The sequence below is a fragment of the Botryllus schlosseri genome, chromosome 2, assembly GCF_051294905.1.
Source record: "Botryllus schlosseri isolate E-star chromosome 2, Bs_hap1, whole genome shotgun sequence".
NCBI lineage: Eukaryota > Metazoa > Chordata > Ascidiacea > Stolidobranchia > Styelidae > Botryllus > Botryllus schlosseri.
The window spans coordinates 32,245,854-32,390,032 of NC_137237.1; the positions used below are offsets into that span (position 1 = coordinate 32,245,854).

General features: G+C 40.8%; 3 protein-coding genes and 3 long non-coding RNA genes across 9 annotated transcripts in view; 3 read left to right on the plus strand and 3 right to left on the minus strand.

The window, feature by feature from the left end:
- Nucleotides 1–2,674, minus strand: part of LOC145458361 (uncharacterized) — a 5,153-nt gene extending 2,479 nt beyond the window's left edge. Inside the window, exons 1-3 of one of the 2 annotated variants that reach the window (XR_013921118.1) lie at nucleotides 2,039–2,674; nucleotides 653–1,982; nucleotides 49–209 (exon numbers count right to left, since the gene is read on the minus strand). This is a non-coding gene — a long non-coding RNA (uncharacterized LOC145458361). Of the gene's footprint in view, nucleotides 1–48; nucleotides 210–652 lie in introns of both variants that reach the window. The other variant, XR_013921117.1, reaches the window with a different exon arrangement.
- A 13,665-nt stretch (nucleotides 2,675–16,339) lies between these two features.
- LOC145458335 (uncharacterized) lies at nucleotides 16,340–33,512 on the plus strand. Of its 2 annotated transcripts, none has more exons than XM_080336674.1 (3): nucleotides 16,340–16,621; nucleotides 27,207–27,316; nucleotides 33,121–33,512. In XM_080336674.1, exons 1-3 carry the CDS (start codon nucleotides 16,494–16,496, stop codon nucleotides 33,246–33,248), a joined length of 366 nt encoding a protein of 121 aa, XP_080192800.1. In that variant the 5' UTR covers nucleotides 16,340–16,493; the 3' UTR covers nucleotides 33,249–33,512. The 2 variants fall into 2 exon arrangements, with proteins under 2 accessions (XP_080192800.1, XP_080192808.1); XM_080336682.1 differs by lacking the exon at nucleotides 16,340–16,621 and adding an exon at nucleotides 25,608–26,449.
- A 1,105-nt stretch (nucleotides 33,513–34,617) lies between these two features.
- LOC145458083 (solute carrier organic anion transporter family member 4C1-like) lies at nucleotides 34,618–71,660 on the minus strand. Its single transcript, XM_080336401.1, has 13 exons — nucleotides 71,641–71,660; nucleotides 55,074–55,414; nucleotides 54,173–54,329; nucleotides 53,323–53,429; nucleotides 51,738–51,923; nucleotides 50,642–50,747; nucleotides 50,459–50,583; nucleotides 49,216–49,476; nucleotides 48,422–48,611; nucleotides 42,844–43,003; nucleotides 36,629–36,789; nucleotides 35,446–35,651; nucleotides 34,618–34,887 (listed from the first exon to the last, which is right to left on the minus strand). Exons 2-13 carry the CDS (start codon nucleotides 55,327–55,329, stop codon nucleotides 34,685–34,687), a joined length of 2,118 nt encoding a protein of 705 aa, XP_080192527.1. The 5' UTR covers nucleotides 55,330–55,414; nucleotides 71,641–71,660; the 3' UTR covers nucleotides 34,618–34,684.
- A 1,249-nt stretch (nucleotides 71,661–72,909) lies between these two features.
- LOC145434671 (E3 ubiquitin-protein ligase XIAP-like) lies at nucleotides 72,910–81,786 on the minus strand. The gene is made up of 3 exons (XM_080312015.1): nucleotides 80,174–81,786; nucleotides 79,487–79,865; nucleotides 72,910–73,053 (listed from the first exon to the last, which is right to left on the minus strand). Exons 1-3 carry the CDS (start codon nucleotides 81,784–81,786, stop codon nucleotides 72,910–72,912), a joined length of 2,136 nt encoding a protein of 711 aa, XP_080168141.1.
- Nucleotides 81,787–96,956: 15,170 nt separating this feature from the next.
- LOC145434438 (uncharacterized) lies at nucleotides 96,957–98,631 on the plus strand. Its single transcript, XR_013913389.1, has 3 exons — nucleotides 96,957–97,362; nucleotides 97,940–98,083; nucleotides 98,304–98,631. It is a non-coding gene; the product is annotated as an uncharacterized LOC145434438 (long non-coding RNA).
- Nucleotides 98,632–106,122: 7,491 nt separating this feature from the next.
- Nucleotides 106,123–113,942, plus strand: LOC145434439 (uncharacterized). Of its 2 annotated transcripts, XR_013913390.1 has the most exons (3): nucleotides 106,127–106,992; nucleotides 109,345–113,456; nucleotides 113,686–113,942. It is a non-coding gene; the product is annotated as an uncharacterized LOC145434439 (long non-coding RNA). The 2 variants fall into 2 exon arrangements; XR_013913391.1 differs by lacking the exon at nucleotides 113,686–113,942 and having other exon boundaries at nucleotides 106,123–106,992; nucleotides 109,345–113,289.
- Nucleotides 113,943–144,179: the final 30,237 nt, after the last annotated feature.

Consider the following 144,179-nt stretch of genomic DNA (forward strand, 5'->3'; position numbering starts at 1 on the left):
TACTTTCACAGCCTCTGGTTTCCATGAAGTGTATTCAATGTTTTATACCTTTTGACTTTTTCCTGAGGATGACGCAGCACCGATTTTACAGCAACGCTTGTTCCATGTGGCAGTAGTTCTTCCGAACGTTTTTGGTTCCAGTCATCAAGACATACTTTGTACAGTGTTCTTGACGTTGTTGAACACTATCAATTGAAGACATTGCCGATCTAAATAATCAAAGATATTATAATGTTTGTAGTGAAGCCATTTGTCAAGAAGCCAAGCCAGGAATCTAGAATATCCTGTAAAAAAAAAGACAATGAAGTTCAAGCTGGACCATTCGCACATTCTACTCACTACAATGACTAATCAGTAGGGCTGAGCACATTGGTATGGTTACTCAAATCTCGAACGAGTATCAATTCTTATGATTCGAGCCAAGTATGTGACTATTTTCAAGACAGCCTACTGAAATTACACGCTCTGTGCCACTATAACAATGCAGTTTATAATAAAATTATAGTTCCACCCAGCACGTTTTAGCAGCCCGATTGCGAACCACCGTCAATTGTATATTTCCGCATCATCGATGGCACTTTTTTCAGGGTAATAAATTGCTAATTAATGAAATATCATAAATCATCATATATAGTTCGTAACTTCAACTTACATAATTTAACATCTTGATCCATGAACAATGCACCACTGCGGCGCCTTCCTCTGAAGTTTAGAACTACATAACATTGCCTGTTCAATATCTAGTCTCCTGGTAGAAATGAAGTAACTTTGTATACACAAACACAGATATGTCCCATCCATATATAGTAAGAATCCATTGATAATAAGGTTGTGTTTTCTTATCGACGGCAAGATGACCAATGTGAGCAATCAGCCTTCCTTAGGGCCCATCCATAGCCTACTTTTTTGATACTGCTGCAATGTAGGCAATGTTTCCGTGTATATATACTAATATCGAAAGTTATAATCAAGCAATAAAAGTATGCACGGAGGTCGTGCCAACATTGCGGTAACATTGCCAACAACCCGTCTGCACCAGGCCATGAACATGTTAAGTTTATAGAGTTTATAATTGGTTTAGTGTTTGAGTATCCTTTGATTAGAGCGAGGTTAAAGATGGGCTAACAAACTATTATAATGTTGTTCCTAAAATACCCTAAATATAAACCAATATTGCCAAAAATTCTTACATGTTCACTGAAAGCCTCAATTATTTTATTAACGCTATTATAGATGGTTATGGTTATATACTGTTGTGGAAACAAAAATACGAAAATGGATGTTAATGTGATGCTACAATCTTCATGCATCCACAAATTCAGCAATCTCACATTCCATAAAGGAACATTCCACATTTCTGTAAGCCTATACATAACATTTCAAAATTCAGTATATACCGATATGTTATAAAATACCGGTACATTACTTATGCGGCATCTGGTTTGCTGATTGGGTCCTGCAGTCCTAGGAAATCCTTGTAAAACTTTTCACAGGATGCACATGAAATGGCAAGTTATTGCTTGTGAGACATGGAACAGAGCACAATAAATCAGACTTCTATGATCAATACATTATCATATAGTATCAAATGTAGCCTACTACAAGAATTATCGGCTTGCATGAGTTACCAATTAGCAGCGGGTCGATCAATTCCGTCAGTATAGGTGATATTACAGCCGTGTCACTATAATCATATAATCGAATTCATTATATCGCATCAGCAGTTCATGATGATCGAGACTATTGCTGTTTATTAAATATAGCACTCAAATACCAAGCTCCCTGCCCTTCCGGTACTCGTGATAGAGACATCTCACAGTCCACGCTGTTAACGTTTCCAATTATGAACTAAACCATTACTGTGATAATTCGTCCCTCCGCCATTGCTACATACGGTGATCAAATTGAATTACACGCGCGGCGCATGCGCGATGCTCGCCAAATAGAAGAAGGCAGGCTTCTGGTTTTATGGTTGGATGAATCTGAAGCAACAGGCGTGTTCGACTCCATTATCGAAATAGCCGAGAGGATTGCTTACTGCGTTGTTCCGTGATTGGAATAGTCATCACAATCCCATCATGACGATTATCAAGTTCTGATATCGGAATATTTCACATGCATTACGAGTATTTGCCCCTGATGTGGGCATTTTCGACCCAGTAATGTCACAATAAAATAAGCCACTGTGTCTCTGTATCGCACATTATATCGAGCCTCTTTAGCACTGTGCGACCGCAATGATCGACAGCCGGGCTTGTGAAGTTCCACGCGATGAGAAAGTCACACCATATCAACATCCACGGCATCACTCCACTAGATTTCACTTGTATCATGACTGTATTCAACACAACTTATTCAGCATTGACTGCAGAATAATGCACATTTGAGTTCATAGAAACGATTTCCCAGTAATGACATCCAAATCAACTCCTGTGTTGGTGGCATCCAGGCATCACACTATTTTGACATCCACTGGAATGGTCATTGGTGACTGGCATGGGAGCACTCTTAAAGTTACTTCCTCTGGGGGTCTCTTGGAGTTACATAATTGGACGTCAATTTGTGACCTACTGAGCAAGTCCTCAGTCACTAAAAGTGGGACGTGGGACGACTGGGCACAATTGTGGACGTACCCGTAAGTCCGTGGGAGATCGGGTGTTTGCTGGGATAGATCAAATTTACGGAACATGACTCTTCCGTGCTTGCTAATATTCTGGCACCAGACATATCAAAGCTATATCCTTATTATCGGCTTCGAATGCTGAGACAAAGCAGAATAGAGAATGTTTCACAAATTTCAGTCTCTTATGGTAATGCCAATCGCGTCGTCGCATACTGACCTCAGCATGATCTGTGTTGATATATCCTGGCTTCAAGTCGGACAGCTCCGAAGCAACAGGAGTCGGAATTGCAACGCCCAAAAACTCCGACATCTCAAAATGCAATCGATTACGATTCATTAGTATCGTCCCATGATTGCCTATTGTAATAAAGCTAACTATGGCAATGATTTGTAAATGTCTCATCGAAGAGTGGTAGAGTAACACCAGTTCCGTACTATGTTAGTAGTACTAATACTATAGGCTAGCCTATTATTACTGTTTTCTACTCTATATTTTGAAGAATACAATGGCAGTATCGGGTCAACATACCAGAATTCAAATCAAATCCATTGTCAAATGTTGACGTTAAACCCAAGTTCGAATAAATTCATGAATTCACTCGATACCCTTAGTAAATCTTTCTTAATATCCACTAATGACACAAATCCCAGCAAAACTTGAACGTACATCGGACGTTGTTATTAATTTATTCTATGAGTGATATGAGCTAACTTCGTGAATCCAGTTCGGGCTCATTATTGAAATTAATATAGCTCATTTGATATATCCTTTTAACTAGGTAATGTATCATTTAAATTCATATCCAAATGTGCATAAAGATTGAAATAATTTGTTTCGCATATGTTAGATCAGGGGTGGGCAAACTTTTGAGCTCGCGGGCCGCATTCAACATCTGCATCCATTCGCGGGCCGCACTATATAAAATTGGGATTATAAACCAAAACGCAATATTGGTATTTGATTATATAGTGAGGACATGGATATAATATATGTGCTTATTTAAAACTAAGAAAACATTGCTTTGATGATCGTACACGCGTCAGAAACAGTGGCGAGATTTTATAGGCTGGTCGACCTCAATAACGAATTTGTCGAAACTATAGAAATGAAAGTCGGTCGTCCCAGTTCTTAAAAAGTCATTCAAATCTAAATCTGTGAGCAGTGATCCGTTTCCTAAATCCACTTTTGGTTCCATTCCACGACACACAATGTTGACAGCATCATAACAATGTTAGCTTCAAACACGCTTCTACTATATGTGTGGATAAAATATAAATACCCTAATTCTACGCATACAGACAACGAATCTACCTAAGACACGCGCGAATCGTTTTTTATAAGCACATCACTGAAATAATTAAAAGAGGAGTTGCCAATCTGAAATCACACTCGTGACCCGAATTGTGTCAATCTCATTTAGGATTTCTGTGATATTTAGCATTTGAAACCTTTCAAACTGCGTGGGCCTTGAGATCGGGCTGTCGCGCCAGAAATTAAACATAAAAAACCTTAAGACGTTAGAACAGTGGTTCTCAAACTTTTAAAGACACGCCACCCCCCCTTATGATGGTGAAAGATTTCGTGCCCCCTTATCGTCATATCAAAAAACGCAACCAGGATGCTGGCAAACCCAACGGACAGTTTGATGTCATGGAAGGCTACGACTGTTCAGACTAAATACAGAGCGAAAACTGTTATGTTCTTGATCTTGTTTGAACAATAACTCAATACGACGAGGTTGCAATACGGAATCAGTATATTGTACAGCAGAATAACTTTAGGCAGCGACACGATCCAGACTGCAGTTAAATGAAAGACCACGAGAGAACAGACAAATAAGAGACAAGCGATACCAACGTAAAATGCACGAACATAACAAAAACTATGAATAGGGTGTAAGTCGCGCGAAGCGCGAAAAAAATTCAGTTGCGCTCAGTTTCACACTCCCTTCAGATGCTTTCACGCCCCCCCCCCAGTTTTAGAACCACTTCCTTAGCATTATCATGGTGAAATATACTAAGAAATAGTTTAATCAAGTCCCTGCTGAAATTATTAGTAGGCTACGCATTTTGTCAATATTTTTAAAAGTTTCTTTAAACTCTCGCGGGTCGCACAGAACGGTGATGCGGGCCGCATGCGGCCCGCGGGCCGTAGTTTGCCCACCCCTGTGTTAGATTGTCTCCGATATCTTAAGCCCGGAAAAAGCTGACTGTTCAAGAAGCTCAAGCTGTTCCATTCGCATCTAAAGTAAAATAAGCTTGTTATACAAACAAAATGACTGAAGAATATGCCAAGCTTATTAAGTTAGTTAAGATACGAATGGAACGGCCACTTGAGCGTGTGATTTATTTTCGTAAGAGATTCTTGATCCGAAGACTAAGCTATTGTACTGTCTGAAAGACTTTTAAATCATCATCCCCTTATTTCAAACTAGTCCATCCATCGATCGTATCCGATGATCACATTTGTGCCCATAGGCATTGTGCTTACATCAATTCATTGCAATGCATATAAGGGATTAGAAGATGTTTTGAATTGGCCTAATCGCATTTATCGAAATGGAGAGTGAACACTGAACAGGATGCGACTTGAACATGTTGCATATCTAGTAAAAGGCATGTTCAAAATTGTGCAATTCTGCATACATGCTACCTCATGAGGTTGAATCAAGTCAAACTATTAAGGTGCCAACTAAGCCTAACCTACACATATTTTAGTATTTAAGCTTTCTGAACTATAGCTCAAACGTTTTGGATCAAGCTAGGATTACCTTTCGTCTTCTGAGGATTTGCCCTATTTTCACGAACGCCCAGACGAGACCGCTGAAAATTTCATTTTAACTTGGTCCCCTTCTTCAGGCTATTGATTTTGTTAAAGTCGCCAAGAGTGAGTTGTTCTGTAATGCCTTGGGTCACGTTTGTGGACCAAGTGGGTTTGGGGTGTGGTATTGTATTCTACTTGTTTTAGGGGGAGGGGTTATCGCTATGCTGTTGGAATTTTGGTGAAAAATTTTCCCGTATTGCGTAATTTTATTGCTGTGTGCCGGGAAAAAAATGAAATTTTGTTCGGTTTCGTCAGATCGTTAAATGGCGAAAAAACAAATTTGACAGCTCTGCAGGAACTAGGTTATACAACGAAGCCTTTCGAGTATCCCAAACCCTCAAGTATCCCATACCCGAATAATTCAACAAAAATTGTAAATGCAACTTTTTACTGCAACTTTTGTTAAAATTAAATGCAACTTTTTCGCGATTTTAGTGCAACAAAAATTTGCCTTAGTGATAACCTAATATGGTAACCCTAGTTAAGCAAAATTGCAAATTCATTCGAAGACTTTTCGAAACTAACGCTCCTTTGCGGGCTTCAAAATATTTTTCTTCAGGCTCCATATGACCCAAGAATAATTGGATTTGCCGTACGGAACCACTTGCACTGTAATCGTCAAACAAAAACAATCAACAAAAACTTATAGTCGGTTGTGATCACTTCGATGCTTCATCGACATCGATGATTGTGTACATAAGATTATTCCTGATATCTTGTGGCAAGTTCGTCCTCTCATTTAGCTTTTTCACGTCCTTTCGGCTATTGCTACCCATACTAGACAGAAGATGTTCCGCGACAGTCATCACGTGAAAAAATTCAGCCTTGGTCGTTTCAACTCTTACTTGAAGATCTCGCGAAGTTTGACATGATTGCGGAAACCAAAATAGTCACACCCGTCCCTCAGCTTGTGCCTGCGTGGTCTCTGCTCAATCCCGTACACATATACAACTACGTACGTGTTAATCAAGGCGATGAATATTTCCCAGTCTTCTTCAACTTTAGCTTTGTCGATAATCAATCGGGCATCACGAGACAGATTTAACCATTTCCATTTTCTTGCGTTGAGTATTTCAACCGTTAGCTCCGCACGCGTTTTTTGCTTCTTTAAAAACATCAATCAGATCCCGAGTACTCTGTAGCTGAAATCTGGTAATTGATGTCACTTCATTCTCATACGCTGGAAGATATGCGTTGATCAAAGGGACAATTATCTCCAAAATTGCTTTTGCTTCCTCGATTTCAAAAGGGACATCGCCCGGCGATTTATGATAGCTTGGATTTATTACGTATAGAGTCTTTTGTCGTTTCGATCGTTTCGTAGGCGCTTTAGCGCTTCTTTAAACATGGCGACGAGTTTTTGAGTTCCACATAAATTAAACCTATCTTGTCAGCCGATGTTATGAAGGAAATATGTCGTACACGCCAAGGTGGTTTAGATACCGCGTTTGACAGAAGATGTACAGTCATGAGATTTATGTCAAAATCGGGCCTAGTGTATTCTATTTCTGTCGTGTACGACATATTTCTTTCATAACATCGGCTGACATCTATATAAAGTTCAATCTCTGCGTGACTGCTCGAGCGTGAGGTTCTTGTGGAAATTCCAATAAATTGCAGCTCCGTTACGGTGGCGTTCTGAAGAAAACGGCTGCGGACAAAGTTCTTTTTCGTTTTGCCCTTCAATTTGAGACCACATCATTTATAGAGTGCAGTGCAGTCCTCGTATAGGCCTACACATGGGCTGGTAAGGATTTTGTATTCGTGAAACGTTGTTACGACATCTTGGAGGGACAAGTAACTCACAATACTGTTGTTGATGTACGGTTAATTTATCATGGAAATTATTCCTGTCACGGGTCGCCGCATGCCTTTACCGATTCTGTTTATCTATCATGATTACGTCTCATCGGAAAATTCTCTAGGTCTCTCACCGCATTTACCGATATTTGATCCTGATTGAAATAGTCAGATATCGAGTCGAATAAATTTGGATATATACAAATATACCCCACTGGAAGGAATTAATTATACTGAAAAATTGGATAACAAAATATAATCGTTTCACTAACTTCTGAAATTGGTAATGATTCTGTAACTTTCGGTTGGCCATTACGATCAAACTCAGTGTACACATCAGTTGAATTCACTCAAATCTGGTAGACGACACCCCTCTATTTCAACAATACATCAACAACATATTTTGCAACGTATTATCTCGAAGTTAGCAAGACTTTTACGATGGATATGCGACGGTTCTGCATTATTGAATAATAGCACCAGCATTTTCCACCAGGCAATTCCAGCGTGCTAGGCGCCTAACAGAGAGTCCTGCTGATACCAGTTTTAACGAGATCTTTGAATATTATCAGTTGAAATACCCTATTACAACTCACTTTATTATCACAGTCTACCACTACGCTATATCGTTGGTGTTGTCGATCATTCAGAATACTGTATTAGATCCCAGTATGTTATCAATTCGGTATAGCTATTGAGTTGCAGTCGACAACAATTGAATATACTGACAGCCTGAGGCCTCTTTTCGAACCAATCAACTTTGCTCTTCAGATGCTTAGCTATTTAACTAAATATTAATTATTGGCAATTTATGACGGGCGCTCGCTTCCAATTTGTAATTAACGTTAGTTGGATACAATAATCATCTACACGCCGTCATGTCTGTTTTGGGACAGATCAAATACTATTTTATTAGTCGTCTCCAAATGTACTGCAAACTGCTGTATATTCATTGCAACATAATCACACACATATTACGTTGTTCACTTACTTTCGATAGGCTATCTAGTTCGATATCCTCTCATATCGAGGGGGTATTCTGTTAACTCGAATTGTAGTCGTACATAACTGAAATATATCTCAAATCCACAATCCGCGGATTAGGAAATGAACCTAGCGCATTATCTAGCTGGAGCAAGTATATTGACAAGCAAGATTACTAGTTCAGGAACATCAAAGTTGTGATCCGCCGCAATATGTAGTCTTATGTAACAAAATTTATTAAAATCAACGCAAAATCTGATCCTATATCTGAAGATTTCTCTGTTTTATTGGCTATGAATTAATGGATATTTGTTATAACCCTATAAACCAAGAAACACACCCAGAAAGCTTCTATCGGAATGTTGTTACGAAATTATGATGGTTGTGAAACTCAAATTTACGTAATGATGACCACGCGTTTTTGGCTCAACTGTGCTGATTCAGTGTATGCCACTACATCCGCTTTCGAACCACACTTTTGATTACGTAAAAATGTTAGTGCGCAATAGTTATTCACTACGGCTGGTGCCAGACAAAGTTATTGTAAAAGCTGCGATTAGTGGTGCGTCGTCAGTCAAACAAAGATTAGGGAGGCACTGTACTTACATTTCCTAATAAATTTATTTTAATTATTCCACGCTGCAAAAAGTAACAAGTATGCATTATTTTCATCGGTACTCTTCCGCACCACGTTGGTCATCCGCACTGCAATGCTTCACTATCGTACAAGTGTGTACTATCCCACAAGTTGACGAACAGTGATCAAATACACGCAGTAGAAGGCTGGTCAGGTTCGTACCAAAGACCTGGGCATTGTATGGTATTGAAGTATGGAATGGAATGGCGGAACGAAATTTCGGTATTATATATGGGAATTTCCAAGTATGGTATGGAATTTGTTTTCCATACTTCCATACTTTGGCAGTTTTGCCATAACCATGACATTTGACAATGATTCTTCTTTCAATCTATCAAATCGATTTCATCGCTCAGATAATCGTTCACCTACAGGTCTATCTTAATATCTCAAATTGCGACTCAGACTATCAAAACTAATGATATTCGACCGCTGCCCCGTCACAGCTTACATTTCTCTTATCGTAAATTCCAATCCGTCAATTACGAAGAGCACTTTTGAAATCGTATACTATGATAATGTAGCAGTTACATGAACATTTGTATCACGCAATATATATTTGACATGCGTATCATTGCAATTGCCAAGATACGTAGCTTGTGTCGGAGCTAAGTTGCGTCATGCCGGCCTCCAACACGCTTTGTAACATCATGAAATCTGGTTATATCTCATAAAAGAATGGACTCGCTGGTATTAGTTTATGAGAATGAGTATGACCCAGACATTGGTGGGGTAATCGGACATTTGATCTGCTATTGCAAAATCCATAATGATTATGACGATGTAAAATTGTGTTCCGAGATATATTCTAATGTGACAATACCTTTGTTTTATTTAATTTTGTACATGATATTATTGCTAGCAGTGCGTTACCACACTAGATTTACATGTCATAACTAGGGCGATTTTTTTGACATGTCAAAATAAGTCAAAATTTTGTCGAAATTGTATCGTTAGGTAAAAAAATTTGTCAAAATTGTTTACAAAGTCAAACTTGTTTTGCAACCTGCATTTCGTTTGCATCGTAGATGTTTGCACAGTCGATGAAACATAGCTTATATAAAGGCTATGGATGAACTTATCATTTTACACTTCACAGCTTGTAGCCTACTTTATAGCAGTGTTGGGATCAAGTCACTACCTTCGAGTCACGAGTCATTTCGAGTCATTGCACATTTTGACTCGAGTCAAGTGAAGTCAATCGATTTTCGAAGGTGACCCGAGTCAAGTCAAGTCACTCGATTTTTAGAGGCGACTCGGGTCAAGTCGAGTCAATTCAAGTCAAGTCATGAGTCAAGTCACAATTCAAGTCAAGTTGCCTTTTCGAAGTATGAGGCATGATTACGTCATTGCAATTTGCTAGCTGTCTGAAATACAGATTGAGTGGTCATTGATTTTGAACCGATGAACGACTATAGAATTATCTACACACGCAAGAAGGCGCTGTATCGCTCAGATATACGTAAAATGCTAAACTGCGTAAGTACATAATTGCATAGCCTCAGTTTATAATTACGAGCCAAAATAGAGAGTAGAGAAACGAATTAAGAAGATGCAATAAGATGCAATCCATTTACAAATTGATATGATACAAATCGTTCCTGCGCCAATGGTTGAAGACTATATATATAAACTATATTCGAATTCAATTTCAACAAAACAAGAGATTTGGTTAAGGTAAGAACCAGGGCTGTGGAGCAGCCGTAAATTTTAACTGCTCCAGCTCCAGCTCCGGAGCTTTCTTTTATCATACATTAGCTCCGGCTCCAGACAGATTCTTTATTCGTACGATGATTGTTCACACAAATATGTAAAAAAGACAAACACAGCGATATGACCACATCAAGATGTGTAGTCTTCAATTCAGCTGTAGTCAAGGCGTAACGTTAGAACATTTATATCATGCAACTGTTGGTCAGTAACACTTCAACAAAAGATTAAACAACAAAACGCAAACGCAAAACAGTGGTAGTAGAAAAAATAAAAAACTGTAACACTAGTTCAAAATAAATACCAGATTATACTCTCAGGTATGAATATGTAGAAATGAGCTGAGACTTAAAATTCCGACAGATTGATGCAAATGACAAACCTCTGTGCTCTATTGATAAGGAGTTCCAAATCCTTGGACCAACAAAAGTTAGGGATCCTTGGCACACACTAGCGGCTAAATTTTTTATAAAGATATTTCCAGCGGTGGCAGAAATATTTCCAGCTGCGGCTCCGGCTCTGAAAACTATCGAACTGGTCTGTCTGTATCAAGGATGGCCAACCCGTGGCCCGCGAGAGGGTTTTGAGGGGGCCGCGAGGTAATTTCCTGTTATATTATCGTAATCCTGTTATATTATCGAAAATGAATTGCTCAGATTGCGAAATTGCGAGGTCGACCAAAAATTACAAATCTGGCTGCGACACTTGGGATGTTAATGACTAAAATATCAGTTTCGACGCATTGGCAAATCCAGGATCCAGTCACGTGTTTAGTAAATCGTCGTACATCACAATAAACCAAAATAGTAGTGAAATTTTTCTTCACGCTTCGCGTGTTTAATTGTCACACGATTTCTTGCCTGATAGCCTACCCCCTTCTGAAAATAAAAAAGTCGCATGATTTACCCGATTGAGTCTAGCTGCATTCGCAATTGCACGGGAGAAAGTCTTTTTGCGTTTGCGCTCGCAGAAAAATCGCCGACGATGAAATGTCGGCACAAAATGATTGTCGCATATTAGCGGAAACCTTCGATATCGATGTGTGCAGATGCCGAGTAGTCGTGTCCTTGCAAACTGAGCCCAGCGGGCGGTATACAGTAGACCCGCAATATACTCAAGTAAAAATATTATTGACCTAGTTCATTTATAAACTTTGAAAACTTTACGTGCATGGCACCGCTAGTGGACCGCGCACTCGTTGGTCAATTGCATGTGCCCCTTTAGCCGAAAAGGTTGGCCATCTCTGGTCTCTATAGATTACTAATCTATGTTAGTTATCAATAGTAATATAGAGTCTGTCAGCCGTCAGTAACATCGGATGCAGCAACGAGGACATATATGCCGCCGCGCCTGCTTGTGACGTCATAATGAATACTTGTCAATTGTCGATAACATCATGGTTGCACTAGAACGCACTCTACTCCATGCTATTGCTGTTTACAGCATTAAAATTCAGGCCTGCTGCTAAATTATGTAAAATCAGCAGATATGATTGTTGCAGATATAATAGCCTCTCATGAAATACGTCGGACCCGGAGCTACTCCTCAAATAACGGGCTCCAGCTCCGGCTCCGGCTGAAATTTATGTAGAGCTCCGGCTCCGGCTCCGGCTCTGGTGAAAATGCACGGGTCTGGGGATCCGGCTCCTTGCTCCGGCTCTGGCTCCAAAGCCCTGGTAAGAACAGAATTAGACAATTTGCTATTGGATTACTTTACTATACTAGTGTACGACAACGCAAGCTGTAAGCTTCGTTAACTTCGTTTACAGTCAATTTATTTGTGAGACAACAATGAAGGCTCTGTAAAACGCACGATCATTGAATGATTGGTCGATGTCACGGGTTACGCCAGCGTTTCGCGAACAATCCGAACATGAAAGATGCAGTGATTTTTATCGACACCGATTATTAGATGACTTGAAATTGACTCGTGAATTTTGCTCCGAGTCACGAGTCAATCCACATTTCTGATACGCCGAGTCAAGTCAAGTCAATTCATTTTAGCAAAGTGACTCGAGTCAAGTCAAGTCATACGAAAAAGGTGACTTGAGTCATCCCAACACTGCTTTATAGGCCTGCCGTTGTAGGCGGCCCATTGTCTGTTCATTGTGAATCATAAACGGTCAAATGAAACAAATAGGTTGACATGTTTTTATTCTCATTGCTTAACATACCGCAATATCCTAACTGAAGCAAGACTGCGTGAGCATTGGTTCTTATATCAAGAAGAGTACGATGAAAATTGTCATGTAGGTGGACAACATTGTCAGAATAGAGCAATACGGTGTGTCACCTGCAGCGTACGCACAACTTCAGAGTTGCCAGCCAACAACTGCTGCTGTTGAGCGATCTTTCTCCATTCTTGGCAAGCTATACTTAGTAAGGACAGACACATTCTACCTGAGAATGTAGAAAAGTAACTTTCTTTGTGCTACAACAAATTTTAATTTTTTCTTGACATATTGACATATTTGCTGCAATTCTTCATAGATCCGGATTTCGTTCAAATAAAAAATTTTCGTGTAAAAATCTATCAGTTTTTAAGTTAAAACAGTTTTTTTCAGGCCAAACTACTTCGTAAAGAGAGACAGTTTCAACCAGAAATGGAGATAAGTAGTACAATTATAACATTATGCGGGAAAACACTAGTTTGCACACATTAGGTCAAAATTAGGTTAAAATGAAGTCAAGGTTAAAAAATGTCCAGAATTTAGATTTTTCCGGTCAAAATCTTTCGTTTTTAGGTAAAAAAATCGTTCTAGTCATGACGTTTGTGTTGTGATTCCCAAATAATCCCGTATATATTTTACGTTACGTACTCGATGATTAGGCACGCTATGCATCACTGACATATGGCGCGAAGAAATTGGGAATAGAATCGGTTCATCTAAAAAAAACTAGAATATAAACGCCGGGAAATTTCCACACGTCAAAAATAGAATTTTATCTCGGAGATTGGGCAACTGCGAAAGTATGGTAAAAGTATCAAATATACTATGGAAGAATGGCGCTGTGGCGTGGAAAATTGCAAATATGGTATGGAACGACTGAGGCGGGTACGTAGTATGGAAATTTCCCATTCCATACCATACCATGCCTTGTCAAGGACACTTCTGGTCATCAGTGACCGAGCTGGAGTACATTCTCGAATCGAAATGATACATTGCTGTCAGCAATTTTTAAATAATAAGTGCAACTGATATTATTTTTGTGGTCACATACAAAGGATATATTTAGTCACTTAAAGTTCCTCTAACGGTTATGACGTCATATGAACGGGTACCCGTCTCGTCATGGAATCATTTTGTTCTATCTCTGTTTATTACCTCCGTAAACAATAACAAATTTTGGACAGCGAAGCCAGGACAAATTAATAAACTTTTGAAATAACATATTTCTTGTTATTTTTGTTTCCGTCGTATGCGGCTGAGGATCGAGGGTTAGATGTTACACCAGGGCGAACGGAGTGAAAAAGTTTGGGAATTACTGAACTAGCACATGTTCAGCGATATTGCGGTTGTTGTGATAGAAGTAAGCCTAACACAAACCATGTCACAGTATGCGATATAACAATCAGCCTAGTAATACTTAGTATATTCATGTTAGGACCAATAAGTGGAACTTACTTTCACGGAAATCAATCGTTGTGATTTGTGAGTATGACAATGCGAGTTTGGCAAAAATAATATGTCGATTCCACAAACTGACAAATCATATCTTTAAAAATTCAGCATCAATCTTTAGTTAATGACGCGTTATCGTCACCGTTTACGCACAAATCAGTCGCGATTACACGCAGGTTACCGACGCTGTCATTACCGCAAACTATATAGGAATACGTTGGTGTGATCATGAGAAATTAAAAAATAATTATGACACGTTTGGGGTGCCTTTGTCTTGCAGTGTACATTTATTTATGAGGTGTAGTGACGGAAGGGTTGACGATATAGTTGATTAAGTCATATCATAAACGTTATGGTCGTGTGGTATTTATAGGGTAGTGGCGTTGAAAGATAGGTTCATTGCTCGGAGTTTGCACCAGCAGTGAAATCAATGTTGTTTGATGCGGTATGATATATTTGCAGCGAAGTGAGAATAGTTCAAACGTTGTGTTCTATACTGAAACGGTTCCAAAACGATTTGTATATTTTTGTGTCATTTTTGTTTCACCCTAATTTTATATTCGCTGGGATTAGTCAGTTTGCGGTTCTTTGTATTTTGATGTCTGGAATCGTGATCATTATACAACAACATAAAATTAGTTTGAGATACAATATGTACTCGTTAACGTTTGTTTTGTATCGTTACTAACGTATCTTGCCTGTCTAGTAGTTGTTTGTTTTTGTTATTATTACTTCATATAGAGAGGAGCCTAGAAAAATTTCCGGCACTTAGGTAGGAATCCTGGAATCGACCTCGGTCGGACTCGACCCCGCAACCCATTGGTGTCGCAGCTGTGGAACGTACCACTACGCCATCTCGGCACAGCTGTATAGGTGTGTCGTTCATCTTGATAGAACTATATACGTATTCAAGTTTATATTACGTGTTCAATCGCCAGTTTCAAATCTTGTCAATCATTAATATGTTACCGCAATCTATGGAGGGATCGCAAATCCTTGACTGATGCACGTAGAGTGGCAAATGGACTCTCGAGAATTGTTAATATCTATCCAGCCTTGGGTGAAGACTGCCACAGTGCCGAAAATTCTGGTTTGGCCTCGGGATATTTATGTATCGTAAATAATTTAGTAAATCGGTCTTCATGGATTTTCAAAATCAACAAGGTTTCAAACACCTGGTTACGCGACAGGTTGTGCACTACACCCGAAACGTATTTATATCACGTTAGCGCTGAGTCAATGGGTCCGCGCCTATAACCATCGTTGTCTTGTGCATTGGATACATCTGGTAGGGGCAGAAAGTTGATTAAACGGAAAGAGAGCAATGCATACGTCAAAAGCTGGATATGGAACCCGACCTACGCGTCACATATTACGGTCGAATTCACGCTGAGAAATTTTGCGGTTTCGCTTGCGCGCCTCTCAATTATCTGACGAAAATCCGCATGGTAATACTTGGCCAATTATCGTGTTTCCGTATCATGGGTTTCAGTCAATATATAATGATTTATATAACGATTTCATACACCAAAAGAATATCAGTTGAAAGTTTACATTGTTCTCGTTTAGCATGATGGCTATGAACCCGAAATGAGAAGCTCTATATTATTATTGTATTGCCTCGTAAAGTCAAATTCCAATTTGCGATACTAGTAGCCATATACCATTGTCCGCAGTAGGAAAATTATTCGGAGTTGTCCGGCCGCCTTTAGATGGCTCTGCATTAGTCTTTTACTAGAAAGTGGCGGTAGTTTTTCTAGTATTCCGCTGGATAGCTTTTTTTATGTTTGTTTGGTACCTCACAGTAATTGAGGCCGTGGTATTTTATCATACTCGCGTTCCGGAGATAACCGGATTTATATTTTAAGATCCAAATCCAAGTCCAAATTTTTTGAAAAATTAAATGTCGTATGCAAATTGGAAATATTGAAGACTTCAAGTATAGCATATCAAATCCAAGTCGAGCTTATAAAATCGCAATTCCAATATCCGATCCGTATTCATCCAAAATCATCAAAGCCGTTTCTTTCAAATCTATATCCACATTCAAGTGTACCTCTGCGAGTTCCACTCTTAAAACCAGTCAGTTAGTTCTAGTAGCATACTTAAAGCCTATAGCTAGTCAGTAATCTGCAGTGTCGTGATTTTATAATTCCAGAAAGCATTCGATGAGAGATAGTAACCGACAAAATCGAGTTCATGTCTGTTGTCTACGCCTGCAATTCACAAATATTGTAAGAGCAAAGATTGTGTCGATTAACATCTCGCCTTACTCCGCAGATTCTACTGTATCATGCACCCGATGAGAGATACGATAATAGTAGCATTTATCATCATACTTCTTCTTAGTCTGGCTGCACCATCGAACGCTACAATCCAGCGGCAAAGAGCGCAAGTGGTGGCCTTGCCAAGAACAACCAGGTACAAAAACATATGAAGTCATGGACTTCAAGAGCTTCTTGGAGGTACAGAACTTCAATATACAATTAAATAGTATATTCATATTGAAATGAACCCGAATATTTTCGGCTGACACTCGTCAGGGGTAATCGTCAGCAACTAGTAGAGAATTGGAAAGAACATTGTATATCAACAATCGTATCACAAAATATGACGTCACCAGCATGAAATTTCGAATGAGAGAGCGTTCAATGTACTATTTTTAGGTGATACACGAACTCCTTTTGTTGACAGAGTTTTGGTTGGTGTATTTTGATAAAAGTTGATTCCAAGGCACACAAATGGAATTGTGAACGCAATAACTCATTATCATTTCTGGACGTATTAGTTGAAAAGCGCAATACCAACAAATTTGAAACGTCTGTTTTCAGAAAACCGACATTCACAGGCCAATACCTTCGCTGGAATTCATTTAGTCCTCGGCGCAGAAAAATTAACCTCATAGGCACACTCGTGCATAGAGCGTTGATGATATGTTCGGGTAACAAACTGAGTTTAGAACTTGACTACATCCGAAAAATCTTACTTGATAACGGTTACCCTGAACACGTCATCAGCCGCGGCATGGAGAGGAAATTAACGCAATTCAACGCAGAAAAACGAACAGAGCCCACCGCACGAACAATAAAAGATGTTTATATCCATCTACCTTGGATTGGCCCCATTTCCACCCGCTTTGAAAAACAATTGATTTCTGCTGTCGGTAAATGTTACGATACAGTCAAAACCAATGTGATTTTTACAACAACACAACTGCTCCCTTCAACACGCAAAGACGTGCTTCCTGCACTTCAACAAAGTAATGTAGTGTACGAATATAGGTGCCACTGTGATTGTGGCTACGTGGGAAGAACGTCAAGACGTCTGCAGGACCGCATAAACCAACATGTCCCCAGATTTATCAGAACACGTGCGTCACGCGATGTGAAAAGCTCACCCTTAACTCATCCACTTAAGATTGATGCTGATCGATCAAAGGCAATTGATTCTGCCATCGGCAAACATCTGTTGGATAATCCGATTTGTGCGAATAATTATCGAGACGACCGATTTCGAATCGTAGGTCGAGGCCGTTCACAATTCCATTTGTGTGCCTTGGAATCAACTTTTATCAAAATACACCAACCAAAACTCTGTCAACAAAAGGAGTTCGTGTATCACCTAAAAATAGTACATTGAACGCTCTCTCATTCGAAATTTCATGCTGGTGACGTCATATTTTGTGATACGATTGTTGATATACAATGTTCTTTCCAATTCTCTACTAGTTGCTGACGATTACCCCTGACGAGTGTCAGCCGAAAATATTCGGGTTCATTTCAATATGAATATACTATTTAATCATGGACTTCAACATACCGATATAAATGTGCAGTGATACTGTTCATGAGATTTCATGGATTACAATATATAGTCGTGCCGTAAAACACGCGTGTAGGATATGGCGTTTTAGAGTTCAAAATTGTGTCAAAATCATCAAAACTATCCTCATGCCTGTGCTAACAATTATGTACGGTTCACTAGCTTAGTGAAATTTGTTGTCTCAATTGGGTTAGATCAGGGGTGGGCAAACTTTTGAGCTCGCGGGCCGCATTCAACATCTGCATCCATTCGCGGGCCGCACTATATAAAATTGGGATTATAAACCAAAACGCAATATTGGTATTTGATTATATAGTGAGGACATGGATATAATATATGTGCTTATTTAAAACTAAGAAAACATTGCTTTGATGATCGTACACGCGTCAGAAACAGTGGCGAGATTTTATAGGCTGGTCGACCTCAATAACGAATTTGTCGAAACTATAGAAATGAAAGTCGGTCGTCCCAGTTCTTAAAAAGTCATTCAAATCTAAATCTGTGAGCAGTGATCCGTTTCCTAAATCCACTTTTGGTTCCATTCCACGACACACAATGTTGACAGCATCATAACAATGTTAGCTTCAAACACGCTTCTACTATATGTGCTTATAAAATATAAATACCCTAATTCTACGCATACAGACAACGAATCTACCTAAGACACGCGCGAATCGTTTTTTATAAGCACATCACTGAAATAATTAAAAGAGGAGTTGCCAATCTGAAATCACACTCGTGACCCGAATTGTGTCAATCTCATTTAGGATTTCTGTGATATTTAGCATTTGAAACCTTTCAAACTGCGTGGGCCTTGAGATCGGGCTGTCGCGCCAGAAATTAAACATAAAAAACCTTAAGACGTTAGAACAGTGGTTCTCAAACTTTTAAAGACACGCCACCCCCCCTTATGATGGTGAAAGATTTCGTGCCCCCTTATCGTCATATCAAAAAACGCAACCAGGATGCTGGCAAACCCAACGGACAGTTTGATGTCATGGAAGGCTACGACTGTTCAGACTAAATACAGAGCGAAAACTGTTATGTTCTTGATCTTGTTTGAACAATAACTCAATACGACGAGGTTGCAATACGGAATCAGTATATTGTACAGCAGAATAACTTTAGGCAGCGACACGATCCAGACTGCAGTTAAATGAAAGACCACGAGAGAACAGACAAATAAGAGACAAGCGATACCAACGTAAAATGCACGAACATAACAAAAACTATGAATAGGGTGTAAGTCGCGCGAAGCGCGAAAAAAATTCAGTTGCGCTCAGTTTCACACTCCCTTCAGATGCTTTCACGCCCCCCCCCCAGTTTGAGAACCACTTCCTTGGCATTATCATGGTGAAATATACTAAGAAATAGTTTAATCAAGTCCCTGCTGAAATTATTAGTAGGCTACGCATTTTGTCAATATTTTAAAAAGTTTCTTTAAACTCTCGCGGGCCGCACAGAACGGTGATGCGGGCCGCATGCGGCCCGCGGGCCGTAGTTTGCCCACCCCTGGGTTAGATAGACGTTCTGGTTTTAGATGTTGACGCAGTGGTTAACTGGCACACAGTGTATTTTGAACGAGGGCTGTGGATTCGGTCAATGTTACCACCGACTCGAACTCCAATTCCGACTCCACACATTTTCAATACACCGACTCCAACTCGGACTCCGACTCCAACAGTATTATATATGCCACAGTGACGGCTAAATGGCTATCATATAACCATTCAACATATGCAAACATATGATTAACGATCGCAAGCCAAATTGTCTCATTGTGGCGCAGCTCGAAATATTCCATTTGCAATTAACGTGGATGAATGCATTTTTAAATATCCTTCCTTATACATATTTTATAAGTTATTAAAACATGGAATCTATATTCTATAATACCCTAATATGTATGAATCATCCAAACATGACATATATCCAATCCGTTATAATCAAAATGTAGATGAAGCAACAAAGTATAGGTCGTGAGTAAGAGTCAGCAATAGGGTTGCATTTAAAACAAACGGTGTTTTAAAATACTTTCTTTGAAACATGTTGTATGAGCCTACTGGCAATTACTACCCGATATAGCCGATATGGGATGGTTGGAACCCACAAAATAGTCAATTCAACAGCAATAGTACATATATTTCGTCAAAGGAGCCATATTTACCCTATATTTTCAATTGTCAATGTCAATTCACCATGACGTCACAATTGAATATTCGTGACGTCATGACTTTAAAATAAATGTTTCAAACAAGGGCCTTGTTTTAATTAGATTTTTGTTTCAAATGCAACCCTGGTCAGCAACCAATACAGAGAAGTAACTTACTTCTCATTATACACGCTCATATACACGCACACACTCTCACTACTAATAAGCATTGGTTAGAAACGAAATTTAGGAAGTAGTCAGATAGCATATGTCTAGTCTACATGAAATTAGTCAAGGACTAGGACTTGCAGTCTTTCCTAATCATTTGTTCGACCCAAGCAGCTGAGCTACACTACAGATATTTTTAATTTTGTCAAGTGGAATGTAGCGTTAGGTTATATTTACATGAATTTTACAATTTTGCAAAACCAGACGATGTATTTAGTTACTCTGTCTCAGTTTTATGGTATAATTCAAAAATTGCATCAATTTATGACTGCATAGCGAAGATGCATATTGCGATTTTCTTCCTCTATGCAACTGATCTGCAATTCTCAAATAATGTCCGATTTTATAAATATCGTTACTAATAAGAGTGATTGATGGTACAAAATATTCTATTTTAGGTAATATTAGTAATATAAAGATACCTTTGAAAGCAAGTGTTTTCGTAATAAAGTAGTTGGAGTCGGAGTCAGAGTCAGGGTCATTTTCACAAACTCCGACCCCGACTCTAGTCAGTATTTTTTCCACGGCTCCGACCCCGACTCCAGCCACAATAATTTTCATGACGCCGACTCCGTATCCAAGGCATGGTAAAAAAATAGAGACTCTGACTCCGACTCCGACTTCGTTAAGCGAAAAATTGTCCAAACTTTGACTCCGATTCCACAGCCCTGTTTTGAACACACCTTTCCATATATCTGAAAGAAATTGACTAGATGGGCCATGTTGTTAGGCCTACCCGTGTGGGAAGCTATGTTGAAGTAGAATATAATTCGACCCTGAATTGCTCTTCAATCAACAGTATATCCGACACAGTTCTTCAAGTTTAATTTATTCTTGTTGCCACTGTCAGATTTTCAATCATTTCAATTGCATGATTTACGGTGCAGGTACCTTGAATCAGCAATGTTTTGTTTTCAAGGTGTTGCAGCATTGTTATAAATTATTTTGTTACATGTTGTTATATCATGACCTTCAGGATTGTCGCTATTGTGCCACTAGCGTGCCACAGTCATTTTCGGATAAGGTGTTTTGTGACCGCCGATGTTTTTCGCAGTATTTCGTGTAATCGCATGTTGACCTGAAATCCACATGTATTAGTGTGCAGTATAGTGCCGTCTTGGCCGGCACCGAAATGTCGCAGCCAAATATACATCTGGAGTATTGTCTGTAAATTATTATGTACTGGACGGGGTATACATATATTAATTAATTTAATTACCATAAATCGGACGAGCGCGAATAAAAATTTCAAGTCGATTAAATCTCTCAAAAATACCTTTCGACACCGAACCCCCAATTGAGGAATCTCGTGCATACTCCAACAATAGAGCTATCTATACTCACTATAGTCAACCCAGCATTATATACTTACGGCCAATGTTCCCTTTAAGCTGCGCGCGTGCGCGGCCGCGCACTGCTGACGAAGTCTCCGCGCACAGAAAAACGTATCCCGCGCACAAGAAAGCCGAAGTTGTTGTTGTTGTTTTTATTAACTCATATAATTGGCGCTTGCAACATCGTGGTTATTTGCGCCCACACAGTGAATTTCATACATTTCATAATGGCATGTCTTCTTGAACTTGAGTATTTTTTCGGCTCATTTGCTGCCTCCTTTCAAGAGTTCGGCTCTCTCATCGTCTGGGCTTTTCAATGCGCTGTGTTACAGCGGGATCGGCGATGAGGAGCCCAGATGAACCTCCGACACATAGAAACATGGCAGAGCCGTGACTCGAACCACCAATCATTGGTGTCGTGACTGCAGTGTTAACCAACTGCGCCACTCGCTTCCCCAGAAAGCCGAAGTGATGACCTTTTTTTCTGTCGTTACGCACTGTTTTCCGAGGGACCGCGCCAGTGAGTTGTTGAGTGTGCGCAGACTCGTGAAAAATTAGAGGGGATATCGAGGGGCAGTATTTGATATTGAAAGCGTATTGCCTTTGGGGATTATTTAACGCAATTTTTCAGGGAAATAGCCACAAAATGACGACTTTCAGGATTAAACGAACTTTTGCCTTGTCGGAGCACTACGATGCATATATGGTAGTAGTGGATGGGAGATGATGAACTAATCTAAAGTCTTATTCACCTCTCCAAACCCAAGATACCCTGTACCAGGCCTGAGCAAAGTGCGACCCGCGGGCCAAATTCGGCCAGCGGAGCTATTCTGTACGGCCCGCGAAAGGTTGCTTGAAATTGAAAATATATAACCTACTTTTTAATGTTGCTGTGTATGGACTAAAACCATAGGATGTATAAATTGAAGCTGAAATTCGTTTACTATCAAGCCCATTCGTTAACATGCCGCGATTACGCAGCCTATACGTACCTCACATGCCTAATCCAGATTCAAAGTAAAGTCAAAGTAGCAAATTATACCGTTACAATTAAAGTCACAAGAAGTAACCAAACCTTCTTTCAGGGATATCTAGACTGTGCGGCCCGCGAGAGTCTGAAGAAACTTACTAAAATATTGATAAAATGCGTACTAAAAATCGAATTAATGCGGGGACTTGATTAAACTTATTCTTAGTAGGCTATATTTCACCATGATAATTCTAAGGCAGTGGGTCTCAACCTGGGGGACCCGTGCCCCTTGAGGTCATGAAAGCATCTGAAGGGGATCGCGACGCTGAGCTCAACTGAAAAATTTTCTCGCACTCTGCGCGATTTACTTCCAATTCATAATTATAGCTCTGTATTTTAGTATGAATTTCATATTTAAAAATCTCTCATCAATAGTCGTAACCTCCCATGCCACCAAACTATCCGTTAGGTTGGCTATAGCATGCTGGTTGCGTTTTGTGATATGACGATAAGGGGGCGCGAAATCTACACATATATAGTAGAAGCGTGTTTAAAGCTAACATGGTTATTATCCCACCCCTAAAACCTCAGATAGTCGGGTTTCTAGGTCCAGAGGACTTCACCGTTACCAGGCAACAGCTTCAAAGTAAAAAATCTGATATGTGCGCTGATCATTGTATTTCATATTTAATTAAAAGATCTCAAGGTTTTTCAACTGAACAGTATCTAAATTATTTTGGTGATAAAAAATGTGAGAATGATAAAATTGTTCGTGTTTTTGTAAAGAGCTTGATTACAGGTGCCTAATAAACACATTAAATGTATGCATCTGTGATTCGTGATATACTTAACACAGTGAGTCAGTTTTGCGCTGAGCAGTTGTATTTGGTTCGTATTGTGTACGCTCACGGATTGCTTCTAGACCAACCTGTTCCACGGGAAACAATTCGCGATATAACCACTATAGTGATTCAGTGGACAGGATACCATAGTCATTTGTCCCGCGGAATATGTAGGTCACTACACATTAAAAACACCTGTTTTCAAAACCGATCGTGGAAAATCAACAATATGCACGATATGCAGTGTAATTAGTTCCACGAAATACACAATGCACGTCCATGAAGCACCACAATGACGCTTTTCCGAACCTCCATAGGCTGATTTTCGACTGCTAGCTAGCTCAAAATGCTGCGTTTCTGGCTTCGAAATGCAACATTCTTGACTTCCGGTGTTTTACGCTTCACGAGCGAGCAATTATACTACTAACACATCTCACTCGATCAGCTTTACCTGTAAATGTGATTACGTGAGCAGAGACAGGATTAAAATTGATAGCAATATATGCATTTCTCGATGATATTGACCGATTTGATCATGAATTATAGAAAATTTTAGCGCTTCGCGCGTTTAGTTGGAACGCCCACTAAACGAAGACCAGACACAGATGATTAGTAGCGGGGGAAAGCGTGCAGCCCGAAGGGGGTCTGGGGGGCGAAGCCCCCCAGAAGTTCGGTTTATCACCCTATGGGGGGCCTGGTTGCGCACTGTTGTCCAAGGGCCTGCGCAGTGAGTTGGCGTATTTGCGCAGACTCGTGAAAAATTAGAGGGAGCATTGCTTACGGCAGCAGTATTATTGGTCTGATCCTGGTTAATTCCCCTATCTTCTGCGCGAAGGGCAGGCTCTGTACCAGTACACAGTGGAAGTGTACTCTCGTATCCAGCATGATTTCTTGCTTGATATGTCCGATCCTATATTTCAAGCTTTAGATGCGAGGTTAACCCTACAAAATATTTGATAATCGGGCCAAACATAAAGCACGAAAACCAACGATCCAGACTCAGAGTTACTAGTAGTTACAATGCCCAACATCTCATTAGGAATCTGTGACGGTGATGGCGAGACTTAACAATAAAGTCCGATATCAGTCTGCATATGGAAATAGTGAATAGGGGCCTACTTGATGGAATATCACGTTAAGCACGACAATTTGTTTCGGCTTACACAATATATTTTCCCCAAAATATTGATATAGAAAGGCAACGCATGGTGCGTTTTGGGTAACATTTGAATTATTTTGGACCTTCTCGTAGTCTCATTCAGAATGACTCCAGCTGAAACTCGCCGGAGGCCCTTTACCTAAATTTCCTAATAAATTCATTTTGATTATTCCACGTTGCAAAAAGAACGTGTACTCTTTCGCACCACGTTGGTCATCCACACTGCAATTTTTTCCAACCGCACAAGTGCATACCATCCAACAAGCTGACAAACACCGAATAAATACCCGCAGTAGGAGGCTGGCCAGGTTCATACCGAGGACACTTCTTGTCATCGGTGACCGAAATGGAGTACATTCTCGAGTCGAAATGACATATTGATGTTAGCAAAATTGAAATATTTTTATAAGTGCCACTGGTATTATTTTTGTGGTCGCATCCAAAGAACATAGTTAGCCACTTCAAATCCATCTTACTGTTGTGACATCATAATAAGTGGTACCAGACTCGGAATCGAATCACTTTGTCTTGTTTCTGTTTATTACCTCCGTAAACAATAGCGAATTTCGAATGGAGGAGCTAGGGCGAATTAATAAACCTTTGAAATAACATGTTTCTTGTTATTTTTATTTCCTTCGCATGCGGCTGACGATCGAGTGTTGAAAGTTACGCTAAGGTGAACAGAATAAAAAAGTTTGGGAATTACTGAGCTAGCACATGTTCAGCGATGTTGCGATTGTGGTGATAGAGGTACGCCTAACACAAAATATTTCACACTATGCGAAACAACAATCAGCTTAGTAGTACTAGTTTATTCATATCAAGGACCAATAAGTTGAACTAACAGAAATCGATCGTTGTGAGTATGCCAGTCAGGGTTTGGCGAATATAATATGTCGATTCCACTAACTGACACAAACGATATCTTCGAAAATCAGCATCAATCATTAGTTAATTACGCGGTACCGCCACCGTTTACGCACCAATCAGTCGCGATTACACGCAAGACATCGACGCTGTCATTACCGCGTACCATAAATGAATACGATGAAGCGATCATGAGAAATTAAAAGATAATTACAACACGTTTAGGGGACCTTAGGGGTAACATTTATTGATGAGGTGTAGTGACGGAAGGATTAAGCGATCCCATTTATGTTATAATCGTGTCCTATTTATAGGGTAGTGGCATTGACAGATGGGTTCATTCCTCTGAGTATGCATAAGCGGATAAGCAGTGACATAATCAATGTTGTTAGACATGGTAAGATATATGTGCAGCGAAGTGAGAATAGTTGAAGCTTGATGTTCTATAGTGAAACGGCACCAAACCGATTTATAGAGTTTAACATCATTTTTGTTTTACATTAATTTTAGATACAACATTTCTTTTTACCGCTTTCAGTTTTTGCAGGACACTGCCTGGGAGCACTTAGGAAAATTTTGTTTCAACGTAGTTGTGTCGTTCACCTTGATAAAGCGATATCAATCTTCAAGATTATATTACGTGTTAAGTCGCCGTTTCCAATCTCATCAATCAATAATACTGTACCACAATTTACGTAAGAATCGCAAATTCCTATTTGATGCAGGTCAAATGGCAAATGGACTCTCTAGAAATTGTTATTATCAATCTAATCCTGGGCGAGGACTGCCAAAGTGCCGTATTTAAAATATTGCTTTGAACTCGGTTTAAATAAGAAACCATATTCTATGAAAATCCTGGTTTGGAATTCGGATAGGTATTGTCTCATACATAATTTAGTACATCGGATTTCAAAGTCGAAATTGTTTCATATACCAGATTTTGTATACATTGTATACTCATTTCGTTGGCACTGAATCAACGCGTTCACTGCAATAGATCAGTCCATGGTTTTCTTGTGACAAATCATGGATTGCACAACTGCATGGATAATTAGTTGATAAAAGCAGTGAATCTCAACCTTTTTGACAGCGCGGACCGGCCAAACTTTAAAAGAAACGTTGCGGAGCAGTCAATATTGAAAAACCCACATCCTCTCAAAATTTAATTGCGATAAATGGATGCAACTTAAATGTAATATTGGAAACTTCCCTTAATGGTGGCATAGGTGTCTTTTTGATACTAGATATTTATATGTAGTTCTATTGAAGTTTCTGAAAGGCGAAGCTCACGAAGTCCTGATAAAGACCACTAACTTGATTGTGGTATTTTGGCATCCTTCGAAAGAAATGCGACTTTGCGATTTACTATAGCCCACATGCTACATTTTTGCGTAATATTAGGGTTATGGTGGTCCTTTTCGTGTAGTCCCATTCAGAATGACTTCAGCTGAAACTCACCGGACGATGTTTTAAATTAGAATCCCATTCCCTGGCCAAACAGCATTCGAAGTATCTCTCTTCTCTGACCCGGCATACAAAGGTTGTACGAATACGAACCTGCTTTAGAGGACAGCATACAGTTTTACAGTCCTAAATATCTCGTTGATCCTTTAAAATGTAACCTGTCTACAGATTATGGAAAGTGACCTGGTGTTGCGTAAGACGCAGAAGAAACAGAAGAGGGCGATATCAGAGACGTCGTCGATTGTCAACATCATCATCATCATCTTCTTCTTCAGATGGTATTGTTACACGCCTTTACACGTTTTATTCATTTCCCTCACACTACCCATAGCGTAATGGTATGTCAATAGACCATTACCACCATCATCGTCACACAGAACACCAGTCTGGTAATTATGGTACTAAGGCTTTGCACCTCGGAAAAGATTCTGTAATTTAAGGTTGCTTTAAAACAAAAATTAATTTAAAACAAACACGTTCAAAACAAGGCCCGTTTAAAACATGTTTATTTTTAAGCCATGATGTCACGAAAATTCGATTGTGACGTCATGGGTTTGACGTGGACGATTGAAAATATAGGGTAAATATAGCTCTTTTGACGAAATATATGTGATATTTCTGTTGAATCGACTATTTTGAGAATTCCAACCATCCGATGTTGATATACGTTGGCTATAGCGGGTGGTAATTGTCTGTATGCTCATACAACATGTTTTTTGGAAAGTATTTACGCAATTATGACATAATTTCACAACTTATAAAAAACACAATGTTTCTAAAAAGGCCTTTGTTTAAAACACTGTTTAAAACTTGTTTCTGAACCACACAAGACAAATCCCATCCCGCAGGGAAAAATCATTTGTCAGTCAAGAAGAACAATTTGAAATCGTGTGCGTGTTTTAGTTTAGTACGTTTGGGCGATTTCCATATCTTTCGACATAGCAGGCAGGAGGTCACGAAATAACATCATGTAACGAAGTCATTATTCCAACGGGCACGCCCAAACATTTTCATTATTATTTACATGCCCTACATTTTCTAAGACAACACCTCACCTTACATTGGCAGAGAGAGTACAACAAGCCTCGCTCACAAGTAGCGTTGAAATCTTATATCCTGATGGAAGCTCTGGGAGCCCAAGACCCACGTTTTTTTAGGGAGGGGGCTGACGAAGTGCTGTTTCGGCCCTGTTTATACATATGAATAATCATAATCAGTAATCACCATACTGGTAGAGGTTCGGGTCAACGCTACAGGTACTGTGTGCTGTGCCTTCTGATCAGATGGGGAATTCATGTAGATGCTGCATATACGCATCATAGGTTTTCCACGTGCTATCTAAAGAAATGATGTGACGGGAATATGAAGTACGAGCCGAGAAACAGGGTCGAGAAAGTTCAAATAAAGATATAATGCTAGTAATTGCGTAACGGATTAAGCAGCGGAGACTCGCAACCGCGCCACAATAAAAATATATTTATTCAACTGGTGTGGAATGGGGAGTGTTGGAATTTTCGTTTAGTAGCAGTTCCATTACGGTGGATTTCTCAAAAAACTGGTTGTGGCTAAAAAATTTCACCCGATTTTATCTTTCATTTGAGACCACATCATATTTACTATTTAGAGCGCAGTGCCCATTTAATATCAGTTGGCGAGTCCAGCATGCTTTCTTGTTTGTTTCATCTCCTTCGTATACCCGTATATCATGTTACCACGGAACGGCCGAGAACGTAACGGATTGCCTCAGCTATTCAGAAAGTTGTTACTAATGTTGCTATCCGGTTTTGTAAATATCATGTTTCAAATTCCTAACCTGTTTAATCCACATTTGTTATTGCTGCCCCACAGGTAAACGTGTAAATCCTCACTATAAATAAGTGGAAACAATAATATTCGACACATGGCAAAGCTTCTGAAAATAGAGCGACAGAAATTCTGACTGCAACGCAGCGTTCTGTCGTAGGATACATATATAACACAATCCATTCGTAATTTCACTCGGAGGTAACATACAATGTATCCAAATCAACTTTCTTCTTCTCATACCGAATGTAGACGTGAGGGTACTCGGTGTAGTTTCCTGGTCTCACTGTATGAATATAGGCAGCACAAGTACAGGCAATATATATGCCAGCGGTTCTAATTCATTAGCAAGTTATATGCCATGGTTGTCTTATGAGTTTCCACGTAATTTACCACAGTTTACAACAGGCATGGGCAAAGTGCGGCCCGCGAAGCTATTCTGTGCGGCCCGCGAAAGGCTGCTTGAAATTCAAAATATAAAACTTACTTTTTAATGTTGCTGCGTGGATCAAAACCTTGGGATGTATATACTGAACCGCAAATCCGTTTACTAGCAAGCCTCTTCATTAACATGCCGTGCTTACGCAACCCATACGTACCTCACAAGCGTAATCCAGATTCGAAATAAAGTCATATAATGCAGCAAATTGTGCCGTTACAATTATAGTCACAAAAAGTCACCAAAACCCTCTCTATTGCCATTGCCACATTACGCATTACACGATATATGTTTCAAATTGTTGCGTGATGCGTTCCAAGTCCCTAATTCGTAAAACAATTCAATCAGTGCCCGTGATTTCTATGAGTCATCATCACCCATAAAGGATGTCAAAAAAAGCGGAAATTTTAAATTCAAAGAAAGTTTCGGAAGAATAAATATTTGTTTACTGGAGTCAGGGGTAAACCAGTCCTTTTAGTAGTTAGTGCCTAGAAGGTCGCCGTGTTTAAGGAGTATAATAAAAGTAGGTTCTATGATAAAAACACGAAGACATACACTCGACAAAGGGACGGCGAATTTCGGAAGAATTGCATACTTGGCTTAACAACAAGGCCAATTCACCCAGCTACACACTTCTCGGAATCCAGCGACTAAGACAATAAGCTTTATAGTATCTCAAGGACCGTAACTGCCGCACCACAAACCCCCAAATTGGGATCGGACGAGCTCGAATGGGGCTAAAAATTATTTCGTGATTGAATATAAATTATAGAGTATTTATTTGAAAATCTATTCAACTTTTTTCAGATTTTTCTCGCCATACGTGCGATTTAGCGATTAATGGATTATAGAATTGGGCATTTTGGCGTCAGCCATTACCGTGACGATGCACGACGCACCAAGACGTATGAAGTTTTGCAAGAAAAGGACTGCCCTTATGTTGACCGAAAACCACGATGTCCAATTGTCCATAAGCAATATTTGGCAGTAAAGAAATACCAATTTGGAATCGTGCGGGTCTTTAATTTAGTACGCTTTGGCGATACAAAAAAAATCGCTCAGAAGTAGTGTTAAAACATACATCCCGATGGAGGTTTGGTCTGGGGGCAACTTTGTTTTGGGGGCAGACGAAGTGCTGTTTCGACCATCCCAAATACATTTTAATGTATTGATATAAAATCGTGGATAAGGGTTAAAAGAAAGTTCAAAATGTATCATGATTAACATTGTTTCGAAATATGACGGCGAATAAATATTTTATTGGTAATTAACAGTCACTCCCTCATTCCCCAATATCAACACATCCACTGAGCACCATTTAGTGTAATTCACTGCTTTCAATTTGCAAATATAATCAATACCTTAGAGCAGGGGTTCTCAACCCGCGGCCCGCGGGCCGCATGCGGCCCGCAGACGATTCATTTGCGGCCCGCGACTCCTTTTGATATAATCACTACTGGCCCCGTATTGTTATGGAAGACCGATGTGTCACATTTGTCGAAGAATAGTTGTTGTAACAAAGCCTAGAAGCTTGAAATGACAGCATCTGGAGTTATACATATCAAACGTTGCTAGCTTGGTTTCAAGCCCAGCAATCCATACTTCGAATCATTTTTAAAATTGCTGACGACGTGACAGACGCATTGAACAAAATTGCTTGGAATATCGCTAAACCCAAGAATCTGCTAGAGAAGGTATGACTTCAATAAAACTTTAACGTACTGTGCGAATATTCGCTGTTTCTGGAACTTAGCAAAAAGTCCCACATCACCTGACAAATTTCGAAGCTACAGTTGTCTGATTCAGCAATCACCAGAAGAGTAATAGCGATCCCAGTCGATATTTTATCGCATGCTCTGTAACAGGTTGGCACGTAGACTACTTTAGCCTAACATTGGACCTATCCATCGATGCACACAGTGCACACACATTGCATAGCTAATTATCCTGGTGCTTTTTATAGGAATGGTCATGGGCATATTTTCAGAGGAAATGCTGACGGGGCAAACGTGGGAAGGGGACCATGACATCAATTTGACAAAGCTGACTTCCATAACTATTGGTGTAGGGCTCCAGCCATGGAAGGAAAGGCGAAGAGTTGATTGATTTGCTCAGAAATGACCACTAACGTCTCAATTCTTCTCATATCACTGAGAGCTCAAAGTGATAATGACCTCAGTAACGAAAAATTCACCGTAATTTTATACTTGCTCGCTCACGCATTGAAACAGAGAGTTCGGTTCTCTGGGGGTGGAAGGGTTTGAGGGTTTGCATATACTATAATACCGACATGGCAACGAATGGAATGTACGCTCCATGAAGGGATTTACTTAGGCCACTTGAAGATCGATATTCTCACAAAAAAACAGCACCTGCAAACCTACGAACGCTCTCCATTAATGCTTTAGAATGAATAAAAATGCACTAAATGCTAGGGATGGTGTGAACCTCTGAAAGGTTCGGGTTCGTGTGAACGCGAACCTTTTTGAAAGGTTCTGTGTGAACGCGAACGTGAACCTCGTGACGTCATATTGCTAATTCCAACCCTACATTTCAGTGAAGTGATAGCCTTGCAATACCTAGCGACGATTCGGGCCACATAATGCCACAATGCTGAAATACCTATTGATGTTTTAAACGTCTACAGATGTATCAACTGGGGCAATCAATTGATATAATCATCCCAGAAAATCAATATCTTGCGTCCCTTTGCCACAATTTCGATGAGAACTTGCATGGGAATATAAGCTTACGCCTTGACGGTCAAGGTCAGACCGGACAATGTATTCGGCGTCCCGAGTATAGCTAAGTTGATATTGAGCAGAGTGTAAAACGGGTTTCCCTACTTGCTACCGATATTACCCCTTTAACAAGTTATACAGCAGTAGCCAACACCCCAATCCATGGAGTTGGTTTTTATGATACAATAAACATATGAAATCGAGATTGACCCCGTACGCCTGCTAGATTTTTTTACATCAGACAACGATATCAATTTCATTGATTGGTTGGATAAGAGTCATTCGCTGACTACCTACATGTAGTATTTCGCTCTGTATGTTGTGTGATTGCGGGTCAAGCTCACAGCAGAGATGAGTCACTAAATATTCGCAAACGGAAAGCTCGATATTTCGAGCAAACAATTGTAACAAAGCAAGTAAAATGTTTGAGATTGTCAAGGTACATGCTCGTTTAGTGTTGATTTTTATGCTGCCAGCGCCATGCATATACCGGGCCCGCAGTTGAAATGCAATAAATTTCAATCAAAGATGCCATAATAAAATGAAAATTGTAATATATGAAAAAGGTTCACGGTGCAGAACCTACCAAGGTTCGTTTGTGAACGTGAACCTCTAAATATCTGAGGTTCACACACAGAACACGAACGTGAACCTCACGTTCACACCATCCCTACTAAATGCCCGAATAAGACTGATAAATAGACCTAAATTTAATAGTAGCTCACAAATACATGGTGATAATGTTCTGCGGCCCGCAGCGTGTCTTAGTGTGAAAATGCGGCCCGTTATACGAGGGAAGTTGAGAACCCCTGCCTTAGAGAGTACAGATAAAATTTCTGATTTGGCCCGCCAACATATTGTCGGCTTCTCATTTGGCCCTCGGAGAAAAAAAATTGCCCATCCCTGGTCTACAAGTATCTCGGCTATAGTCGCTACTGTAGTAACGACTCGTGAGACCTCCTCTATTCTGTCTGATCAGTCTCGATTCAGGATAGAATAACTAAGTGCATGACGACATAGGAACATGACGTCACACTTACAACCGCTCGTAACCGCCAATGTATTCGCGGGCTCCTAAAACTCCTGTCTCGTGTTTCAGTGGCTCGCTTTTCCTCCTCCGACGATGCGAAGCTGTTGGATAGCGGGGATAAATCCGACACGAGCGGAAGGGACTCAGATTCGAGCAGAAAAGATACACAATTCCCGACTTACAGATGGAGGAATTGATTATTGAATTAGAGAAAACAATTATGCTTATGGAAAAGAGTGATGAATGTGCAGTGGAACACTATGCTGACTATAGGCGTTGCTCCTAATTCATGGTATTTTGTCGCTAGAAATAATATATTTGTTCATTGATGCAAGCACAGTTCAAACCGCGACTCCTATTTCAGAGTATTACATTCAAATCGATCTTTTTTGACTTTTCTTTGTTCGGAGCAAGGCCGATACCTCCTTCAAGGGTAATCTTGAAAGATTACAGAGCCCGAACCATAATTTAATTGATATATTCGCGATCAGTGACAGAAGCTTCCGTTTAACACCGGTTTTGACAGGTTTTTCTCTCGTGTCCCCAGTTGTGAAACCACCATATCAGCACACGGAGAGACCAGAAATTATTCCAGTGACAGGCGATATTTTACAACACACAATTTTGTGAGCGATATAGAGCGAGTATATTACTTATCCTTACGGCTGCGCAAAATCGATCACCTGAGGTATTTGATTCCAAACGAGTACTATTTAGGCTTTAAGTTGAGTATTCGAGTATCACTCATTATGACGTCATATGAGTGTGGAATATGTGGAAATTTTAATGCGTATCTTTAATGCGATCACCAAAAAAATGAAACATGAATATTTCATTGCACTTTGTTACAATTACCTCTGTGGATTGATACTATTTAACAGAAATTTCGTTCTCAATATCATGCACAGCTTTTTATTTTTGGAGTAGCGAAATTATAATAACATGGACGGTGTAAGTCTTTGTGGAGAGGGTGTGTATTATCAGTGCTCGAAAAATACGTGTTCGCTACTGGACTCGGATCCATAAGACTCAGGGTGGTAATGACTCGACTCGCGTCGGACTCGAGTCGCGATTTTTTTTGCTGACTCGACTTGACTAGAGTCATTTTTTCAAATGCGTAAAATGTCTCGACTCGAGTCAATTTTTGCGTTGATTCGGCTTTTACTCGATTCATTGTGATTGACGCGAACCAAGTCATATGACTCGAGACTAGTGCGGTCAAGACAGACATTTCATTGTCACTTCGAAGAATAGTAAAGTGAACACATTTTTGGTATTTCGTCTGTCAGTCCCCATACCTTGAAAATAGGGTTAAACTGCTACAACTGAGGAAAATTACAATATTATGAATGCGAGCAGTTCTATATCACACGAGTAGAGTTGAGGAAGCAAGTGAAACTGGATTGAACTGAAAAATGAACAATGAACATAATGACTTGGCTCGGACTCGAGTCCCAACACTATGACTCGGACTCGACCATCTACGCCTCTACTAGCCGACTCGGACTTGCCTCGGTGTCATTCTGAAGCTCCATACCTGGTCCCAGATATTTCGAGTTGCACATGTGACGACAGTCTATAGTTTAATGATGGAATAAATAGATCGTTCTCGACATAACTTCAATGGAACACATTAGAGTTTAGTAACGGGCTCGTCCTGGTCATCATCATCTAGACCACGATTAACGTAAGCGGAAGTTACGTCGTCGGTTTTGTCGATTTTTTCCTCGTATGAGAGTGTGATGTCCACTTCATCATTATCGTGGCTTTTTATCGGAATATAGAAATAGTTGGCGGACGCGAAGAATACGATTGACAAGAATTTTCCTGCGATACCTGTAATGTAGATAAGGAGTATATTATGATTAGTTGAACCGCCATAGTTTATTGGTGAGACCAACGCGCAGGGTTTAATATCCGGCCGCTTTCTCTAAAGAATCCAACCAATCCAACCACTGACAAGAAGAAAAAAACAGTGCTGATCCGAAGCGCAGGGTAAATGGGTGGAGTTGCTTCATGATGGGCATACGATGTAACAATTCAGCCAGACTGCTTGCAATTACTTACTTGCGAATGAATTATTAAATAAATATCCATTTCAAACCCCTAACTTTCCTAGGTATGCCACTGCAAACGACGTGACACTACGACCGTCTTAATTCGACGATTGTTTGCGTTTAACTTCCTGCAACCAATGATGAGCAAGACGCTGGCTATTTTGATCACCTCTAAATAAAGGTTATTCAGTTATTAAAGTGAGACAATTTAACTTTTTAGTCGGGCTGTATGTTAGCAGATGATGTTCACGTGCTCAATAAAGACTCGAGGTCCATACCTAGTGAGCTATAAAGATGGAGATTGTTTAATATTCAAATTGCATCAGCGATTACGCACCAATCAAGAGCATCGATAGGCCCATTCTGGCGTTGTCGTATATCCAGCATGACCCCCTTCCTGCGCCGCACAAACGTTCCTGCCATAATATGCACGTCGTGTCGATTACCGCGCCGAACGCAATAGGACCTGGTATGCTTCCCAATGCTCTCATGAACATCCACTGTACACCAATGGCAAATGATCGTTGCGAATCCGGTACGCATCTTCAGACAAGTAAAAAAGTTATACTTTTTTGGCAGCCTCACGACAACCAATACCACACAAGATGAGATTTCATATTTTCCGATACATATCCTATTCCATATTTTATTTCTTAATCGTAGTTCCAATCCAAATGCCCATCCGTTGATACTTTTAATTTATTGAAACATCGTGACAAAAATTGAAAATTACTTGGGAATTCAAAATTACATTCGATCAAACAAAGCATAAAAATAGGATATTATTCGAAAGGCAAATCATAATCTAATTCCGTGAATATCGTTCCATATACAGTCAAACTGTATAATATAGACATCCGTTTTCGCAAATCAAAATGCTAATCATAATCACACGCAATGCAAATTTCGAAATCCTGTACACCAGTCTTGGTTACAAGTTGAAAATACTGATTTCTGTTGCAGATCCAAACTCTATGTGTATCATTTACAAGTGGAATTTCATATCCTAGTCAATTTTCTATGTCGTTACACTGAGGAGGTAATGAATCATAAATCTTGACTCTAATGTCTTACAGATATTGCCATGGATTTCAATTCGAAACAAAGCAGATATGAGTCGGATTTAGATTTACGGTATTAGTGAAGTCTGTTTCGGATTCGGACTTGTAATCTCGATTAATTGCAGATTTTGATACGTTTTAACCACGTACTAGATATAGATTGGGATATGAACAGTTGAACATAACATATAACATACTGTGCATTCGGATGGTAATTCGGATTGGCAACTTATATCGGGGATATACTGGATAATAGTTGTATAGAAATTACATGGAAATCGGACAAATTCTTCAATTCAAAAATCCATATGACGTAATGAAATGTGGATTGCACGCAGTGTTCAGGGTAGATGTTTGATATGACGCCGAGAAGTTCATTGACATTTCTCTGATTACTTGTCCGTCATTCATTTCAGCACCGCGTTGAAGTAATAAATAATTTTTATGACTATCTCTCACCTAAACGTTACAACCAATGCTGGTACCGTTGACATGAAGCAAACCATAACAACGACGAAGAACACGATCAGGAAAGGCGCTACCAGATTGCAGTTGTCTTCACACAGACCTTCCGTTGCTGTGGAATTACCGCTGGAGATGCACCCGCATTTGTTGTATTGCTATAACACAAATGCGACATCAAAATATATTTACAGTATCGCAGGCTATATATCAGGGGTGGGCAGACCTGCTTCATATGGGAGCCGCTTATCAAAAATCTTAGCCACAACACAAAAATTCGAAAATATAAATTTATGACTTTACAATGAAATGTAGGCTACCGAATGAAGTATATTATTGCGTGATGAGACGGTGTGTCTCCGCCTATGGGGTGCAAGGTCTTTGAAATCAGGCTGATATGCAGTGTTGGGATGACTCGAGTCACCTTTTTCGTGTGACTTGGCTCGACTCGGGTTAGTTTGCCAAAATGACTCGACTTGACTCGACTCGGCGTATCAGAAATGTGGATTGACTTGTGACTCGGAGCAAAATTCACTAGTCAATTTCAAGTCATCAAATAATCGTTGTCACTAAAAATCACTGTATCTTGCATATGTTCGGATTGCTCGCGAAACGCCGTTGTAACCCGTGAGAGCGACCAATCAGTCAATGATCGTGCGTTTTACTGAGCCTCCATTGTTCTCTCACAAATAAATTGACCGCAAACGAAGTGGTCGAAGCTTACAGCTTACGTGCTTCATTACTGCTAAAACTTGAGGACTCAGATAAACAGAATGGCCATCTGAGATGGAATATTCTGCTGTGTAAGCTCACTTTATTTGTCAAATTGCCAATAACCTACTGATACAAACACATTACTGTTTAGAGATGTTTTGTTGTTGAAGTTTTGGAAAAAATATTGTTTGCGGAAATCCATTTTCTTCTGTGATACACATAACCGGTATTCCAGAATAACTTCAAGATGAGCTGCTAGATATAAAAGACTAGGCCGGACGTTGTATGTTCATTAAATAAATGTTCTCAATTTTGGTGCCAATATGTTGCGATCATACCCAAAGGTGTCTTCGCGGAAGCGTTACGCATCATTATTACAACCGCCGCCACCTGCACCTATCTTTGCGGAAAGGGATTGTCGGCAGTCGTTCATATAAAACAGACTGCTGGATTTTCAAGACACGACCGCATATTTCAAGAAATGCAGCTACAGAACTCTCTTTGAAAAAAGTTTTTCCCAATTTCTATACAAATAGTACAGGAAGTTATTTTCCAGAAAAATCACTTTGTCGCTGTTTATCGAGCCTATTACAGATAACATTTGCACAAGGCAAACGGTGGTTGCACGATAATTGGGCTAAATTTGAACAGGAATCAGGGGGTCCGCGGGGGTCGGTGACGGTCCAAAGGGGGTCCGCGAAGACAAAAAGGTTGTGAACAACTGATTTAGTTGTTTAGAACAGTGTTTCTCAACCGCCGGTCCGCGACGATATTCCTGCCGGTCTGTCAGGTATATTACAATTTTGTACCTTAATTTCGAGATGCAATGTTGACGGCGACAAGTACAGAATAGATACGAGCTGACTCATCGCTAAACAGCGCAGTTTGCGCGATCATTCGTTTACTATTCATTCCTGTTGTGCAGGATCGTAACTAGGGAACCCCAAAGCGCCCAATTAGAGACGGGGCTTAGCTTGAAAAGGACCAAAAATTATTTTGCAAATGAACATAATTCATAGCGTATTTCTTTGAAACTTTTTCCAACAATTTTCAATTTCTTTTCGTGCCTTGCGCGATTTAGTGTCAATAAATGCTTTGCTTATAGGTGCCCTTTTCCGTGAAATACGCATGATTTATAAATATAGGCATTTCGGCGTCAGCCATTACCGGGCCACGACGCACCATCACATAATGAAGTTTAGGCTAACATGGGATTCCGAAAGTTGTGCAACGAGAAAACCACGTCACGAATGATCGAAAATGTTTGCTATTGGCGCGATTAGGCTAGATAAACTCTATGCTTACACTGAGTAGAATGAATGTGCTCACAAGTACAGGTGAAGAAATCCACCGAACTGTAGGGTCTGGGGGCGAAGCCCCTGGAAGTATGGCTTATCGCCCTGTAGGGGCTCAAATCCAACGTTTTTAGGGTGGGCTGACGAAGTGATTTTCCGGCACGGATTTGCGCATAGCCGGTATAGCTGCTGTAGGGTGTTTTCTTGCAGCACGCATTGTATTCGTTGTTTCCAGAGTGGCCTGCGTCTGGTGGCAGGGGGCAATGAGCAAGGTAGCACGACAAGGTGCTTGGTTCTACTCAGACACGCTTCTTCTATCGATATTGTCAATTACAAGAATATCACTCGGGTGGGCGTGATCGGTTAAACCCACGGCCTTTGGTGCGAAAGACTGTAAATGACTTTCGGCTGTAGCACGTTTATCTGGACAAGGCAATTTTACCTTGACTCAGCAGACTCACTACCATAAAATCACATTCATGCCGTCATGAATATTAGGGATGGTGTGAACGTGAGGTTCACGCTCGCGTTCTGTGTGTGAACCTCGGAAATTTAAAGGTTCACGTTCACAAACGAACCTTTGAAGGTTCTGCACTGTGAACCTTTTTCATATATTACAATTTTCACTTCATTATAACATCTTTGGTTGAAATTTATTGCATTTCCAATGCGGGCCACTCAATCAATGGCGCTGGCAGCATTAAAAGAAACACTAAACGAGCATGCACCTTGACAATCTCAAAATATTACTTGCTTTATGTTACAAAAGTTTGCTCGAAATATCCAGCTTTCGGTTTGTGAATATTTAGTGACTCTCGGCTGTGAGCTTGACCCGCGATCACACAACATCAAAAGCGAAAGTCACTACATGTAAATTAGCGAATGATGCATTTCAACCAATCAATGAAATTGATATCGTTGTCTGATGTAAAAAATCTAGCTGGCGTACGGGGTCAATCTTGATTTCATATGTTTATTGTATCATAAAAGTCAAATTCGTGCGATTGGGGTGTTGGCTACTACTGCATAACGTATTAATGAGGTAATATCAGTAGGAAGTATAGAAACCCGATTTACACGCTGCTCAATATCAACGTAGCAATACTCAGACGCCGAATACATTGTCAAGATAGGCCTAGACCAGGGGTGACCAACCTTTTTAGCCAAAGGGCCACATTCGATTGACGAACTATCCCGCGGGCCACTCTCCGCGCGAAGCGCGAACATTTTTCGAAGTTCATGGGTCAATAATATTGTCACTTGACTAAATTGCGGGCTTGCCGTATATCGCTGGGCTTAGTTTGCAAGGAGTGGATTATTCCGTGCCTAGACATATTGATATCGAAAGCTTCGACCAACATGCGTCAATCATTTTGTGCCTAGGTTTCATAGTCGACGGTCTTTCTACGAGCGCCAAAGCAAGGTCGCATATGTTGAACGACACTTTGTCTCGTAATCGCGAATATAGTTGGACTTAATCTGGTACATTAGGCGTTCTTTCATTTTCACAAAGGGGTAACAATATTAAAAGCAAGAAATCGAGTGACAGCATGTTGCGTGAAGCGTGTAGAAAATTATTACTTTTGATAAATCTATCGCAAATTATTCTGCTTTATTGTAGTGTACGAAGATCTACCAAAATGTGACTGGCTCATGGATCTGCCAATGCGTCGAAACTGATATTTAAGTCTGCACATCTCAAGTGTTGCAGTCAGACTAATCAAATTTTTGGTTGGCCTTGAAATTTCACAATCTGTGCAATCCATTGTTCATAATATTACTAATTTCGGAAAGTACCTTGCGGGCCACTCAAAACCTTCTCGCGGGCCACATGTGGCCCGCGGGCCACGGGTTGGCCGGCCCTGGCCTAGACAGTTAACGCATAAGCTTATATCCCCTTGCAAGCGACGGATAATATTGAATTTATGGGATTATTATATCATTTGATTGCCCCAGTTGATACATTTGGTGACATTTAAAACGTCAATAAGTACTTCAGCATTGTGTCGTTATGTGGCCCGAGTCGTCGCTACAGGTATCGTGTACATCGGTGGTTCTTAACCTTTTTCCTTCAACGCCCTTTTTCTAAAATTGCATGTGTATGACGCCTCTCTATTTTGAGGACTGTAGTAAAAAACAATGGGTAAGTGGTCGAAGCCTAAAAGGTCCTTACGAATTGGGACTTTACTATTGGAAATATTTCGCGCTTGAATCGCGCCCGAGGACCACTCGAATAATTAACAAGATAATAACTGTATGTGCTATATTCGGGATCAAATCAAGGTTATAGGTACGGGCTCATACCATCTTGTTCGAGCCCGATGTACATCACGTCAGGCATTCACCTCTGCGATTGGCATTACGGGAAAGTTAATTGTATTGGGTTATGTTTTATTGCTTTGTGTGACTAGTAAATCAACTGAGAGTGTGGTAGAGTTCTTTGCTCACATTGAATTTACTACTGCACCCATCTCTTAATTTTAACATAAATATATTCTACACAAAGCGACCCATATTATATAACGTTCATGTATATTGTGGGTCATAAAACTAAACAGTATCATCCTTTATGATACAATGAAGAAATACTCTGACGATTTAATTTTGTAGCTCTCAAATGCAAGTATAGTTAGTTAATCATTTTGGCCGGAAAGCTTCAAAGCATCTTTAATGTATAAAGGGGTGCAGCAGTGGTACAGCAGTGTCTCTTCGATTTCGACACGATGCGCGCTGCAGGATACAATGTACATGAATGTACCTATGTACCTATAGTTAGAAACATTTTGTGGAAAATAACCCGATCTAGCGTGACGGGAGTGTTTTAACGGGGAATTGACGACCTAAAAGTACGCGCACTTCATTTTACACGAATTATAATAAGCCACTGTATTGATGGCAACATCGCGCGACAAAAAATTTCTAGATTTGACAGATTTTGTCGAATTTGAATTTGCAATGAGAACTCAAGGATATATAGAACTATTATTCTATTATATAATCATATGCCCCTACTACACCATCTACTGCGACGCCATTTTTCTTCAGCGGCCTCTATACCACCCCCAGAGCCCAGCGCCCCCCATATCGCACCTGAGAGTTTACGCCACCTTTAAAATCCAAATCGCCCCCTGGGGGCGCTCGAGACAAGGTGAAGAACCACTGGTGTACATTAACATAGGATATCACTTCATCGAAATGTAGGTTTGGTAGTAGCAATATGACGTCACGTGACGTCATGAGGTTCACGTTCGCGTTCATACATAACCTTTCAAAAAAGTTCGCGTTCACTAGAACCTGAGCCTTTCGGAGGTTCACACCATCCCTAATGAATATACCTAATTACGATCAAGACTCTCTAACTGTCACTCTCTAGCATCATATATAGTTGCAAAAAACGGTTGCATCGCCATATACTTCACATTTTGGCTTCATTTCAATTTTGAAAGTTCACCGGTCCGCCAGAATTTTTTTGGAATTTTACCGGTCCGCCAGGTGAAAAAGGTTGAGAACCACTACTTCAGAACGTGTCGTAACATTTTGTACACGGGAAGTAGATTCAACTGGTCACTAATTTCCATCTATGAAGTGATGTGAAAAGTACACAAATATGACATATTGACTACTCATGACATCACAGTTGATGGGGCGATATCGTATTCTTCCACTTTTTGACTGTACCGGCAAACATACGTTATACCCATAGATAATGATACAAGTTCAAAGACGGATAGTCTGTGTGTGATCGCAGTTTCAGAGAGTCAATCAGTTTAAAATTAAAACTTGAATCAGTTTGAAATACTTTACAGCGATATATAAAACTATACATAGTTCTATATATCCCTGATATTTTAGAGCTACTTATGGGTAGAAAATGCAGATGAAAAATTATTTCCTGTGTTCGATAGTAATATTTTGGTCTCACGCATGACCACTGTAGTCGACAAACATGAATACCACAAACTACAACAGCCGTGTATTATTAAAATGTTACTACAGAACACACTCTCTCCCGAGAGAGAGAGAGCGAGAGAGAGAGAGAGAGAATATTTTTTTTCGACAACCGGGCAAATCAGTAACATACTTGGTCGGAATGCAAAGGGAGAGATATGATATACAGATTTGCAAGTTATTAAGTCGGGGCTGGATATAACTAGAAGAAGAAAATAACAAAATATTCCGTAATGCACAAAACCATGTACTTGCCGCGTCATCTTCCACGTAACCAGTGCATCCGGCTTGACACGGTGAAAAATATCCTATCTTGTCGTCACCGCACACTGGCTTGAAATACGCCTCCTGACAGTTGCAGTCGTAATTGCAAGTCGATGTCAAATTCGATGGCGGATGGACCATTTGAGAGTCCCTAAAATATATTTTGGAAGTTTAGAGGTTCACGCAGATCGCTCAATAAAGTCTGTGGGCTGTGAAAGGTTTACTTACGGAGACTGGTCAACATCCTGGGTTACCAAACCCAACATCTCATCTCTTAAAGCAGGGGTCGGCAACCTTTTGGTAGTCACGGGCCAAATTTCGAGTGTACAACTTTTTCGCGGGCCGGAATTTTTATAATACTATATTTTATGCTCACTTCGGTATATTATCCTACATTGCTGCAATCTCAATCCTACCATTAACAAAACACATTTATTTACACTTCAACAACGCAAAATAAATGTGACAATTGACGCAGCTTACTTTGTGATAGGTTTTCAACTTCTGGTAACAAGTCAGATGAAGCAAGAATCTGACCATATTTTAAATGGGCGTCCGAAATAGTGATCTTAGCTTGCTCTTCGTGAATTTCATTGTTGAAAACTATTGTTTACATGCGTACGTGCTACCAAATATCGATGCAATTTCTTTTGCATTGTTGGTCAAGTTGGGATAAAGACCAATTTCAAGAAGGTACTCTTTGTAAAGTCATGCAGCGATATGCTCTTTGTATGAAATTTGTCTTTCAATTCAACTGCATCGCATTTCGAAACGGCCCGTTTGAAATTTTCAGGAAATGGTATTGGCGTCCACATTAAACGGACTACTGAATAGTCGGAATTTATTTTATAGAGAAGCAATTTATGAAAAGCGGGTGAATATTCAGTAAATAAATTTCGTATCACAGTTACAAATGTAGTGTTGGTACTAGGTTTTCTCTCCTCCAGTATAGGAACGTGAGCATAATTTCTTTGTATTGTTGACATTCCCAGGGTCGCAGATTTGTTTCGAATGCGCCTCAACATCTCATGTATTCAGCTGTTTTCCCCCGAAGTTGCAAATTTGTTCAGATGTGACGTTAGATGTACAAAGAAAGCAAGATTAGATAACCATTTTCGATTACAAGATTATGAGTCGGCGATATTTATATTTTCGAGGAGAGTTGCTATTTCATTTCTCGGTTCGTACACTCGTGCAAGCATAGCTGCTCGACTTAATGCGCCAACATAGCAGATATACAGGTAATCGCCATATTAATTCTCTGCTGCTTGTAATTTATCTGGCGTAAATGTTGGTGATTCAGTTTGTGAGACCAAATCATATAAACAGTTCATCATTGTGGCCAAAACACTATTCAGGTTTGTTGCCTTGGCGCACAATGCCTTCTGGTGAATTTAACTATAAATAACTAACCTACGGAGGCTAGTTATTTATAATTAAACAGTGTACGTTTTGAGATTTTGTCATTGCGTCTGAGATGTTCCAAGCGTATTTGGCGGGGGGCATAGCGTATAGTGGTGACGATAAGTGCCTACCAATCTGGCGGCCCGACTCGATTCCCGTCGGAGGTTTATCTGGGCTCCTCTTCCCCCGCCGTCGTCGTTCTTACGACGACAAAAAATCCAAGAAAAAGACCCGAGAGAAGAAAGAAAGCACTCACTAGGTATGGAAAGAACTAGTAGAAAGGGCCGCGGCTTCAACAAGATCAACATCGAAAAGAACTGTGACATCAGGCACTCTAGGACGAGGTGGATGTTAGAATGACAGAATCGCAACTGCGTGTCGTTCGACCTCCTCCTATCTGTTCATGACATCGCATTGTGTCTTATCGCATGGCACATTGTGTATGACTTGTTCAGATGAAAAATATAACTCAACGATTGATTGATTGATTGATTCCAGCAAGCAGAGGAAGGACACCTTTATTGTCACACCCCATCAGAGTGGTAAACCCTTTAAAAAGTATGGTACACCTTCGGTTGCGAGATACACCCGATTGATAAGTTGCCTACTGATGTAGTCTACTCTACAGACAATCTCCATCTCCTATACTTCAACCACCTTCGTTGTATGGCGTAACAGTAGACTAATACCATGTAGGCTACTTATATCGTGGATATGCCGCATTCTTTCCAAGCAGTGCTGCACTGCAGATTGAAACTCATTATGAAACGGCGGGCCGTATTCTCGTGATAACTAATTATGATGTCGCGGGCCGGACGATTTCGCTTGGCGGGCCGGATCCGGCCCGCGGGCCGTAGGTTGCCGACCCTTGTCTTAAAGCATAGGGGTGACCATCCTTTACTGCCAAAAGGGCCACATGAGATTTACGTACCATTGCGCGGGCCGCGTGAATGTTGATGACCTTTTTAGTCTTCCGATAAGAGCGAATCAAATTAGGTAACGGTAAAAACAATACTCACAATAGTAGGCCTACGCATCAAAATCAAAAACAATTATAGCATGAAGACTCAGAGCCCAGCTATCACCTAGCCGCGCTCAGCGCCAAATTTTTTTAAAGTTAATGAATGAATTCGGTGAATTGGTACTTGCATATATTGCGGGTCGTCTCTGCACACCGCTGGGATTATTTGGCAAGGAAAAGATTACTCGGCGCCTGGACTTATAAATACCAAAGATATCGGCTAATATGCGACATATTGTACTTATGGTCAATGGTCATATAGGCCTACGACGACCTATGAAAAATGTGGCGGGCACCTGACTACGCCAATGCGTCGGAACTGATAATTTAGTCATCAAAACCCCAAATTTCGATGTCAGGATAATCAAATCTTGATTATTTGGTTTTGGTAATTTATTTTTGGATAATATAACTAATTTTGAGAATCACTCCGCGGGCCACTCAAAACCTTCTCGCGGGCCAAGTATGGCCCGCAGGCCACAGGTTGGCCACCCCTGTTCTATATGTTACACTTTCGTATTGAATTTTCCAAATATTCCAAACACTTAATATTCTGAAGATTAGAAGAGTAAATGCACATTATCCACCTCCATATTAAATTGTTTTGCGCCCACAAGCGCCACAAGCCACTCTGCTGTGCTCACAATAATTCGTGAGCCAGATTTTCGTCACAGTCATATTGGTTGGAGCGTAAAATCCGACAGTGCGTTATTGTGTATCTGAGATTGAAATTCATTTTTCCTCCAAAGTCTTTGCGAACGTTGATCGGGAAATGCAGCAATCCAGCCCGATTTGTCAGTATAATCAGCAAACAATTGCCGCAACGCAAGCTACTCATAAACCCTTTGTGTTTGACGTAATAGACGAATTGCTGATTGCATACACGCTTTCTCGCCTGTTGTTTGTTTGTGGTATTCATTCTTTATTACGAATCCGCGTCTGACGACTTCTTAGAGCACGGTCCACTTCTGGACTTTTTTAAAACACCGCTCAAGCACATCGGATGGCGGGGAGCCTAGATAGCCTTTGAAGTCTGTAATCATATGTTACATGCACGACCTTAACTACCGCACCCCAATCCCTCAATTGGTGCATTGAGCTCGAAGAGGGGCCAAAATTATCTCATGAATCAATATAAATGATAAAGTATTTGTTTGGAGAATTATTGAACTTCTGTCAAATTTTCTTCGCGATTTGACATCGTCAGATGTCTTCGTTTTAGGGGTACCCATCTCCCTAATAAAATAATACGCATAATTTACAGAAATAGACCTTTTTGTGTCGGCCATTACCGCGCCACGACATACCAAGACATATGAAGTTTAGGCCAACATGCGACTCCGCGAAATGTGCTGACAAAAAATCGACAGGGAGAAAACCTTTGTCGAATAAATCTAAACCTTCGGTATGAGCATGCCGAATTGTCCATTGACTAGGCACCTAACTGTCTGTCTCTAAATATTGTTGTCGGCAACAATTCATACTAGGCCTAGTATATGCAATTGCCAATATCATTGAACGAATACGCGAAAATATTCACGCGAGGCGCGACCAGATAACTGTTACGCACTGACAACATACTAAATTGGCGCCCACAAGCAGTGGTTTAAACGTTAGTCGCTAAAGGACGTCTGGTGGGTGGCGCAATGAAATTTGGATGAAAAGTGGGTCGCGAACTGAAAAAGATTGAGAAGCTCTGTTCTACGATATATTATAATAGGACAATACCTTTGTTATATGTAATTGTGTAAATTATGTTACTGGTAGCAGTGTTTACCACACTAGTTTTACATGGCATGAGATCTTTCAACGTTCGAAATTACAATCTTCTGCTCTCGTACATGGTATATAGATGACCCATTTCGCAAGGCAATTTCACCCGTGAAAATGCTGAAAATCTAATGTAACGATGACTTCTACTTTAAAAAATACGTTAAATTTAACGCGAGCTGCTCAGCTTCAGAACTGTTGAAGTAAAATTGGATTTAACCATTTCAGTAGACATAGCAAAAGTAACCAAAAACATATGAGCACTTTGAATAGTGAACGTACTGCGTTGCTGAGCTGATCACCTCTATTAATACAGATATCATATATATGTAGGAGAGATGTGGTACCAAGAATTGCACATTGATGTCTGGCCTCCAATTGTCGGCCGATAACAACAGATCTTTTTGCAGGCTGAACACTTTGATACAAGCTCTACCTATCAGACATATATACATGAATATCCGCCTTTTGAAAAAATATTTATGAACGTTCATAATTTGTTGCTCGAGCTTATCATCGGTCCCCAACCGGTGGGTGGGAAAGAATACGACCTGGGGACCCATGAGACATACACTCCATAACTCAAATGTTCCAATTTTTCTTGTATATTATAATCTAATCTATGAAAAGCCAAAGAAGAATGTTTGCTTGCAACTGTCGAGAAATCAGAATAAATATTACCTCAAATGTTGCCATGAAATCACGTTTCCATTTAAGCACAAACTTACAATTTCGAGGGTACATACGCATTGCCCGTAAATCGAGATTTTGATTTCCAAATAGCTCATTATAGCGATAAAACACCACATGTAATTCTTAAATACAGCGTCTATGTATGTAGATATGTTTCTGTTGTTGTATGACTAATGAGTCCAACTATTTTGCCTGATTTGGCTATGGTATCATTAGCATCAACTCTATAAGTTTTGTGATTAAATTGAGAAAAAATTCCATCAAAGGATGTTGTGGAATAAAAAATATGTGCCATTATATAGCGTGATACAAGCCCTACACTTCACATTAAAAATCATTACTAGTTTGCTCGTGTTGAAGGCTATAAAGTAAAATGAATGCGTCGATCGAATTTTTTTACACCCCCCACAACAGAAACATCTTTCAGACATTCCCTTACCCCTTACAGGTCAGGTTTTTTGCATGTGAGGAAAGATTCTGCCAGCATGCAATTGTAGACAAATTCACGGAGTGTAATCATGGGATTATCATAGAGGACATTATTTTCGGCCCCAGTGTCTCATCGGCACCACATCTCCCCTGGGCTGTATATCCATTTGGACGGGCATATCTGAATATCGATTAAAATCGACTGTGACAATTCGAAATCAAATATTTGAAATTCACTTGAAAGGTACATACTCATACGCTGTGTTAACGCCAGCAATCACCGATGCGTCGCAGTGTAATAGTAGTATCGGAGACAATACTATCACGATCAAACAGCACGAGAGGCAGTACTTCAGTATGCCCGGAACAGTCATTTTATACTTCTTCACTATGTATCCTGCCAGAAGATGCCCAATCACTCCACCCGGAACACTGATGCAACCTTTAAAAAAAATTCATCCGTTATGGTTTTGTAGTGGTGGGACCACGTGCAACTCATGATTAATTTAACCAGTTCGATAACATCAAAATACCCTCCTCCTATTTCGTGATGTCCAATTCACGACAGTAATACGAAATTACAGACTTACTGCGCTACAATGATATTGGGCGCATAAAATTGGCCGGACATCATTAACACTGGTACTATCATTAGTCCATGCTTTTCTGCATACAAATTATCTAGAAGTTGGCCCGGTCACTAAAGACTTTCCCTACATAAAATCGGCAGACGGAAAATCGTATTGCAAACCTCAGCAGTTGTCGCAATATGCCGGAAATATGCGCCGTTACGACGAAAAGATAATATGATATTCATGTGATTTAGCAGCGATATGGTCAACTGGTAACGTTCGAGATCTTGCTACTTCACAGAGCAACGAACGGGCAACAAATTTAGATATATATTCATTTTCTGCATGTGTTGAGACATATGCTAAATTTGAAACAAATGTCATCGGGTGATTGAAAAATTTACAAAGCGCTGTTTCTGAGTGTAGCTACATGACGTATTGCGATAAATTAAAAGTCATCTGCCTACTAAATACCTGCGAGAAAAGCGGCGGTACCGGCTGACAATCGGAATTCGGTCTGAATCAACTTCGGTAGAAAAGTGGCGAAACCGCTGATCACGAGTGTTTCTGAGCAGCCCGCTAGCGTGATAAACATCAGAGTCGGATTCTTCAACATATTTATCATTGCAATCGGGAAGTCCTTGAAAGTCTTTCCAAATCCCTCCTGTTCCGTTATCTCGGCTCCTGCTTTCGCGTGTACTTCCGACTCTCGCATGGCTCTGTTATAAGCGGTACCTACGACAACGTATACATTTGCGTTAGAGTAGACGTGTAAGAAAAAGTTGATAATAAAGGTAGTCGGAATTGCCAAGAAATTATAAACTTTAGCTCTTATGCACCTGGCTGAATATATTTACATATGGTTGTTAATTATAGGTATGATTTATTACCCTACTGCCATAAAGGCCAGTATGATAGTCGTTAAGGACACACCGAATCTATTTCGTCTGTGATGTCGGTGCTGATGGAGGTAACCATATCGGAATTTTTAACGGACAGGAATTGAGTACATCAACGATTAGTGTATTGATCACGTTGCTTTGGGAATCGAATATTTGATGACTAGACCACTGACTCCATAATTTGTCTCCAACGCATGAGTCATTCAGACAACGTGACTCACTCATCCCAATATTGTTTGGAATATTTACCTATTCCACAGGTTCCTGTTTGATTGTTTGTTTGAGGTGTTCATGGTGCGCGTAGACTACAATGATAATTTACACCACGCCGGTATTTCTTATTCTTTGATTCCGCAGCTGCCAACTTGTCGCGCGGTCCACTTCCAAGCTTTTGTCAGACACCGCGCTTGCACGGATGAGATGGTGAGGAGAAGTAAAGGATTTAGACTTTTGCTTTAGATTCAAATATAACACAGCAATTGGGTAGATCCGCAACTGTTAAATGATTTGAAATGTCACCTCAACAGAACGGTGCGGATTCTCTTATTGCTATAATAAGTAGCGCCTGTGAATCAATATATGTGGCGTCATCAGTTATTCTGAATTGATTATAAAAGAAAGGTTTACAACGCCTGTTGTCAATCGATTACTTCTTTGAAATACCTGCCTACATTTCAAACCTCGTTTTAGCATGTGTCGGTTATCCCTACCTCAGATTTGAATTGGTAAGTAATTTTGCAATACCTTCATTTCTACTTGAGTAGCCTCAGTGGACTACAATGATAGCCATGGACTGGTCATGTTACATCAAGTACCTGGTAATTGTTTCGGAAAACCTGACATGGGCCCAGTGACAAGCACAAATGCCATTGCGGCGGATAAGAGCATTCCGATCCACCAAGCTCCGACCCATCTGGGATCACTTGGTTCCAATGTTAACCTGAAGAATATTTCTTGGTAGTGAGCGGAGCACAGTTTCTTAGAAGTCGACAACTTACTGATCCATCGCTTCCGGGTCTTCGAAATCCACATATAGAAATAGAAAGCCGCCTCCGAACACATATCCCAATACCGGGCCAAAGATGGACAACGCATTTGCCAGGCCTAAATTATCAAGCGAGCTTTCAACTAATAAAGTATACATAATGTTATTTCAGCATATTATGACAATAATTACGATTAGATTGTTTTATGGACACACTTCACAACTATATGAAGCTTCGAATTCTGTTGAAGTTTGCAATTTGAACATTCTGTATTGCTTGACGTTAAGCATTCTATATCCTTGGCAAGGAGATTGGAATGGAAGAGCTGAAATATCAAATTCCAGTATCTATACAGATATATCTAATTATATAGTTTCCCTGTGAATAGTCGTTGTGTAGAAATAAGAGACAATGAGGAAAAGTCGCTGGGCTTATGCCATATGGGAAGCCGATCACCAAAGTAGAAACAATCCAACAGGAAATGAAACTGTGATTAGGGCTATAGAGACAAAACGATGATGACCTTTTATATTCAACAGTATGGATGGTGTGCACGTGACGTTCACGTTTGTGTTCGTGAGTTTGAACAACCACAGACATTTGGAGGTTCGCGTTCGCAAACGAACCTTGGCAGGTTCTATACTGTGAATCTTATATATATATTACATATTTGGCACGACATTATTGTATATTTGGCTGAAATGATATCCATTTAAACTCTCTGCAAGGCTCCAGCAAAATAAAAAGAAATTCAGCACTAAAGGAACATGCACCTAGCTCTTTTCGAAAATTTCATTTGCTCTGTTAAAATAGTTTCCACGAAATATTGAGCTTTCCGTTTGTGAATATTTAGTGAATCTCTGATGTGCTCTTGGCTGGCAATAAAAATTATCATCTATGATTGTCATCAACGAAATAGATATAAATAATGCATGATGTTGACGAATGTGAAAATATATCAGGCGCACAGGATCTATCTCGATTTAATATGTTTATTGTATCATTAAAACCATGTCGCACATTCGCTAGTTCTCGAGAACCCGAGTTGTGATACAAATAAAACTGATCCTACAATTGGTATTGCTATGACGAAGCGCTATAGGCATACCAAGGTACCACGAAGCCTGTTCTTTCCTCACACTATCTTCAATAAAAGAATATCCAAGAGTATAGAGAGGGGTTGCGCCGGCACCATGTAATAGCTGCCCGACTATAAATACATAGAGGTACGCGTGCAGATTTTCGGAGTCTTCGTTTGATGTGGAACAGTCGATTGGCTTATCGGAGCAAACGTCTGAAAATATGTATATGTTACAATGGAAACGTGTTGGGGAGATGTGGTACCGATGGATCACTGGGACCGAAAATACTTGAAAAATTCTCCATGATAATTCCATGATTACACTCCGTGAATTTGTCTACAATTACATGCTGACAGAATCTTTCTTGACATGCGAAAAAATTCGACCTGAGTGAGTTATGGGGTCTGTGACGAATGATTTGCGATTTAGGAGGTGTAAAGTAAATTTGGATCGACATTTTCATTTTTCTATATCACCTTCCAGACTAACAAAACCGGCTTAATTTTTGATGTGAAGTATAGGGCTTGTATCAGGGTATATAATGGCACATATTTTTTGAATCAATACCATCCACGAGTGGACTATTTTCAAGTCTATTACAATATTTATGGGGTGGGGGACCTATGGTACCATAGCCAAATCCAGCAAAATAGATAGACCAACTAATCACTTAACAACAGAAACTCGCCTACATATATATAGGTTGTAAATCATAGTTACCTGTGGTGTTTTATCGCTACTACGAGGTATTTGAAAGTCAAAATGTCGATTTGCGGGTAATATGTATGTGGCATTAATTTTGTAAGTTTAGGCGTAAATCAAAACATGATTTTATGCCAACATTTGAGTTGATATAATCTATTTTATTCTTGAAGGTCGCTACGAAACATTCTTCATTGGCTGCTGTAGCTTTGCTTATAGTACACAACAAAACAAGTTGACAAATTTGAGTTTTTGAGCGTATGTCTCATAGGTCCCATGATCGTGTGCCTTTGGACCCACCGGGTGGGGACCGATGACACGTTCGAGCATCAAACTTTAAACGTTTATAAATATTTTTTGAAAAAGCGGATATTCATGTAAATGTCCGCGATAGGTAGGGCTTGTATCGAAGTGTTGAGACAGCAAAAGATCTGCTATTCTCGGCTGAAGATTTGAGGGCCAGAATCATTTTGCAATTTTTGATCCATCGGTACCACATCTCCCCTATGTAAGTCTGTAACTATTTTGTGCAATTTGTGACTAGTAACTTGCGACTAATAAAGTAAATGTGACCAATCATACATTATTATGACAAATGAGCATAGTTTTAAAACATATGGATTACAAGTTTTCAGTTTAATTTTTATGTGACAGAATACATTCACATGATTCATCCACATTATTAAAACAATATTAAAAATAGGCTGGTGGCATCAAAAGAGTGTTGGAATTCCAGATGCTCATGATAAAATAGCCTCTTCTCTAATGCAGTAAATTAGATCATGTGGAATTGCGTCTTGTCTCTCATCTCCACTATAAGTTTGGTAGACTGCGGTACTGCACTATAGTAAGAGTTACTTTTGACATTGAAATTAAAATACTACTGCCTAAATTCCAAGTTGTTCCTACCTGAAAATCCAGTATCATACTGGTACAGACCAGTTATGAAGTGAGGCAGCGCGAAAATAATGGCGCCAAATCCTAGAATCACAGATCCAATGGCAAGTAAACGTGGCCTTGAATAGAAATTCATTTCTTAAATCTATAAAACGAAATATTATGAAACTGTCTCGACAAAATTCTATTGCGATAGACCAGAGGCGGGCAGCATACGGCCCACGACAGGATTATAAGCAGACAGTTTCCCCGGGCCTTACATGATGATGTGGCCCGGGTTCTACATACATTGGCGAGCATACATATTCGACCATGAACATCAACAATACAAAGCTACGTTCCAATCTAACTGACGTTCACGTGCAGTCTTTACTAAGGGTTTTTACGTCCGACATGCAGCCAGTGTTCAAAGAACTTTGACAACTTTGATTGACCACAAATATCTCATTGACTTCAACATCTATTGAAGTACATCACGTTGATAAATTCGTTGAATACTCTATTTGGTCATTATATTTTAAACTTGAAGTTTACATTAAATACGACTTATTTCTTCTATAGGGGGTTAAATACGCTATTAAAGTTCGAGTCATGAATCACGCCCGCTGATTGGAGAAATTGCCCGTCCCCGCGATGGACGAACTCAGTTCAGTGAAGTACGCTTTAAATATGCTATTAACGTTTGATCGATGCATGCCTAATTTATGAGACAAAATGTGTAAGAACTAGCAAAGTTTCTGATTCCTCGTGCTACGCAGTCGTGTGGAAGTCACCTCATATAACCACTTGGTGGACCAAAAATTAGGAGCTTTTTCGTATGTACCCTACACATAACACATTTGCATAAAATCTGAAGTGGTACCTGTGAGCATGATTTCCGTAGTAAGTAACAAAAAGGCACAACGCGAAAAATGCAATGTCGTAACTGCATCCTATGATTCCCAGTTCAAAGCTGGTTAATTCAAAACGACGCTCCAGCGTAGAAAGGCTGACGTTAATCAAGCCATTCACGAGCATTCCTAAAATAAATAAGAGTTTACGTTGGAGCTTCGCAACAAATCGATTAGCAAGGGATAATGATATTGTGGTTACTTAATATCAGAGATGAACTAGCGTCATTTAGATTCGGAATCGATAAAACCGAATTGAAGGTTCGGTTAGATTCAAATGGGATATATATCGTTGAACTATTTCTGCCTACTGGATTCGAATTTCGCCTACTGATAATTTCATATGTTCAACACGTAACTGACAAATAAATTGTAGTCGTTTGCAGACTTGGACTTGTATACATAATACAGAATGGATTCTGGATTCGGATTTGAACCCGGATTCGAAACTCATATTCGAGAAAGGGGTTTGGATTTGAAGGTTTCTAAGGCTGGACTGTAGCCTACCCTTGGGGTGTTTATCTATCTTCGTTTGAACGCAAAGCCTTTACATAGAGATTACCATTCCACATCGTCATAATCATGTGAACCAACATTATATCAAATATGATGAATATGCCTAATGAAGAGATAAAGATCGCAATGAACGCAAATCAAACTTACTTGTGTCGACGATAAGGCTTCAACGCAGTTAGCATATATTGACATTGTGTATACAAACATTACATCTTACCAGATGGGTACAGGAAATATGTCGTTCATTAACCACGAATCATGAGGTAAATAAATTGATTATTGTGACGCTAGATGAAAAGTGACAATTGACTTTTCAAAACCGATTGTCAGAGACACTATTACCGATAGTGATCTTACCCTGCGTGATAGAAAACAGTCCAAAGGACACGAGAAAACCTGTCGGGTTGTTAAATCTTTGTAACCAGTCAGGCGTGTAATTCAACCAGCCGTATCGTCCTTCATCTTCTGTTACGTAAGGTTTGATGTCCAACGATTTGACCTCCCTACCCGTCTTCTCGCATTTGATGGAGTCAGCATCTTCGCTGCTTTCGCGCAGGGTCACGCTCCGTTTAGTATCCGTCGTATCATTATCAGCAGTCACTTGATTATCCATTATTTCGATATGCACATCAACTTGGATTACCAACTCACAAAATGGTTTCACCCACTCGATTGCATTGAACTATAGGAATTGTGATCTGTAAGTAGCATGGAAATATTGAATATTTTTGGGAAATTGTAGCAATGAGGTGAGAGAAGAAGCAGTGGCGAACGCCAAACATGCAATAGCCTAATCTAAATACCCAAGTTTAACATCGGCAATAATTTGAAAGTAAAAAGCAATATATTTCGCTAACAGCGTTTGCGGAAAGAATATGCGCTAACAGTACATTTTAGTGGCAACGACTTTACTGGTGACCAGCGCATGATCATATTGGAAAAAGCCTATATGATTGGATCTTGTATGTTATTCACTCCAACGACGAGGAAAGCCCACATATATACTATATAAAACTTCGTAACATGGTAATTTCGAGATCAATAAATATCTTACTAGGGCAAGTTTATGTTGCAATAAAATCGCAAGAGAGTTGCATTTAATTTTACCAAAAGTTGCAGTAGAAGTTGCATTCACAATTTTGTTGAATTAATAGGCTATGAGATATTTGAAAGGCTTCGTTGTAGAACTTAGTTCCTGCAGAGCTGTCAAATTTGTTACTTCGCCATTTAACGGTCTGACGGAACCGCCAAAATTACATTTTACCCGGCACACAGCAAGAAAATTACGCAATGCGGTAATAAGTCCCCCCCTCCCAAAAAAAGCCAAACAGCATAGCGATAATCCCTTCTTCCCAAAACAAGTCGAATAACACACCCCGAATCCCCTAGATCTACGAATGTGACCAACGGTATTACATAAAAACTCACTCTTGGGGACTATAACAAAATAAATAGCCCAAAAGAGGTGACTCAGTGAAAATGTAATTTTCGGCGGTCTCGCCTGGGCGTTCGTGAAATGGGAAACTATTTCTAATTTAAACGACAGAATTAATAAAGCTGATTCATATATATATATTGTTCGGGCACAGTCGTGCTTGTGAGGGGTACTTGAACTTCTTGATTACAAGACATTGTGTCATAGATAGCAGTGAGATGTAGCTAACCCATCATATAGCTCATTGTTATACAAACCATACTGGAAATAGTTTATAGCATGTTTTTCAATCACTCCTTTACATGTTTATGCAATATTTGATAAAAGTTGCAGTAAAAATCGGCATGAAAAATAGAGAAAAGTTGCATAAAGTTGTACTATAAAATCGCTCCAAACAGCTTAAAACATCAGAATACATAGATTCTGAGTATCTAGGAAGCTGTCGGAAGCTGTAAAAAAAGGTTGCAAAAGTTGCCCTACATATTAAAATGCGCGCAGTATCCAAAGCTGTTGATGATTTGCATATATATGGACGCTCTACCCAGTTCACGATAGGTTTACACACCTTACAGCTGGGTTACCTTATGTCCTCCTTCAGGAGGATTTGTCCACCTTTTCCAGGAAGTCGAAAATGTCCTCTGAGGATGCCTAAATGTCCTACTTTTTGGATATTAATCCTACTTTATAACTTCGACAGCCAGGCTATTGGACGTTATAAACTAAAAAACGCTATAAATGACGCGAAATACGTAATGCGGACGTTCGAGCGGGTCATTCGGGATTGGCTTGAAAAAAATGACCTTTTTCTAGTCACAGCTGTATCGTTACAAAGTGGGTAATTCAGTAGTCGAGCCTAAAGAGGACCATTTTCAATCACAGGATTTCCAGTACAAATTACAAAATCATCAGTTTTTCAGTTCGTTAACCAAACTTTTATGATTTGTAATAAGTGTCCTCCCTTCCGGACCCAAAAATATGGTAACCCTACCCTAAAGTTTTCGTTCTGCAGCGGAAAATATTGGATGGATACAAGCTCATCATTCGACCAGAGAATTGGAAAAGCTGCGGTCAAAATATAGCCCAAAAGATACTTAAAGTGATACTGCAGTAAGCTGCAGTGTATATAGCAGTGGTCGGGAACCTTTTTTGTCCGAAGAGCCATATTTGCCATATTTTTTCCTTCTCAACTCCCAAAGAGCCATACATGTCAATCAACTGTTACGTCGCAATTGAAAATTCGTGACGTCATGGTAGCACCAATTCGAACTCACTACATGGGATTCCGCGTGTGAGCCATATTTTCTTTGTAAAAACTGTATTTATTGCTCGAAAATGAAGCTCGAAACGAGAGGTAAGGCACATAGGGCCATGCCTCACTATTGATAACGCAATTCATCGTAGGTTGCTTATAATTTATTATAGCTGATATTAATCGAATGTGACTGCCGCACTGATTCCGAAAACCTAAATACTTATCGACTATTCAGTTCTCAAAGTATTCGGCGGTAACATAACATTGCGCTACACGCATACATTTTATCGCCGGTACTACACAGAGCTATATACTTACCATCAAGAACGTGGATAGGCATGGCGTTACTTTTTTAATTCGAGTTAGTAATTGTGAATGTCACATCCACAACAGTTCATTTCGCGCCGTAGATCAGGAATACAATTTGTATTCGAAAACTGCGCTTTGAAATGGGCGTCGCCGTGTCTGCTATGCTCTTTGATTAATCAACGTGTCGCATAATGCAAGACTTCGAGTCGGGTACATAAAATTTGTGATTGGTATTGGCCGCCGGCGTGACAGTCACTTGAATTTGATGATTTTGAAAACAGGGGGTCCGAGCCCCTAAACCCGAAGAGGGCATTGTTCTTACCTCTCAAAAACTTGTTTATACTGCCACAAGAATAATTATTTTGTCCGTGATGAAAATTTACCAACAAGTCGCTGCAATGTTGATCAATTCAGTACAAAAATAAATATTTGGCAAAGAGCCATATCTTATACCCAAAAGAGCCATATATGCAGGCCGTGTTATTTTTGGCATTTCAGGAGCCAGATGCCAAAACTGCCAAAAATAAAAATTTGAAAATGCCAAAAATAAGCAATTTTTGGCATATGCCAAAAATAACACGGCCTGCCAAATATAGTGTATTTCGTTCATGGTTTTGTGTTAACAGGACCGCGTTACAAGCGAGAAGAGCGTTTGTGAAAGGCAGGTTTCTTAATCTGGGTCCAGCCCACCCATTAGGGGTGAAAGCATGGTGTCCTAAATGGTGTGGGCACAGCGAGATTGAACGGCTGACTGCATTTGGTTTACGTCATACTTTCCATTTGTCCAAAGGCAATTTTACGACCATTTTTGACAGGCTTGTCGAGCGCTAAATTTGATAAAACGGGTATCAATGAGAAGCTGCCGCAGTACTGATTATTAAAATATAAATTATATTCTGCTCATGGAACTGGAACCCCCAAAATCAACCACGATTTTTGCATTCTGATCGAGTTGAACATTGTGACGCAACAAACTGTATGGCCATTTCTGAGCTGCATAGTCTCGTTTTGCCAGACAGTCTTGTTGCGTCAATGTTTTTAAACAAGCTAACCTTCCCAGGACTCTTCCATGCGAGTTGGTAATATTGAAGCCACCTGAAGTGACAAAAGTCCTCCGAAAATATATCAGAAGACTGAAGGAGAAATGATAGTCGGGCTACTAAATAGAATGTGTTAAGAGACAACACAGGAAACTCCTGGAAAAGGATCGGGAAGAAAATTGTTTCCGCGATGAGATCGATGGCACTGGCGAAGTGATCTCTTTTCATGATGCATGGAAGCCGGTTCTGTCCTCCAAAGATTTTGATCCTCTGAAAACCTTTTGTGGATGACTGGCAACATTCTTTCCCTCAACGGCTACTGTTGAAGCCGATATTTCCCAGATACGCTGGGCGAGAAATGAATTTAGGAGAAACTTAGCGGACCTGAGTTTGCAAGCACTGTTACAGTGCAAACGATTTAAGTCTATCCAACAGCTGTAACAATCAGCTGTTGAGCGTGTTTGTTAGGCTTTTCTTTCTTTTTTTGCTTATTGGCACCGATTCCGATGGATACTGCACATTTTGTGGTCTCGTTTGATATTATTAACCTATGAAATCGTTAGGTTTTTTCTTCTTATTATTGTTTGTTGGCACTGATTATACGTGGATGCCGCACATTTTGTGGTGTCTTTTGACAAACTAGAGCAAATAACGCGTTTTTGTGACTAATTCGAGGCTGAAACTATCTATTTAGAGAACGATGCCAAAACTGCCAAAAATAAAAATCGAAAAATGCCAAAAATAAGTTATTTTTGGCAGTTTTGGCATATGCCAAAAATAACACGGCCTGCATATATGGCTCGCGAGCCATAGGATTCCGACCACTGGTATATCGGGTTCATTTAAAACAAAAATCAATTTAAAACAAACGTGTTCAAAACAAGGCCCCTATTTAATATCTGTTTGTTAGTGTTGTTGTTTTTTAAGCCATTACGTCACGAATATTAAATTGTGACGTCATAATGGATTGACATTTACCATTGAAAATATAGGGTAAATATAGCTTCTTTGACGAAATATCTGTACTATCAATGTTGAACCGACTATTTTGAGAGTTTTGCCCATCCCATATCGATATACGTCGGCGATATCGGGTGGAAATTGTCCGTAGGCTCATACAACATGTTTTTGGTAGAGTATTTACACAATTATGGCATAATTTTACAACTTGAAAAACACACAATTTTGCATTTTTTAAAATGCCGTCATTTAAAACACTGTTTAAAATATGTTTTAAGCATAGTGCTTTAAAACACCGTTTGTTTTAAATACATCCCTAAGTGCATGTAGATATTATTATCAATTGATTAGGCACCGCAGCCCGCAATGATTGTTCTCTTATAAATGTAGATTTGGCGTCCCTCTTCAGATTGTTTGCCGTTCGTAAGTTATTAATTCCGTTTTGTTATGTGTGGTTGCTAGGTGTTAACTTCTATGCATGCATAGGCCTTTCTCCGTAATCACAGGCGACCACTATATTTAAAAGCTAATTACACGACCCAGTTTCATTCGCTGTACTTGGATATTCCTTCGTCACGTCGTATATCTTAATACATGTAATATCTACCTTCAGCGGATCATCATTTTTCAAGATCGGTCGTGGGAGTTGAGTTCAATCGTAAAGGTAGTTCCAATAACTATCCGTAAGTTAGTAGCAGTTTCATAAAGTCAAAATCAATGCTATATCATATCGTAAACATAAATCGCCCGTATTTGTTATCTGCTGTGTCTTGTACATTCGGATACATATTTAATGATCCTACTATCCCCCATTACAATTCATATCTAGATTTGGTTAGCACTTACACCGCTACAAATTTTCATTAATTAGTGTCTCAACTTTTCACAATGCACACGCATAGCAGGCGTACCGTGTTAACCCAACCAGAACGGCCGGCCTCGAGTCCAAATTTCAATGCATTTCGAAAAATGTTCATAAAATCCGAACCACGAGACTTGAACCGACACCCAATATATCGCTGTAATCGTGAAACAGCCGCCTAACCAACTGAGCTACTCTCAAAGCGAGAGAGAAACAGGTGATGCCCCTATACCAAGAAGTGTTCTCAACTTTTTGAAAATAAGAGAGAATTTGCTTCTTGAATTTGCGACTACGTCATACATAGACGTGCTCGGGATAGAATCATCGCCTGACTGATTTCACAGCAATATCAGGATTCCAAAATGACCTGAGTGAGGTTCTTACGATAATACAATCGACTGTAACGACCGCTGATATACCGACGGCTACAGTTGGCCATAGCGCGATTGCTGCCAGGCGTCTCGCATTCAGCGCACATACACGCGCCGCGTGTTATTGTAGTATTGACGACGTTCATTCAATGATTCAATTCACAGTGCCGGACGCCGATGTATGTAATCGCTTCGTACGAGTTACTAAGTACTAGATAGTGCTTTATCGAAACACACCTTGCTCTTGTACAACAAGTAGAACTGAATATATATTGGTTGGATTGACAGGTAGTCATATCTGCAATATAAAATGCAGTGTTTCACTGCAATTTTACTGGGCATTTGAAGAAAGATTAGGTCATACGGGGCCTACGATAACTCATCGTAGGCCCCGGGTCATATTATGCAAGCCTTTCATCGACAATGGTGATGTAGACAATCGCTTTGAGACAAGGGCTGTCTATCGAACCAATAGGCATCCTGATAACCCAGCTATCACGACATGCGCATCGCAGCAATCAGTTTCGAAGTGCACAACTCGACCGCCGACTCTACATACCTATTTATTCGCTAATTTGACAATGGACATTGAACATTCAACCATATTTAGGTTTTGTTCTCTACCATGGGCCAGATCTGAAACATTTTCACCAGAAGTGAAGCCATTTACGGACATAAATTTTCAGTCATATCGATTGCGCTTTGGAGATCTTGTAGCTCGCTGAACTGAATACTATCATGTTGGTAATGCTGTATTAGTATGAAAAGGAGCAATCGATATGCGTAATCTGCAACAGCGAATCTTCGCTAATCACAACAGCAAATATATTACCGCGTGTTATTGTTTGGGTGATAACATAGTATCGCGGACGTTGAAATGATTCATTTCACAACGCCGGTATATGTAATCGCTTGTCCATCCTTTGTACGAGTTCGTGCCATGTGTTGAAACTAACATTGCTGTTGTACAACACGCGCATCGCAGCAATCAGTTTCGAAGTGCGTTCGTGACCGCAGACTCTACATACCTCGATCCGCTAAATTGAAAATCGACATTCAACCATATTTTTGTAAAGTAATTTATTGCGTGGCGCAATATATGCCATTGGCTTTGCTGGTCGTCAAATTTTCATGAATGACCTGCGCGTTGTGGACGGAAATCTCGAGCAGACACGAAAATACCTTTCAATACCAGAATCGCGACCGGAGCTTTGATGTGCCGGTGCATTTCGTTTTATTCGCTAGGCTACTACGGGAAAGACGTGAAATATTTTCACCAGAAGTGCAGCCATTTACGGACATAAATTTCCTGTCATATCAATAGCGGAGATCTTGTAGCTCGCTGAACAACATCATGGCAGTATTGGTGTATTAGTATGAAAAGCAAAAATATTCAATATGCGTAATCTTCAACAGCAACAGAAAATACATTGCTAAAACCCGCGCATGTTATTTCCTAAAATATTTTTACTTCCAGTTCAAAGAATCTTCTGTGCGACTAATTATTGATTATAAGTATTCCAATAGATGGGCAATGTGCATAACCAACACATGTTAGGAGAAAAGATCTGCAAATGAATTTGATGTCTCGGCGATGCGCTGATTTATGTCACGGGCGCTGGTTTATCTCACGCGCGCACATTCACGCGAACGCCGTGGCGAATTGTATTTTGCGCAAAACATTTTTATGTATTCAATCTGCATTTTGAACAGGTTATTCGATAGTATAATATGTTATTTATGGCTCGACGTATGCGTATTGATAATGGCTATCCATCTGGAATAGTTGTAATTGTCTACGACCAGAGCAACTCAGGAAATTTAGGATTAAGTAAAGCGTGTTCGTGAAAATACGCTCAGTTATCATTAATGAGTGTGCCGTTTCGATCGGGTTAACGCAAAGTACTACCTATGTGGCACTAAAGATACTGAACAGCAATTAAGAATGCACGGCACCGAAGTTTCTAAAATGGAACATCTGAAGCTAATAAAATTATTCCGAATCTAATAAAATTAATCACAGCACGAGTTCCATTGACCGACGATATATGTAAAATCGAAGCTCGTAATTTAACCCTCAGACGTAACTGAAATTGCTGATGCACTAAGATTTCAAACTACGAAGTAATTCACATTTCTATAACTCCAGTTGCGAATGAACCTATCTCACGCGCAGCAAACCTATCGCAGGGATATTTGTTTGCTCTCATGCTGCGTTATATCAGATCTATATTTCAGGACTCTGGCCCAGTCATATACGGCTTACTAATGTAATCAGCTGAAATTACAATTTACACATACAAAACAAAGGTCAGACAGGTAACCACGTCATCGTGTATCAACAAACATTACCTGTTGATCGGCGTACTTCGGAAATCGTGCTTGCTCTGAGGAAGAAAACCTCCGTAGCAAGCATGCCTCCGAGCCTCCGTAAAATTTTGGATCATGAAACGATTTCTGATTACGATGATACCTCCTGAAGAATGACATTTCTCACGCGTTCAATATACTGGTACAGCATCTGCCTGGCATGGGCTCAATGTTGGATATCAAACTGAATTTATCAAGGTTAGCAATTTGCAATCACAAACTCGGCTAAGAGTGGATTCGCGTCGCCGTTGATATTATTAATCGATCGATGCCGACCATCCAACAGAGATGAGCATGGATTAGGATTAGGTTTTGAAAAAACAGGATTTGTGAAATTTTGTCGGATTTGGATTGGATTTGGATTAGACATTTTTTTCAGAACGGATTAGGATTTGGATTGGATTTAACTATTCTCTGGGAGATTGAAATGTCGTGTGGCGAATGGCGACAAACTTTATTCAGATCAGTTATTAATGTACTTATGGTTACGAAGTTACCTTGAATCAAGTGAATCGTTGGCTGTGAAAGAAAATTTCATTGCATAAATTAGTATTTTTCCTGAATTTCCAGTTGGAATCGGATTAGAATTGGACATGGACTTGAATATGAAAAAGTTCTGGATTAGGATTAGGATTTGGATTTGAAGGTTCGGATTTGGATTGGATTAGGACATAGAAATTTCAAATCCGCTCATCTCTGCCATCCAACTCATGTCTACTGTCTAGATATAAATCACGTTGACACTTCGTTAGAAATACCTGTGTACGAGTGGGACGTACACTTAAAGGGGCACTGCGCTCTAAAAATGATGTGGTCTCAAATTGAAGGTAAAAATGAACAAAAATTTTTGGCCGCATCCATTTCCTTCAGAACGCCACCGTAATGGAGCTGCAATTTATTGAAATTTCTACAAGACCAGCTGCCGCGGCTGCTTAACCCGTTACTTGGCACGATCTCTTCACCGTCGCACTTGCTCGACGCGATTAGGCAGTCATGCAGAGAACGAATTTTAGATAGTTGTCAGCCGATGTTATGAAGGAAATGTGTCTAAGTTTCGTTCTCTGCGTGACTGCCTTATCGCGTCGAGCAAGTGCGACGAAGAAGACATCGTGCCATGTAACGGGTTAAGCAGCCGCGGCAGCTGGTCCTGTAGAAATTTCGGATCACATGCACTATACGCCGTCATTTCCCGTACACAGGGAACACGAGTAAAACAATGAATCCCCATGTGCATTAATGATTCCCCATGTACATCCTTTTCTCCAAATGCCTTTTTTCTTTTTCATTCTCTCGAATTTCCAATGAAAAAGTGCTGACTCAGCGTATTTCTAGTTACGAGGTTTGAGTTTTTTCCGTCTGCTCCCATTGTAGAGCATTTCGCACCTCTTCATAATGTACAATTTTCTTGCCTTATAATCTCGGCAGGAATGGGTCCTTTGCATAGTATCACCTCAGGGTTTTGTGATTGTAGCAGAATGAGCCCTCTGCTTCTGGCTTCTGCAGCATTCACGTGAAAAGCAACATTTTTCATTTTTGATTTCCGCGCCTTTGTCTTACTCAGATGAATAAATTTCCTATTAATTCGTTCAATGCCCAATAATACGATGTGTCTCGCATTTGATTTAGTCGTCATGTGGTACAATACGTCGTTACCTCTGTACTCCTTATACGGGGGAGGTGTTCCTCTGGTGTGTCCGTGTGCTGCGGCCAGTCCCGCGTCCGAAACTATAGCCCTGTCACACTTTCTCATGATGGTTTTAATTTCTTCGATATCCATCCGCATCCCTAGTTTTCTTTCGATTATTCGACATGTCTCTTCCCAAGGGTGGTATCCATCGATTGAGTCATTGCAGTGCTCGTGTCGACAGTGAAACATCAATGCTCGTTGTATTTTTCCTTCTCGGGGCATTGTCTGCGGATACAGAGGTTTCTCATGTTCCGGAATCATGGTCCAAACGTGTGGATCGTCTTCCCCCGCGGCCATCTCCATCCAGTAGGATCGAGATAATCCATCTGACGTGAACACCTGCAACGTACTTAGATGAATTACCTCCTTTATCTGAAATCCTGAGAGGTGATTTAGCCATCTCTGAATCAAAGGTTTCGGACTCGGATTTTTTGCCTTATCTGTCGTCCTTTTGAGAAGCCCAAATACTCCCGTGTTATCGGTGATTATCGTGAAGGGTAAAGCTCTCAACATTGACTGCCATTTTTCCACCGAATCCTTTAGGGCTTTCAATTCTTTTGTGCATTGATCATAGGCTTTTGCCGCTGAAGTTGCCCATTTCTGACTGTAATAAGCGATTGGGTACACCTTTCCAAAAGGCGGTTTGCCCCCCACCTCCGTTTGAAAGATTATAGAACCAAATCCTATTTCGGAGGCATCCGTTTCCACAAAAATGGGAAGATCAGGATCCAAGTGGTACAATACCTTAGTATCATCGAGGGATGCTTGTGCCGTTTTGTAATCTTCCAGCAATTCAGCGGTCCACAGTACCGGCGTCACTCGCCCTTGAGTTGCCGGGACCTTTCCTGTCAAAGCATCGAATTTTGCTAGCTTCAAGCTCAATTCTGGGATATGTTCAGAGATGTAGCGGAGAGCGCCAATCCACCCCCGTAACTCATATATATTGTGGGGTGGGGAAAGTTCTCGTAAAGCCCTTATTCGTTCGGGCTGAACTTCAATTTCTTTTCCCGTTAAGGTTGCTCCCAACAGGTTTACCTTCTTCTTTCCAATGAAACATTTGTTAATGCTCACCGTCAATTTCATTTTGGCAAGTTGTTCAAATAACAGACGCAAGAGCAGCAAATGGTCGTCTACTGTTTTTGTGCTAAGAAAAATGTCGTCTATGTAGGCCTCCATAGGCGTCGCATTCTCCTCATCCGACCGGCCATTTTGCTTCATGTGTTGTTGGTATCTTTCCGTGATGGGTTTCACTACGCATTCCTGCATATTCGCGCTCCAAAAAGCTACAGCTGTTTTGAGCCCCATTGGCATTTTACGCCATCTTACGTGCATCCCTTTGATGGCTATACCCACATATTGCTTAGACCTTTCCGTGACATCCATGTGGAAATAGGCCTTCTTCAGATCCAAGAGAGAAAGTACTTCTCTTCCTTGGGCGAGCTGTTTTACATCTGGCACTAACGGCGGAGGTACTTCTATTGATTTTATAGCCGCATTTAGGGGTTGTAGATTCTGTACGACCCTCCATGCTTGTTTCCATCCGTCCTCCTGCTTCTGCCTCTCATTCATTTTCTGAGGAACAACAAAAATAGCTAACTTCCATTCGGCAAAACCTTGTTCGATGACGCCTAAATCCAGGAAGTTCTCTACCGCCTCCTTTAATGCCTTTGCCTGGCCCTCCCCCTTTAGATTATAAGGACCAGAAACAAAAGGCTTAGTTGAAGGATCCTTAAGCTCGATGTCGCATGGATACTTCATAGTCTGTGGGGCGCCAAGGTGGCCCCGTAGGTCTTCGAGTTCCGACGCAAAAGGCGCGTAGACGGCTTTCCAGACATCATCTGGAATGATTGTGTTTTCCGGAGTTGTCAAGTCAGGAGGTTTGTACGGGAGTTTAGCCAGTGCTACTGATTGTGCACAGAGGTTCTCGAGTTCCGTTTTTACGCTCGCATTGGTGTCCTTTTGTAGAATGTATGTGGTAACTGGGCCAGCCATAGGCTGATACGACTTTCGTGATGTTCGGGGTTTTGGTGTTGGTGGAGAGAGGGCGAGGTCCTTCGTTGTCAGCGGGGATTCCCTACCTTTCCAATCTGACCTCTGAGCTCGGTGCGTGCCCGCACTTACCGTCACGCCGACGGACTCAATCTCCGCCGGGGGCCCTATTTCTGGGGAGACGTGCATCCTAAAATCCCCAGACTCCTCGTCGGTCATATCCAGACCCGTGTCCGGTTGACCGACGATAGCTGCTTCGTTAATACCTTTTGGGAATGTAGTTAAGACATGAGCTGCCGTAATGCTACTATGGGCCGAACAGTTACATTTGTCCGGACAAGTGCATCTACGAGAGCTTTCAGGACCAACTCTCTCGCGTGGGTCCTCATTTGCGCCAGCGGGGATTCCACACTCGACGTCTTCAAGAATAGTGCCAGCAGGGATTCCTGACTCGACACTTGGAGTTTCCCATAGGTCTTGTGTGACGTTAGTTGCGCTTTTCAACTCGTCGTTCGCGCCAGTGGTGATTACCATCTCGACACTTGCGCCAGCGGCGACGGCTGGCAACGATGGCCAGCGCGCCGATTCGACGCTTACCTGATTTGCAGCTTCCATCAACCCATCGTTGGTCGCAGTTTTGCAAAGACTGCTTCCGACTTTGGTTCCATTCCGTTGATCACACGAGATATCGTGGTATAATGTTAACAAAGACAACTCTTCATTTGCGTTAGACGGAGTTTTGAACTCAGTCGCTATGTTTGGTAATTGCTGTACCTGATCAATCCATTTCAATCCCACAATATTGAGCGGGACCCCTTTCCCGGTCGCAAATGGAACCGACAGACCGTCAAAATCGATTACTACCAAGGAATCAACGTGGGATGAGCCACCTATACCACGTAATTTCATGTCTAAGGGTTGGCGCTCATCCCAACTTCGTGGGTATTTAGTCTTCGCGACATTTTTCATTATCAAATTGGGGATGCTTCCCGCATCAGCCAGGAATTTTGTACCAGTAGTTGTATCAATTAAATACAAGAGTTGGCCGCCGAACAGTTCCGTGAAATCCGGCTGCAAAGGGTCATCCGGTGTATCAAGGAACGTAAATAGGGGTAGGGAATCATTATGTACAATTTTTGCGTGTTGGGGTAGTAAATTATCTGGGAGCTGATTCACCGGATCAATCAGCACCCCCATGCGTTTTTTGAGAGTCGAATGCCTTGATTCAGTTCATCATCCGTCCAATATGAAGCGTCATATCGACGTGGACGATTATGATATTGTGGTTCCGTCCAGGCCACCTGGCTATTACCCTGGGTTTGGTGTGCAGGCGGTCCTTGAGGACCCCATTGATCCCTATCATGCCAGTGGGTTCTATCTCGATTTTTTGGCCTGTTATCATAATAGGCTTCACACAAAGCGGTCCTTTGTGTAAATGAGGGAGATCCTTGCGTGGCAAGATACTGGTCAAGACCCTCAATCGTTAGCATGTTATTTCTTGTCAGGAAAGATTTCCAATTACGTTCCGCCGATTCTTTGACGCTTGGGGGCACTGGACGTGCTCGCGTACGAACTATCCACCCCTGGTGTTCATCATAGGCGAGAACCTGATTGTTTAGCCAAAGTATAAATTTAGCCACACAACTACGGGACTGATGTCCCGGGGCCTTACAGTAATAACACACCGAGAGTGACTGGCCTTGAGAGGGATTCAAATACAAGCCTAGAGGTGCGAAAATATTAGGGTTTCCAAGAAAATTGTACCTCTCACCTTGGCTCTCCGCAATGTTGCGGGCCTCCCGGCTGCTAGACGGAGTAATTTGCGAGCTGTCTACGCCCATTCCTGAGTCCTGTGTGTTCGCCATTCGAGGACTACGGTTTGAAGTGCTTGACCTTTGACTAGAACGTCGTGGTCCCGTGGTTTCGGGCGGCGCATTACGAACATTTGGAGGTCGCTCTTGTCTTGACCTCGGGGCCTGTACTCTTCTGCCGCGTCCATTTCCATTCATGACGTGCGTGGGTGGACGGTTGATCCGAGCGTTACGGAGTGGATTACGGCGTGGTAGAGGGGTTTGGCCCGTGCCGGTCAGTCGTCGTGGTGACATTTGTCTTGGCGGTCCAGGGGGTGTCCCGCCCAAGACATTCGGTGGCGGCTGGGGTGGGGGTGATTGCGCCATTGGCGGCGGTGTCACACCTGGTGGTGGTGGAGGAGGAGTATCAAGTCGTCCATCCTCGCCACCGTGGGTCGGATAGCTGTGTACTATTGGTCCTGCAGGCTGAACATTATATATATGTACCGGCGGTAGGGAAGGCTTCGTTTCACGTGTTTGACCAGTTCCCCGATTCTTGGAACGCGTCTCCTGTTCGTCCAGAAATTCGGAGTTCCAAACAAGCTGTAGTTCCTCCGCAACTTCCCGCCAAGTCTTTTTTTCTTCCCAGCCTCGTAGCATTAGTCTGAGTGCCTCTGGTAATCGTTGTCGTAGATTTCGGAAAAGTCGCAGTCCATCCTGGTTATCCTTAATGTCACTTTCCATGTTTATTTCTAATTGTTTCAAGGCGCTATTTAGCAGCGGTAGGGGTTCGTCCTCCCAGCGGTAATTTCTACGGAAATCCCCGATGATCTTTTCATCATTTACCAAGCCCTGAGGGTTGGATAAAGAAAGGGATCTCATTACCGAAGCCCACTCTGCTTCCCCCGAATTTGTGTTGAAGAAATTCCCCAGTTGGGTTGCCTGCTTGTGGCGGCCAGCATCCCTTAACTTCTTCTGCATGGCGTTTGCCAAAATAACATCAGCATCCGTGTTTCCTGGGCCGTGACGTATTCGTCTCATCGAATTTGCCATCCATTTCAGAAGTGGCATGTCTCCAGGATCCATCATAAGCTGAAGCATCTCTTTTTCCGATTGGGGTTTAACGGGTATGGTGATCATCGGGGTTGTGACACCAGGTTGTTGTCGTGACCGTTGTGTCCCAGACCTTACACCATTATCTTTTGGAGTAGAAGTAAAACGAGGCATATTAGGGTACCCGGGGCTGTGAGATTGGCCCTCATCAGAATATTCGTCAGTAAAATCATCATGGCTGTAGCTGTCTTGGAGTGACTTTTGGTAATTTCTTATCTCTTTAGCCAGACGTCGCATTCGAAAATCGATGTCGCCACTCTCTGAATTGTTCTCCTCGTTTCGCTGGTCCTCCTGTTCCAGAAATGTCACACGTCTAGATTCGCCATCCGCACTTCCTGCCCTCCTTCGAGAGTCTACCACTGCCCTACGACGGTTCTGGCGGTTTTGCCATGCCCGATAGCCTTTATACTTGTCCAGAGGGCCCTCTTCAGGATCTGACTCGGCCCGGGATTCGTCTCCCTCAACCCTGACAGTGTTCGGTATTTCGCCGGGACTCCCTTTTTTCTGCTTGGCACGCGCACCGCTGTCCACATGAAAACACGGTGTCGTTCCCTTACGGGAGCCTAACAACGCGGTCGGCCCTGAACTAGGTATCGTAGGGTATACAGCCTTTACCGTATGGCAATCTAAACCTTTCGTGACCGTCATTGTAGGCATTTGCGTTACGTCGTGTAATGACTGTTCAGTAAGAGGATCGTACGCTGGAGGATCGTAAGCTGGTGCGTTTGGTAGTACAGTCAAAACAGGAGTTGGAGTTCTTTCCTTTACAGCTTGCGCATGTGATTTTCCGAGGTCGAACTCTGACGCAAGAATTTCATTTAGTACTTCGGTAGAGACTTTCCCGCTAACTTTTGTGGTGGCATCGCACACAGCTTTGAGGTCCGCTTGAGCTTTTCGTACTTCTTTCTTTGCCTTTTCCAGCCCTTTCATAGTGTCGGGCAGGGTCGTCTTAACTTCTTTTAATAAATCTGCTTGTTCAGCAACATCTTTAGCAAGTTGCCTTTCTTGTCGTCGAACATCATCATGACGTTTTTGCGTCGCTTTTAGCAGCCTGATTCCTTGTTCGAGCTCGCTGGCCGCTTCTGACGACTTTTTCCTTTTAAACCTTCTTAACATTCTTCGCATAGCACTTCCTATTGGCTGGAGGAAGTACTATTGACAGCTAGTTGTATATCAGAAGAAGATTCGTCAAAAAATGACGTTGATCTGGGTGACGTAGCAGTAGACGTAGAATTGGCGTGAATAAGCGTAATTTCACTACTGTTCTCCGTTGGTCCTGGCGACGCGCTGGTAGGTGTAATATTTGTAGTGTTTAGCGTGGATTCACTACTATTTGGCCCAACAATTGCGTTCAACAGATCAACAAACGCTCCTGGCGACACGTGTAAATAAACTGCTGCCAACGTAATCAGGAGAGATACAAATGATGAAATCAAGGATATGACAAGTACCAATTTTGCGATAGTCGTCTTAGAGAGCATCGATTGGTCAACGTCTGGACACCGGAAGTATCCCAGTGGTGCCTCCAATTGTGTTTAAAGTGCGGCTCCGATAACGATCGTTATTGCGAGTAGTCCACACTTGGTTCGGTATACTTCGTGGTACAAAGTTGACTCTTTCTTTTACTCTTGACGTACTCAGATGTTGATTGAAGCAATAGTAGTTGTAATGTTGTTTCTTGTCAAGTTGACAATGACCTTGAGGTCCAGAATTCTAAACTAACCTTGATAACTGGTAAGCTTATACCTTAATACAACCAAATACTCCAATCGTTATCATGCAGACAGAATGAGGTATCTAAGCAAAACTCGGTTAATATTGGCATATAGAATATCCATCAATTATAACACAAGATAAAGCTTAAACCTATTCATATTCATGCACGAATTAATGTATTTTAAATACTCCAAGGTTTGTTTTCGCATATAAACTATGCGACGGCCTTTCCTGCCGAAGTGGTATCTTTCAGGGTTTGTTAACACATAACTAATGTGACGGCCTTTCCAGCCGAAAAATAGCTCATAGGTTTGTTTACACATATAATGCATGTGACGGCCTGTTCTGCCGTAAAGCAGCTCCAAGGTTAGTTTACACACATAATGCATGTGACGGCCTGTCCTGCCGTAAAGTTCATTTATGACATATCGCTACATTGTACACCATTCAATCACAATAGTCATGCACGAACTAATGTTTTCTGTTATATCTCTGGGTTCCTTTAGTATCGGTGTGTATAAGCTTTTTATTCATTCGTATGTACCGTGTCTCACAAACAATAGATTTGATTTACCACGAATCTTTAACTCTACACATGCTCCAATAAGGTAGAGGTTCCTAGCTTAGTCTAAGGGTGCGTAGCTAGTTATAACGCGTAACTCCGGGAGGTTCCAACATTAAGGACTTCTTATCGTTGACCCGATTAACATGGCCATATGCCAATTAAAGTGCACTTGTTGATACTACCCTTAACAAGGTGTTGCTTATTCGAACACTGTTAGATACCCAGGGTCCCTTTTACGGGTTTCTGAAGAATACCCTAAACATTTCTAATCCTAGGCTTCTATCCCGCTAGGGTGAAGGGTCCCGACACTAATATAGGGCGTGGTCGGTGTATAACGCCTAATTAAAGCCTACAGGCGTAGTACTCGCTATAATGTTACTGTAGTAACAACCAATTATTCACACAATAAATGTTCACTAACCCATACACATATCTACGACATAAAATGTTAGCGCCATTTTAAAGCAACCTGATGGTATTGATCAAAGATACAGTAAAGGCAGTGCTTGAACAAAATGGCGTCACTATGCAATATTACATCAAAGTAACCCTCACATGAAAATACCAATGTCCTGTTATGACTCGTGCGTCTCGTCATCATGCCGCAGATTGATTCATGTCGTTGTTCGTCAAACGCATCTTCTCCGATCTCCATCATGGTATGTCCAGGACATATTTGGCAACCGTACATTTGGGTACTTTCGTCTCGTGCATCTATTTCGAACCCGATTTCTTCAACTCCCTTGATAATGAAACGATTCTTCTGCGTATCTTTCCTTGATTTTGCAGTCGTCTTCGTCGTCTCCTTTCTTCGTTATCTTTAACGTGAGCTTTGGCGGGCATTGTTCGGCACATTTCAACCTCTGGTTCACTGGTCCCTGCTGAGCAGTGATTTTTAGCGCCGGATTTCTTCTTATCTCTTCTATTTCACTTCATTAAGCCCTAGATTCTATCGAGGGGAGCAGTCATTCGGGACTGTCGAATAGAAATTTTAGAGTTGGTACCACCAAGTCGTTTTTTTAATGCCAATAGAATGTCCAGTCCATCTCGATATTCTCATGCCATTTCATCACTCCACCCAGTCTTATTATGGTCTTATTGAGAGCAAGTCATTAAGTTCTCGGCATGTTTTCCAGACGCTCTTCTTGTCATACAAGTTTTAGATACACTCGATGCGCACAGAGAGGACATTAAAACACACACATATCAGAATTTCGCGTCATTTGCTATCGTAACGTTGTCACAATACAATAATTCGCATGCACGTACTGATCATGGTGCCATAAGTGCACTCGTAAGACACATCCATTTCGTGAAACGAATGTGCAAACAAGGCGGGTCTTATTCTAATGTCATACTCAATCATCGACACATCAGTTTCGAAAAACGAATGTGTGGACAAGTTCAACCATGGGTTACTTTTCTAAGGTCTTTATTTTAGCAGTACTGGCTTGAGGTATTCCTAATGTTATAGGCCTATTATTTCCGGTTATAATGTTCATTTTTATTCAACTTATGTAGTTCCATAGCCATTCACGACGTAGCTACGTTGTAAATCGCTATGGTAGTGCCCTAAACGTTTTGTAAAATCTGTCCGTCTTACCCAGGATCTAAAATCAAGGTACGGAGCTGTATCCATTGTGGATATCGTCCTTAACATTTTGGAAAATCTGTCCGTCTTATCCAAGATCTAACATCAAGGTACGGATCTATATCCATTGTGGATATGGTCCTTAACATTTTGGAAAATCTGTCCGTCTTATCCAAGATCTAGAATCAAGGTACGGATGTATCAATTTTAGTAAGCCTTAACGTTTTGGAATATTTGACGGTCTTCTCCAGGGTCTAGCACCGAGGTACCGATATATATTAATTATAGTGGCCCTAATCGTTTTGGAAAATCTGTCCGTCTTATCCAGGATCTAACATCAAGGTACGGATGACTATTGATTACAATAGTAGCCCTAAACTTTTGGAATATATTTCGGTCTTCTCCAGGGTCTACCACCGAGGTACCGATATATATTAATTATAGTGGCCCTAATCGTTTTGGAAAATCTGTCCGTCTTATCCAGGATCTAACATCAAGGTACGGATATATATTAATTATAGTGGCCCTAATCGTTTTGGAAAATCTGTCCGTCTTATCCAGGACCTAACATCAAGGTACGGATATATATTAATTATAGTGGCCCTAATCGTTTTGGAAAATCTGTCCGTCTTATCCAGGACCTAACATCAAGGTACGGATATATATTAATTATAGTGGCCCTAATCGTTTTGGAAAATCTGTCCGTCTTATCCAGGACCTAACATCAAGGTACGGATATATATTAATTATAGTGGCCCTAATCGTTTTGGAAAATCTGTCCGTCTTATCCAGGACCTAACATCAAGGTACGGATATATATCCATTGCGGATATGGTTCTTTTTGTTGCCATCTTGTTCGACGCAACGCTTCTAATATCTTTTCACCTTTTGGTTTGTCAAGCATTCTCATTAGGGTCCGAGCCCAAGTCCAATCCAACTACTTCCTCATGGTACACACGACACATGACGCGTGTCCATTTAAACTACTTCCTCGTGTTACATACAACATGAGTTGAGTTTTTGCAGTAGCACTCTGGCTGTCAACCGGCTGCATGTAATATGTGCGGTGACAGTTCTCGGCAGCTCACATTTGAGCGCAACACCGGCTGAATAAATAAACAGCCACTGATAGCGCCCAAAATGAAGCAACCTAGTAAAAGCCTAGAAACCTATTGCCCCCCACAAAGGCATTTTTTTCATTGTTTTATAATATTTTTTTGTGAAAATGATTTTATACTCCGTATAACTTTTATCTTTGATTTTCGCTTTCGTAATTTTTTATATATTATGTACATGTTTTAGAATCTATTGATTTTATAATTTTGTTCGCATTGGGTTTTCATTTTTTTGGATTTTTTTCTTAGTGGGTATTATACTATGATGCAATGCGCGTATATACACAATTTAATATATCTCTCCACCCCATCCTTCCCCCCTTTTTTGACAGGGATTGTCAACAGTCACATTCCTTTCAGCACACTTACAACGTGTCAACTGGGAGGCGAGGTCTTCCCATAGTTCACCAAAGTGTTATACTGGATAGGAAGTGCCGAGAGACGTGCTCATCATTTATTTACATTACGCCATCACGTGAGCACCTGATAGGCTTAATTTTCCCCATTAATATAAACCGTCAGACACTCAAAAAGAAAACACCTCTTACCATTTGGTAAGTGCCAAGCGGTGCCATTGGTATCCATCGAGTGAGAGGGGTGCCGAGAGGCAGGGATGGGAGAATGTCTTCTACATAGATTTACATATGCGAGTTAGATATAGTCAATAAAAGTAAATTTTATATCCTTATGAAATTCTTGATGTATTGTGCGTCCGTCACGATCGCGAATTCAAAAAATTTATAATATATAAGCAGCAATTTAAAACACTTTGATGTCTCATAGTTATATCACTAATATCTCGCGGAGCCGACTGTAGCGAGGACTAAGAAAAAGGAAAAAATATAAGTAAATTAGAAACTCAAATATAATTAGTAGATTAGCAAAAACATTTCATAATGAAAATAGGGTGATTTTTCACGGGGCAGGGGGTCTGGGAATGTTATCCGCTTTTTGTTACTATCTTCTCCTTCTTATGACGATTATTCGGGTTGACGAGCGATCGCAATTGGACCACACTAGTCTCGTAAATGATTGTGGCGTTAAAACAAATCATTCACTACAATGAGCGAACCTAATTGCATTTGTACCATCCGAATTAATATAAACATTTTGTGTAACAGACAATAAATGTAAAGCAGACTATCACTGAAGACAAAACATGTTCTATACTTATTCGAAAATTCATTTTTGTATATAAGGTGGAAATTGAGCAGCTTGCATTCGAGTAATTGAACTATCCGTAGTCCCCGAGATGTTATTTCAGGGTCACACTTAGCGATTCAATCACAATACAATGTCCTTTACTTTCTGGAACTTAACATAAATTTTGTGTATCGGTATAATAAATCCGTGTATATAATAAATGAAATACAAGAATACAGCTTCTACTTCAGAGCTATTCTCCAGTTACACTGCATTCTGACTCAAATTCTTTTTCCGTTAAGTTTAGCTAGACAGGGATGCCGAATTATTACGTTTGTCCTAATTCCCTATCAGCTATAGCCTTATTAATTTAGTTGTCCCGGCTTGTCTGGCAGTCTAAACACTACCAGTCCGTTTCCATATTTCAAAAGATGGATAATCAACAGCAATAAAAGGGTGAACAAAAACAACAACAAATTATGACACTACTGTCATAACACATTTTAAAAGTGTCTACAGTTGGTTAGCATATTCTCGTATTAACGGGAATGCAACGTCAAGTAATTCTTCCGTTGAAAGTAATAATGCAATCGGAGATGTTACGTCTAGATGAGGAATACGAGACGAAACTACATTCTCATGGATATGATCACTTATTGGATGCAGTCCCACGACGAATGTATACCAACAATATTGAGCACTTTCAAATTGTTCCAACACTAACATTCTAGCGACTGCACAATGTTTATCATATATTGCCTTCCATAAACTGTCCGAGGGGGGTTTTCCGAAGCATTTCTTCAAGTATGTAGACATTGTTGCTTTTATAGTACCCATTGATGAAGCTGCCCATTCATCAAAACTCCTGTTTTGATATTCCGCTTCAAATATATCAAAGTATTCATTGATTTCTTGTTTTGCCTCTTCTACCTCCCAAGTCTTTACCGTAATAGTTTCATTAGACATATTCGATATGAGTTTTAGGCACTAAACACAAAAGATCTTATGACTCTATGGCTCTATGACTATGACCGATAGGGTTTGCACGAAAGATTATGTGCATCTACAAATGAATCACGCATACTATGTATGTTGATGACGCGTTTTAGCTATTTTGTCTTACTTAATGGTACGCCACCCATGGATTCACTTAGCATACATCTCAGTCCAGTCTCGTGCCGTTTTCTGATAACGATCGAAATTATCTCGATACATCCTGGCACTTTCTTCATCCATTGGATCATCAGGATTCGGAGAAGCCAGAAGTGAAGAAATCGATATTAATATCATTACCAAAGTCAAAACTGGAGACCACTTATCAGAGAGGATGTCGATGCAAATTGTACCCTTTCGACTTATATTTGGATGAAAAATCTTCGTATTGAATGTAATTTTAGGTGGTTTGAAGGGATATTCCGTGGGGAATTCAACTCTCATATGGAATGTCCCTCCATCGTACGGTGTTTCTGGTGGTCCACACAACATCGCATGCCAAACAAAGATATCTGATTCATCGAAGGGCCCCGCTTGCAAAATTGCGGGATTTGTTTGGATTTCTCGAGCGATTTTTAGTCGTTCGAAATGTAGTCTTTTCTTCGCCATTCGACGTAGTACTATGCTATCAATTAATCTTATATATGCAAAAAAAACAAAAAATGGGAAGATAGGTATTACCAAAACAATCTTCTGTCTATCGCATACATATCACGTGAAAGACTTGCAATAGTTCTACGCGAAATGTGCCAATCCTCGTCAACATTAACCATGGCCAATATATAGAGTAGAAATACATACAGGTAGTATGCAGGACTTTCCCCAAACTTTTCCTTCACAATACGTTCCAACATTTCGTTAGCACATTTCAGTTGTTCTCTCACCTCCTGGTCCCGGTATAGCCAAACGAGGAAATCCTTCAATACGAATTCCATGTCACTAGCTGTCATAGTCGGAAAGTTTTTCACTTTTTCTCTTATCCGTTCATGTACAATCCCAATCCTCAGCCATGCAACTCTGCTGTCAGGAATTGTAGGATATGGACATGGTTTAAATTTGTTGCGATCCAATCCCTTTCTTTGGGGATCCTTGAGTACATATGAATAATTCTCACCATATACTTCTAGCATTTTACTTTTGTAGTTTCCTTAAATATATAATTCCTGGTTATAAATGACCCACCCTTTTAAATCAAACATAAACAATCAATTTTCATCCAAACGTACGTCTAGAACTCAAAACATGTTTAATTAGGTTCCAAATGTGCTCCTATCCATTGTATTGGGAAATCATCTTTCATGGGATGCATATGGACAATATGTTTGTACCAAAGAAATTTGGCTTCTTTATAGTTTCCCAGAGTTATGATCGCAATTCGATTATGTTCTTCAATAGCGGCTTGATATCCAAAAGCTTTTCCTTGTAAGGACAATGAATTCCTATAAACTTTGTCCACGTACGGCGTCAACATTCTGACAATGTCGTTCGGTCTTGTCATAGCCCATCTTGACCACCTGTCGGATATTTCTACGTATTCTTCATAGTATTTACAGAACATACCAAAATAGAATTTAAAATCATTTGCTGCCGATTCATGTTCAATCTGTATCCATTCCCTTTTACTTATAGATTTTCGAGGCATACCTCTCAATCGTGTAAAACAACAATTTTTGCAAAAGCGACTTCTAAAATCGGAATAGCAACAGTTTTAAATTCTCGTTTAGTTAATAGTAACGCCGTAGGGGTTCGCAAATTCATTTGCGGTAAGCGTTCATCCACAAACTCTTTGGGTAAATATTCGTGAGCTGGATGCAGCTTGAAGATGAGTCCGAACCATGTGTATTGGGCCTGATCAAAATTTTTCATAACAAAAACACGAGCAATTTCACCGTGAGCGTTATAAAGCCTATCAAGTAGTTCGGGGTTTACATCCGCAAAACATAGGTGTAGATATTTAGCCAATAATTGTTCAAATTTTTCTTTCGGAGTAGCTTTCCATTTATCAAAATTTCGATGATGATATTCTTGCTCGAATGCATCTTAGTATTTGCTGATTTGTTGTTTAGCTAGCGTAATTTCCCAATTTTCTAACACACTAGTCATCTTAATACAACAAAATCACATTGAAATCATATACTCAATATCACAAGTAAATGATTCGTAAGAACAAGGATGAATAGTATAATTCTGCACTGTACATGTTCTGGTCGTAAAGTTTCTTATTGTGCCTCTAAGTCCCAAATCATCTTGACAATGCCAAAATTCAGATTTATTTATCATTATATCATCAACATTTCCAAGAACATCGTAGTAAGATGTTTTTGGAATTATGGTATCCGTTGCCTTGGATATTGCCCCCCTCAGTAATTCATATATCATTAATCTTCTCCCGAAATCTTCCTGCAGATCACGAGTTGAAAGTATGACATTTATCATATTATTAATGCTTTCCAGATCTTGCGGTGATACATGAGGGTATAAACCTTCCGTCACGAACAATTTGTTCTTGCTCAAATATGGTATCTCTTCATCATTCATTCCAGGTCCATCCGAATCCAAAATTTCTTCCAATGTCTGTTTGAAATAAGTATGATCTCCTTCATATTTGTCATCAGAATCACTCTCCCGCCCATCCATATCCGGCCAATACTGTTGTACAGGGGAATGTATCATCCAATCCTCTCGTTCCACGATCAATTCCCAAACCTTATTGAGAAAGTCTTGTTGTTGGTTTTGATCCTTTCCCGTAAGTTTACGAATATCAATGGCTTTCAATGATTCATAAATTCTGCGTATGTTACGGCAGTTTTGTTCGACAGCATCCTCGACTTTCAAAGTGTGACCATACCTGTCACGTACATTTTGAAATTCTATCATACTAGTACCCATTTCTCCAAAACTTAATAACAAAAATTTTAGAATTGAAACAGCCATCCCAGTACACCATACGCACTCAAAACTGCAGTATTCACTAATCACCTCTTCAAAATATGAGCACTAACATATTAAAATGTTATTTTTGCTAGGTAAACTAGCAATATACCAGCCTAGCAACAAGATTAATAGTCCTGCCTGTCCCGTCAAGCTCTATACACTTTGATTTTCTCGCATATCTTTACATCACAGATGAGGCATCGTTCTACATTGGTCGCGCACCTTTCACAAGAACATAGGTGTCCGCAGGGTATGAAAGTTACTTCACTCCTGTTTTTCCTGCATTGTTGACAAAACACAGTCTCTTGTACTTCTTTTATACTTTTGGCGAGATCCTCTGTAGAAATAGATTCCGATATAGCTTCATTCTTCATTCCTTCTCTGGCACTTATGTCACTATTTTTTTCAAGGATATTAGTTACTCGATGGTTTGTCGTTTGTGGATTAACCGATGTAATACTTGGTGTCGTAAGTAAGTCTTGAATAATGTCCCTTAATTCACCACGGAAACCATTGTCTCGTCTGTTGATAGCTCTTTCTATTTGTCCTCTCGTAAATCCCATATTTTCCAATTGCATCCTTTTTCCGTATTCTTCAAGCGAGCTTGTCATGTTTCGACGTCCCTCGTCCTGTAGCTCGTCCAGACATATCCCATTCCTTATCGAAGGTCGATTAAGATTGGGGTGTTCATTCTTCAGGCGCAATACGAAATCAACGCCTTTCATTTGAAAAACGTACTCGCAACCTGGGAACCACTTAGCATGTTCTGTCCATGGTTCGTCGTTGTAATCCCAATTTTGCAAACCTCCGTTACAATAGAAACACTTTGTCTTATCTGCATTTCCAAGGAAAAACAGACCAGCTCTCGCCAACTGTTCAACTGGCGCAAGAATTCTTTGTCTTGGCCATTTATCGTTAAAGGAATCTATTCTTTGTTGCAACGTCATCATATGTGAATTTATCGGATATAGGCAAGGAAATCGTTCAATCAACCTAAGCTGTTCTTCCGGTGAAGGTTCCGGCGGTTCTCCAGTATTAGTCGTTAACCTCTCAATTTTTTTTCGAATATTGTCATCCGCTTGATTCCTTTCAGATTCCGTCATTGGTACATTTCCCGTATAGTCGTCGTTTACAATCCTGCACTTGGCAAAATGTATTTGATGTTGTTCGATTATATTATCAGTAGGTGCCCAGTTTCGAAGTACTCCCGAACACGAAAAACATTGTGTTCTATCTAGGTTTCCAAGATAGAAAAATCCTTGTTTGGCTAATTCCCCCACCAAATATGGAGCAGGGTAGGATGGCCATTTGTCAAAGGTTTTCCTCCTCTCGAACTCACTTCTCAAATTCATGGTTCGCAGTAATATCTCATGTTCTCGGTCACAAATATTAGCGAATATGGTTTGTGGTAATTGATGCTCCAGCTCTCTGGTAGTTGTTCTTCTTGTATCCCGATCAGACCGAGTTCTTGTGAAGTTAAAGTTACCCCTTATGTGTCCAAAAAAAATCCTCGTAGAACAGTTCGAAATAGTCACGTTGTAGCCCTCTCGTCCCGACACCATACTGCAAGTAGCTTCATGCCAACGATTGTCCAAGACATCGTCTTCAATGTCCCAGTTTTCCACGCAAATGCCGCAGCCAAAGCACTTTACTATATCTTTATATCCCGTCCAATAAAAACCCGCAGCTGCCAGATAAATCGGCATTACAGGAATTTCCTTAGGATAATGTTTGAACGTTGCAAGTCTATAATTTTCCACCCAATGATTCCCAGGTGGTATATAGGTACAGTTCTGACCAGGAAGATCGCGATCTCTGTTTGTACGGACCCCCATATTTATTTTTTTTCCTTAAATTCTATTTTTCGGTGTAGTAGTACATGGCAGAACAGGCATTCATCTATACTAGGTCGAGGTGATGGTCTCTCAGGTGAATATACCTTATTTACTCAATTCCATCATAATCATACAATTGTTCTGTACACAACACGGAGACAAGATAAATAAAAACATTGCACAATAAAATATCTCAAACTTGTAACAAGAGACTCTCTAACAAAACTTCAACAACATTTCACATTCAACATCTCATACCATTCTCCTTGTCTCACCAGGTGGTTCTAATCAACATTATTTTTCATTTGATATTTCAATCTAATGGAAGAACGATAATAATATACAATTTTTTCATAGTTCACGATTGATATGGCCCGCATTCCAAGTGATTTAGCAATCTCCATGGGTTAGAGGTTAGGCCGTCGTTTAATCATTTTGACAAATGAACACTTAATAACGAGAATTTCGGTAAACAATGTTGGAATTTTCCAAAAATAGGTTCATTGACTGAGCGTTGCTATTAACTCTTTTCGAATATATGTATATATATCCATCCATTGCAACAGTTTTCGAGTCCAGTATCAAATACCCTTTCACTCCAAAATTCGTTTGACTATGCCAAGTCCACGCGGAGCTAGCACTTCTTATATGACTAAGATCGTTTGTGCGTATCAAAATATTCGTATATTTCATCACTACTCCACGTATCACTTCATATATTACTTGCCTTATTCCTGAGGGAGGTATCCTTCTGATTACCCCTAGCAGAGTTTCCGTAATTATAGCCCACGAAATTTCATCCGGCTGTATAGTTTGTTCCTTCCATACTTTTATGCTTTGTCGCTGTGATGAATTCTTTACGATGGCAGAATCTTGGGAGTCGTCGGAGTCCGTATCATCGAACGTATCTGAGTCCAAATCGTTCTCTGTTTCGTCCTTAATCGTCCAATCTTGGGTTTTACAGATAGAGCATGAATGATGCCTTTTATACCAATTGTTTTCCTTTCCGAAGAAGGTTTTTAGCGCATCGGTTATTGATACAAGACACCGTGGATTTTTTGTTACCTCAATTTCATCAAGTTGTGTTATCAGATTGCGAAAAATGGCAGCGTTATGATTCCGTATATCGTCTAAATACATTATGTCACTATGAACACAAAACGAAAACGTAACAGCAATAAAGGATTCAGTGTTATGTACGTGCACACTAACACTCCCATAGTACTTATGATACCAAGACTGTACTTGTGCTAGATTGCGTTGCAACAATTATTTTCAAACAAGCCGCATCCGTACCAATATCAACCGCTTTTTTATTTTTTATTTTTTTTTATTTTTATTTTTTTTAGTTAAGGAAAACAAAGGGCATATGAAATAGGATACTTGACTCCGGTACTCAAAACCGGCTGCTAACTCTTTAATATATACAATTTCCATCTTTAGTCAATTTCCAAGATAGAGGCATTCATGTTAAACAAATTTGATACTTTCAACAAATGCTATATCCAATATTACAATGGTCTGTAATGAGGTTCACTCGCAATTATTTCCAAAAATCTTGGAAATCTTTCTTCTAGTGCCACTCGTCTTTTCCAGAGCCACTCATGCAAGTATTGGGGAATAAGTGATCGAGGTACACCGCACAATCGTCTGATAGCAGACTTAAAAAAATTCCAAGAAGCCTCAATCAGCTGCGTATGCACACCGTCTTCACTAACATAGGTCTTATGGTGGTTCACTACCGAGTGTTTATAATTCATACCCAAACTTTCTAATTTGCGATAGCTGGCAAAAGAATCGGTCCATATTGTAGATCCCTCTTTTACATGCTTCATAATTATCTCTGACAATACCGAAGCTTTTCTTCCTTCTTCAGGTACCAATTCTGCAAACATTTCACGAGTTTCCACATCTATTCCGGCCAAAACCCATCGCTGTCGTATCGGTCTTCCGCGGGGATTTCCCGGTTTTCGCTTAGCCACAAAGGTCTCATCGATCTGGCATACGTGGGATTTCCCGTGAGATTCACCGCCTATTCTGGTACCTCTTCTCTTCATTTCACTTGAGCATACTTTTCGAAGTTTTCTGGACCAATTTACCAAAGTTCTTTTGCTGACATTCGCTTCGAACGCAATCTGTCGCTGTGATACATCTATTGTCCAAAGATAAACAATTATCACAAGGTTAGCGAGCTCTATTCTACTTCCCTCAAACAACGATCGTTTCCTTATAGACACTGTAGTATTGCACCTGGAAGTAGAACACCTCCATCTATATCCATCCCTCAACCATCTACATTTTTCTTCGATCATTGGTTGTTTGCATTTGGAACATGTAGCTTCACGAGCAAGTAAATGGCGTGAACGCAGAAATTCTATACATTTTCGGCCACTTGAGATGATACCCAACCGAACAAGATGAAGCAGATTGTCCCTTCTCCGGATTTTCTTACATTTCATTTTCAATTTATAAAGTATACACTCCAGTATAACGTAGATTCTGTATATACAAAAAAATGAAACAATGAGCGTTTTTAGGCAGGCACTTTCAAAGCCATAAATCGGCAATCGGCTTCTTTTAACGATATTGCACGTGTTTGTGCATACGCGTAAATCTGAACTTCCGGAAAGATCACCCATACTATGAGATCCCGTTCAGTTTCCTCATTTCTAAGAAAATCCTTCCAGTCTGGGTTTACCCTTTTCAAGTCTGTAACCCATTGTATCCCGATATCTGCGAACGCCATTTGAATAGGTCTTTCAGGATAGAGGCTTCCTGCGTAAATCTCCTCCCACTCGTTTTCATCAAGATGTTTCCCAGTCCAATAGTTGTCGCATGTTGGAATACCATACTTCTGTTTCCAAAATCGTAGTCGCAGATTGGATTCATCCTTCATTACATTATACAAATGATTTGTCAAGGTGTATGTTGTCATGAGGAATTTCAGCGATTGTAGCCCATAATCGATAAGTGCTTCCTTTTGGGGTATCCAAATTGGATGTTCTGTCTCCGGATCTTCACAACGCAAACCCAAACACATATTAATGGTCCCAGCTATGTTATTACTATGGGTTCCTTATACAAACACACACCATATAAGTTGGATAGAACAAATCACACCCAATAAATCAAAACCCTATCATCGTTACTCAAACTTTACAGTAATCGAAATGTGACCAGACACCCAATAATGGTAACTGTTTGTTTCGAATGTATAGTCATAGCGAGGGATGGACTATCCGTCACTTCATAAGGCGAGTATGATTGTTTCCGCCAAAGAAAACTTTCATATGACGTTCCGTTAACATATTTTTTAAATTTTAAAACCTCTAATTTTGGTAATTTTAAAAGTAAGGAATCGTTAAGAGACTGAATATAATTACAACTGAGATCAAGCGTGTGTAGACCTTGGAACGATGTATTGGAGAAAAGAGAGAAAAATTGTACGTTGTTATATGACAATGTTAGTCTCTCCAGGTTAAACGAATATTGTAACACTGTCATTTCGAACTCAACCAATTTGTTTCCATCCAGGTGTAACGTTTCCAGTTCTCCCAATCCTCGAAAAACCCCTCGTTTTATAACCTTTATTGCATTTCTTGATAAGTCCAGTATTTTTAGACGATACAGGTGATTGAAGGCTCCGTCTTTTAACTCCTTTATCACATTATTATCCAAATATAATTTTTTTAAATTTCCCAACATTGCAAATGTCGATTCGTTAATTTGTTCCAACAAATTGCTGCTGAGATACAGACACTCCAGTCGTAGCAGCCCAAAAAAATTTTCCTTCCGAATTTGTTTGATGTAATTTCGCATCAAGTTTATTTCCCTAAGCTTTGCATTATTACGGAAAGCAGCTCCTTGAAGTATCTGGATTTTATTCCAACCACAGTGCAATACTTCTATGTTCTCATATTTTTCCAGTTGATCTCCAGTTAATTTCCGTAGACAGCTGTCGTTAATGAATAGTTGTGATGTATCTCTACAAGACTTTGCCAGATATATCTGGTCAGGGTCTGGGATTCTTGTATAAATCGAATGGTCGCACCACAGGATCAAATTGCTTCCCTGCATGCATTCAGGATACAGTGAAGTTCGTCTATCATACGGCGTACACTTTGATCTTTCCATTATCCCTGAATCGATTGCGATACAGACGCCAAACCAACATATTATTACTCTCATATTGTTTGTTTCGTTAGTAACTTATATAATCAAACATAAGACCATTAATACCCGTTCAAAATTTGCACCAATGAATCAGTAAACCCATATTTTCATGCTGCATGGAGCAATATAAACATCAACTTTTCAACCCAATATCTTCATATATACACCTTCTTTAATGTCGATCCTTACTCTGATATCAACTAATCAATATCAACACTACTTCCCTCATATGGAAAAGGATGTATTTCTATGCGTCTTATCCTTTCTGTTTGCCAATGAATTGAATTCGAATATCCTTTTAGTCCCAAATCGTTTTGACAAGACCATACTTCAACATGTGGTGGATCTTTACAACTATCTCTTTCATCATACACATTTTTGGAAATTCTAGTATTCGTAGTTTTTATCACGAGTCCCCTAATTAATTCATACAACATGACTCTTCTTCCAAAAGAGATGCGTTCATTCATTCTGATTGCAAATATGTCATTAATCACATGACAGAAAGCATTTAATGTTTCTTGCGCTATTTCGTCATCTAGGGATACATCCACCGGTCCAAAGTTCGTCTGCTTAACCCATTCGATCTGGTCTGTAAGTAATTCCCATACCTTTTCTTTTACCATCAATATTCTAGATTCGTCATTGTAGTATTTTAGATCCCATTTATCCAATTCCTCATATACGCCATCCAAAAGGTACCAGTTTGGTAGATTATTATCAACCTCAATATAATCGAACTCTAACATTCTATTTCCACTAAAACATCTTAAATTTTAAGATAATTTAATTCGATATATACAGTTCATAGTATTATAGAATCTATCCACAAGCACTTCACAACATATTCCGTATACATTTAACTTTGTCAAATATTCATATTCATTTGAACAATAAATCAACAAGAATAATCAGAACCCCGGCGCCGTGGCACAAGGTTTCAGCTCCTGATTCCCGACCAAGGGGTCCTCGGTTCAAACCCGGGAGTGAGCGTAGGGCAATACGTACTTGCTCCCGATGTTAAATGATACAACAAGCCTTTAGACCCAATTTGGAATTCTTCACTTATAATTTTTGTCAAGCGTTTTCATACCAGCTCAAACCCAATTCCAATCCGACCACGTCTTCATGGTACACTTCATATTTCGCGTTTTTCAATCTACTACTTTAACACTTCACATCCATAGCGAGTTAAGTTGTCGCTTTGTGCAACTCATCAAATAGTACTGTTGCGGTCAATCTGCTATTAGTAGCGTGCGCGGGGACAATTCCAGACAGCGTACAGTCGAGCGTAACACTGGCTGAATGAAGCCACAGTCACTGATAGCGCTCAGCCCAGGCGCTATCGAGTAAATGCACCAGAAGCGTATCACCTCCCACAAGGCATTTTTACCATTTTATTTTATTTATATTTTTTATTAAACGATATGTACATACTACTTTTTTTTTTATTTTTTGAGGATTTTTTTGGTGGGTATATAGAAATGCTATCACCATCCTTGTCTTCCTCCCCTGTCTACGGAAAATGCTGGCGCACATTTTCGCTTAGACGTGTTCATCCATGTCACAACTAGGAGCTTAGTTTTCCCACAAGTCAAGCACAAGGTACTTTACTTTATATGAATGTCTTCTTACTTTGAGAAATATCAAGTTTGGGACCCAGAGTGAGGAGAGGTGCCAAGAGACAAGGATGGAAGTATGGACAACTTAAATAAAGATTGGAATAGTACTAATATAAAATTTTCGAATCAAAAACTATCGAGAATAAGCTCAAGGCACAACACATCTACATGTAGCGTATGTCTCAATGACAGCTCCATAAAACTACATAATAATCGCAGCATTAAAGAAAGATCTAGTGATAACAAGAAACTGTCTCGGGTTTATATCTAGCAGAGCGTAAAACGTGGAAAAAACTTGAAAAATAATAAATAAAATTAATCATACGTGATCAAATGATTAGCAAAGCATTCCACCATGAACACGAGGTGATTTAAATGGCAGATGGTCCGGGGCTGTTACACGTTAATATTCGCCGTTCTAGTCCTACAGACGACACAATTCAACACCACATTTCACATCACCAATGACCGACACCGCACAGACTTTCATCAATGACAAACTCATGGTCTTTTCTGAAGCGAAAAATCATTAATATACATATAGTGGAAATAGCTCATTGCTACATTCAAGTATATAGGCATTTTAGTAGTCCTAGAGATTCTATTCAAGAGGCAGTGGTAGCGAGTCAATTCACAATGATAATTCGATGTATCGGAATATTGCTATAAATCGGACCAATATATAATAACTCCGTTTATTTTACCGACCAGAGTACCAAGTGCGAATGACCCCATGTAGTTCTACACAATTGTCCACACATTATGCTCATCAGAAACCGTACTTCGTTAGACATTCTGAATCGTGATATGCCTCTAACCGTTACAAGTTTGAACCTTCACACATTTTCATTTTTTTTGGCTTGGGCAAAGTTTGGCTCCCATGTCCTCTACCCGGGGAGAGCCCAACGTATTGTATATTTTCAATCGACGAGGTGCACTCGTCACCTCTTTGTTGGGTACCTTCGTCTTTCTCTTTTCGAGGTTGGTGAGTTCGCTCTGACAACTGTTCAATAGGAAGAATGAAAGCACCTCCCACGAAGCCATAAATTGTCGTAGTTCCATATGTAAAGCTCCACCCTTCAGGGTTTCCGCCGTATAGTAGTTCAAATTCTGCCTGTTGTCGCAACATTAAAACATCCCAAAGGGGCAACTCTTTATCATTTCGATAATATTGAAGCAATATGGCAATGGCGGTTACTAGCGCTTCTGCGTATAACACGTATAGAACTAAAAGTCCCTTTTCTTCCTCAGTATTTTGATTCAATGCCTTATTAATTTTACACGCGTCTTGTACGCAAGTGTGACACAGTTTTACAAGTTCCATTACATCCCAAGTGTTTTGAAAGTATGCACGAACGTTCCTCATAACCCAACACTGTCTGCATTGATCAATTGTGGCCGGGCGGAATGGCACTTCCAATCTTGTCCAGTCCCCTTTTGTAAGTACGCACTTTTGCCAATATTGGATTCTCGGGTTAGCATTTCCATGAGCTCCCATCAATAAGTTCATCAAATGATCTCTAACCGGAGTAGTCTTGATAGTTTCCATTACTAGGCGTTGTCTATGCGTTAGCGGAATACTCGATGCCCACTTGAGTGCAAAACTATGATCAACTTCAGGCTGGCACAGAAGTCCGTGACACATGTTGTCTAAACTAACTCTTCACCTATATCCCTTTTTTTGAAGAAAAATAGAATTACTGGGCGTTGTCTATGCGTTAGCGGAAAGCTTGATGCCCACTTGAGTGTAAAACTATGATCAATTTCGGGCTGGCACAGAAATCCGTGACTTTTTTACCATACGGTCATTTCCCAGTTTGCGTACGGAGAACGCATGTACGTCGCCGACTTCACGAGTACTATACATAGCATGACAGGCAATTGTTGAAGCAGGCTATTAGGCCGCGTTGATACGTTGTTGCATAATATACAATGTACGTAAGTGGCTCATATACCAAAAATCATCACCATGGTACATATGGTTTTTTATTTTAGAATCACTCCATTGCAAAATAGCTTAGCCATTAGCCGTTAATGAATACAAAATACACAGCGTTTAGGTAAATGCAACCTTAATCCATGTAATCATGACCACAACCCGCGTTCACTACAGCCGTGCTCAGTCAGCATCGTCTAGTAGGCCCACCAAAATCCAGAAAGTTAGGTTACAATTTTTACTGAATACTATCCGACGAATAACGATAAACAGATCAGTGATGCTTTAAAAAGAAAAGAAAAAAAGGAAAAAACCACCATTTCAAAATGCAACATACAGTCGCGCAAGCATTGCTGCTTGACTCAATGCGCGAACATGCCAAATATATGCCCACAGGACATCGTTGTTATTGATTCTCTGCTTCTAGTAATATCTGGCGTAACTGATTCAGTTAATTGGACAAAATCCCATTAACAGTTGTCACCATTGTGGTCAAAACACTATTCAGGTTTGTTGGCTCGGCGCACAATGTCTTCTGAAGAATCAAACCATAGATAGGCTAACTAACATACGGAGGCTAGTTATCTATAATTTAACAGTTTGATATTCTGTCATTGCCTGAGACGTTCAAAGCGTTTCTGACGCAAGGGACGGACACTTTTATTGTCACACCCGATTAGAGTGGTAACTAAGTAAAAAGGTATGGAACACCTCTGACTGCGAGATACACTCGATTGATTATTACTGATTCAGTCTCGTCCATCTCCATATCCTACTTCAACCACCTTCGTTTTATGGCGTAACAGTGGACTAACACGGTGTAGACCGCTATTATATTATAGAATGTAAACGTTTACACTCTACAATAGTACTTCTCAACCTGTGTGACGGTTCGCAATTGTGCGAATTAAAACAATTTCAGTGCGAATGACGAAGGTGGTGCGAACAGTGCGAATGAATTTACGGATCAAGTGCGAACGAAAATCGTGAACAATTGTTAATTTTTCTGATGGTGAATAATTCAAACAAACCCAACAGGAAACCCAAGGTCAGTCGAACCTCTGTAGTAGTGACGCAATTTCGAGTTTCTTTGTTCCTCTCGTATAGCCTACTCGCGAGACAGAAGTTGGAGCAGCGTATCATAAGGTAGCGAGCTCTAATGTGCCTATATATTTTTTTTTTTTTATCGTTTTTCTATTATGTTCCAAGAGATAAGGAAAAAGCCTCAATACAATCATGTGGGGTTTTTCATCCGCCCAACAAACTGGAGCCTAAGGGCGATTTCTGCGAGCAAGCATTCTTCATTCGCGAAAATACGCTGCATTTCGGGCTGGAGTCCAGAACAGATTTTAAGACATGGCCATCCAAGAAAGTGGACGTTTTTGTACAAAACTCAACAACTCATTTTACAGAAATAGGTGAAATCAAACCGAGCGAAAAAGTTGCCATTTTAATGTGACACTGCAATGCAACCTTGTTTTATACGGCCCGCGAAAGCCTCAATAAACGTGAAAATATTGATAAAATGCGCAAAATACCAAATTACTGTGGGTACTTGGTTAAACTTCTTCTTACTGTATTTCAACATGGTAACGATAAGTTATATTCTGCCATAGTATTTTTTTTTTTTTATTTATTTATTTTATTGATAGTGTGATGTCCCGAGCTCACGGCCCATGTATTTATGAAAGCTATCAATTGCTAAACAACACAGAACGTGAATCGTAAATGACTTAATTTGGACTACAAGTGTGATCTAAGATTGGTGACAGGAGCAAGTGCAATACTTTTTGTGCTATACTTGGACAAACCGATTCGCAAGTGTGTCAGGTAGACTCGTTTATTTATGTGTAGAGGTATTTATATATTGTAGAACAGTATCTAATGGTAGCGCAATGATGTCGTCAGCCTTGTGTCCTGGAGTCAGACCAAAAGTACAATCAGCAATTCTACGAACAGATTGGTGCTCACAGACTCAAATTCACAACCAATTCTAAGAATCGGGGCAGGGACATCTAGAGTTCTAGATATCCCTGAATATGGACAACAGGATTTCATCCATTATTTTGACAATGAGGACGAGCAACACATAAATTCTTGTCAATGTTTCTGAAGCGTGTACGCTATCATCAAATGAATGTTTGGTTTGTCTTAAATAACCAAATACATACAAATTATTCCCATGTTATCGGTCACTATATTACTAAACAACAATATTTAATTTTGGCTTAGTATCTCGATTTTATATAGTGCGGCTCACGAATGGATTCAAATGTTGAATGAAGCCCGCGAGATAAACAGTTTGCCCACTCTCGAGGTAAGCAGACAATTTTTTTGCACATCAGAACAAAATGTTGTTAAGTGTTATCATCTTCTATTTTATAACAATATTCGATTAGCACGTGCGAATGAAATTTGTCTTACACCAAAGATGCGAATGGAGCTCAAAAAGGCTGAAAAGCACTGCTCTACAATTATATCGTAGCAACGCCGCAGTACTTTCATGCAGTGTTGCACTGCATATTGGAACTGATTATGAAACGGCGCGCTGTATTCTTGTGATACTAATTATTATGTCGTGGGACGGACGATGCTGCTTGGCGGGCCGGATCCGGCCCGCGGGCCGTAGGTTGCCAACCCTTGAACTACGCAATCGCGTAATATCGCAGAAGGCAACGCTTTTCCAATCCGACACAACATAGTGTCTATTGTACATATCTTCATGCTACTGAAGTGGTATCAACCCCAGTTGCTGGTGATGTGTAACTTGCAACTGCATAAGGGATTCGTAAGTATACACATTTTGCCTTATTTGACACCGCCCAGTGCCCATATACGCTCGATAAGTCATTTCACGTGATACACTATTGCTCTATTTTACGTTTCATGCATGATCAACAGCGTTCACAGGCCAACAGCAACTTCGTGTGCCATCTAAACAAATATACAACTGCCTCTATATAGTGTTGTTATTACAGGCTCCGGAATCAAACTAGCACGTTTTGCACTCGTAGTAGCGATCTACTAGATAATTAAATACTACAATCAGTTTTTACAGCATTGCTTTTGCATTTACAATCCGACAGTTTATGCGCTTACGGTCTTATCATGGACATATTTGATTTTCGTCATCGTGTCGTTTTTCAATGATCAAGCAACCCACAACAACGATGACGAACAGTCATGCTGAACGCTAATCAGTGAACACTGAGCAGTATTGCTGGTAGCTGAACATTCAGACACTCTAGATTACATTGTTTACGTCATTTTATAAATAGTATCTTTCAAGATATTAAGGAAGCATACCAAACGTATTTGGTATATTTGTAGTTTTACAGCAGGTGTGAACTTTATGCTATGATCTGCTACGCCAGGTCTGCCCCCACTGAATGCATTTCTAGCTCGTACCAGATGTATTATTAACACACAAGCAACCACATATCGAAACACTGGTGCTGGCGTAATCATATTCTCTGGCCATTGCGAGTTCGCGACGAGCGTTCCACGTAATTTAACCTTCCCCGCGACAGGGCCCATCAAGTGTTTAATCATCAATTCCCAGAAGGCCTACGTTGAGTGACTCGGCACAGGCGTTGTAAGCCAAATGTTACCCCGCGATCACAGAATGTGATACTGCCACAAACATGAATGACCTTAGAGTCGTCGACACAGAGGAGGATCTCAAGTTAGACACAGAAGATGATCATCCCGCCTCCGTATTTAATCGGATATCCGCCCGATATTTTGGAAGTTCGGCGTAAACAACTATTCAGGTGTTTACAGACGGTTTCGTGGAATACCCTATCCATCTTTTGAAAAATATGTCAAGAACCCTTAGTTGCATTATATCACATCCAGAGTTAGGAAACCAGAAAATTCTCGATTTTCCAAACCGAATCACAGCCACAAACATTATTATCGTCCAAGAACATGCTCCAAATTAGATTCAAATCGTAGTTTCCTAACAGTTTCATAGGTAGGTCAGAATTAAGTTTCCTGAGTTTGCAAAATGTAGGGAATTGTATTATGTTCAGTTCTTATGATTTAAGAATTCATGAAAAATAGTATGGCAAATGTCTCCGCGGCAAGCTCGGCTCATTTTGCACTGTACAGCCAACCTGTAGGTTTTTCTGGAAGACCATGGATAAATTCAACTAAAATTAGAGCATGGAAACATTTCGCAAACTGGACCAGAACCAGACCACCAGCACCCCGCTCTAATCTGTCTAATCAAACAACCAGAATTATCCAATTGCCACAGTCCGTTACAGAGACAAGATACTGCTTAAATAATGGAGATTCCTGTACCAGTCCAGTGGCTTAATATGGCTGATCAATTGATCATATATATGTGGCTTTCTCGCTAGTTCAGGCATCCATCAACTACGTAATTAGAAGATTTACACTGAAGTCCCAGCTGTCGTTAGTTACTGACTTTTAATGTATCAGATAATCGCATCAATTTCCAGACTGGTACGGGTTCGTTTTAATTTGGTGGGGCATCTCTTCTTGCTGCAATTCACCTATATCCGCGGCCGATATTGAACCATTGTTTTTTTTTTTATTTTTTTTTATTTTTTTTTAAATGGGCCATATAGGATCCTGTGCGAATTTCACACTTTACTGGCATAAATCCGGGGAAAACAAGATCTACCGTACAAATGAGCTGTTTGGTCCAGTACAGGGGTTCCCAAAGGTTGAGCCATGGCCCACTGATAGGCCACAGAGTATTTAGAGGTGGGCCACAGAGCTGTTTAGAAAACTTCAGAATTTTTGTAAGTGTAATAGAGGTGGTCAAAACAGTTAATAAAGCTACTAAAGCAGAAGCAGAAGCAGCGACTAAAAAAAATATATATATATCCACTCCAATACGAGTGGAAGCACTTCTCACACAAGCAACCCGAAACCACCCGAAGCAGAAGCAGAACCGGTTGACCTTGAAAGTACTCAAACAAACAAGTAGTTGTGAAAACGGTTCTGATTGGATGGATTATAAAAAGGTGCAAATGGAGCTATGTGATTGGTGACGAGCTTAATTCATATTGATGCACACCAGCAGGCATTCAATTTTCGAAAGTATAAGCATTCGTCCACTTCACGGGATGAAAATGATTGTATCGATCAGAAATGTGACGCTAACCCTCTACTTTCTCGAACAACACGTTTTGGAATATAGCCTGGTATGGCGCCATCCCCCATATTGTAAGGGTGGTAGTTTAATCGAAGAGCAACCCGTAGAAATTGTATCGGATACGGTGTAAACACTTTGCACGATTAGTATACGTTAATACAAAATATGGCGGAGTGCAAAAATGCCATATTGTGTAGCCCTATTCCCAGAAATCAAAGTCATTACTACACTTGCTTTTATACTTCAACATGTATGTTATCCGGACAAAAGAACTGATGATAATTTCAACTCAAGGTATATGATACTGGGAATTGAAAGTAAAACACAAATATTACTTCTAAGCGCAGAATATGTACTTTATGTCTTAGTCCAGAAGGTTTTCAAAGTGGTACGCCAAAACAGCTCCAAAAAAAAAATTTTCCACTCTTCCAGATTAGGACACGCCCTGGACATGTTTAGATGAAGCACTTCGCCACCAACCGCCTCTGAAGTTTAGTTTTACCACTAAAAATTTATGCGCATGATCTAACTATACGTCGGCTACTTAGCTACAAAGCTCTTTATCCGACGCTGATCAGACGTAGTTACATGTATGATGTAAGCATATGTACCAATCGAAAACGCTTGCGGGAAACGTTGGCTTTCCTACTGGCTACGACAACCCACGGCCAACAGCAACCAAAACAATGCTGAGACAACCAAGTATTTCGGCAGCGTCATATGTCATCTGCCGTTTGAAAGGGTATGCAATGAACTCGCAATGAAGTGAAATTGATGTACAGATTTATTGTACTGCGGCAGGCCGTATTATTGTAAGCTAACTAGCCATAAAAGCAAATTATTAGTAACTTCTGACGCAAGGCTCATCGGAGCACATTCATCTTTGAACTCTGTTTAGAAATGTCCGGCCTGGAAATCATTATTAGATAATGATAGAGTCACAGGAATTGATCGTATCATTGAATTGTATATTCTTACATCGCAACATCAGCTGTTTGATACCGGGCATACAAAGTACATCTTGCATATCTGCAGTACCCCATCTACCAAGGAATTTTTCAGTGGTATAATACTCTAGTGCGGGCCTCGTTAATTTCAATTGGGCGCGAGCCACCTCACTAATTACCACGGCCTATCTTAGGCAGTTTGACTTCAACAACGAGATCAAAAAAAGTCAACGCAGTTTAACAGCCACGTCCGACAAATCTACACGTTATTACAATGTTATGTTTTCCAACATGGACGACGGGCACAATCACCACATTATAGACAATAATTTACTGAAAAACCACAAATACAACAAAACTGCCAAGATCATTACTTTTCCCCCATATTTTGAACGGTGAGCCGTGCACGATACTTGATAACACTCTCTAGAAGTTAAAACAGGGATGGCAGTCGATCTGATATTCACGGGCGCATGTAAACCATTTAGGGCGTTACCAGTAACGTCACATGTCATCCAAAGGTCGGTTAAATAAGTGCCAATGTTGATCGCCACGATATATGGCCCGCCGAATGCGAGGCCACCTGCATACGGATACCCGGTTGTCGTCAATAAAGGTTCAAGATATCACACACTCACTGAAAAAACTGCTTCGATAACATTTCCCTAGCCAATTGCGTTCATTGCTATGGAGTCAGCCTAGGCTGGTTCCGACAATAAATCACAACGTTGAAACCGCTGATACCGGTCACGTCGCTGAAATGCGTAAGCAACACACGGTAAGTAAAGTTTCTGCTGAATGAGATTAGGACGAAGGCAGGTTCCAGCAAGCAAACTACAGAAGGGTCTGTTTCCGAATTCAGTTGTTCATCAGATATTTGTTCTTATCCTTACTGTTCATCAACCATTAGGGTAGTTGATATCAGTTGTCAAGATGACAGAAAAGCGAGGTGTTGTTGTAGAGGTAACTGATGGTGGTTCTGATTTCTGATGTTATTTGAAATGATTGTGTGGTGTGGTAATGTATGAATATATGTTGACATGGTCAATTGATCATGTTTATTATTTCGGAAACACTCTAGAACTGAATTACCACTCTCTGATTAGTTATGCGCACATCACCATGCTGACAATATTTCCTATTCATTTCTGCTCTATCTAGTGATCATGATCACTCTGATTGATTCATCCATTTTGTATTGTTATGTGACTATGCCACTTCTTATGAAAATTTACTTCCATTCTTCAGTAGTTCTAGTGGTCTTGGCCAAGTCATAATGCACAATATCTGGTTTTGTTTTTGGCATCATAGCATGCCTGGGTTACTATGTTTACCCTCTCCACAAAGCAATTTCTGTTCTCAAGTTTTTCTAGTTCATTTTCCCGACCTAGTTTCCACTACTTGCACTTATATTCAAGATATATACCGTACCTAAAATTATTGATTTGAAATGTAATAAAAATATACCCTTGTAAGGCATTGTTTGATACTAATTTGTTAATTATAATGTTTATATCTGTTTTGCAGGCTATATTTAATGTAAAATAGTACTAAAGCAATAGCAGGATTTTTAACTCTGTTCCTATCTCTAGATCACTATTAGTTGCTCCATTTACGCTTGACTTGACGCTAGACTGCATGACGCATTCGAATTTGAAACACACGGCGCAACATTATCAGTATACAATCCGCAGCCATCCCATTGTACCAGTGAATAGCAAGTCTCAATAAACTGGACTGGGGAACAGAGCATTCATTTAATAAAAGGTAATTAGTTTATTGATAAAATATTGTGCAGATTTCTGCATTATCTTATGTTAATGTTGTCAAGACAACACGAAACTGTTTTAGTAATGGGATTCACCAACCCTTGCTATGGGTGCTGTAAACAGACCGAACAGAACGTCAGACACCCCCTCCCGGACCGGCAACGTCATACGAAGCCTGACCTATTCAGACCAGCGACAATAATACAATTCTTGCACCAAGCCCTGACTCAAGTCCAGGGCTATCTCATGTGTACCACACATAAGTGATGCTGTAGTATAGACTTCAACCCTCCTCTATTTAAATACACAGCGATGATCAGCAGCGCTGATGCTGCATAGTCGTGTTCCCCATTAGTACTAACCGGCCGTCTTTTCAATGACTACAAGCCAATGATTCACAAGCTTTGCTGTGGTTGTGTGGACCACATCCTAATGCCCATGTTATTTTAGCTTGTTGAAAATCATCCTGTGACAGTAACTGCAATAAATGTCGGGTTGCCTCTATCAATTATTAATGCTGGGAAATACTGCATGTGATGGATATGGTTTTCTGATTCACTGTGATACACTTTCAGTTGTCATGATGTGAATAGTGGTACTGTCTCCTGAGCATAATCACTTACTTATACAAATGAGAAATTTCTACAATTCGAATTTCAAGAATGGACAAAAAACAAGATGAGAATATGTGCATGTCTGGAGACAAAGCTTACTAGGAGGTTTGTATGACATTAAATCATTACCTATACTAGAATCAGTAGATATCTTGTTGACTAGCGTTACATTTTTTTGTAATGCCTAGTCATTATTGCTGTTGAACCCTCATTTGTAAGTCATGTGAATCGAGCTGTGATTGTTAGAGTTGGATGCCTTGAACTGCTGCAACCTCCTTCATCTTGAATCTTCATTCTAGCTATCATGATTTTGATTTTTTTGCAGGAAAATGCAGCCACTTAGATTGATACATGACTGCCGGAACTGCAGAAGGTTTCACCGAAGGAATATCAAGTCAAGTCAAAGCACGATCTGTCACGTGAGTTGTAAGACTTGCTGCTTGTTTATTCTGGAACAGTTCAAGCATACATAGAATATACCGGCTGTTATTTTACCTCTGACCCACAAGTTACTTATGGCTTTGAACCCACCATGACCGCAGACCTGCGCAAACTACTGGATTTTCAAAATGAGAAACTAGAAGTAGAACTACTCACTCTTCAAAAATCCATAACCAGAACTAGGATATGGTAGTCAAAGTAGTTGTCGTTGCCACTGCAGTAGAAATAACACAATGAATTTTCAGTTGATTACAAGTAGTACTAGCGACTTCCCAGTCATGTCAAAATCCAGAAGTGGACTTGGACAATGAACGGCCAAGTCGCAAGAGATTAGACTTCACATAAAAACGTAGTCAGAGCATACAGTTACTGATAGTCCGAAGTTTACTGTTGGCCCTAACATCAGTTGTGGTTACATGCGGGAAATCACAGTCCTCAATTGTTTCGTACTAACTCAGGGCATGTACATTTGTACAAGCATACTCCCTTATCCATAACTACAATAACATGTCTAACCATCCCCAATCAGTCTTCACCAGCTAGTCATCTATGTCTGACTTACCAACTGTGACTTTTAGATCTCAGGAATGATAAGGATATGATCAGGAGAGCCGCCGACCACCCGAGGAGAAAGAGGCGGACCAGCGAGCCCGGAAGTCCCGCTCAGCAGTCTCACAGAAGACATCACATCGCATCTATATCCGATCGCCACCCCAATATAAGATCAACAGTGGACATCCCGGCACCATCCGCATGGGCACCGGTGAAACTGCCTGCACCGAAACCAGAGGGACATCACCGCCACCCGTGATAATTTATATTTGTACTTGGGAAACCTGCAAATAAGCGAATCTGCCCGGAAGACGACCCCTTGTCTCGGTCATTGAACTGAATATTTATGGAAAGTGTGCTGCAATTTGGAACTCTAGTCGGAGATATCACCCGTACGGTCAACAATAACTACAAACTCGCAATAAGTTTCCCAATTCCACTTGTGACGATGCTAACACAGGCTTCGCAGTTTTCTCATTTCCTGTGCGCCACCGGCCCACTGCAAAGTGTCCCCCAAGCATCCCAAACCAACCTGAAGGTACTAAAAGTACTCGAGCAGGTTGCTTTGAAACCTGACCAGGTTGTTGCTGTTGAGTATGATTTGATTGGCGATTTTAACTCAATGGTTTTGTTCGCCATTTTCGTGATAACTGTTCAGTGTTCATGCATTAGATGACTGCATTCGTTGATAGAGTGAAATCTATTACATCCTTGAAGACCTGACCAGGTGTCGTATTCTTTTAGCAATTGTAAAACGGTAGCCACTCTTGAAATTGCTGGTTTTTGTGCTTATAACTGATATTAAGCCTCGCTTACTTTTCGAGAATATATAAATTCAATGGCTGACATTATCGTTACACTGATTCTGTTTTGACCGGTCAGCGTGAGATTGATAACCATGTCTCAAAACTCATCCAAACATTACAAAATCCGAAATGTAAAAGGAGGTCGTTTTCTCAATACCTCATGAAGTAGAAAGTGGCATAACATCAGAGCGAGCCAGAGTGAGTTGTGCAAGTAGGCAAACCTGAGTACTCAAAAAAAATCCACGGTACTTAATTAAACACCCCTGGTCAATATAAAAGTGTGCCTTATATTGGAATTGTAGCGGCCATAGTACTTTGCTAGTGGCTACACCAGAGGTCTCAAACTCAAATGTGCTCGCGGGCCAATTTCCTACTTTTTCATGGTGCTGCGGGCCTCAGCAACAATAATGGGGTAATTCAATGTATTTCCAAGTATAGGCCTTATTTGACGGAACCTTGCAGACTCGAATTCCACACGCATCGTGAAAATGTGATTTAGTATTGTTAATTCACGCTGGCAAGACAAACATCTCATTTTTAAATATTTGAATAAAATTGTTGCTGTACTTGGCATAGTTTGTCAAAATAATTAGTTGTAGACCCCATGCGACAGTACGAATGCATCAGGATATCGCAAAAGCTGGCGCGTCATAATTTTGCAGCTAGTGGACATTTGACGGACCATAATTGAAGGTAAAATTTAATAATTTTACAAAGATTGTTTTGATATCCGAGCATTGGAGCAGTATAGCCTAAACCGGGTTTCGGGCATAGACCTACTCCTGATAACTAGGCTACATTGATCAGATCATGTCATTACGAAAGTCAAATAATATCAGCGTTAGATCTACCTTCGAAATGAAACAGATAGATAACAACTTGACCATACCGATACGGTGGAAATGTTCAATCGCCGAAGATCCCATTGGTGTTACAGGCAAAGCATAGGCTACGACTACTTGATACTCGCCACATTAAATTGGCGATAATAACATATAAAAAGATACCCAAGATAACACAGAATGTAACCAACTATTCATCCAAGGGGCACATAATGCCAATGGCGGTGGCCACACCGACCTGCTTAGATATCTAAATAAGCTACGCAACGCAAGATACGAACTTTTGATATTTAATTGTTTCTCAAACCAGTTTGATAGTTTGTTGCGTTTGTGATTGTACCAAGTCACGGCATTCCGAGTCACAAAAGTTCTTTTCTGATTGTAACGTTTGACGCGACGAGTATGAGTATGAGTAATTCATCATGAACAAGCAATGCCACTCAACAGATCATCTCCCACAACGTGGTAACTTTTGAAAGCTATGTAATAGTGAAGTCCGATGAGCTGTTTCAAGCTTCTGGAGTAGCCTCAGAGCGAATTTTAAGTCCTCAAATTAAAAAAAAATTGGTAGTCAAATATTGTCGAATACTCCGAAACACAAAATGCCGTCGCGGGCAGCACAAAATGGTCTTGCGGGCCGCGTGTTTGAGACCTCTGGGCTACACCTTGGTATGGTAGTTCTGTCACTTTCTACCCCATTGTATGAGCAGGTGTATCCAGTAGTATTTCACGAGCTAAGTAGTCAATTATACAAAATATCAATAATTGTGTTGGAATATTAGCACAATGCTTGACCCTTACTTTCTTTGCACCATTATGAGTGCGCGTAGAACTAGGTCTCATAACTCGATCCTTTATTGGCGACAAACTCATTGTCCCTGAATTATTGCGACTCAGTATTTCTGCATAAAGAACTGCAGTTTGAAAGGCCGCGTTGAGCAAGCACAGCGCCTTTATTACGTCATCACAAACGCTAGCTGCTCGCTATATACTGTCCACGGAATGATGCAATGGTAACGTGAGTGCCGAACGTTCATCGTGTGAGAGTCAACGTAATGGATGCACAACATCGACGCGTTATTTTGTCTACAGGGACATTTATGTCCGACAGTGAGCTGGTGTGAGTAAAGGGAGCGACTGTAGCGTGCGTTGTAACCTATACCCAAATAATTTCGTGAAAACGTACTTGTCACTCCATGTCCACCCTGTGCGACGTGCGATAAAAATTCTAGATTCTACCCAACCCTTATAAGCGCGAAGAGCAAGCAAGTAGAGCGCAAAATCTAGCGAAGCAGATACAGCGAAAATGAGACCCACCTGAATAGGTATCTCAAGTAATGAAAACCACCTGAGCACCTTGAAAGGACAGAAAACTTTGGCGAATACGTGGAATATTCTACCTTATGGTCATATCCGAATGTACGAGAATGTGGCTGGCCTCGGGATACGGCAATACCTTGGAACTGATATTTAAACCCCCAAGTTCCCAAATTAGCTGTCAAGCTAATCTAAGTTTTCATTAGCTTTGCAAGCTAACTGCAAATTGCCTGGGCAATCTACTTGATATCATAACCAGTGTCGGGAACTATATGCCGCCTTTAGTTGCATTCATCAACGTGATTGCATTCTACTCGCCCCCCGCAATGTAAAAGACGTAGTATACCAATCTGGACCAAGAAGTGAACACCGAGCAAAAAAATACATCCTCCGCAGGGTGTCGATCGCGCACTGCCACGCTGATCACGACTGGCTCATACCGACCGACTGCGCAACTCCAGTCTATAAGCAACACATCTGTTGCCAATCAGTGTTGCCAATTTAGCGATTTTGTCGCTAGATCTAGCGATTTCTTCGTTCGGTTTAGCGACAAAAAATATCGATCTAGCGACTAGCGATAAATCTAGCGACTTTTGAAAAATATTTAGCGATTTTTTAGCGATTTTTTTTCAAAAATATTTGTCATCAATCAGTTTTAAGAAGCAAACCTCATGCACGTTCACCACCTTTTATGTGCACCACAGCGTCAGCACGGATCGCCGATTTGTATTCAGGTCGCGTGCATGGAAATCAACGTCTCTACTGACTTTCTTGGTCATGGGAGCGAAGTTGGCCATAACTTTTCCAGTCATAAAAATCGCCAAATCCGCCAAAATCATGGCCAAATGACCAAGATTTAGTGACATCTAACGATTTTCGACACCAGTTATAGCGATTTTTGTCCATCCGGGGTTGGCAACACTGGTTGCTATCCCCATTAATTCAGACGTATATCAACTACTTCATCGCGTACGGCTCCAACGCACACACCCTGTTGATTCTGAAAGCCTATGGCGTAGACGCAAGAGTGGTTTGCAACTTCAATCGATAATTTCACAACCGAGCAGACCCCCTATACATTTAATACAGGATTCCTCGCTCGTGGTACGACATTGGCTTAGATATTGAAGTGAAGCCGATCACTCTATGGTTTTTGATGTGGCAGGCCCCATAACTTGTGCTTATATATTTGCGCAAAACAGATAACATTTTAACAGGTAAGCAGCTCTCAACCCCGAATTATCCCGGTTGTGTACCATATATGTAGGTCATGTTAGGACTGCCATACGTCCGGAATTTTCCTGTTTAAACTGCGCCCGGGAGGAATCTCCAAAATATGCCTTAATGTTCGAAATTTTGGAGTTCTGAAATAGGCTCAAAGTGTTTTCGTAACTCAGCGGAGCCGATAATATTTTGGGGCAGATCTATGCCATTTGAGATTCCTCTTCGCGCTGCGCGTGATTCAGTGTCACATTCATTGATCCGCCACCCTCGCAAAGCATGCGAAAATGGATCAAAATTTTACAGTAACACATGGAAGAAGTAACATTATAGACCGTTTTCAGTCACAAAATTTACCGACCAGATGCGCATAGAAACCCGAGGTATTTCATATGGCCCCAGCAGTTACATCGACATTAATTATTCCGATTTACTGCACGAAACCTGCGAACTGTATCAATTCTTTTTCGAGTAAAAGCCAGCACTGCGTTCAATGTTTTACACACCAACTATCCGTGAGGTGACTCTCGTGGAGCGAATCATTACTTAACATTTCATATTTTGATCGAAATATGCTGGGCAGAACAGGTACTGCCTCAATTAGGCACACTATAGTTCCATTTTGATGTTGAGAACTGATTAACCATCCCGTTACAAGTTGCAAGTATACTTAGATACATAGATATATACTCGCGTCACGACGATCAATCCAAGTTAAAAGCTACATTCCTAATAGAAAACGAGCAATCAGATATGCGGAAGTTACAACCGATTTTGAAGAAATTACAGTCCTTACACATAGAGGCAATTTTCTGGCTGAATACCCAGTACATGTTTGCGGACTAATAATTTGTACTTTAATGTTCAATAATGCCGCGCGAATACATACACCCACAGCGTCATTGCAAACAATCATCAAGTCAGTCGTGATGTCCGTATCAGGTCGTAGGCATCGCAGGTCTCGAGCCATATTAATTTATACGACAAGAGTATTACAGAGGTAGTCAAAGTAGTCAAGAAAGCTACTCAAGTAGAAGTAGAAGTAGTGGTGAAAAAATCTACTCAAGTACGAGTAGAAGTACTTCTTTCATAAGCCACCTAAAACTACTTGATGCAGAAGTAAAATTGACTGACCTCAAATCCACTCAAGTAAGTAAGTAGTTCTGAAAACAGTCTTAATTCGTTCGCATGGATCTGTCAAAAGCTGCAAACTGAGCTATCTGGAAGATGCAGAGAGCTTGATTTGTATTACTGCGTCTCAGGAGGTATCAATTTTCGACAGGATAAGCATTCTTTCGCATCATGGGATGCAAATTAAAGTATTGATAATTGCTAGATATCGAAACAGTAGTTTCAAATTTTATGGTGGGCCATATTTATTGTGATGAAATATTTAATATGACCGATATTGCGGTATGAGCAGAATCAAGCAATCCGGTACCTAAATAATATTCACGGGTACTTTCGCGAAAACATATCTGTCAGTCCAAAACTACTGTGCGCGAAGCGCAACCAAATTTCTGGGCTTTACTTGACTTTTATGAATATCAAATGTTGGTACTACTACTGGTCACCCCGTATCCACTATGCGCGAAGCGCGACGAAATTCATGGGTTTCTCTCAAATTTTATGAAAATTAGATGTTGCTGCTCCGTGAAAACAGCCCCGAAATTCCTCAGGCTATCCTCCCGTTTGGAGGATTAAACTACTTCTATTTGACAAACTGAAAATAGTGAGAAGTAAGTAAGTAGATCACAAAATATTTCGAAGTAGAAGCAGAATTAGCGAAAATCAGATCTACTTGAGTAAGTACCAGAAGTAGAGGAAAACCACTTGAGTACTTCGAAAAAGTAGAAGTACTTTGTCACTGACCACCTCTAAGTATGCGACGCATCAATCAAACTACTTCTTATCAGACTGCTGTACCTTTTATTCATATATATTTTTGTTTAACGGCTTCGACATGTATTTTACGTTTTGAATCCCAGACGGAACAGTAGCCATGCCTATCACAGGGAAAATGGATTCCTGTTAACAAATGTTTTCAAGATTCAAAACAGAACATCCCCGAACAGCAATATGTATGTATCAGTAGTTCACTGACAATCTCGGTATTAGAATCAGTCCTGCAGTAGCGAAGCGAAACTATCATGCGATCAGTCTAAAAAATTACAAATTACAAACAGGTTATCAGCCATTCCGCAAATTCTGAGAACTCGCGGCTCCTCAGCAAATGCCTCATCGCGGATTCCCTGCCAAGAACCACCGCCCTAGGGTGTTTCGAATACAATCCCAATTGTCAACTACACGTTTTAGGTAATCGCTGTTTAACCATTGTTGTTCTCCGAGCTGAAAGTTGTAGAACAATAGTCGAGAACTAAACGCGAAACGAGAGATAGGCACAGTCAGACCAAGCCACCCCACTGACCACGCAATTCATCATAACTAGCGCCGAACTTATTATAACCAATATTAATCCAATGTGACCGTCACACTGATTTTGAAAATCTTCTGAATCCCCAAGGTATTTGGCGGTAACATATATCCTTGCTCTATACGCTTACTTTATTCGCCTGTAGAGTTACGTGTATGCCAAGAACGTGGTTAGTTATGACGTTGTTTGCAATTCAAATTAGGGACTGCAAGTGTCACCTCTGCGGCATTCTTATTTCGCATCGTAGATCAGAAAAACAATATACATTTTAAAGTTGCTGCGTCATTATGGTGTCACTATGTCCGCTATTTACTCCACGTACCTTGAAATCCAAGATTTCAAATCACGTAGACCACCTTAAATTCGCGAGTGATATTTGGTCGCCGGTGTGACGGTTTCTGATATTTGATGATTTTATATTTGATGATTTTATCATGATATCATCACCAAGAGGCTCCCTAAAAAAATCAGAGCTGTAACCAAGTCACAATGCTCCGAGTCACAAGTCAATCACAGCTTTATAGTCAAGTCATTTATTTTTTATTGCCATTTTTCATATCTATTTCTTAACCCCTCTGGCATCACCAAGGACTCCTATATTCACGGCGTAGAATGCTGTATAGTGCATTTATTAGCCTATATCAAACGAAAGTCGCTAAACATGCAGTGTCTGCTTTGTGTATGATACGCTCCCATGTTTAATACGCATCCTTAAAATAGCATGCAAATTTTAGAAAGGCCTGCACCCATGTATATTACTTGTTCTGCGTCTCAATGGGCGAGTAGTTGCGATTTTAGGGTGCGCTATCATTGCGTATTTGCGATGCAGTTATTAAACGATCATTACTCAATCAGTGGAATATTCTTTGAACGATAGTAGATAGCAGCCAAAGCTCGCAAGGCCGGCAGAGCGATAGTTTCGGCTATCGACACTATATCTTGTACACGAGGTCCATGACAAGTGTGACAGGTCAGGCCAACGATTATGTCGTGCGTACCAGGCCTGCCGATGATGCGACCGATCGCGAAAGCATTTGTATCCAGCGTACATGGCATACTATATGTGCGATTGGGGGGGCCTGTCGTTGACGTGATGAATTGGCGATTACTGCCGCGTGCGCGCTGCGATCAGTCATAAAGAATCCGATAATTTAACTGCCTCAGTGTTTTGAGTTGGACATCTTCTTAGTATACTTTACATAATAGCATCTTAGCTCATACAACGAAATGGTTTTTAGCTCAGAATTACCCTTTACTGACCGCTATCAATTTTTTTAGCATACTCTCCACGCAAGGTCCGCTGCAACAATTCTATTCGCCTTGGGCACCTCAGAGCAAGATCGGGAAAGATCGGGAGCCACCTCAAGACGTACACCAATCGTCCATTGATCCATACCACAGGTTTGTCTTACACAATTAGTGTTTAGTATTTGATATTTTCCTGGCAATGGCGCACAACATTAGATTGAAGACATAATATTTCAAAAGACACCCCCCATTAAAAAAAACGCTGTTTAAAATACGTTTTGAACAAGGTGTTTCAAAATAACGCCTGATCCAAATGCAATCCCAACGGCAACGCCGATCAGTTACCACGGCAACAGGCGGGATAGCCAGTAGTGTAAAAATTGATCTGGTTTTAATTGGCAATTTGACACTACCCATGACGTGAAAACACGCATATGTGCGTGTTTACGCCCATATTTCCTTGCATTCACCATTCATTGCATTCATCTTCAGGGACCCTCAATGGTGTTCAATTTCTATAAAGTCTTGCGGTTCTATAGCGTTGAAATTCTATAGCTTTACAATTCTCACGGGTCGCTGTTTTTTTCCATTTGTACTATCGTCGTCACGTGTGGCATATGTAACTAATTTCGCCTAGTGCATGGTATTCGTCTAATAGATATCAGGTCCCAAACCCTAAATACAAAATACTTAAAAAGCTTGACGCCTGTTAGTTAGCGAGTCCGCAACATCGCGCAAATGCCAACCAACCATCATTCTACCCCCCTCAACTAAACTGCATTGCGCGCATATCCACCAAATATATATATATATATTTTTTTTCTTTTTGGCCCATAATAGTCTCGTAAACTAGGTCGCGAAATAGGTTAGTATGTTTGTGTATATCCGCGAATTGACGTCATTCCTGCGCAAGGTGCACATCTACCCTGTGCGATCAAGTCATAATTAACAATTATCGGGAAATGGAGCAATACAGCTCCGACGTTGTTATCATAAGCAAACAATTGTCGCGATGTTAGATCCGGAACCTCATTGTGATGTACGCCGGTAGGGGAATTCGATTAGAGATAGAGCTTCGGAGCTGGAGTCAGTTCTTTAGGGGTAGCGACGGCTTCGACGTATTTCATAAGATGCCATTGTATATGTAATGACCATATCTGCTGAGTTAACATAATTCAACAGCAGGCCTTTTCCCCCCTTTGGCGCTATCGTTCTCGACTAACCATGTTCTTGGGGATTCAACAGCAAGGCAGTCGTATGTTCCATATTCAATTTTCATACATTAGTGCTGAAACTCGGTATGCGAATTACGCCTGTGAATATTGTGGATATTCTGCATACCCGCAATTTCATCATCAGCACAACCTTATTGGCCAATTATAACGTTAACGAGTACAGTGCCAGTGTTAAAACGCCGCATCAGAATTTTAATGCTGTATACTGTACAGCATTGGCACGAAGCAAAGTGGGTTCCAGTGCAACTATGACGTTAGCGACAATTGACAAGTATTCATTATATCGCCACAAGCCGGCACAGCGGCACCCATGTACCGTTGCCGCATCCGATTTTACTGACGGCCAACAGACTCCAGATTACTATAGATAACCAACTTACGGGTAAATTAATCAAACTACTCAGAATTGCTTCACATGCCGCATGCGGTCTGCTGGCCTTATGCTCGACATTGCTATCCTAGGCCATCATTGTTCGAGAAATTGACAAGAATAAGAAAAGTCGCGGTATGTCATGCTATAGCGTCTCAAAGTTTCCAAATTGCAACTGTGTTGATGACAGCATAATCTTTGCTCAGATTATAGAAGAACCTACAAAAGAGCATGGCCCAAAGTACAGTCCTTCAACTGCTGCTGAAGTTTTGATGAAGCCCTCTTCATTCAGGCAGTTGCTGACTGATGATATCCACAAGAAAGACTGGATTCCCGTCATTATCCACACTTACTTTTTTTTTTTTTACGTGTTCCCGCACCAAATAAACCTGATTCAAATTTACTGGTCTCAGGAGCTTAAAACTGCTGCAAGGGACCAGACGAGTATATTGATATTACAGCAGATTTCTGTTGCCTTTAGTTACGGAAATTTTCCGTCAAACTTCCTACGTTCAGCATATGTAAAATCATATTACGGGGAGAGTTATTTCGAATTTACTGGTCTCATCAGCGTAAAACTGCTGCATTGGACCAGACCAGTAACTTGGTATTACAGCCGTTTTCCGTTACATCAGGTAACGGGAATTTTTCCGTAAAAACTTTAACAGTCAATCTTTGTAAAAAATAAATTACGGTCAATAATATTTTACGGGAAAATATTTTTCAAATTCACCGGTCTCAGAGTCGTAAAACTGCTGCCAAGACCAGACCAGTAATTTGGCATAGAATATTCTCAACAGTGTATTTCATCGTTGACGATCTTTCTGTGAGCACAAACGCGAAAATAAACCCTCTCTCGCAATTGCTAATCGGCTAAATCCGGCACTTTTTCATTTTCAGATGGGGCAGTCTCCAGAGAAAAAAATCGTGTGACAATTAAACACGTGAAGCACGAAGAACGATTTCACCACTTTTTTAGTCTATTGCAATGTACGACGATTTACCAAAAATGTGACTGCTAGACCCGCGATCTGCCCATGCGTATGAGTTGACATTTCAGTCATCATCATCCAAGTGTCGCGGCCACGCCGACTATATTTTTGGCTGGCCCTGCGAGCCCACAATCTGAGCCATTCAATTTTGATAATAATATATTGAAAGTTAGCTCGCGCGCTACTCAAACCCACTCGCGGGTCACATATGGTGTTTACGTACATTTGTCACTCACACCCATGCTAGTAGGTGTGATCAAATATTGCACCGTTCTTTCATGCAACTATGAAGATTTTCTCCCTTTTAAAAAAAATTAGTTTTGTGCTTTGATTTTCCAAAACTTGACCTTTGGAGTGTGGCATCTGTGTCGGTCAGGAACCCGGATAAATGAACAGGGATGCGACAAGTGTGCACTGCTAAATGTATCCTTGTGGAAAATTTAGCCGAATCATAATGCTGCTCACCGTATAAGAAGTGAGCACCCATCTGCTGAAGTAAGCTATAGGTTGTATAGGGTATTGTCTTTCGAGGGTAAACTATCAATTGGAACGCGTGGTTTTGCCCACTTTATTGTTGTTCGTATCTCTAAGGATTCTTGTACAGGCCCATTCACCTTGTTGCAGTGCCGGGATCAAGCCACTACCCTCGAGTCACGAGTCATCCCGAGTCATTGCACATTTTGACCCGAGTCAAGTCAAACCAATCGATTCCCAAAGGTGACTCGAGTCAAGTCAAGCCACCCGATTTTTGGAGGCGACTCGAGTCAAGCTGAGCCAAGTCAAGTCAAGGCAAGCCAGTAAAGTGACTCGAGTCAAGTCAAGTCATCCCAACACTGCTTTGTTGCAATGTAGCATTGTTCAGCCTTTATGGACCAGGCTTAATTAGGTAAATTCGCCTACGGCTATAGCTTCAGCGACAAATTAACATTCTTTGTATTGATTCGTGTGCCACATTGACAATGCATGAATAATAGCTATAATCGCCAAATCCTATTGTAATTTACGATTACCGTATACTGAGATGGGCCACTCGTGCTTTCGCTGAATGCCAAATTCTAAATTTCAGCCACAACATGCGTAATTAGTACGAAATATAGGGTAGCTCACCGCATGGGCGTAATACGAATACAAATCAGAAGTAGCACAAGGTCACATGACGAGACAATGATTGTATCGCGCGAAAGAGGCTAAATAGGGGTAATATTATTTTTTTAAAAAAATATCAAGGGCTGTAGCATTTTCCCGCACCTTTCTAGTTACTTTCATATCTATACTGCTATGTTATTCAATATTTGGCAGCTGTTTAAATTGTTCAGTAAATCGGCCTAGCCAGCAACTGGCATGCAGCTTTCGGCTCATATTTATGGTTCGATCTGTCAAGGAGAATTTAGTATGACAATACCCTTAAGCTTTTGATGATATAATCTGCATCTTCACAGCAATCAAGTCCATACTTCCGATATCACAATTATAGTATAAAAATATCCATTCGAACTGTCATTACCAGAGCGACAAAACAGTTGCTGCCCTCTAGTCTTGCTTTGCATATCAGATTTCGTTATATACCCGCAGTTTGAGTACACACGAGGCTATACCCAAGTTACTCCTTCGCGGTCATTGACTCGCGACCGACCAAGTTCACATCACAGAAAGTGACGGAACACTTCAGGGTATGTAAACCCCCTATGTATCGATACGGAAATTTACTGTAATGCGTTCAACTAAATTATTCTTCCAAAGTATTGGCGGCTAACTCGAGCCTATCTCACTTGATGACGTTCGGCTGAACTACTGAGTAAAATTTCCAGCGATTATAAAAGGTGATGCATGAATTTCTTCCCAGCTCTTAATAATGGAAAATATTGGAATTATTTTTTCCGTTGGTGATGGACATAATATGTCAGCGAAGACTCGACGTTTACGCCACTAGTAGATTGAAAAATGTATCGCGGTATATATAACATGTAGCTTGCGGAACCGAAACTTGATTGAAATTCATCTGAGGCTGATTGTGACATCCATCTCGTGGTTTGGATAGTTGGCAGAATGTATAACACATCTAAAACTAATGTTGCAATTGACATGCTTGTCGTGTAATGTGCCGGTGTCTTCCAATTTCTCAAACCTAACGATTATACCACGAGTCATGGGAAACCCGGTCAAGAATGCACTTTTGAATCGAGCGTCCGTACGTTCAACCCACGACTTGTTTATTAAACTATATAAATTCATCGGAGTTATTGTCCTATAAATAGCGTAAGAATTTTTTTTCCAAATCCATGAAGTGCTATTCTTTGGGGTTGACTTCGCAGTCAAGCTGGTATGATACATTTATTGTCTCTATGAGTCGGGGAATCGTACGCCAATGTTCGGCAATGCGCATTGAGTGCTCTGATTATTTGATCAGCCGAAATTGACGAAAACAGAAACAGCCTATATCAATACATTTCAGATAACTACCAACGACCATTGCATCTAGAATCGCTCGGCGTCATTTATCCTCATTATGCCCTTAGATCAGTGCTCTTAAACCCATCCCGTCGTGGTACACCCTATCAACATATTCTCAAAACTTGTGCACCCATGACCATATAATACACCCATAGCGCAGCAGGCCGTAGTTCGATTATCTCTACAATGCATCCGCATTCCAGCGGAGAGTCGACATGGACCACAAATACTGATGATATTTGTTACTGTGAAATTGACACAGTGGAGGGCCATCGCGGTGTCCTGTGCCTTCACTAATTTCTTGAGATACTCTTATTTCTTGGGGTATGTTTTGCGTAAATTTCCTTACTGCAGAAGCAAAACATCCCAGCAGGCTTGCAATATATGATATATGTACCAAATTCGCGAGTATAAATGTGAAGGGAAGATACCCGCATTACGTGTATAGTCGCGCGGAGGGTAAAATTTGTCTTTCGAATGGACTTTGCCGAAAATGTTGATAGTATCACATATCGCTGTCAAAAATCCATTCATTCTCAATTCTCGTGACCAGATTAGAGTCGAGGGAGGAGCGTCTTCAAAAATTCTGAACACAAAATTAATGATGACGCATCTTCGGGTTTTTAATAATAAATTTGTCGCATATTGTTATTCTCTCCTTTTTTTGGCCTCCCATCAGGATTATTTGTATTGCTATCATTATCATTGTTATTACACATCAATTACAGAGGCGCTATTCGCCTGTTTAGGATTTCTTCATCCCGACAGCGCAAATTCATTGCCCATGCATTGGGCAATGAGAAGGACAATCGCCTGCACACGCACTCCCGCTCTTCACTATCTCTCGCCCTCGCTCTGCAGACGCGCAGCCAGCCAAACAAATAAGGACGTGGTTTTGAAACAAAATGGCGGAGTTTGGATTTTCATTTATTTATTTTGAATTCATCAACATAGCATCAATTCGTTATGGCTTAGTACTCGCGGAAATTAAAATTATACAATCCACTCGTGTTGACGATTTTACGCGCATAATAATCTTGTTGACGAGTCCGGGAGTGCTATTATTTAGCAACTCTCTGATCTGTCATGAACAATTAAATACCAGCGCTTATCAACGCGTCGAACAATTGAATGCCCGCGCTTATCAACGCGTCGTTAGTAGCCTCAACGACGATTTACGCAAGTCAAAATGTCCGAGTTTTTATGGAGTATGTGATATATGATAACGGCGATTCTAGGCGCTTCCAACCTTTTGTCTTATACAACACGTATCTTCTGATGGTTATGTTCAAGTGTTAACGGAAATCAATTACCCATGTACCCACGCGTTGCACATGTTTGTGGACATTCGATATCATTTAGTTTCGCGACGTAACTCTTTAATCATTCCTCACACACCTAACGGCATTGGCTCCGAGTCATCGAGATACAGGAGCCAACTCATTCTAGGTACGAGGCTCGAACGTTAGACTGGAGATGAAGTTAGGCTATAAGCGATGATTCATCTTTCGTATCCGGCGTAATGCAGATGCGATTGTATACGCCTTCCTATAGTATAGTGCACACCGGGTCTATTGCATATGTGATTCATCAAGCAAACGGAACTGGGTTTGTTAGAAACGTGATTTGCCGCGCGCAACACTGATAATGCGACCTACCTACTGCAACCGGGTGCCTGAGCCCGAGCTGCAATTCCAAAAGCACTGAATTTGTCGTAAAGACCGGTTATTTTGAAATTGCGCTCGAGCTCTGTGCCTATTTCTTTCTTTTATTTTTTTTTTCTTTTTATCGCGCCAAGGGTCATTTTGTTAGTCGCAAAGGCCCAACTTCATTTTACGCTCAGAACTCCGGTCCATAACCTCTCGTTTACCTCTCTCGACCCCCATTTCAGAACCGACTACGAGGAAGAGACAAGCTGGAACATTGAGAAGATCAGCGTGCTCGTGAAGCCGAAATCGCAAGAGTCCTTGGCCGCCACATCGAGCCTGCTCAAAAAGAACAAGGCCTTTGAAACTGAGCCAGCCGTGCACAAGAACAGGGTCAAGGGCGTAGTGAAGGAAGGAAGGAAATTGATCGAAGTGGTAGGTCCTTCGTGTGATAGTCTCCGCCAATTCTGATTATCATGTTTTGCCAATAAGACGCCACCTTCCGAAAGCGCGTTATTTGACCTAGGGTTGACCCCACTACTCAAATATCTCTAAATTATACGGTCTGTGCGCCGGCATCAGATATATCATTGACGAGATCCTCAAATTCGCTGATTTTTGACCGCCGCAAGATCCAGATCGATTGCAATACAGCACCTAAAACAGGTATCGCAAAGCAACTCACGTTAGTGACTTAACTAGCTAGCTATTGCTCCGCAACCTTCTCACGACGCATAATGAAATAGGTATGGTCCAAATGAATGGTACTGAATCATCTTCGACGTGACGTCGAATTGGCATTACATTTTATAGTAATGGTTTTTGATGTAATTTTCCCTATTCTCTGATTTAAATTAAAATTAGTGTTATAGCTTCAAGGTTTTCTGTTCCAAGTCAACCTAGAGATTAGGGTTGCAGCTGCAGTTATATATATATATTATTATTTTTTTTAAACTTAGATTGTATTTGTAATAAATATATTTCCAATATTACAACTCCGAAACTTAATCTTGTTCAGTTCATGTCAAATCATGTTCAGTCTACCAGTCAATCAGGTCCATCAGTTTATTCCTATAAGCACGAGATTGACGAATGTCTCAACAGTAAGTCTCGCTTGTTTTTCACTATGAAGTGTCTCCGCACCATCACCAGGAATGCCTACAACTCAATCAGAATTAATATTAGAAATGGAATTCATTTCGCAAATTAAATCATAATTCGATTACCGTATGAGCTCTCTGCTCTAATTAGACTACAATTTACTAATCATCCAAGTCTACCCAATTAGAATGATGTCACTGTTTTAGTATCGCCGCTGACATCGATCGTACGTAGGCTAAACGTTTTCTTTATTTGTTACCCTAATACGTTTTTAATTATTGCGGTTTGCGTGACCTAATTCCATATGTTGAGAAGTTCTCGTGTCAGAACGAAGCCAGGAATTGTTACGTGTTAGTTGCCTGTGATTCGTAAACTAAAAAATCTTTGCCGCGCGATTATTTGTGACACGAGATCCGATTTCAATCTTTTGCGAATGATATTCAGGACAATCCCGAGGAGAACGAAGAGATTCCCGACAATCCAAAGGACAGGGAAGACAAGCTGGACGAAGCGGCCCATAAGCGAAGATCAAAACTACTGGCCATCCAGGATTTTCTGCATCTCAACTGGGAGGTAACGTGTTATAAATTTTACTATGACTCCCGATCCCTGGCTCAAGGTGCGATTTTCAAAAGATCAGAGGTGTGACCGCAAATTCGAATTCTTCATTATGCAGTACAACATTTCCCGAACACTTTCGACTTGTAGTTTTTCGTTGACTCCAAAAATCGCCTTCTAAACAGTAGTGGTCAAAATTGACCGAGCGCTTCCCCTTACAGCACCTAAGTAGCTTTATCTACTATTTTCACATACCCGAGTGGTCCCTTTATTTATATTACTTACGCGTAGTAATAATTTTAAAGACTCAAGTCGTGCAACAAAACACAATTTTTTGTGAGTACCGTAAACCGGGGCAACTTTGGACATTAAATAGTAAAAGGTTACGGTAGCTAAATTATAGTTTTACGGCGGAATGTGGCCGTACGACCGCGAGTACCCTTGGCACCCTTGGTCTGACCGAATTCAGGATGAACACTTGAGCAATGCTGCAACGTATTGGGAATGCTAAACACGAATCTGAGCTGTAGTGGTGATTTCCTCAAGAATCATTAGACAGATAGCGCAAGCTGAGCACATGCTAGCTCCACCCTGTGTCAAAGAGAACTTCTAAGTCCATGACCATAGGTTAAATGATGAGAAACATTTGCTTACGGCCTCACATTTTGAAATATTACACATCCAGTCAACCTGCCCTGAAACATAAACCGGCGTATTTATTGTGATGACTATAGTCATCGACTTTTCGGTTCATTTGCGGATCCGGTACATCCCACTACACCCCATCCGAGTGGTTCACCCCCCTTTTAAATATATTATGGTACACCCTGAGGTGTGCGAAAACCCCGGTTGGAGATCACTGCCTTAGACGATTCGAGGTGCCATGGCACGCTACGCTGCATAGCATAGTGTAATTTTAGATCTAATAAAAAAGGTATCTGAGCATAGCAACAACAACTTACACACTTTACAGCGCGAGGGGATAAACACTTTGATGTATTTTAAGGCAGGTATGGTATGAGGCGATTGCGAAAAACAGTAGCTCCAATCACAGGGTAGGGCGGTACGAAATTTGATTATTTATGTGCTACAAATTAACTCCCGAATTCTTGGTAGGTTTCGATAAATTTTTAGGTTTTCTTAGCACCGCTCCCGGGTCAATATGACTTCATTTTCGATTTTAATATAGTTTGGCCCTTAGTGATTATATCCCTACATTACAGATACGGGCAGCAGAGGAAGATGATGCGCCCCATATAGAAACACAAATTGGACTCGTGTACCCCCCACTGCAACCACAATCTTGATAGGAAACTCCAGGTCAGTGCAACTTCTGTATCCTGTTTGCCCCCTCAATAAATTATGTAGCAGACAACCAACACTTTAACCACACAAATCTACGTTAACGAGTTATCTGACCCAAACACAACTCCAAAAGCGAACATTCAAACAGTACTAAAGAGTTGCGCAAACCTTCTCGCCCCCACCCAATACTATTGAGAAACATCTTTGTTACTTATTTCTTTATTAACAGTTTAGTTTGTCCTGCCACGCGATAGTTGTTATACATGATTTTTGGTTATTTCGTCGAGCAACACCTCTAAAATATTTTTTAGACCCGTTATTGCAGTACTTTTTGTAAACCACATATACTAATAGGAATACGACAGACATACATACTGCGATAATTATGGAATCAATGTTTCGCGGATTTATCAATCCTCCGCCGTTGTATAATTTAGTAAAAATGTCTCTTACCGTGTAAGTCCGTTCAAGTATTTGTAAGTTATACAATTCTTCGTAAAAATCAAAATCACTTTGGATCAGTCCGTCATATGCGGTGTTCTGCGATGTGCTGTGTTCATTGAAGATCGTCATCTTTAGTACTGTGTTTCCTGATCCGATCGGCAGAGCCTGTCTGTTGGTAATTGACGACAAGATCGCCGTATCGTCCCTCGGATCAATTGTTGTTGGTCCAGATGTGCCATCTCCTGATGAAATTGAAGTGGTTATTTTGGTACTTACCTTTCGATCATGCTGTTGGAGTTGGTGATCCGGCCCGGTGATGGAGAGGTGCATATTCGTCACATAGTACGGATCTGTTTCGGTTGTTCTTCCAGCCCGTTTTGTTTCCATCACATCTACGCGGCGTTGCATTGATATTGTGCGTCGATGATTTACACGCAATGGTTGCGTATAAGGCTTGGTTTTTAGGTTAGTTTCGAACGTCTCTAGCAGTCGTTTCTTAGGTACAAGGCTTGACTCTCTTCTGATCAGGGTGGATGGATGACGAGTCGTTGTATCAATTCCCTGTAGCAAATTTGCGCTTTGTATTGAGGGTGTAAGCGTCGTTAATTCATCCTCGGAGACGGGGTCCTTAGTCGTCCTGACTATGGTGGCGTTAATGGAGTCGATCACCGTTTGTGGTTCGCGCGTTGTTGTTCCCTGAGGACTCCACGTCCTTAATATATTCTCGGGATCTCTAGAAAGACCAGTGGTCTGACTATCGGCACTCCATGTTTGTTCCGCTTCTTCCAACAGATCAGTTAGTGGACTCAGAGTTGCAGACACATTCATTGCAATCTTACTGACCCTTGCAGTTCCTATTCCCTTAGTCCTAAATCGCGAAAGGGTTTGGGATTTTCCATCCGTGGCGGTCTCAGTCCCAACCGTTTCCTCCCTTAAAATATTACGCACGGCAAGAGACGCTGTCGTCGTAGCAGTAGCAGTACCCATTACATGTGATATTTCTTCCAATGTAGTGGGCGTATTTTGAGTTGTTGTGGTATGTTTCAAATCTCCCGAAATCGTTCCTTCTGGAACGGTTATAAAACTAGGAGCGACGGAGATCGACACAGGCCTTTCCTTTAGTGATATGTCATATTTGCCGTCGGCGTCGTCAGCCACTGGCACCGTTGAAGTAACTTTTACCGAAGTAGGTCCCAAATCATTACTCAGGGAAACCTTATGTGTCGTCCCTGCAGTAGTCGTTTTCAAACTACCACTTTCCCATGTTTTCATGGTTGTACCGCCCACCATCACCGAAGTGGTTTGCGGAACTCCTGTGGTCCATGTGGTCCTAGCGTGATGGTTCTCATGGTCATCACTCGCGGTTAGCATCACCGTTTGAGCTGTGAGTTTCTCCCCCGCATTATTCCTATAGGCATATGGCGTATAGACCAAGGCACCGTCACAAAACGTCCCCCGATAGATCCACCGAGACTGAAATAACTTTTCGTCCCTCACTTCTGCATGAATTAGCTTTTGTGAGGCCATATAATTCAGAAGTATCGTATTCATTAATTTTGCTTGTTCTATTAATGTCGTTCGTAGGGTGAGGTTATGCCTCATGGATAACTCCTCAAGTTGTCTTCGGGAGACGGGTTTTTCTTGCGTTTTTACGCCTCTTCTTATTCGAACCTTTAGTTGTGACAAGTGTTCCTTTATCTTATTTGTGTATTGTACCCCAAGACGGGACAGCCAGTTCCTAATACCCCCTTGTCCATACTCATTTGGTGCCTCTCGAGAAGGGGATAGTATAAACGCAAACCTTTCCCTCCCATTTGAAATCAAGCAGGAAGTTTGATTATCCGGGGTTGCTAAAAGCTTTTTCGTCCGTGTTCGGTTTTCAGGAGCAGCAATTTGCATTGCACCGTGTCGGGGATCCGCAAACACTGCCCGCCCCTCGAAAGGATCGTATAATACTCTATTGAATATTAAGGCTGTTTCGAGATCTCCCACAGCCGTCGAACAAACTTGCCTATTTTCTTTCAGTTCGCACCGCGAGCTATTATGTAAAAGAACCGGGTAAGGGTCATACATTGTCATGTCTGAAGGTTGGGGTTTGGCCCTCGTGCGGATGAATGCCGTATCGGTTTTTCGTCCGTCGAACATCACATGCCAATGCTCCGTATATGTCTCGTTTCTTGCTTGTAGCCATACCAGATTCTCGCTTATCCTTGGCAGAGGGACTCCATTAGGCCATTGATTGCTAGAAAAGGTTTTTCGCCTATCCGGCGGTTTTCCAATAATACTGGGATCGACTTCCTGTATTACAAAATCTAGCGGCAAGAAATTGTCATCCGGTTGTTCCCCCGCGAAGTAGCATTCTATACAAATCACTCTACTTCGACGCCTTCCGGGAGTAACACAATGGCTGAATCTATTCTGTCCGATATCCCATCCATTACGACGCCCGAACTGATAGTGACAATCTGCTTCCACCGTCACATATTGTTCTAACAGGTTTATGATCATTGTCTTATATACGGTTAGTCGCTGTAATGTCTCGAGGGGTAAAGAATGCAAGACTCGGGTTTCTACGTACCTCCAAAAATGTATTACTCCCAGTTTGCCGTTGCGTCGGTACTTTATTTTTCGAGAGTAGTAGTCAGTAGGGTTCAGATCCGGTAATATCCACGACCCAGTCCTTCTGCACACACACTCCCGTTCATACGCCCAGGTTTCATTCCAATACCTGGCGCTTTGGGACGCTGGGGATGATTTGGGCGCAAGTAATTTGTATAAACTTTGCGGTGTGGCCTTTAACGGACCAAACGCTGTGCTGTCAACCTGTATCTGATATCGACGTTGAACGTCTCTTCGAGGCCAGTCTCTTCCTAACACAAAAATTCGTGACAAGGGCACCCCTTGCGGTCTTGGTGGGGCGTCGAAAGGCATCCATCCCGTAATATTAAAGACGTCCTCGGACTCCACGATCATAGCAGATAAGGGTAGTAGGTTTTCGTCAGTTTGGGCTTTCACAAAACAAGCCCACAGGGTTAACAACAGCAACCCTTGTAGTCTTTTCCCTTTGTACAGGCAATCAATTATTGGCATATTAATTTAACATGTAAAAATCTGCAATTCATATAGCTGTGTTTAGTGAAGTGTAATGGTTAAGAGATCTTCGGCGGAGGTCGGTTACCATCGCACTATGGATCTGCGCTCCCTAGTATAAGAGGGAGCTGATGTTATGAACATTGTCAATTCGGTGGCAGTGTTCCGCCTTTGCACGTTCGATCTTAACTTGGGGCAACAAAGGCTATGATACCTGATGCAGCAGAATAGAATAATTATTGCTCCCAATACAAGGGCCACGGGAATCAAAATGGAGCCCAAGCCAGAAAAGAGACCGCTCAATCCCTTTCCAAATAGGCCTCCTATTGCTCCAAGACCCTTCTGTAATAGGTGGCCCGCGCCCTTTCCGACCGATTCTATCAAACTTCCGGCCCCATCTGCCATTCCTTCTATCGTTTTGCCGAAGTTCTCCATGAACTCTCTCCCCCCGGCAAATTCGAAGGGTTTTACCGATACATTTTCATAGCGCCAGTCGGACATATTCACGAACACACTTCGGTTTAGGTCCTTTCTCCATACTTGTATGCTCAGGTCTATTTTATGCTGAGCTTGGTCCAGACGAAGGCGATTTGCCCGGAGTTGGTTCCCGATGTCATGTGTAGAGTTCTCGTAAGCGTCCCTATAGGCGACGAACTGCTGAGCCCATTCTTGTACCCGCAGTGTCCCCCTCCGGATTTGCGTACGATATATCTTGGTAGAGTCAAATATTGACTTGCCGGTCAAATTGGCCAATTCCTGCATGACCAACCGATCGATGGCAAGTTCAGCTTCGCTCAACTCTTTAAAACTCTGGAACTGGGCGAGATCGTTGGTCGCCTGTCGTAGTATCATTTGGCGATTTCTCTCCATCATCTTCTGCATCCACACAAGTCGTTTGTCTGTTAGTGATGCCCTAACCTCCATACCGGCTACCAATTTGTCCAGTTTTTGTTGTTGCGCCGATTGAATCTGGGAGAGTTCATTAATCTTTTTCCCTAACTCGGTCGATCGTTGCGTAGCTTGGAGCATTCTATCATTGATTTGATCTCCCAAATCTTCAGTTACTTTGTATAGTTCATCGGCGACGGTCGCCACGACAGCCACGGTTGCTATAGTGGCAAAGAGAAGAAAGAGCATTCCAAAGAACCGCCTGTGTCGACGTTTTTTATTTCTTATCAGTCCGCGGCCTAACAAATCCCCCTTTATTTCTATTGGCCCCCCTGGAAAACGGGGTCGGTTTCTCTCGGGGTCGAAATGTATTTGGTCCCAAAAGGCTGCTTTTAGTTCTGGTCCACCGACGGCATCCCGACAGATGTCCTCTGCGGTCATCACCCTTTTCTGGCAGTCCTCATCGGACCTTGTCATGGAGGGATGAGTCACCCATATGGGCATAATGTTGTAAGGCGAGCGCGGCCTGCTCGGGAGCCCATCGAATAAACTATTCCATTCGAAGCCTTGGTCGTCACGACCTTCCCAATTTGGGAACGATGCTTGTACCCATCGTATTCTTCGGGGAAAATTTGTAGTGGGCAAATCCCCCCACGTACTGTTATTCCTGATTGGCCACAGATTGCAGGAAGGTGGGTGGGCCATTTTGAAGCTTTTACGTTCGTAGGCCTCCCGTAGATGTTCGTAGCGCTCCTGGGTGATCAGTCCCGCCGTAGCCCGGCAATTAAACATAGGATGGTGGTGGCGTTCCCACGCGGAGTCCGGGCGAATGACATCTATTTCCTGTATTATGATATCTGCCTGGCTTGGTTCCAAGGCGGAAACCACTCCCGAAATCTTGCAAGAGATACAGATACCGTCTGAGCCTGGTAATGACGACACAAGGCGCTTGGGGTTTTCGTTAGGGTTTTTCCAATCGTAGGAAGACGAATAAAATTTAATCGATACTACTTTGTGCGGCCAGCAATGTGCAAAGCTGGAGCTGCTGGCATTATACCTGTTATCCTGGTCCACTTTGGTCCAGTTCCATGTTCCCATCTCCAAACGCTCCGTACGGCAAACTGACCTCACTGCCGAGAAGCTCGCGAAAGCTCGCAACATGACAAGTTTAAACTTAGTCATCGCCATCAGGGTACCATTGACTTGGCCATTCACCAAGGCCTCCCTCAAGTCCCATCTATCCCTAGCGGCGTCCCAAGTCTCGCTCCAAAACCACTGTATCCTGACGTCATTCCCTATCGGACGTACGAATATCGTCTCCTGGTTCAGCACAGCGAAGGACAGGTTCGGTGAAATCTGACCCAGTCGTCGTTGGCAAAGGCAAGTGCGCTCAAAGTCCCGCACCTGTGACCAATATCGTCCTCGTGGAAATGCCATTTGTTGCAACGAAACCCGTTCAGCGACCACGTACCCAAAGGATTCACTGCGAAACAATTCCGGCCGACGATATGCGTGCCTTTTTCCCGTTTTATTGAAGATACTCATTATGTCGTAATCTTCCCATTGTGTCTCGTTGAGAACCACCCAATTCTCTGGCAACGAACCGTTCAGTTCACCCAATTTCCCTTGGGTAAAAGTTCGTCCCCTATTTGCTACAATATTTGTGGGTCCGTGCATGCCGTCCGCCGTCGTAGGCAGCATGCGATCAAGTGTGCAGCCGATACCAAGAGTGATAAAAAGAAGATAAACAAAGTCGTCCATGGAGGCGGAATAGGCGGTACTGGCCACTGCATAAGTTAGTTAATAACACGTCGTAGGCCTAATTTATTGTCTGTAAAAACATAAACAAAACGTCCGTTTATGGCGGGCCACGATTACAATTGCAGCTCCGCGGGCGAAGCGTCGTATTCATTGAGACTGTACTGTGGGTCGTTCCTAATAGTGCGTAGTAGTGCCAGAAAGCGATCACTTTTCTGGTGCTGGCGTTTCCATAACCACTCTCCTACGTAATCGGCCAGTAGATGGCGCGCTAGACCTCGGGATCGATGTAAATGATATTTCAGCGAGCTCCAACAAGCCTCCACGTCATTGGTAAACACCCCTTGCGGGCTTTTAAAGCCAGAGCTATGATCTACAACCCCATGCGTATAGCCCCGTCCCCAGCTTTCTATGCCTTTATAAGAAGGGTATGCATCGGTCAGGATCGTTGATCCGCTGGCTACGTTTTCTTCAATGAGCTTCCGAAACACTGCCGCCGTTCTGTCAGCAGTTATTTCGATGAAGATTTTCCCTGTATTTCTATCTATTCCCCCAAACGCCCATATGGCTTTCCTGGCTGATCGTCCAGAAGAGGCGGCCTTGCGTTTCGCTAGATGGGTCTCGTCAAGAACAACACAGCCTTCAACGCCCCCCAAAGGACGTTTATTCCTCTGGAATTCAGCCGCGCAGATCTTTCGCAAGCGGCCACTCCACACGACCGTTGAACGCTTACTAACTTCGGCTTCATGGGCTATTTGGGTCTGTAGAGCGTCATGGGCCCAAAAATAGATCAGCATCAATAATTTAGGAAGTTCCACATTGCTATTTGCAAACAGTGAATACTTGCGTATAGTCGCCGTAGTATGGCAAGGTGTGCACCGCCATCTAATCCCATCGTCTACAGTAGACGTCGTCTCTTCCTTCATTTCTCTAAGGCATTTTTTACACTTCATTTTTCGCACCAACAGTCCGTGCTCCCTTAGAAACCGTACGCAATCACCTACGTTGAGCAACGCTCCCGCTTGTATTAATCGCAATACGTTGTATGTCCTTCCATGAACGCCTGCGTAAGCAAAATGGTAGAGCGTGTGCAGGTTTTCGGACATCTACTGTCTCTTGCGAGGAAGCGCCGTTTTTTTCAACAGCGCGTCACTAGACGGTTCTCTCCTATTTGTTTCCGTGCTATGGTTAGGCAGGTTGGATAATTCACCTGCTCCGTATGAGACCTAGTGAATTAAAAACCCTTATTTTCAATGTTCATGTACAGCACACATCGTATTAAAGTGAAACATTCACACTCCTATCACACACCCACAATTCAGTGTTCTACACTGGCGCCGTCTAAATTTACGGCGCTTACTTCACTTGAACCGAAATTTCAATAAATTGCAGCTCCATTACGGTGGCGTTCTGAAGGAAATGGCTGCGGCCAAAAATCTTTGTTCGTTTTTACCTTCAATTTGAGACCACATCATTTTTAGAGCGCAGTGCCCCTTTAACCATACATTTGCTCAGCGACAGATTGATGATCGCATTGCTTGTTTTATCATTGGTGCGTCCGCATTTCATGCCGCGTTGACGGTGAGCAGAGGTGACAATCAACGTCGAGACGATAGTCCATGAACATATAATTTATGATGATATATTTCACATAAAACAAAGTTTGTAGAAATGCACACGACATAAATGCTTGACTGAATTGAATATACGCGAACCGAGCTATATGCATCGGAATCATGATTGGTCCTAATCGTTCAATTTCGATATATTGGCTTAAAGTAGTGGTTTTCAACCTTTTTCGAGTCATCGCGCCCTTTTCAACCTCCCCACCGATAATCACCCCCCCCCCCCCAAATATTGGGAACCGAAAAATGGACATACAAACTGTAATCACCGGCGATTTGACTAAAAAAGGTCATTTCTCGGACTTGACTCCGAAAGGACCGTAACAGCACCTCGTCAGCCCCCCCAAAAAAAACGTTGGTGATAAACCAAACTTCTGGGGCTTCGCCCTCAGACCCCCTCCCCGATACCTCTTTACCGCTACTTCTCAGCAAAAATTGTTGGACACTTTAGTTAGTCGGCTTAATTCGCGCGAAGCCCGAAAAATTTCTATCATTCATGATTGAATCGGTCAATATGATCGGGAATTGCATATATATTGCTGTCAATTTTTTATCCTCTCTCTGCTCATGTATTCAGATTTACCGTTAGAGCTGAGTGAGGTGTCTTGGAAAATGTAGGGCCCGTAAATAATAATTAAACATATTCGGGCGGACCCGTGAGTTAATGACTTCGTTACGTGATGGCATGTCTGCTACGTCAAACGATATTCAAATCGCCAGTACGTACTAAACTAAAAGACGCACACGATTTCAAATTGGTATTTCTGCACTGGCAATTAATTTTTCTCTGCGGGATGGCATTTGTCTTGTGGGGTTCTGATTGCCAGGACAGGAACATTTGGCGCCAGCCATTTAGGTGCCCATGGACAATTAAACATATATGTATATCATATATATATATCGAAGTCGGTCAGCATAAAGGCAGTCCTTTTCCGCCAAGGTTTTCTCGTTCTGGCACACTTCTCGGAGTCGCATGTTACATGACCTGAAATTTCATATGTTTTGCTGCGTCATGGCGTGGTAATGGCTGGCGCCTAGATGCCCATATCTATAACTCATGCGTATTATTTCTTTGGGCGAATAGTATCCAATAAGAAAGAAATTCGACACCGTTAAATCGCGCGCAGCGCGAAAAATTCTTGAGAAAGTTGCTTAAATTTCCAAAATAATACTCTATAATTTATGTTAATTCACAAACAATTTTGGGCCGCCTTTGAGCTCGGGCCCCCATCCCAATTGGGGGTTTGAGGTGCGACAGTTACGGTCCTGGACTCCAATATAGCCGTGTTACCGCGCCATCGCCCCCTGTCGTCCTCTTCGTCCGTTTTCGCCCCTATCGCCCCCTTCGCTATTTTCGCCCCCCTGGACCGCCAAATCGCCCCTGGGGGGCGATATCGCCCACGTTGGGAACCACTGGCTTAAAGCAATGTTACCCAGATGTTTTCAGCTGGAGCTAAGTTTATCTCGACTGATTTAATTTAGAGAATATGACCGTCAAGTTAGCGATATCATTTTTCTCAGCCTTAAAGGCATGCCCAGGGCTAGGCTAGGGGCGTAACTCAATAAATATCCCGCGATTGTTTAAAATAAAGAGTGAAATCGCTGAAAGCGGACATAGGCTAGTTGCAAAGTAATCGCACCTCGGTGTGCAGCACACACTCTCAGCATGTGACGAGATAGCGTAGTGGTATAATCCACAGCTACAACACCAATGGGTTGTGGGGTCGAGTCCGACCGAGGTGGACTTCAGAATTCCTACCTAAGTGTTGGAGGTTTTTCTGGGCTTCTCATCGCCATCCCATTCGCGTAAGCGGTGTTTTACAAAAAATCCCAGAAGTGGGCCGTGCTACAAATCGGCATATACGGAATCAAAAACAAGAAATATCGGCCTGGTGTGAATGATCATAGTAGTGGAAAACACCATGAATACCGCAAACAACAACAACACACTCCCAACAAAAAGCGAACCACGCTATGTAGTGAAACAGATGACTGCTAACTCTATTCACTGATGGGCTTGCTCAACAAATATATTATTTTCCAATATAGCGCTGATTGTTTGGCCTTGACGTGGCGCTTGTCAATCAGCTTCCCAAATAGGCCATGTGAGGGCTGACATTTTGTTCGGAACATTTCAAAACCGGAAACTGGATTTCGACTATAAAAAGGTTGGCAACGACTGACTGAATGGATTTGGCATTATTTGATTGCGCATTTCGTAATTGGTCATAACATGGCCACTATGTAGCGATTTCGGTGCGTATAGTAAAACGATTTGAAAAAATAAATTATCCCAGAATGCACCAGAAATGAATGTGGTCAGTCTGACATGGGCACTTCGCGTCCAGTTAGTTCATTACGACTATATGTCCTGGAATGCGGCCATAGGCCATACAGCAATCAAAATGCGGCCGTGAATACCCAAACTGTTGGCCACCCCTGCTCCAGTACCATACTTGCAGAAGAACAACTGCATACATTACATTTAACGGTGATTTCAATTTTAAGGTCCGCCAGTCCGCCATATATCTTTTGAGCTTTTACCGGTCCGCGAGGCGAAAAAGGTTGAGAACCACTGGATAAGTCAACACCAGTGAAATGGGGTAAAAGCGGGTAATTCGGGAGCCGAGTTAAGAAGAGGACTATTGTACTATCGGTCGGAAATTCTTCAAAATCACCAGTTATCTTTTCCGCAACTAGAGCTCAAAATCTCAAAATATGGTAACCCTTCTATCTCCCATTTTATGGCCAGCTACCCATCACCCTCGCCAACACCTCAAGGAAGACGATGGAAATCACTTTGGAAATCACTCCTTTAATATCATACCTTAGCGTTTCACTATTATCGCTGAAACTTGAGAGACTTGATATTTGGGCGAAGAATTGGACATTCTCAGACTTGATCTGCAAAATCCCTAACTGACGTTTCGAACTTGTGGTCTAGCCATTGTGATAGATATGGTGTTATCCGTTATATCGTTATACTCCTAAGAAGTTAGTGTAAACCAGTGCTTCCCAACCGAAGGATTTATAAATGTTACAGTTTCCTATTCAATATCCCAAGTACCTTATATTTTCACGATTAGACGCGCTAATACAAGTTCCTACCCTCTAGAACCGGGGCGGCCAACCGGTGGCCCGCGAGAAGGTTTCGAATGGCCCCCGAGGTAAGTCTCGAAATTAGTTACAACATCAAAAAATGAATTACCCATGTAATTTATTGTGAACTTGCAAGACCAGTCGAAAATTTGATTAGCCTGACCGCCAACTTTGGGATGTTGATTATTAGAATATCAGTTCCGAGGCATTGGCGTAGCCAGGGGCTATCCACATTTCTCGTAGATATTCGTATATGACCTTGAAGTAGAATATATCGTGACAGATTTATTTGACTTGATAAGTTTTTTAGCACTTCGCGTTATTTATCATCACTCAATTTCCTGCTTTTAGTAAAAACACGCCCAATTTGCGGAATTGAGTCAAACTATATTCGCAATCGGTATTGGTATAGAACCGATCACAACGCTGTCTCGCCACGCATATTGCGAAGTATGAGTAACGAGTATCAATATCGAAGATTTCACTGAAGATGCGTCTATCATTTTATGCAAAGGTTTCATCGCCGACGATATTTCTGCGAGTGCAGACGCCAAGTCGCATGTTGGACGACACTGTCTCTGATAATTGCGAATATAGTTTGACTCGATTCCGCTAATTGGGCGTATTTTTAATTTTTAATTTTCAGGTGGGGCATGGATACTAAAAGCAAGAAATCGAGAGAAAATAAATAACGCGAAGTGCTAAAAAAGCTATCGAGTCAAATAAATCTACCACGAAATATTATACTTTATGGTAATATACGAGGATCTACGAAAAAATGTGGATAGCCCCTGGCTACGCCAATGCGTCGCAACTGATATTTTAGGGTTCTATACCAATACCGAAAAAATCATTACCGAGAATGGACATTACCGAGGATGGATACTACTGAGATTATATTTAATCGAGAATGGACGCCACCGAGAATGGACGCCACCGAGAATGGACGCCACTGAAAATGGACATCAACGAGTATGGACACCACCGAGAATGGACAATACCGAGAATGTACATTACCGAGATTGGACACCATTGAGAAAGGACATTACCGAGAATGGACAGCGCTGAGAATGAACATTACCGAGAATGGACACTACAGAGAATATACATTACCGAGAATGTATATTACCGAGAATGAACATTAGCGATAATGGACGCTATCGAGAATGTACGTTATCGAGAATAGCTTCTTGGAGGTACAGAACTTCAATATACAATTGAATAGTATATTCATATTGAAATAAACCCGAATATCTTCGGTTGACACTCGTCAGGGGTAATCGTCAGCAACTAGTAGAGAATTGGAAAGAACATCGTATATCAACAACCGTATCACAATATGACGTTACCAGCATAAAATTTCAAACGAGAGAGCGTTCAATGTACTATTTTTAGGAGCTTCTCGCTCAGCACGATTCCGTCAAACCACTCTTGTACCGCCGATATGTAGATGATACTTTTGTCATATTCAGGAACGAGTCGGAGTGCGATCAATTTCTCATTCGCCTAAACTCGCTTCACCCGGACTTGCAATTCACAATTGAAGAAGAACGCAATAACTCACTGTCATTTTTGGACGTCTTAGTCGAAAAGCACAATACCAACAAATTTGAAACGTCTGTCTTCAGGAGACCGACATTCACAGGCCAATACCTTCGTTGGAATTCATTTAGTCCTCGACGTAGAAAAATCGACCTCATAGGCACCCTCGTGCATAGAGCGTTGATGATATGTTCCGGTAGCAAACTGAGTTTTGAACTTGAAAACATCCGGAAAATCTTACTCGATAACGGTTACCCTGAACACGTCATCAACCGCGACATAAAGAGGAAATTAACGCAATTCAATGCAGAAAAGTCAACAGATCCGAACGAACGAACAACCGAAGATGTTCATATCCATCTCCATCGGATTGGTCCCATTTCCACCCGATTTGAAAAACAATTGATTTCAGCGGTCAGTAAGTGTTACGACACAGTCAAAACCGATGTGATTTTTACGACTACACAACTGCTCCCTCAACACGCAAAGACGTGCTCCCTGCACTTCAGCAAAGTAATGTAGTGTACGAATATAAGTGCCACTGTGATTGTGGCTACGTAGGAAGAACGTCAAAGCGTCTGCAGGAACGCATGAACCAGCATGTCCCCAGATTTATCAGAACACGTGCCTCAGGCTCGGTGAGAAGCTCACACTTAACTCATGCGCTTAAGCTTAATGCTGACAGATCAAAGGCCATTAATTCTGCTATCGGCAAACATCTATTAGATAATCCGATTTGTGCGAATAATTATCGAGACGACAGATTTCGCGTCGTTGGAAGGGGTCGTTAACACTTTCATTTGTGTGTCTTGGAGTCGACTTTTATCAAAATACACCAACCCAAACTCTGTCAACAAAAGGAGTTCGTGTACCACCTGGAAATGGTACATTGAACGCTCTCTCGTTTGACATTTCGTGTTGGTGACGTCATATTTTGTGATACGATTGTTGATATACGATGTTCTTTCCAATTCTCTTCTAGTTGCTGACGATTACCCATGACGAATGTCAGCCGATAATATTCGGGTTTATTTCAATATGAATATGTAATCGAGAATGTATATTACCGACATTGGACACCACCGAGAATGGACATTACCGAGAATGGACACCACTGAGAATGGACATTACCGGGAATGGACACTACCGAGAATGGACATTACCAGGAATGTATATTACCGAGAATGAACACCACCGAGAATGGACATTATCGAGAATCGACGTGAACGAGAATGGGCATTACCGAGAATGGACAATGCCGAGAATCTAACTTACTGAGACGGACGTTTTCGAGAAGGTTGCCCACACCTGGTCTATAAGTGATGTAGTTTAGTACTGCCCCAGTTTGAACGTCTTCCGTAACGAGGAGTTTGGAGGTGCTAACATTGATATCTTTTCAACGGCGACACGACACGCATTTGAGTTGCATTCTAGCAACGTATTCTCACAATCAGTACTAATGTAAGCAATCCGGTTATCGCGAAGGGCAGCATATATATATCAAGAAAAATGTGCCGGATAATCCAATGCATTGCTCTCGAAGTGACATGAAAATTAAATTCTTATGCGTTATGATATATTGATCTCGAAAGGCGAATCATTCGCTCTGTCAATGGGATGCGATTATCATACATATTTAAAAGGATATAGATATATGCCCATCCCATATACACCAAACACCCTGCGTTCACCTTTCTCGGGAATAGATTTTATCTCAACCTTCAACCCTCAACCTCTAACGAATAAAATATTGTTCACCCGCGAGCCCTTGGTCAGCACAATTTATTCCAGTGCCGGTCTCAAATTTTAGACAATTGGGAAGGTTGCAGCCGGAAGGACAGTCGAACTATAATGCGAATCAGTGATTCCCAGTGGCAACCCGAATACGATAAAATTCCGATCGTTAAAGAAGAATGATTATTATCCGACCGCAAAATCAACCCCGGTAGTTCGTTCATACTCGGTATGCGTACTGTTATAGGCAAATCTGTTTTTGTACATTTCGCACCGTATTATAAATAGAGATGATTAAAGTATTCTACCGCGCTACTCGTGTACAATTTTACTAAATAACAACTAGAAGCAGCACTATCCAATACATATAATTTTTTTAAAAAATTTCCGCAGTATTATTAGTTTCAAAATGTAGATTTGGTCCATGAGGCGCATACTTTAGGGGTGGATATTTGCACGATATGTATTCGCGGCTAATTACACTGCAAATAGGTATAATCTTCGAAATCTGAATCAGTGACCCTGATACAGGAGCTATTTCACGTGGTTCGATAGTTGTATGTCCACTTTTTAAGGATAATAAGTAACATCTAATTCAAACAGGATGAGTCGAATGGTAATTATAATAATCCATCAATAATTGTAATCATCGTATCACTTTAATCGCCTTGCCTACATTTACAGGAAGTCATGACCACTCGTTTTATAAACGACGAGGCAAGATTTCGAGCATAACTTCCAGTCATACTGCGGTTTTTCTTGCTCTCTTCCACATATTGCAAAATACAGTGCGATATGTCACACTCGATGTGCCTATGCATAAAAGAAGGATCATGATGTTGGACGGGGCTAGAAGACAGAGCAAAAATATACAAATCACAAAGATGTAGGTATGCTTATCTTGCGCACAAATATTTTTGCTAAAATCCATTCAATAAAATGGAAATATATTTGCATCTACTACGTCTAGGCTACAAATTGTTAAATGTTGTCTCTGTCGTCGGTATTAGTAGTATCCATTGCAATTCGATATCCATGGTCATAATATACCACGCCAATATTCCCAATATATTCGATTTATTATTAATAATAATATTATTATTATTTAGAATTGATTATTTATTTGGTAGCTGCCGACTTAAAGCACGATCAATTGGCCATATGGGTTCATGGTTTTAGTAGCTAATGCACACCGAAAAGCAATGAAGAACCCAGATAATTCATAAATAATATAAATATCTTTAGGGATATTGATTGCTATGTGCCGCCCGATGTCCCTTGTCGTTGTTGTTGTTATTATTATGAAGAATTGATTGTGTTTTAATCTCCATGGTCATTTTACATCAAGCCGGTATTTCAATTAATTTTTAATAATGGAATGTCAGTATATAGCACGGTAAGTCGACTATTTTTATTCGAGACTGCAGTACCACACCGCTGATAATGTGGATCCGGTAGCAATGGGGTAGCGATTTGTAACTACGCACAAATTCCGGAGAGAAAATTGGCGAGATTGAAGACAATTTTTAAAGTTTCAGTAATACAGTCAAATTCTTAATTTTTAAAATAATTGTTAACCTAATTTATAATTTTTTTGGCATCAGGGAGAGTATGGGGCAGTTTCGCTTTATAAGTGCAAAATTTTAGGACTCACATAATTAGAATAGAGTGGTCGTATGAGATAAATTATCCTACTGTGCCAAATTGCCAATAGCCTACTGATACAAACCTATTGGTGTTGAGACAAGATTTGTTCAGGTTTGTGGAAAAATAAAAAGTCGGAGATAGTAAGCTCAAACAGGGTGACTTCGAAATGTTCACAAAACATTTTGGATTGGATGTTGTCAGTCTCGGTAAACTAGTCAACACAACAGTCGTTTCAAATAGAAATCACTGAATTTGTTTCCTAATCTGTCCCAACGAGGAAATTGAAACCTCGAAATCCTTTTTCTCTTGAGATATAATTAATCACTATCCAGAATAATTTCATGATGAGATGCTATAGATAGAAATGACTAGGCTGGACGTCATATGTTCATTAACAACTCTGTTTCTCAATTTTGGTGGTATATATATATACCACCAAATGTATATACAAATATGTTGCGATCACGCCAAAATCTGTAGTCTGATACGCGTTAATATTACATTCGCCACCACCTATCTTTGTGGAAATGAATTTTCGCCACTCGTTCAAGACAAGACAAGATAAATACAGCTGCAAAATAAATTCGCTTCGAAATAATACAAGTCTACCCAATTTCTTCATATAGTGTGATGTTATTTTCAGGAAAGGTTATTTTGTGGCTGGTTACCACAAACCTACAGTTAATATTTGCACAAGACAGATAACGGTTGCACGTTAATTGAGCTAATTTTGAACAGAAACTTGTGGGGGTCCGCAGGGGTCCGTGACGGTCCAAAAAATGGCCCGTGGAAAAAAAGGTTGAGAACCACTGGATTAGAACTTATGCGGTTGTAGGCCAATACTATTCTATCTATAGAAGTACACTTCTCTTCTATAGACTGCTCAGTGCCTATAACTTAGCAACGTACTGGTATGATTTAAATCGGATTGATCTAGTTTATACATTTATATCACTCCTGAACAATTGTATCGTATGCATGTGTTGGGAGCTTGTGTATTGCATCATATCAATTTATTTATTTATTTAGTATGAATTTCATATTTAAAAATCTCTCATCAATAGTCGTAACCTCCCATGCCACCAAACAATCCGTTAGGTTTGCTATAGCATCCTGATTGCGTGTTGTGATATGACGATAAGGGGGCGCGAAATCTGCACATATAGTAGAAGCGTGTTTGAAGCTAACATGGTTATGATGCTGTCAGCATTGTGTGTCCTGTAACTGAACCCAAAGCGGAATTAGTAAATCTATGAACTGATCACAGCTCACAGATTTAAATTTCAATCCTGTTCTAAGAATCGGGACAACAGACTTTCATCTCTATAGTTTTGACAAATTGGTTATTGAGGTCCACCAGCCTATGAAATCTCGCCATTGTTTCTGGCGCGTGTACGATATCATCATAGCAATGTTTGGTTTGTTTCAAATGAGCATATATATCATTTCTATGTCCTCACCATATAATCAAATACCAGCAATATTGCGTTTTGGTTTATGATCCCAATTTTATATAGTGCGGCCGCGAATGGATTCAGATGTTGAATGCGGCCCGCGAGCTCAAAAGTTTGCCCACCCCTGATCTATCATGTATTTGACTGACAGGTACCGACGTGGCTTCGTAGTTCTACGTATATGTGAGCCATACTCCGCACCTCTAAAGGTGTATTTAAATCGATATTCGTTACTCTATTCGTAATTCTTAGTAATTCAATGTGTACTTCAATCATTCAGCCAAATACAACGGATTGGATCACGCCTGGGACTTCGAAAATTCGACATGACTTTGTGACTTGACTCGAGTCAAAATGTGGTATGATCAGAGGTGGTCTGTAACGAAGTACTTCTATTTTTTCGAAGTAATCAAGTGGTTTTCCTCTACTTCTGGTACTTACTCAAGTAGATAGAATTTTCGCCACTTCTATTCTACTTCGTAATATCTTGTCATCTACTTACTTACTTTTCGCTATTTTCAAGTAGAAATAGTGTAACCGCCCCATTAGAAAGAGAAATTGGGGAATTCTCGGGCTGTTTTAACGGACTTCTAACTTTCAGTTTTAAGGAAATTTAAGTAAAACCCAGAATTTCCGTCGCGCTTCACACAAAGTAGACACGGAGTTACAAGTATGTTTACACGAAAGTGAATAATATTTAGGTAGCAGGTTGCGTGGTTCCCTTCGCGCGGCATTGTCACCCATATGAATATTTCATCACGGTAAATATGGCCCGTCATAACGTCTGAAATAACCGTTTCGCAATCTAGCATTTACATATCATATCGTAATCTAGCAGCCCATGGCGTACCCAAATCTGGAAATGTAGGCTCTGACTTTTTGAGCGTTAGACCTGTTTTAGCATCATTTTAGCATAGTTTTGTTACTTCATGCAATCGCTACGATCGACCCAGGGTTCATCTAGCTCAGTGGTTCCCAACGTGGGCGATATCGCCCCCCAGAGGGCGATTTGGCGGTCTAGGAGGGCGAAAATGACGAAGGGGGCGACAGGGGGACGAAAATGGACAAAGGGGGCGATGGGGGGCGAAAATAGCGAAGGGGGCGATAGGGGGGCGATGACGCGTCAAAACGGCTGACCTTTTTTTTTTTTTTTTTTTATTCAACCCACGGAAATTTAGTTACAAAAGTGTGTCAATTCAGACATCGAGCCGAAAATTTGACCCCCCCTTTTTTTCAGTCACCCGCCGGTGATTGCAATTTGTATGCCCAATTTTCGGTACACAAAATTTGGGGGGCGATGATCGGTGTTGACCTTGAAAAGGGGGCGATGGGTCGAAAAAGGTTGGGAACCACTGATCTGGCTCAATCCGCTCATAGACACAATATTCCACTTTCGTTTAGTTTGCTGTTGAACAGTCCTTTCACGGTACAATCACTGTTTGACTTTGTTATATTGTCCACTTAGGACTTATAATAATTAATGAACAGGCATGGTGCAAAAGGCCTCAGCCCGATTTTTCGTATTTTGATCGGATTCTCCTATTTCTTAAAATTTGTGACAATTAGCTTCCTATATCGATAAATGAGCTTGAAGTGAACTACAAATAGCAGGAATTCGGTACTAACAAACGATGTATGTCCGAACCTACAAAAAGACGACAATTTGTAAACACAGACGAAATAAAACAAGCCAGCAATATCTTTGTTTACCAATGAGTATTCAAATCTTCTCATAGAAATAAATCAACATCGGGATGGGCATTAGTGAAGTTCTTAGATGCAAATTCCGTTATTAACTCAAGTTAGCTTGAAGTCATATGCAGGAAGGTCATTTTGTACGATATTGATGGGGACAGATTCGCAATGACCCGACTTTATTCGACTTGACTTGACTTGACTCGATACGCCTTCAAATATCGAGTGACTTGACTTGACTCGAGTCAAAATATGCAATGACTCGAATTGACTTGTGACTCGAAGGTATTGTGACTTGGTATCAACACTTATCATTACTGACTTACATTTGCAACTTACTGTAACGCAGAGTTGACCCCTGTTACGGGTTGCTAAAGTATGGGTGGCAAAGGTTATAATTTAGTGTCACAACGGCACCAGAGCTAGGGTTACCATATTTTGAGATCCGTAAAATCCCAAAATATATAATATTGGACGAGAAACCATGTAATTTGAAAATCTTTACGGGAGGAAATACTGTTGTGTTGACTATTGTCTCTGCATATTGTACAATCGTCTCGCTGTCAACGCCATAGAGATGGACATATTGTCGAAAAGGGCACATTTGGGCGTCCTCGGAGGACATTTTCGATTTACTGAAAAATGAGGATAAATCCTCCAAGAAAACGACTTATGGTAATCCTACCATAGCCATCTGTGAATATGTATGCAAAGGTTATAATTTAGTGTCGCAACGGCACCAGAGCTAGGGTTACCATATTTTGAGATCCGTAAAATCCCAAAATATATAATATTGGACGAGAAACCATGTAATTTGAAAATCTTTACGGGAGGAAATACTGTTGTGTTGACTATTATCTCTGCACATTGTACAATCGTCTCGCTGTCAACGCCATAGAGATGGACATATTGTCGAAAAGGGCACATTTGGGCGTCCTCGGAGGACATTTTCGATTTACTGAAAGATGAGGACAAATCCTCCAAGAAAACGAATTATGGTAATCCTACCATAGCCATCTCTGAATATGTATGCAATAATTGTTAAATTTCTTGCAAAAAAATTCTTCGCGCTTCTAGAGACGTACTGAGTAGCCTATAGTATTTACATATTCAAGGTCACAGTGTTGGCTACGTTAGTCAATAAGCGAAAGGAAGAAAATCTGGCTTCATCATGAACATGTGCCGACCTTTGTATTACACAAATTGTTTAAAATCCTAATAAGATTTGTCCGACCGGTTTTTCTATAAACCATCGTCGAAGGCCGTTAGAATGTTGTCGAAATGGTCGACAGTCCGCACCGAATAAGGTTCTGTCCTCGCCATCTGAGTAGACCGGGGAAGGGCAATTATTTTTCAAAGGGTCAAATGAGAAGCAGACAATACGTAAGCGGGCCGAGTCAAAAAGTTTAGCGGTGTTCTCTAGCGCATTAAGTTTATTTCTATATTGATTGAAATCAATGAATAACACTGTTAATTAATGCTGCTCAGTGGATGTGTTAATATTAGGGAATGAGAAAGAGAGGGTTAATTACCAAAATAAGAATATTTATTTGCCTTTATATTTCGGAACAATTTTAAACATGATACCTTTTGAACTCTCTTTAAATCCCTGTCCGCGTTTTCTATCAAGTCAATAAAATGTTTTTGGCATATTACACAGCTAATTGTCTTGATCGCTGCCTTCCGAGCACTGTGTAGCATGGTGAAAAATCTTTGTTGCGGAGTGGAGCGAAGCATACAGATTTTCTGCAATTCGCCCCTGCCTTAGAACAACTGGAGCGCCCGAGAACTTTGTACGAGTGGGCCTTTGTCCCTTATAGAAAATACACTGTATTAAGGACATGAATGGTAGACGGCCTGGCCAAACAATCCAATCAGCAGAATTTCTTGAACAAAACCCAACACTTATTTGGCCGAAACGGGTTTTAGTGCACTATAGTAATAATCAAAACGAGGGAAAAGAGTTGTCTCGTAATAATACACCTGATGGCCTAAACCGGCCGCCTACCATAGCTGCACATCTGAAAAAATATTATTACGTAGGCTACCTTCATTTTCGTTTCATATAACAATATTCGATTGGTTTGTGTGGATGATTTTTTTGCCAAAAGAGTGCGGATGGTGCTCAAAATGGTTGAAAAGCACTAGAGTAGACTTTTCCTAGTCCTTCCGACTTTTTCCTATTGTTTCACATTATCGTAGTTATTCTGGTATTTTGGGTGAAATGATTGTAAACTGAGAAAATGACTCTAGCTCTGACCTAGTGCTGTCGATTGTACTACCAATAACAGGGACATAAATGATCATACTGCCACGACTGATCATCAATAAAGGTAGTGTATTACTGTCCGCCATGAAATGTCGTTATGGTCGGCTATAAAAATATTTTTTCTATGGCCGGCCAAGAAAGTTACATGGCTCGACATCAATTCACTATTGCCGGCTATGGAATAGCACTTTTCATGGCTGACCAAGGAATATCTCCGGTCGATCACATAACATCCGTGGTGTGTGAGAGGCCACGGGATTGCTGAAAGTCAGATTCCTTCATAATCACCGCTTGTATTTTGACATTATCTTCCACTATCTATTTTTCATTTGATATTCGAGCCTCATAGTATCATGTTTTAGGCCAGGGGTCTGCATTTTTGAGAATATATAGAGCCATTGCCTTTTCACCAAATGAAACCATTCGGGTACTCAGACTCTGTTTGATCACTAAATTAACGCAAGATTCCCACTGGTTGGCTAATGGTAAGAGTCACTTTTATGAAACAACTGGGATTCATTCGAGTTTTATTTGCTGTTGTAAAGAATAGAAATACGAACACCCAACACATTTAGTGAACGTCCTTCCTTGTTAATGTTGTAGAATTCACTTTATAAAGCTATGGAGGGTGAAGCAGCATAGGTGATAGGCCATAGTTTCACTGTGGACATCAATCATAAACAAATCTCCATATGTGACTCAGCAAAATATCTTGGCGTCACCATTGATGCCAAAATGTCCTGGAAGCAGCATATTGAATGCACAATATGAAAACTTGCTCGGTGTGAGGGAATAATGACCCGTCTGCAATCTTTGGTTTCCAGATCAGTACTACGAACCATATATTTCTCTCTTTTCCACTCTCACCTGCAATATGGAATCGTAGTATGGGGAAGTGCATGCACAACATTATTGTGCAGAATTTGAACCCTGCAAAACCGTGCGATACGGCTGATCTCATCTGTACCTTTACGTACCAAACTATCGCCTTACTACCGTAAGCACCGAAATTTGCAAGTTGACAAACTATATCGCTTCGAAGTATCAAAAGTCATTCACAAATATTTTTCCAATAGTTTGCCTCCTGTGTTTGATGACTTTTTCATACCTGCCAAAAATGTCCACTCCCACTACACGAGATCCTCGTCTAAAGAAAATATCTACTTACCCCCACCCAATAGCAACCTAACTAAGAGATCTATCGACTACTCGGGACCTATCATCTGGAATGCATTACCACCACACATCCGTGAATTGCCCTATAATAGATTCAAAAAAGCCCTACTTGATCACCTCTTGTCGTTACACTAACACTGTTGCCCTACCTCGCCCTGACATTGCTTCATTGATCATTTGCTACCATCGTTTAATTTTTCTTCTATTTCGTTTTTTTAACTACTGTAACATTTTTACAGCCATACTGCTTAGAGTCAAGTGTACCTGTTTGATGCTGGTGTGATCAGACTAGATGACATTCACGGTCTTATCGATCATTCCTATCTAATACCGAATACTGTGTAAGCAAATTTTCTGTACCACCATCACTGCCGTGTGTTATGTATTTTGGTTGGATGAAAATAAAGACTCTCTTTCTGATAAAGTGTCACACACTGCTGAACAGCTGCGGTTTGCCGGTCTCTGATTTAGGTCAAGCGGAACTATGTATAAAAGACTATTACAAGTCGTTTCTACTACTTCCTATCTCTTCATTTTATTGCGATGTGGTGATGTTTAGAACTGATCAAAATAATGATAATAGTCTATAGTCAATGAATGAATGAATTGTTGATCGCCACAAACATTGGTATATTCGCTTTAAATAAGGCAGAATGCTCAAAAGTGCCGACGAGTTAACTACTTTTAAAGCCAGTAACTGTATGCTTAACTGAATTCCAGATACATGTAATTTGCTAGACAGTCATAACGCAAGAAATGTCCGAAGAGCTCGTTGACCGCTAAATTAGAAATATTCATAGTCTGTAATTGTTTGATCCACCGCATTCGAGATTTAAGTATTGGATATCTGACCGTGACATTCTTCATTTTTTTCAGTTGAAAATACCATTACTTGAGGAATGTCTGGAATGAATAATGACCTAGCAAACACCACTAGCACATCTTTAAATACATTTGCTAAAATAGAAGTTGTCAAGTCGTTGAAATTCTGGATACTTTTTGCGTCAACAACAGTAGTCTTTCTAATCACGTCAATTTGGATAACCGTGGCATTGCTGAGAGATTATATTCGTCCAATTACCGGGAGAACGATGACTCCGATTCAAAATCAAATCAAAATATTGTCCGCTCTTTGCGCTGCAAGCACAGCCCTGTTCCTTGTCGCGACCATCTTAGAGGAAATCATTGTAGAAATGTTTGCTCATGAATTGTGTGCCCCGGTCAAGTACTCGAAAATCTTCGTGGCGAATTTGTGCGACTCGTTCATTTACGCCGTTCTGTGGATGAGGCAAAGATCACTTTACAAGAGCCCGTCGATGAACCATTTGACTACTCCAACTCTACGCATTTTCAGCTGGATCTGCGGAATTCTGCCAGTCATTGCACCATTCGCTTCTTTCGCTCTCTTCGTGGGAGCGTTCGAAGTGGGAGTTTTGGAATCAGGATGCGGCGTTAACCGGAATAAGGTTCGACCCCAAAATAGGTATTTTTACAAGAGTCGCCGTCATCACCGTCACCCAGTTTGTCCTTCTCGGATTATTCGCATACCCACTGGTCAAACACACTTCACAAAACCAGAGTGGAGGAGAAAGCCTGATGCCGCTAGTTGCGCGATCGTTGGTATGTGCATCGATCTGCGTCGTTACTGACGTCATTACAGCGCTCCTCATCGTGACAAGAGTTGTCAGCGACGGATTCTTCCCTTCTGCTTTAGGTCAAGTCAACCCCATGGTGAATTTGTGCATGATTGTTGCTGCATTTCCATCTTGGAGAAAAACGATGTTCCCATTTCTCTGCAATAACCGACCAGTGATAAACGATGTCACCAGAAGTTCTCCTCAGCCATCGTGAATGAATTAAATATATCGTACGTGGGATCGGGACGATGAAGACGCGTCGTTCATTTGATATGGATATCTATTTTTAAGGATAGTGCAGACTTTTTCTTCAGAATAATGCTGCCCGATATTAGGACTGGATGCAAATTCGAGTATCAGGCTTTGGGTCAAATTAAGTGTTTAGGTATACCTCCTTATGTGAAAAGTTCAAGTATTTCCATTTTATACGACCACAAAGGAATTATTGTCAGATATATCCCTTAAAATGATAAATTATTAATTTTTCGATTATAAGTATTGAATGGGACTTTGTAACATGTGTGTGGGTTGAACTATGCATAATAACCTACGGAGAGATACGCAACACCCGTCGTCACGCTTGCTTGTCCAGAGGGAATTACTACTACCCGAACTCTCAAATTAGGAAAAGTTGATCTTATTTGAAAGCTACTGTCGCACTGATTTCGAAAATATACAATAAAATCTGATGAGGGCAACGGAGCCCCCGAAATACAATTCAAAGTCTTAAAATCGGCGTTGTTCTGAACAATCGCAAGCACTCAAGATTCATTGTTATTTTCATTGTGCTGCGTCGCTGCGATTGCTTAGAACAATGCCGATTTTCAGACTTTGAAGGCTATCTCATTGCCTTGTTGAAATTTTAATGTATATTTTCAGAATAAGCGCGACAGTAGCTTTCAAATAAGATCCACTCTTCTTAATTTGAGCGCTCGGGTCGCCACCTCTGGGGTTAGCAATTATGTTGGGTTCAGATGTCTGAGCAGTAATTTCCGCTGGGGAAGCAAGCGTGACGACGGGTGTTGCTTATCTATCCGTAGGTTAGTTAGCTATAGTTGTACACGACGTCGCAGAAATGTCATTTGCACTCACGTGATGTAGCTTATGTACTACATGTTTGGCTTGCTGTGATACGTCATATTAAAGTTTCAGGGAAAGGAGCATCAAAATCATAATTCTTTATGATGATGATAATATCGCTTCATTGAACGGACTGCATTATTTCGGAACACGCCTCTGACTATTTCCTCGAATCATTACAACTACTACTCGTGTAGGATTCCAGTACTGATCCCAACATACATGAATTATAAAAAAAGAACCAGACATGCACCCTCGTTTATTTCAGCACGCATGATCATTATATGAATGTTTTGGCCATGTTTTGCCTCACTCCAATACTTGGTGACTGAATCAATATTGTTGAAGGTTCTAAATTTGACAACGCATTCATGTTCTAATCATTGTGAGATTGAAAATATGGAAATTGTGAAAAGATTTCGGATCATGAACACGTACTAACCGCTGATACTTTACCAAGCATTGTGACATTCGGCATATTTCATTACGTGAAGGTTGCTGTGCCTTTCATAATGTTAGTCAAATACTATAAAATAATTGAAAACACATAAACATCAAAATCCCTACCTGAAATATTTAAATGTACATAGAAAATTAATTCTATAGTTGTAGATATAAACAATGTTATATAAAACCTCGACATTTCTATTGTCTATGTAATTTTACTGTACACTGTGTGATATAAAAATATATAATTTCAGATCACCGAACAAATATCGATGTTTGTTGCCAAGGCGATAGTGAGCTATGGCTTATCTGGAATCCTCGTTGTGATCCGGTCGACATTAGTTGTGATTTGAAAATTCTTGGATAAAAATGGGACATTAGCGATGATACAAAGTTGGCATCTAATTAACATATACTATGTTCATTGGTATGTCATGGCGATACACTATCGATGCTAAATATTACCAGCCACGCCGACAGAGGATATTGAAGGGGACATCTCGATCAGGAAATCCTGGAGATAAAGCACGGATTTTAATCCAGGTTATTGAAAAGACGTATAGGCTATAGCAGTGGTCGGGAACCTATGGCTAGCGAGTCATATCTGGCTCATTTGGGAATAAGATATGGCTCTTTGACAATCAATATCGCAGCAACTTATTAGTAAATTTTCATAACGGCCAGAAGAAGTATTCTCGTGGCAGCATAAACATGTCTTGGAGAGGTCAAGAGATTGGCGTATCCAGGGCTAGGGGTTCGGAACCCCGTTTTCAAAATCCCTAAATTCAAGCTGGTGTCGCGCCGGTGACCAATATCATTCTCAAATTCGATGTACTCGACATCGCGGGCCTCAAAATCTTAGATTGCACGATAGGTTGATTGATCAAAGAGAACCGCAGATATGGTGCCACCGGTATGACTATATGCAATTCTCAAATGCGCATTGTCTTCCTGATCTGCGGCGAGAAATGAACTGTCTGAACTGTCACAATCACACATTCAAATTAGAAACAACGCCATCCAAGTTCTTGATTGGTGAGTAGAAGTTTCGTACCGGCGTCGAAATATCGGCGTGTAACGCAACGTTATGTCACCGCCGAATAATTTAAGAATTGTGACATCAATCAATATTTAGATTTTCGGAATCAGTGAGAAAATTAGCCTACATTCGATTATTATTATCAGTTGCTCTAAATTCTAAGCTATTTACGATGAATTGCGCTATCACGGGTAAAGTTTGGTCTGTCTGTGCCTCACCTGCGCCATATTATCGAATATTAAATATGAAATTGCGTGATTTTGAGGGTAACAATGTTGAAAATCTAGTCATTCATAAACATCGATAAAAAATATCAATACCAATTCAAGGTTTCGCAATTTTCTTCTCTCATCCTGGCCACTTATGAGTCACTGACGTATCACACCTTGCAGTGGGTATGTACTGCTGGACTGGTGCAGTAATACCATGTAACATCAAAAGACGCATTTTTACTGTAAAAGCGTGTAAATAGTGTAGATTCACACTTTGGTCTGTCCACATCCGATGGAAACCTGAATGCTAATTGTCCTAAACTTCGAAAAATATCGAATATCTCTCATTGAAATAGAATTAAAAAGATGTATCTTGCAAAAGATCCATGTACGTACAATGCACTGTACAATACATGTAAATGTTTCGCATGCTCAACTATAGGCTACCATCTACATGATTATTACGAGTTTTTACAAGCGAAATGTTGCGCACACAACGAATCAAATGAAGTAACTTCGTATTAGCGCTTCCATGACGCAATAAATTTTCAGTTGTGACGGAACAGTTGATTGACATGTACGGCTCTTTAGGAGTTAAAACAGAATCTATATGGCTCTTCGGACGGGTTACCATATTCTTGTGGCACAATTTCCGGACGGTCTTTAACGCCCACTAGAGGATTTCAAAATGAGGTACAAGCACATTGTCGATCAATATGACGTCACACCAGCAAAACTTTGTCTATCGGCTAGAGGTGGTAACGATCCGGTTCAGAAGTATGTGGTTGTGTGTTGTAGGTTGTAACCAGGGCCGAAGCCACATTTTTTTCAGCCCCCTCCACCCAA

Bases quoted from the DNA above. Each gene is read 5' to 3' on its own strand.
- LOC145434671 (XM_080312015.1), bottom strand. From the start codon at position 81,786: ATGGGGGTCCGTACAAACAGAGATCGCGATCTTCCTGGTCAGAACTGT. The intron at 79,866-80,173 runs GTGCGCGACCAA...TGTACGTGACAG, and splicing joins CACCTATGTTCTTGTGAAAG to GTATGGTCACACTTTGAAAG. The intron at 73,054-79,486 runs GTATCACCGCAA...ACTGCTCAGCAG, and splicing joins CGGAAGGTTTATACCCTCAT to GGACCAGTGAACCAGAGGTT.
- LOC145458083 (XM_080336401.1), bottom strand. From the start codon at position 55,329: ATGGATAATCAAGTGACTGCTGATAATGATACGACGGATACTAAACGG. The intron at 49,477-50,458 runs GTACTTGATGTA...ACGTTGTCGTAG, and splicing joins TTTTCCGAAACAATTACCAG to GTACCGCTTATAACAGAGCC. The intron at 48,612-49,215 runs GTATTTAGTAGG...TTTTTTTTAAAG, and splicing joins TACCGCCGCTTTTCTCGCAG to GTTGCATCAGTGTTCCGGGT.
- LOC145458335 (XM_080336674.1), top strand. From the start codon at position 16,494: ATGCACCCGATGAGAGATACGATAATAGTAGCATTTATCATCATACTT. The intron at 16,622-27,206 runs GTACAAAAACAT...ACCTGTCTACAG, and splicing joins GCCTTGCCAAGAACAACCAG to ATTATGGAAAGTGACCTGGT. The intron at 27,317-33,120 runs GTATTGTTACAC...CTCGTGTTTCAG, and splicing joins ATCATCTTCTTCTTCAGATG to TGGCTCGCTTTTCCTCCTCC.